Source organism: Chelmon rostratus, chromosome 13 (genome assembly GCF_017976325.1).
Source record: "Chelmon rostratus isolate fCheRos1 chromosome 13, fCheRos1.pri, whole genome shotgun sequence".
NCBI lineage: Eukaryota > Metazoa > Chordata > Actinopteri > Chaetodontiformes > Chaetodontidae > Chelmon > Chelmon rostratus.
The window spans coordinates 17,153,762-17,297,940 of record NC_055670.1 but is presented as its reverse complement, the minus strand read 5'-3'; the positions used below and the strand labels follow the sequence as shown (position 1 = coordinate 17,297,940).

Genomic DNA, 144,179 nt, shown 5'->3' with positions numbered 1-144,179 from the left:
CTGTTCTCATTCCCAGGTCATCAAACTGATGTTTTCTCATGCCAGTCTGCGTTTGCCAGAGAGCCTTTCTAACACATGATCAACATTGTAAAATGGTTGCAGTTTGGTTCGGTTTCGGCACCAAAACACTTGGTTTGGGTTAAAATAAGGAAGTTTACGTAAGTGATACAAGTTAAGCATGTTCAAATAAGTCAATGCAGACTTTTCGAACAGGACACAAACCCTGGTCTTTCTGGTCTCCTGTGTTTTATCCATCCATGCACCCCAACCTCCTCCACACACTGACTTTTTCGCTCTTGGGACTACGTCATCTTGGTCTGAGCATCTAAAATAGCTGGAAATGTGTTTACATTGGAGTTAGCTGACAGTCTCAAATACAGACCCTAAATGGTACCTTGTGCATCTGCATGAGACGCTGAGTGGCGTGAAAAAACATCAACATTTCAACCTGTCTGGTCCATGTTAATTTATTTCTTTTACTATTCATGATCTGGTTTTAAGTAGTCAAGAGTTTTCAAGGCACTGTCATCTGATTATTTGATACGGTATATGTTTGTGTGTCGGTGTTGGCAAAAGACTGCACAGCACAAACTCACAATCTCAGCTTCACAATCACCTCACACACTTTCCACCAACCACATACACAACTGCAGCCTTAAACATCAATAAAGGATCAGCAAATCCCCTAAGAAACTCCAGCAGGCCAGCTCTTCACACATTAGAGGAGCAGACATCATGCCAGCCGCATCAGCCACCACGGTCTGTAATAGTTATACAGCTTACATTAAGAAGTACAGTATAAACAGCCCCTTCCATACGCCAGACTCTCTGAAATGCAACAGTTGCTTTGACCAATCTGTAATAACCATGCTCAGCCCTCAGGCACGCATTAAACATTAACACTGGGTCTATACAGGCCTGTAATCCAGCACTCTCTTGCTTCATGTGAGCCAAGAGGCCAGATCATCCAGCCCAAACGGAGAGCTGAGCGACACACATCTTGCTTTCTTCTGAACCGAGTCCGTCAGCCGCAGAATGTGCCGCTTCAACGAAAACACAAGTGCATCTGGTCACTTTGAACGTTTCTGTCTGCAACTTTCGCAATGTGGCTACTGTCAAGTGCATGTCGGCTTTATGTTTACACAAGGGCCAACAAACAACCTACCTACCATTGTGCCACTGGAGAGGTGAAAAGTTTAACAGTGAGTATGCTAATTGGCCACTATGTTGTGCTCTGAAGCTTCAAATGAGTGAATATAGTCATATTTTGCCAAGTGTTTGCAACATACAGACCATATGGATTGACATATGGAGGAGTGGATCATGCTGAACATTTTTTTGTGGACACTTTTTTCCACCAATATGACCTTTTTTGAGAAGCTGAAATCTAAAGGTAAGAACAACATACAGTATATGTCTCATACGAGCAAACAGGTCTTCTGTATACACTGTACCTGAAGTAGTCTTGTTCAGTCTCCATTCAAACAGTCACTACATTTTTATTTTTTCACTCCAATTCCACATTCCCCATATGATCAAAAACGAGTCCTGTAGTGTGAGCATTTGCTGATGTGCTACCACGATAGTTAACTGGTAGTAGAGTAAAGTCAGGCAACTAAAACTACTTAGTTAAGTTTTGGGTGTGTCATGGTCTTAGGAAAATTTCACCGTCATGGGTAAAATAAACCAATGTTGGTGCGAGACCAAATGTGAACAATGGCCTCTGGAGTCAAAGTCAAAAGCTTGACCCAATCATCCAAGCTGACCTCCAATCTGTGACTGTAAAAAAACTTCATGCTACTACACTAAGCATTGCAGGCCACCGACAGAACAGAATGTAACACCATCCTGCACTTCTTTTTCCAGTCATACAAAAGCCAATTTGGAAGCACATTATAAAAAGTTTGCATAACATGAACTCTACAATCTCCCCTGATGAAGCCGATTATCCAGCTTTCAATTAACACCAGAACAGGCCTGCAAGCTGCCGAGCAGTGCAGCCTAATTCCCTGCTTTAAACAGGACCAGGCTTTGGATGTGCGTGTGCATGTGGCTCTGAGTGTGTGTTTCTAGGGAAAGGTTCACTGAAAGTCTTCCTTTTTATTTTGCCCCGCCAAATTGAGATTCTGTCATCGGTGCAGTATAAAAGACATATCCTCAATGTAGACCAACACACACAAAGCGCACACTAATCATCACCCATCACCAGGAAGCGTCCACAGCAGAGGCTACACAGCAGTCACTGTCTGCTGAAAAGAGAGGGGGAGTGTGGTTAACTGATGAATCCCATGATCTCAGCAGTATTCAGGACCATGGGTTGTGTCACAGGACCTCTCCAACCACTCATTTCCAAACACATAGCTGAAGGAGACTGGATTGAAGTGGAAATGATGCGATTCATGACTTTAAAAAGAAAAAGTCACCTAATACACCCTTTCTACAGAATGTACCTAAATCAAATATGTAGATATGTTGTCATTTCGGTATGAGGATGTTCTTTCCTCATTCATTCTCCTCCCTCACTGCTTTCTCCTTGTATGCCTCTGCTGGCAGTTTGTTTGAATGTGAAGGAAGGCATATAAACTGCAAAACGGTACCATATTCAGTGCTGCAATACGTATCTTTTGTAATCTGAATTGTATTAAAATACCACATTATGCTTTCAATTTAACGCTTGTGTGTAACAACATCACTGCGAGTACTTAATACTGTTATTCCCTCAGGCCACTGTCAAACTTGAGACAGCTACACTGAAGGGAACCAGACATGCTACTGTAGCTGGTTAGCAGTTCTTTGGGCTCACGTTGGATAACAGAAAAAGAGGTCAAGTTGTCTGAAACTTTACATGTAAAATAGTTACAGGATATCCCATCCAAAAGTGGGATTAGAATAAATAAAAAAAAAAAACAATGACTGACACGAAACGGCCTAAAGAAGTGTAAACCTGTAAGAGTTGGTGAGGTTAAAATAAAATGAAGATGAATATCTCACATAAGAAACATAATAATAGAGGTTCAAAAGAAAATTACTAAAAATGAAAAAATGCCATGAATGGCAATTTATTCAAATAGTTAATCTGAGTCAAAAGTCAAAAAGATGTAAGAAAAGCTAAAAAAAAAAACTGCAGTTTTTTACTAAAATCTGAGCTAAATTAGATAAAAATGTAAATGTAAGAGAAAACAGTGAAAATGCCTGCGGTTATGGATGTAGATCTGTTCTGCCATTGCTGAAAGTAGCCCTTAGAAATGCACAGTATGAAATGAGGAATGATAAGAAAGGTTCAGAAGAGCCACACCAGACAAGAAAATTACTTCACCTCATCACTTTATTCTGCAAACTGTGACACCAAACCACTCTGCTGCAACAGCTCACTTATCAAATACTTGCAATGTCAAGAAAAGATGCTTATTTCATTTGAGGGACAATTATTTGTTTGAAGTCTCTCTCAAAAAGTTATAAGTTATTTCTGATTCAATCTCAAGTAAAGCTTCACAGCATCAGAGTAAAAATCTGTTCATGGTCCATTAAATTTTGAATTCTGATGCTGTGAATTCAGCCTGGACAGCAACATGCCGACTATTTTGTTGCATTTTTTTTTTGTAACTGTAGATAAGATAAAGGAGGTTGAGATGTGGTGAAAACTGAATATATAATTACAAGATTAAAAAAGACAAAAGCATAATTGCAACTCTTCTGTTAACATGCCAACATGAAATTAAATTAATCTTAAATCAAATCAAGTAAGACTCAAGATACGTGAGACTGAGAAAGTAGGAATGTTTATGACAGTGGAAATTTTCGACCAAATGATTAAATTTGTTTTGCACAAAAAGAGAAGATAAATCATCAGAAAATGACCAAACATTTTGAACTGTAACACTCAAATGACCAGAGGGTAGCTCAAATCTGACTGAAACTGTCGTGGAACTCCAGGATGGATTTTTTCCTTTAAAGTGTCTGATTAAAACAAGCATCAGTCCGGCAGCAGGAGAGAAAGTGACCGACCCCAAACCTGCCTGTGATTGTAATTCAAGCCCACATTACGTGTAATATATCCAGAAGCCAAATATGCTTGATGGCATAGTAATCAGGAGCCATATATTTTCCCCAGCAATGTGACGCCAGAATCATTACCGCCTATCGCTGTGATGAATGTTTCATGAGACTTAGTGGTTATGAATATATTTGTTCGCATTTTGTATGTACATATTAAAATTATGGAAAGTTCCACTGTGAGGTTGTTTGAGAGCGTTTAAGTCTGAGTTGCAGTCCAGTCATTGCTAACAGCTGTAGCTCCGATTCTGCCAAAGCAAAGTCAAATTAATAATTTTTAATAATAATATTATTTTTTTCCTAAACAATATGTTTCTATTACATGATTCATCATTACTCAATATTGTTGTTGCTGGCCTTTTTTAATCTGTCGAGAGTGAAGTTCTGGAGAAAAAAATGAATTCCTAAGAAATTTTCTAGCCTTAATAATATTGGCATAAATTGTCAGCTGTTGGCAACATCACTCTAAACATTCCACTGTTTGTATGGACCTTAAATATTTCAGTCTATATCAGGCTCTGGATCAGTGAAAGTATTGTGGAAACAGCGAGTTTAGGCCAAGTGGGAGGAAATTTAAAGTACAATAATCCTCACGCAACAGATGTAAACTGAGCATAAAGAAATGTAAATACAGACCACTCAGTGTTTCCGAAAAATGTAATTTATCTCCCTCATAAATGTGCCCACACACACACACACGCGCGCTTTAACACTGACATATGCTTGCATATGTATGTCTCTCTCACACACTCGCACACAAACACGGGTGCAGGTGCAGCTCTTTTGACTGATGAGTGCGTAAGTGTTCCCAAAGAGCGAGCTTCTCTGTGACAGCTGTCTCTACATACACACTGTTAACATGAAACTCTCCATCCCGCTCTCTCCCTTCCCTTTGTTCTTCCTCTCTTCCCTCCGTCCCCCTTTTGCTGGCACTTCTCTCTCTGCCTGTCTTTCCACTGTGGCTGAGTCACGCCAGAGTCAATCTTTCATCCCGGGGAGTGAAGTGCCAACTCTCAAGGTACGGTAACAAGAATAAAACTCAGAGTCATCTAAAAAGAACTCAACCCTGTTCCATTGTCCTCTATAGGGTAGGGTGAAAACCAATCTGTGGCGGTTTAGGGGTTCAGACCAAAGAAGGGAAGCAGCTGCAGCTATGCCAGTGCCAGGATTGCATTTCTATCTCCACACATTGACAGAAAGTTCAACAATTACCCCAGAGCCTAGCCTCAAAATATGATTAGCATGGACCCAGATGATAATGGCTTTTACATGCAATTACACCGAAGGGGGAATTACCCAGTGTATGGGAATAAAGTAGCTGGGGAATGAGACAATTGCTTGCTAATGTCTGTTGTTGTTGGCGGACCCACTGGAAATTTATTTATTATAAGGTTTTAAATTCAGACAGGCTGCGTCTGCAGTAAATGATATGAAGGATATTCATTAAAAAAAAAGTTACTTTTTTTTATTCAATTAATGGCATGCAAGGTTTTAAGAGTTTTTGAATGGATGAGAGATGAATGATGGTTCAGAATGTGTAATTAATTGTGACAAGTAATCACGTAGCTCAACTAAAGTAAGTTAACACTGAGATGTACAAAGTACGACACATTGTTTCACCAAGAGATAACTGAAATTAGGTGAGAACTCACACTGACAGTGGAAGTCTTGTGGGAGGTTGTGTGGACGTCTGTTACTTATTTGAATCAGCTACCACAAAACCTGGAAGATGCACCAGTTGGTGAAATGTGATATTACTGGGCTCCTGCTGTTGATTTAAGTGCATGAAAAAAAAAAACAAAAAAAACACACATGGTTTAAAACCTATTACTTTCAGTTGTGCTGTTTTGTTTTGAAGTGAATTTATGAGAAAATCCAGCACACAATTACTGAAAACAGCAGGCGTAATTTCTAATTAAGGAACACAAATAGCACGTAGTTTTGCATTTGTCAGTCATGTGCAACCCGACAAGCCAGTCAATATTTCTAGCATATGGAGAGGAAACTCAATCAAAATTAATATATAAATAAATATGTATTGCTATATTTCTTTAAAAACTTATTACAGATGCCATCTTTTGAAGCTAGGTTTTTTCTGTCACTTAGTAATTACAAATTGTTTTGCTGCAAGATCTTCAACAGGAATGAAAAATAATTTTATCTTATGACACTAAAATCTGATCAAAGATAAGAACAAATAAAGACCAATCCATTTAGGAGTGCCAGTTCTGTGACTTACTTTAAATTAGAATTTTATCAAAGCAGATAAAACAATTCAGCAAGTTGCTTTAAAAAAAAAAAAAAAAGCCAACTCTGTTATTGGGAAGTGCCTGGACTGTTAAAAAAAGGGAAAAGAAAGCTGCTATTTTGGACAGTACCCTCCAAGAAAATCTGTCTTTGTGACTTAACTTGATTTCCAGAATTTCCTGCAGCACCTTTGGGTGAAACCCAACAACAAAGAGAACAATAACTCTTTCTACCAGACATAAATGTTTGACTGTGACCATATTTCCAGATGAACTGAACACAGCTTACAATATCAGAGCTGTAAGAGCTTTCCTCGTGGGTGTTCTACACACCCTCCTACAACAATAGATAGATGCACGCATGCACACACAAATCACACCTAATTCTCTATAATCCAAGCCATCGCCAAGCTCATCTTTCTACCCCCGTACTTATGTCATAAGGACAAGAAAGAAAATGAGCAAAAGCAAAAATGGTAATTGATTACAGAAAAAGAACCAGAGAAGTGACACAAATAGTATTAATTTTTGATTACGCTGCTCATAGGCAGCATTGTGTTATGTTCTATTGCTACTTTACTATAATAATGATCATAATAATAAAGAGAGTAAGAAGAAGTGTATTAGACAGATTGCTGGGGTAAAATGGACAAAAAGTGCAGTAGATATTCAATCAAACTGCATTGTATCCACCTTGTGAGACTTAGAAAATGCCGACTGCATAAGACAGCATTCTGGCAGCTCAATATAGCACCTCAGCCTTCTTCATAACGATCACTTCCACAGCACTCCACTCCTTTTCTATTGTTTAGATCATCTCCGATCAGAACGCATATGAAGAGCTACGGCTGCGACCCCACAATGTCTGCTTTTTCACTGGGAGTCAGCTGTCTGGTCTGGCGGTGTTGGGTAACCCTGAGTCAGAGCTCTGCGGCTCGTCTTGGTGTAAACAGATGGTCTGGGCTCTGATGACTAGTTTCTGATCTCACCCAGATAGCGATTCAGGCTGTCAGAAATGAGATTTCCAAGCGCTCCAGAGGTGAGACGACTGAAACGCTTTGGAGTATATCGAGTGTAAACAGAGGCCAAGGTCCGATTTCCTGGGAGAAGTTCTATTTAGGTAATCACAATCGAACTGTGTGAAGAGTGACAAGCTCTCGCGTAGGAAACCACGGTTCTGTGCGTGTGTAATGTACGATCTTGCTACTATATCTATCTGCTATGTATCCTGACATTTCAGATTTTCACCTTGAAAAAAGAAAAGAAGACAGGAAAGAAAAAGGGAAATGAAAAGAAGACTCTTTGGTCCGCCAGAAGCCACAAGTGTTTAAAGAACTGTCCAATTTGCTAAAGCAAACCAGATAAATTGGAACAAATTTCTATCCAGTATACTCTTAAAATGATCTTATCCATAGGTTCAATCAGGAACCCCAGGGTTCTATCCCTCAAATGAAAGAAACTCTTCCCACAAAAATGTTCCATATTAAACTCTTACAGAAGATATAACCTTTGATGCTAATGAGGTCCTTTGAATTGGTCTGCAGTTACACAGTTTAAGACATGCAAGTTGTTAGCTCCTGTTTTTATTTAGACATGTCTCTTGTTAGACATTTAGTTCAACTTCAAACTAACTTGAGACATCAGATGAAAATTCTAGCTTAATGTGACATTAATGTAATTTAAACAAACTGGGTAGGTCACCAAAAAAGCATTTAAGTACACTATATTAGAAACAGCTCCACAAATGTGCCTTCTCTTAGTTCTTTAGTTTATTTCAAAGAAGTAGTTTGGCAAATATTAATGCTATTAGCCATAATGGCAAGTTAATGAAGCCACGATTTCCCTCATTTTACTAACACTATATTTGTTACTTTACTCATAGTTATACTATAAATAATGTTTATTCAGAAAATACAGCTACATTTATGAAATGATGTCATGAATGTTGTCAACAAACACAATGCTACACGGCTATGCATCATAGGTTGATGAACTGGAACTTTTCGGTTTATAATTGGGGCTTAGTCAAAGCCAGTTTTGTGCCTTTAGTGTCTCTTTGTCCTTGTTTCTTAGATGACCAGAGGAATTCTGCCCTTCTACTACAAGGCTGATTCTCAAATCATTGTGAGCTTATACTGAACCAATACAAATCCCGACTAAAGAAGATTCACTTCTGAAGATATAAACCATTCTTCCTCCTTGTAACTACTGTATTCTGTCAGAGTGCGCAGGGCCTGGCCCTAATGAGAACCAAATGTCTTTGACCTTTACTCCCACTGTCCAGTTTCTCTCACATTCCTCATACGCTGACAGTATTCTTCCATCTTATGTCAGTTCAGAAACAATGCATTTTTTCTTGTCCCGAAGTGAGGGAGGAAGAAGGACTTTCCAGTGATCATTGCTCACTCTTAGAGCTTACAAGCTCGACGGACGCCCAGGGTATCCGGACGAAGCCGCTTAATACAATGAAAATATTCCCCCCGATCTCTCCACCTTGCTTTCCAGAAGGGAGACAGTGAGAGGAGGGGGGATTTGGAGGGTTTGTGTGGATTGTATTTGATCAAACTGGACCTTTACTGGGATCTCTCCTCACATTTTCCATCCAAAGAGGCTGAGGCGCTAGCAGACCATCACATCGTTACAAGGCTTTGATAGCCGTACCTCTGTTATAAGGGAAAATAGGCAAGGTTCCCTGCATGTGCGTGCGTGCGTGCGTGCGTGCGTGCGTGCGTGCGTGCGTGCGTGCGTGCGTGCGTGCGTGTGTGTGTGTGTGTGTCCATTTCAGTTTGCCAAGGTGTGCTCCAAGCTGAAATATAAGACTTTGTCAGCATCTAACATGTCTTAAATTTATGCTTCCCTCCTCCTCTCTTGCACTCCTAAACTGTTTCTCAGGCTCTTCCTTGCTGACTATCTGAAGTCATCCGGAGCGCACTGCCTGTATCTTCTGTGCTGTAATTCTGTAAATGCACAAATCGGTTTCTTTAACATAACATGTCACGATTAAATCCAAAAAAGTTAACCATGCCATTACATCGAAAGCTACTTTTCAATCTAATGAACGGAGACAGAAACTAGCGTCCAGTGAATGCACATTATATAATCCTCCAAATGTTTTGCCAATACAAAAATGTTGAATAAGAGCATAATTCACAAGGGATATGGTTGTGGTTGTTTAACCTTTATTTAATAAATCATTCAAGCTATTTTTGCCTCAGAGATCAATAAAGGCTATCTTATTTGGCTAATTATATGTTTCCACTTTTTCCTGGTGTAATCCTCGAGCGCTGTTGTTTTACAGCCTTCAATCAATATAAATATGAGGCATAGAAGATTCATCTCACTATGAGCACAGTGTAGTCCACATTTACTTCTACACCTCACTGAGTTCTTTGTATCTGTCTGTCAAAACTATTACATTGCCTTCGGTAATACTCCATCATACTACAACATATATTTTAAAATCACAGCAAAACACAATATATATCATCCCCTCCATACATGCATATATAAGTATACAGGTAGTTTGGCATGTAATCAATAAAGCAAAAAGGCTTTCATTACCCCTAAATGTTAGGTTTGCTCCTCCAGTAGTCTACTATAATGCTGTATTAACAACATAATGCCTCCATTAGGACAAAGTGTCATCTTACCAAATCAATACCGACATATCTGACAGTCCCCACGAGTCTGTCTGTCTGTCCCCTGCTAACTGTTCATGTCATTAGTGCATTACGGCAGGCACTTCCCTGAACTGTTTGGACGGCTGTAACTGGAGAGGAAGTCAGAATCGGAGCATGAAAAGCCAGCCGGCACGGCCTGGCTTGTTAATGTCTTTTTCCCTCTTACGACAATCATCGGAAGTTGAGCGGTTTTATCATTTCTCGTTGCAGCAATCAGCTCCATCCGGTTCCTGAAGGCCCTCAATGGGCCTGCAAAAGTCTTTCTACATATATACAGGTGCATATGTTCACATGAACAAGAAAAAAGTCCCACAGAAATGTCCCATGTATGCCAACTGAGCTTTGGCGCTCTTCAAATTGCACACCCTCAGATTAATTTAGAGCTGTACACATGTGTTAGCAAGGATTTCCACACACACACACACACCATCCTCCTCCACACACACACAAACAATAAGGTCCCCATGAAAGGAGGCTTGAGATCTAAGGCGACCTAACCAAGTTTGACAGTCAACAGCCCTATTAAAGCAGGCCCCGCTGCAACCAAACACAGCGGTAATTGTAAATGTCAGGCAGAATTAACACAAAAATAAATAGCTTTACATTCCTTATGTGTATATATGAGAGGAGGAAAAGGAGAAACATTACAGCACAGACACAACCTTGCACAAGTCAGTCGTCAGCCAGCTTCATAGCATGTGTATAATTTTAATCTTAAAGGAAACATGATCCTTGCTCAAAAGCATCAAATTATACATTTTGACTGTATAAACAGATTACATAGATGTGAACCATACAACATTTAGGGCTTTTCAACACAATACATTTACCATGCCATTACACTTGTATGTATTTTTCCACGTTCTCTTCTCCAGTATGATCACATTGCAAATGAAATGAGTGATGATGAAAGGACTAACCCAGGGCTGGACTCTTCTTCTACATTCCTGCAGAACTAGTGTGGTATGACTGACTGACTGGTTGGCTGGCTGACAGACGGACTGTGGTAAAATCTGAACTGGCTTACTTTGGGGAATGGCCGGAAAGAACTTGTCATGTCTCCTCTGCTGACATGGAAACACACAAGAGGAAAGAGGAATAAAGGAGAAAGAGAAAGAGAGAGAGAAGAGAGACAGAGAATGTGAGAGGGATAGAAATTTTGCTTTATGCACTATGTGGAAGCATTCATGCATGTATGCCTTATGGTCTCAGCAGTACGTCTGCTTGTGTCATTTGTTGTTTTCACTGTGTTATGTCCCAGTTGCCCGGTGCCCTGTATTTATGTCTGCAAGCACAGATCTGGTGTTGCGTTCACTGGTTAGGTCATGGTTCCTGGCCTGAGTCCTTCTAGACAAGGTACGGTTTTTAGTTTATGATTGTTCTGGGAGGAGCTGCCCACACAGCAGCGCCATCTGCAACTATCAGAGGAGTAGTATTTCTGTGCTAACCATCATTTTGTCTTTAAGATTTTAGCTGGAAAGCAAAAGTATAATTGAGAGACAACCAAAATCAGGATGCGGTCAAATTATATTGCATTATACTAACATTACACTGGCATGTTAGTAATGCCTGTGAGGGGATGAGGTCACTGCAGAAGGACATGCTGATAAGATACAAGACAAAAAAAACTACTGTAGAGCGTAAACAAGAATAGATCTGGCCGAGATGGTCTGGACCATATATTGTTTGTAGCGTAAACATGACTGCATCCTGATACGTTCTCGACAAGAACATTCCTCGTCAATGCAGGGCTTGGTGGTTGTTTTATTGACAGTGCGCCAATGCTAATGTGATTTCTAGCTGCTAGCCTCAAGCAGAGATGTGGATGGGGCTCGATAGGTCTTGTGACATCACTTCTTTCTCACACCACAAGCCCTGATTTCTTTCCCATTTTCACTGTAACCTTCAGAACCAACTAGCACCAACTCAAGTGACATCACTTCAGGCAGTTAACTAGACTTCACACTAGAGGGTGGATCCCCTCAATCCCAGAATAATGACTCCTGTCCCACTTCATTCCCATGTTTTGTTTTGCTTTGTTTAAGTAGGGGCTGTCTTTAGGCAATGAAATGACTTTGATTTGATGTTCTCACTATCCTTTTCAGATTACTTTCACGCAGTGGCGGAAAGAGTGCTAGAACAGTAATAACAACAATAATCAAGTCAATTTACTTAAGTAAAAGTACTCTGAATTGATGAACAGCATGCACTGTCAATCCAACAACACGACTGGAACAACAACAAATCGCACCACCAAGCCCAGATGCCAAAACCAATGATAAATTCCATTTGCATACACAGATTTTGCAGCCAGTGCATAGCACTGATTATAAATACACAACAGCCCTCTATATCCTCGCTAGAATTTACCAGAAAAGAGGACAAAAGTCAAACATAAATGACCAACCGCATAAAAACAGCGACACCGCGGCGGGTGCAACAATCACATCAGGCTACAGAAATGAAATAGCTGCCACTTTTACAGTAGAAAACAACACTAAGGCAGACAATACAGACAAATATACAAACTCCACATCAGCTGCAGGCATAAATACACATAAAGCAAAGAGAGCAGCACTTTTACCCACCCTGAAGCACGCACAATGCTATGTTGCTAGGCAACATCTCGGCAATAGTTAGTACTCACCTGTGCCTCCTGCGCCGCGGAGTCCTCAATAATCTGCTCCTGGTTCAGCTTCTTCGCTTGACCGGTCTCAGTTCATGTTATACCCAGTCCACTCAGCCTCTCTGTCCCACTGTAACCAGTCCACTCAGCCTCTCTGTCCCACTGTAACCAGTCCACGGCCTCTCTGTCCCACTGCGCTGCTCAGAGTTTTCAAACATTTTGAGCCGAATGAGGCAAAAGAAGTTACCAGAAACAGCAGAAGGTCCTCACACACCTCACTGAAGGTAGAAGTTCCTCAACAATGCCGCAAATGTGACCGCCGGAAGGTCCACCGTCAGCACTTTAGCATTTCGCCAAACCTCGCGTTCACCTGTTTGTCACGCGACATCCTGGGTGTGTTTGTTTTGTGTCACGTAGCGTATTTGCCGGGTGGTGCATTAAATGAGTAATTAATTAATTTAGACGCGACCTTTTTAAACCATGCCGAGGTACAATAATGACTCACAGAACGACTAACATTATGTTCAAGATAACAAGTTTAAAACAACAGCATTTATTCATATCAGAATTGCATATTTCTATATAAAAACTGACCTAGCTTAATGCTTCGACCTGCCGGCTCCCTTTAACTTTTTTCGCTGTCGCGTCCCAGTCACGTGACGAACAGTGAACCTGACTGACATCCCGCGGGAATTTCGAAAAAACATGTCAGCCTGTATTCACTCACGCAGCTCCCTCTGGAGCCACAACGGCTTCATACGACTTTTTTACACTTTAATGTGGAAAATCAGTTTTCCATTTAAGTTTAACCAGTGATGCTTTGATTTAGAATTTCCTATTGCTTTCAGCCTCATGGTTTGAGAAAGGTTTCTGAAATGATTTCAGCACACTGTAAAGGATAACAGAATTTCAAAAGAATCCTCAACTTCTCCAGTTCAGCATGCAATCGTGTTTATGTTTGTTGGCAAAGAGAAGCGCTTGTGATTTTTGTAATTTCACAGTGTGGACACTTGCAATCTTCTGGTGCCTGTGGAAATAAAGCAATTATCTCACAAAATGACCCATGTCTTTGAAAAGTGATCCATTTTGAAAACTTTTATTCCAATATGAGTCTTAAAAGAGTATTAAGAGAAGTTCACTTTGAGGCAACGACACATTATCAAAAATCACTGAAATCTCAATGGTGTTTCTCATCATTCAAAAGATGCATATATATATTTATATATATATATATATATATATATTCTTGAGAAGCAACAACTTTACTGTTCATTTTATGTGCGATTTCTGTAAACTACTTAAAAAAATACACTTTGATTCAGTGACTCCATATGCCACCCTTTCACCAATAGTTTTTCAAAGAAACTCAACTTTTAGTGGAATCTGCCCACTCTAAGTCTACTAACCAAAGAGTAGTGCTGGCTTTTTCCAACAATATCACACCCCACCGGAGAATAAACACAGCCATTCCTTAACCACTGTAGCAACTGGTCAGCGCTGGCTGTGACATCTTCTGGAACTCAGCTGTTTAAGTCAAAAGCGGCATTAACATGTGGCCTTGCAATTCAGGGAGGTCAAGCTGTGCAAGAAAGCATGAAAAGTGCAAGAAACACCAGTAGTCAAGAGAGACCTTGTCAGAAATGTATCCCTGTGTCCCTGGCCCTCGACCCCAATCATAAAACTCACAGACACAGACGAAACCCACCAGTAAATCAGCCTGTCGCTGACTGACTCACTGGGTTTGATCCTGGTGATGTATGGCTTTAATATGTGGATGGAAAGATGCGGCAGTGAAGAGAATGCAAGAAAGACAAAGAGCAAGAGAGAGAGCTAGACAGTGAATATAAACATGTGCCCTTGCAATTATATGTGATAATGTGACAGTAGTGTCATGAGACAGTGCAGCAAACCAAACTGAATACAAACATGTTCATATTGTACAAAACCTTGTGATATGTTTTCAATTAAATTATTACATTCAATATACCAGTACTAGAAACTTCCCATGAACATCTACATATCAGTAAGTCTTAAATTATTTCGCAATCCCAAAGGCTGTCTTTTCCAAAGTTTTGCCTTTGAATACAATAGGCTAAAACAGGAGAGGGCCTGCAGAGTTACTTACTGTTATGACCAAATTTAGCTCCAAGTCCTCTCTTTTTTGCAAAACTGTGGAGGAAATGGATGCGAGTAAACAAAAGGCAATCTTGTTCGAAAAGAAAGACTCTATCATGCTCAACTGTGTGAAACTCATTCATGTGAATGATGCAAAGAGTGTGACAACAGTGGAAATCGGGTTCTTATTTAGCATCACGATCTCATCATGTAACCATCCTGTCTGCTGCTATAGAAGGAGAGAGAAAGGGAGAGCAGGAGTTGCCTATTTGGTTCTGTTTAATTAATACTAGTAAGCTACATATATTACATGATACCCATAAAGCGGATTTCAAGTGAAGAGCAGGCGAGAGTGGGTGAGATGAGAGAGAAGCAGAGGGGGAGCTGAAAAGTGAGAAAAGAGGGCAGAGAGGTGAAGAGCAAGGAAAAGACACTGAACTGAAAAGAAAGACTGGGAGAAAAGGAGGGGGGGGAGGAAAAAGAGAGAGAGAGAGAGGAGAATATGGAGTGCCAGAGATGATGTAGAGAGCGAGAAAGACAGAGTGAGATGACAGAGTGCTGACATCAGAGGGCCAGCAGTCCCTCCACATCACTCAGCCTTCATGAAAAATCAGTTCTCCCCGCTATGGACAATGGTGTCAACAGCAGCCAGGACCAGCAGCTCTATAGCCTCACTTCAACCACATTAACACATAGAGTGGTAATAGCACTCTTCAGGTATCATTACAGTCACTCTGATCTTCATTTTCTGGGCTGTGCTCCAGAGCAGGTTTTTCATTATTTATAATGCAATGACAAATTTTCAGAGGTCATTTTGTGGAAAGTTGGGAGGAAGCACAAATTCAGTCAAATGTCATCAGTTGTTTAAATTCAAGCATTAAGCCTATTGTCATATGGATAGAAATAATATGTGTGAACCTTCTTTAATAAAGCACATCAGAGACCAAGATTTCATAATGTGTTTAATCCACAATAAATTTGTGAATTGCACAAGGTTATATCTGGTGGCCAGGGTGGTTCTGTAAAAATCATTCATTTGAATGAAGCTCTGTGAGGCTGCACTTAGACACACAGGTGCAGTGAGCTGAATGCTAAGGTCAGCATGCTAACATAAGTTAACTGTAAGGCTATACTTGCACACATTCCTGCTTAGAGCTACATGCTAATGTCAGCATGCTAGCATAAGTTAACTGTAAGGCTATACTTGCACACATTCCTGCTTAGAGCTACATGCTAATGTCAGCATGCTAGCATAAGTTAACTGTAAGGCTATACTTGCACACATTCCTGCTTAGAGCTACATGCTAATGTCAGCATGCTAGCATAAGTTAACTGTAAGGCTATACTTGCACACATTCCTGCTTAGAGCTAAATGCTAATTTTAGCATGCTAGCATAAGTTTACTGTGGGGCTGTACGTACACACATTGCTGCTTTGAGCTAAATGCTACTGTCAGCACGCTAAAATGATAACAGTGACAACAATGTTAACATGATATATAGCAGGTAATGTTTACCATGGTCACTACTGTGTGCTGTGTTTAGCATGTTCGGGTGCAAGCATTTAGCTTTGTACAAACATCTTTGTATTTGTATTTGGTCATAAGCTAAAAGTACTGGACAAATTAAAATTTTGATAGATAATAGCGGTGAAGGAAAAGTCAGGGGATAACCAAAATTATTTGGATAAACATCTGGAAACCATACATATCTTTCAAACATTTCATTACAATCCATCCAACAGTTGTCAAGAAAGTTGACTCAAAATCAAAACCAAACCTCATGGTAGGGTTGGAAAAAGTCAAGATCACCACAAACTTCATCAGAATCAGTGGAATAGTTGTGGAGATATTTCGGCCTGTAAAGACGTAGTGAACCGTCTGGCTGGGCGACATTGCCATCTCTAAAGCTCGGCTGCTAGCATGTCTGGAAATCAAAGATTGAACACATAAAACAAGGAGAAAAGTCAACTTTTAGTCACATTGAACACTGTATATCAAAATGAAGACAAAAGTTCTGTGGTTTTACAGCATTGCCTACCAGGATATTTCTCGGTCTTATTTAAGTTAAATCTGACTATGGACATTTCACTTTGTTTCTCTTATGTAAAAAAGACTCAGTGTTGGCAGCGGCTGCTATAACTTATCATGTCAGAGACCTAAATGTCCTCTTAGTGTGGGCTGAAGAGGTGATGAGGTCAAGTCATGATGTGCTTTCATTGGACAGTTCAGTATGGACCCATGACAGTAGGTGAAACCACAAATTTTGGGTTGATACTGTAAATATAATGACTTAATTTAATGGGATTGGATACTAGTTCGAACAGGCTAGTAGAGGGTGAAAAGTGATGTCTGAGATTTCTGTGCTGTCATACACCCACATGGACTGAGCCGTGAGAAAACAAAATCTAAACATTTGAAATAGCTAAAAAATATATATACAACAGCAATATGTGCAGAATTCTTTGAATCTGTTGTTGACATGCAAACATCCTCAGGGTGACTGTGAACTTCAGATGAACTTGTAGTAAACAAAGACACAATTTTCTTTGCAAGTTCATCCTAGCTGAGGCGCCTTGGTGACAGTGGTTTTATCCAGGGGTCCTTGATCAAAATAGACACCTACCTGTACATTCCAACCTCTGCATCCGTCTTCATGCCTTTCAGCTCCCTGAGGTCTCTCCACTGTTTGAAAGCCTCACCGATGTGAACAAGGCTCTTCACCTGCCTGCTCATAATGCTTCTTTTATAATCTTTGTTCTTCTGACCGCCTTTGACTTTCTCCTCTTTGGGTGTTTCTCATCCATGTGCCAGATTTACCGTCCCTCTCGTCCCAGCCTTGTCCTGTGCACAAGCATCAAAGCCACCTGTTGCTGAAATGGTGTTTTGTGGCTCGTTCTGAGCCACTATGTTTCCTATTTATAGTGCCAGGGCTGTGTACAAACAGCTATATCTCTTCTCAGCCACTGATAGAACAGTGGGCTAGCGGACCATGAGGAGATATTAGTTGAATCTGACAAAAAAGTGTATTCGATTATGTCTGACCTCACCTTTAAAAAGACAAATTGCGGTCGTGGCAGTATAGCCTAGTTGTCTCTCCACTGTACCACCACTGGTGAGGAGGCTGTAATGATAGCTTCACTTCCCTTTGTGATGACACCATTTGTTAAAGTGACAGAAGTGGTCTCAGCACCGCAGCCCTGGGACCTGTGTGTGTGTGCTGTGGCGATAGCACTGTATGTTACCATGGTAATAAAATGATTGAAGAGTCAGTGTGTGCTTAGATTCCATAGAGAGTACAGACATTACAAAGCCAACAACCAACATCCATCTATCTGTGCATGTGTGCACGTGTACGTGTGTGGTGGAGACAGTGTTGTGACAGCTTAGTGCTCCCTGCAGTGTACATGTGTACATTCATAAACCTCTTTGTGCCAGCGTTGGCTCGCTTTGTGGTCTTGCACATTCTGCACAACACTGGAGGGGAAAAGCAGTAATTCTTCCACAATCTACAGCTGCAGACAGATAAACATGGTTTGCAACAAAGATAATTAACATGTGACATCCTGGCCCTTTATCAGTGAACTTTGAACCCAGGATTTGAGTGTACGAGGATGACATTCTCACAGCAGGCCACAGGGGTAGCTGAGCGGAGCGGTATGAGTTTGCAACATGGCATCAGGCCTTGCTAAGCAGCTGCACCCAGCTGGAGTCCAGTTTTTAGCAGGAACCGAGAAGGAAGAGATAGAGGGATGAGGCCACGGAACAGGCTTCAAAGGGAGGAGACATCGCTACATGGGGAGGATGGGATATGGGCCACTGTCCTGCTCTTTCTGAAAAAGAAAAAAAGAACCAGGTGCTTTTCCATCAGCTGTTCTTAAGTGGCTGAACATGCTTCAGAAAATACAGACGGTAGAAAACGAAAAGTGACTTTCAAGAGCTGACTGGAACTGGAGAAATCATTCTGTGGAGGCTAATGACCGCATTTCCTGCTGTCTAAAAATGAAAAATAAGGTCAGAATATGGACCAACAAACATGACAGAGGGGATGGCTGACACATTATTAAAAAATAAAAGCTTTTGGAAAATTGCCCTCAAGTCAGCATAAACATGTTGGCATGTGAAGTGCATCCGTTTAAGGAGACGATACATGAAGAGTGCATGTGGTTTACTCAAATAACATTCAAGTCAAAGACCACAAACTGTCAGTGCAACACTCTCTAACTCCCAATTTGTCACAGATAGAAGGCTGGTCAGGGCCCCTGAAGTGGCCTTTGTCACCCCGCAGGGTTCTGTGGCCAAGTTAGCAATGATACATAAAAACATCTGGTTGGCAACATTCGGTTACACTTTCAAAATGAAGGTTGCTGAGCTTCCTTAGGTTTAGCTTAGGTTGCCGTAAAATAAGTTCTTAACGTTGGTTGGACACAAGCTCCAGTGTCCTGGGTGAAAGTCTTGCAGCCCGTTCAACCACACCATCACCCTGGGAGTGAGAATTGGTTGTCTATAGAAGTCGGATCACTCTGCACGTTGAAAAATGATGCTGAAAAGGTACCCAGTGCCTTTAAAAGCGTCCATACATGACGGGTTAGGGGTGAGAACACGCTGATCAGTGACGGGTCTGTGGCATCGAGCGCATATAGAAACAGTGCCAGCGTCAAAAAGGTCTGGAAAAAGCAGAGCTGTATTTTGATGATTGCACATCACCCCTGTTAAAGTGGGAAATAAATTTTACACGTCATGACTTTGTTTTCTCATTATCATTACTCTCCAAGTGGAACCATGCTTTCTGTATCAGCAGCAGCTAGGGGAGCGCATTTCAATAGCACGATGCCAAGCAAGATGATGAATGGTGCTGGTTAATCTTCTCCGGGGTTGGTGCATTATCATATGCCGCTGTTAGAAGAGTTCTGATCTACTTGGACAGAACTGCCACAGGCATCACAATGCCAGCACACCTGCCTTCTGTCCTCCTCTCTATAGCTTCATCTCCCCATGACTTTCTCTCCCTGCCTCCCCCACTTCCACCCTGCCTCTGTCTTTCAGTACCGTGGAGCTTTTTTAGATGACAAACAAGACCAAATTGGTGTCGTTGTCAAGTATACTGTGTTCATTGTTTCCTGAGTTGGGAGGGCAATGTCCTGTTTTCTCTCTGTGCACATCTGCCTGGGAACATCTGGAGAGTGTCAGCCTTTCAACACTGAGCAGAGCAGCCATCATTCTTTTTCCTGTGTGACACGTCTCAACTCCTCCCAGCCAGCTAAAACAGAGAAAACGCAGATCTTCCACATAAAAATCACACAACAAATCGACTTTAACTATGGATGATCGGAAACAAAATGCTTTATTAGATGTGGCTGTGCGAGCCGATGGGAGGCTGCAGCATGGTGGAAGGGATTAAAAAGGAGGCTGGTTAGCAGATGTGGGAGGGTTTGTGGACAAAGTGTAGCTGGTCCAGTATAGACAGGTAGAGCAAATGACTTATGACAGCCCCATGATGAGACAGAACGTTGCTATTGGGCATTTCTGCAAAAACCCAGATGTTCAATAAAGTTTTTAAAAGTTTAATAGCAACACCGTAAAAGTGTGCTTTCACAAAACACACACTGCAACTATGAGTATGATATGATAACAGACAGAAAAAGGTCATACTAAAATATTTTCACAAATATTATGTTTAATTACTTTCAAATTTTACATTTAATTAAGTCGAGATTTTATGAAAGTTCTACCCCCCCCCCCCCCCCCCCCCCAAAAAAAAAAGAAGAAGAATGAAACATAAATGGCCTTTTTCATGTCATGTCATGTTCATACAGGCAGGATTATCTCAGATCTTTCAATGAGTTCTAAGATGAAAAGCTAAACTAAATTAAATGTAATACATTTTGTTCACAGTGTATTTCTACACCTAAATTTTTGTTTTGTAATTTTTGAATGTGATCTTTGATATTTCATGCTTATTTTTGACTTATCTGATCTGATCTGACTTTAAATATTGAATGCATCACTCAGATGTATAGTCACAGTCTTTTGGAGACTCATTGCTCAATCTGTATATAAGAATTAACATATTTTTACTCTGCAGTCTCTTTGGTGATTCTTAGAGTTTGGACATTGATGGTGAAGACCTCTCTTGGCTATGAATGACCTTTCGATGGACTCCTCCTCTGTTCATGTCGACTGCCCTGTGAACTCAATGATTTGAAACACCTGTCCTGCACACCATATATGTCAGTCAGATGACTGCGGGCTTTTATCCTGAAGGAGGCAGGATGTGCCAAAAGATTGATCTAAGGAATGTAAAATAAAAAAGCTGACATCTGAGTTATGGCTGGTTGACTTCCACACATATGGAAATACAGTTAAAAGAGAAGCTGATATTATTTGCTGGTCTGCGCCGTCATCACGTGATGAAATAAAAACACAGGAGCAGGTCTATCGTCATCCATTTTTTTTGGAAAATATTTTGCGAATATTTATTATAAAAATATAAATGTTTCCACTACAAATCATTTTACATTAGTAGACAAGGCCATCTACATTTGCACACGTAAACTCTCACACAGACACATGGGTCAGTCTTGAGACAGAAAATGAGGGATCTGGATATAGGGTGCATAACAGTATTGCTCTCTCAGATGTCCCAGGTTTATAAAGTAAGTCGAAAACCAAAACACAGAAAGCACTGACACATAATTTACTGTATGCTACAAAAAACATCCACATTGCGCTGTATAATGTTAACAAATAAATAATAATGTAATCATAATTGCCTTTTTATTGTAGAAAAGAAAAAAAACAGAGCAGACAAATAAAATAAGATAAAATATAATACAGATGATTTTTGTCTCTTTTTTAATTAAAAATGTTGCACAATTTTTATTTATTCTTTTATACATACAAACATTTGTACAAAGAAGGATGGCCATGTACATATAGTGGGATCTGTAGCGCTAGTTGCTATCATTATGATGGTTTACATTATGTACATGCTAATTAGAACACATAGCAGCAACAGCAGCATCCACAGGTAGACCAAGCAACAGAGGACCGACTGACACACTGAACAGGGCTGGGTTTCCCAAAAGCACCAAAAATCCCCCCTGTCCATTAGGTAAGCTTAGTCTACAGCCAAGGCAATAACATTTCCATTCAAAGTGCTCAAATATTTTGTACTAGAGTAAGTGCTTGGAAGAAGCTTAAAGATGGTACGCCCGTGGTTAAATGTTACCCATCCAACAGCACAAAGTACCAAAGCGCCAGTTTAGAAATACTGGGTATATGTTGCGCTGAGGGATTGACTGAGTGACATCAAAGCTGGAGACTAACATCTTTAAGTCTGAACTTCATAGTACAAGTTCTAAGGTACCTTTAGGAAACCCTATCCTGGACATATGATGTACTAGGATACTATCTCGGAAAAAGCAGTCATTTATTGGAAGTGTTGATCTCTTTCAGGGCATTTTCACACCTTGTTAGTTTAGGGCAGCCATTAAAACCCCCGATGAGAAAGCAGAAAAAAACACCAAGACTTTTTAAAAAATCAAAACTGGAGCTTTTCGCTTGGCGATCCGACCCAACTCGAGGAGGCACTCTACTTTTGCATTAAACACACCAAGGGATATGGATTAACAGCTAATTCTACACTAGAACAAACGTATGCTTTTTGTTAATAAGTTATGGATCCAGACCAAAGCAAAGGGACCAGAAGACCCTCAGATCAGCAGCGGTGATCTCAACCTTCCGAACTGATCGCACGCGGAGAACAAATCCCATCCCTTAGAAAGAAAGTGATACCTGATGTTGTGTGGGGTTGATGATGCTGACTGAAAAAAAAAACCTCAAGTACAAACTCACTTCTAGTTTAAAACACTTCCGCAACACAGCAAGAATGTCTGAAGCAGACGCCATAACGCCGCCACTTCATCCTATTCAAGTTCTCCTTTTCCTCATATCATTTCCTCTCTTACGGTTTCCTCTTTTCTTGCTCCTGTCTCTCTCTTAACCTGCAATCTCAATTCCTGGCTCTGCTCCGTTCTCTCTTTCTGTCTCCCCTTGTTAGAGAAAGTGGAACGAATAACGTATACATCCTGAGATTTCACACAAAGGGCATTGGGTTGAGGGAACAGCACTATAACTGTACAATATCTGTTCGTAAGCACATAGAACATAGATGTCACCATAAAGAAAATTCTGTGTGTGAAGTGTGTTATGGCCCCTGTACCTCCAAAGCACAGCGTTCAAAACATCGTACATGTGACAGACTCATGGCTTCCATACAATGAGACTAACTGATTATCATAATTATTGCTTTTATGTGACATGTCTACTGAATGCAAATGCTATAGGTTAGAGCTACGGAGTAAAATGGCTCGGTTATCGTCTAGGTGCGTCCATACCAGCTCAGTTCGCTCATGGATAGAGACAGTAAATGTAGGTAGTTACAACAAAATCTCACGCCTCAGACCTCGTTAGTCCAGGAAGGGTCCACACCCGGGTGAGCTGCTGCTGTCTGACATGCTCCTCGACACGAGGCGTCTCAGCCGTTTCACCGCCTCGTTCCACAGGCTGCCATTCAGGCGTGGTGGGAAGAGACTGTGAGCGTGCCCGTCCCCTCTCAGCTTTGAAGGGAAGGCTATGCGATCCAGCTTAGCCAATATGGTAGAGCTCCGGCTTTATGTTAGTCCAGTCTTTGCCCCCTATCCCAGTCCAGTCCCAGTTTGTCACCCTGGCTCCCTTGGCTTCACCTCTGCTCTCTTTACCCTCTTATTTGTCTGTAAGGCATCTCAACTTGGGCATGAAGGGACGGAGGGCTGAAGAGTCACGCCAGTTAACTAGCTGGCAGATCTGCACTGAACTCTTCCCGTGTCTCTGTCAGGACTTGATTTATCGTCTTTCAACGAAACAATGGAAGCCCTCATTTGAATCATATCATATTTTTCCTTCATTTCCATCCGTTTCCAGTTCAAATATGAAGCCACCGTGTTAGACTGTGATTGGCAACCACACCGACAGACGGGTCTCTGGTGTTTTTATTTGTTGGGTTCATTTTTTAAACAGGTACTGGGCCATTCTTGGTGTGGGAATCTAGGGCTTTGAGGCTGCTCACGATCTTCTTCTGTGGTCCTACGATAGTCACTCCAACCTTTTTCAGATCCCTGGTTTGTGAAGAGAGAGAGGGGGAAAGAGGGGAGGGGGGGCACAATCAGGGAGAGGGGTGTGATGGAGGGAGAAAATAGATGGAAAGTGTGCGTTAGTGTTGGAGGATGTGACACCCGTGTGGCATTTAATGACATGCTCCCAGCGCTGCTCCCTTCGCTTTCCCATGCATCTGTCATTCACAAAGGACTGCATTTCCCAGAAGGCCACTGGGCTGCCACATCTCTCGAGGTGGTCTAAGGGGGAGGGGTGTTGCCTTGACTCTCCATCACTTACAAACAGGGAGGTGGGCCTATGGGGCTACACTGACAGCTGTTATTATGACCCTGTCAGTGGAGGGAACAGTAGCACATGAGGGCCACAGTGGCATAAAAGACCCAGTTTCCAGCGTTGCATTGAGCTGATTTCTTTGACAGGGGAGGCGAGCATGTGGAGAGGAGCAGCACTGGTACATGTGCAAGATATTACAGTCTGATTGAGGTAAATCTGTTTACTAGTCAATACTCTTCGAAGCTATTAAAAGATTAGTTACATGCGTTCAAGTGTAAGAAAAGACCATTTGCATTGGGAGACTATTTAGAGCTACAGCGTCAGTTTCACATGTGTTATTGATCATAAACATCAAAAACAGACAGTAGTTAGTGAGCTCAATTAAAACATCAAGGCCTCTTAGAAGCGTACAGCAACAACAACCTTAAAATACATCATATATAAAGAGCATCTTTGATATTACAATTCACAGCACACGCTAAGAATCATCTCTTCTGCCCATCTAGAAGTAATAACAATGGCATTGTATTAGTAGAAGCAGTGGAATCGTTGTAGACATTTTAGTGTTATTTGAAAATGGTCACGATAAAGTTTGGATTATTCAGATGCAAGCAGAGCATTTAGTTCTCCAAAGCAGCCCAGATAGCAGACATTTAGAAACATCACGACCAGCCAGAAACTGAAAACGGCAAAAATCACAATGTTGCTTCACTCGGCGCTGCAATGTAAAGGGATAGTTCACTTAAGTGAGGGTATGTTTTAAAATATAAACTCTACAGTTTATTGTGTTTAAAACTTAAAATAAAGAAGACCAAAGGAATTTCATAGAGAGACAATAGCCAGGTTTCCATCCAAAGTTATGATGAAGCAGCTTAAAGTAAACAATAATCTCTTAAAAGTCCTGAGAAACATCAAAATTTATGCAAATGACACAAATATCTACTACTGGTAATACTCTGTCTTGCAAGTTTGGCAAATTATAATATTAATTCTATTATAATATCAATCAGATGCTAACAGAATTTGCATGTGTCTAAGTAAGTTCTACACAGCCTGTAGTTACATCCTACCGCTGGATGGAAACATTTCTATTGAGTTATCACTGAATATCGACTAACTATCCCTTTAAAAGTCAGACGAGTGAGAGCCCATGAGTGCTTCTGGAGGTAGATTAGTGCTCCCAGGCAGGGCCTAGGTCTTGGTCCTCCACCCACCATCCAGAGCCTGAGGAGGCGGAGAGGAGCTGGGCATTAGAGAGTGGTGATTCCCATGGACGGCTCCCACTCTGGGCAAGTTGCCGGTGTGACGTGGACCTCCGTCAGAACCACTCTACTGAGACACAGCCAGGTCCAGCAACATTAAAACTTTGAAACTCGATGTCATTAATATGTGCTTTCTCTAGAACGGTATTCAAAGCACATTTTAGTTGAAAAGAATTGGGCTACATATGTAGCTTTTACCTATAAATTGGAAAACAAGCATGTATAAAACAGACAGGAGGGGCAGATTCTCTGAACCATGGACAGTAACTCTTATGTTTGTTGACATTATGAACATTTATAAAGTCAAAATAGACAGAAAATCCTATATTTATTGGATCGTAGCTAAAAACGACCAAATCTGACAAATAGTAGTAAGAAAAAAAAAGAAAACAAGAAAGCTAAAAAGTCCATGATTCAGCAGTTACAATTGATATTGACTACAATGATTGGCTTGAACAGTTTAATTCAGTCTTACTTTGATTTACCACTATATTATTAAGACCCCAGGCTTTTGGAATACAACCATTCATCATTCACAGCCTTTAAATCCTGCTATTAAGTGAGACCAGAAGGGTAAAAGGGACCTCCTACCCTCAGGCTGTCCAAGAGTGCAATAGCAAACAAACGCAGCATGAACTCAACAACACAACAGTAACGCATTATAATTTCTATAATGCAAAAACAATGGCAGTGGGCTGTTCTGGCTTCCCAACATGTCATGGAGGCAAGTTTTGATGTCTTGAACGTCCTGGAGACTAAAATCTTAATTATCATTGTGCATTTGAAACACACAGTAACTCATCTAATTTGTGCCTTAACGCTCTTGTGTTGCAATATTGTGAAAACTGTGTCAAAAATGATATACATGAACTTATGTGTCTATGATGATGTAAATTAACTTCTTTGTCTTATTAATGAGATGGGTCTTTTTCTGCCAGGACAGCCACAAGAAGAGGAATCATCGCCAGAACAGACAGTGATGAAATAAAACTACATTAAACTGCTGTAACATGAAACACATGAGGTGTGATTATCGAGAAAAAGACACACATTCCACCACATGAAAAAGATTAACAGTTGAAAGTTTCTTACAGCATGTCGCAATGTTGCTCATCAATTCCCATTATTCCAGAGCGAAAGCGATGAAGAATGTTTTCTTCTCCACAGTAGTTACAAGTGAATTTTGATGGTTTTCGTGAACAAAAACCAACCAATCACTAACCACCGCTGCCTCGTCCACACATACGTGACATACAAGCTGACTTTTTCCTCCTTCATTCTCAAAAAATTCCGTCCACACAGTTAAAAATAAACCCCTCTTCATCCATATGAAAATGCAAAAACGTAGTTGAAGCGCTGTCAAGAGCATGCCAAACCAACATAACATAACACTAATGTTGGCCAATCAGAAGCCTTGAGAAAAAATCTATTACCAGTAGGCTATCTGCAGCTATAGGTCCGACTGGGTCTCGTCCAAACCCAACACTGTGGTGAGGGGGTCTCTGTGGAGGAAGTGAGTATTAGCAGTGACCTCTGTGGTGCAGGCTGACACCTTGGCTCCTCAGCAGAAGTGGAGGAGTAACTGTACATTTATGTCCTGCTAGCAAGGTTAGCAGCACTTCCTTGGCAATGCACAAAAATGCCTCTTGTAAACAAAGGAGATAATGGTGCACACTCGTAAGCCAGAAGCTTTGTTTTCTCTGTCAACACGTCAGCACTCCAAACAGAGTTTCTGAAAAGCTTCACTCTGGAAGGAGCTTTCCAAAAGCTCCATTTTGACTGATCTGAAACTGTTTGTGTGTGGACGAACGGCCAAAACGCACAGATAAAGCAACGCTGAGAAAAATACTGAGCGGGTATCACTTTCTAAATACTCATGGGCACAGGAGATTGTCTCATTTGTTGTGTTGTGTTTTGAACTGATGAAAGAAAGTGGTTGTTGGGTAAAGTTGGGCTATGGTGATGTTTTCTCAACCTGTACCAGGAAGGGTCGATGGGTCTGTCCTGATATGTGGTTGTATAAGAAAATGTCAGTGTTTTGCCTCTTCAGATTGCTTTCTTTTCTCTAGCAGTTTAGGCCAAGTTCACCACTTCTTCAATCAAATACCTGAAATGAACTTTGCATGCACTGAAGGAAATAGTCCAAATGACGTAGTATTTCCTAGTCGATGCACTCTATCCCGACTCAAAAAAGGACTTCAATTACTCCAAGCAGATGAGTCAGCAGACTGCAGCCATGCATGATTACTGTTCCTCAGAGGTCAGAGCGTTGCCAAGCCTTGTGCTGAATATCAAGGACTAGATTAAGACTGTACAAATCAATAGAGCAATCTATACTGAGCAATGCATAGCCCCAGCCAAGTCTGCTAGCCTTGTAGCTGAGCTAGCCTTGGGTGCCTTAGCTTCAGCCTTCAGTGGATTAATGCTGCAGTGATCCAATTTAGCATCTAGCGAGAGAAAAAGCATCCCAGGCAAATATGATTTCTTTAGGTTACTCCAGTGCAGTTTATCTGCGATGCACTTTGTCGATACCCAGTGTGGATTTACACTAGTCTGCAGTGGAGGCTTTTGTAACATCCTGACGGAACAGAACTTTGTGATTGAAATTAATTCATTGAATGAATGGCATGCGAAATGTCAAGGGAAAAATACATCTTCTGTGTAACATCCCTGAGAAAGAATGAGAGAGAAACCATCATTAAAAGTTTCATTATTATCCAAAAGATGAGCCAGAGCTCTCTTCAAAGAAAGCTGCACTTTTACTGTTTGTCATTTGGTGTCTTTGGTGTAAAGCATCACTGCGCACTTTTCTGTCTCTGTATTAAACTTCTCGGATATGAAGTTCTGTGTTTCAGTTACAAGTCATTACAATTTATAGCTGCCAATGTGGGAAGATTTAAACTCCTCAGCTCTTCGTGGGGCCTGAAAGCCCACAAACTCCACTGTTGATCATTATTTCAAAAGACACACATCACACATTTCTTCTCTCCAACAGATTAAGCCCAGCACTGTTAATGACTGCCAGTTTGATAAGTCACAGACAGGAGTTACAGCTGGCCGCTACACTGACCAACACTCCCCAAATGCCCCCGCTGCTGCCTTCACCGCAGTGCAGGGCTGCTTTGATCACACTGATTAGAAATGTCCAATTATTTACCCGGTCACATTCCACATCAATTAGACCATCGGCAGGCCAACGGAGGGAGAGAGAAAAAAGAGACGGACAGTGGGAAAGAGATAGAGAACAATTCTGCATGCTGACAAGTAATAAAGTGGCTGGACTCTGAGCTGTAAGTCTAAAAGAGGCTTGTTCATCAGTATAATCTCCTAGTGTATTATCATCATGCTCGGGATCCAGAATTTATTTCAGTCTGCCAGTGCAGGACTCTAGCCAGAGTCTGATCCACTATCTCAGAACCTTTTGTCAGCCTGAGGATCCCGTCAGCAGGGTCAGATCTATAATCTCTGTCTCTGGTACTAACTCTCCTTTATTGACACTGCCATGCTGTGACAAACACCCTGCCTCTACTGTCATTTTACAACAAAAGTTCCTCACACTGCAGAGAGCTGAACAACGAACGTGTCCCGTCTTGTGCTTAAAGTCAAAGTTGATTTCACCAAAAACAAGTCACATGGTTTTGTTTAGGAAACCAGAGATGCCTAAACAAAACCATGAAAGCAGTAACCACGCATTACACGCCAGGAGCAGATATTGTAGGGAAAATTGCATTTATGTTCAGTGTCTGTAACGCCTCTCCTCCTTACATTGAAAAAAGGTCTTTGCTGTTACATACATACATACTATAGGTCCTGCAGTGTGTGCTCTCCAAATGTGATTTCTCTAGATGCTGCTTCAAGATAATTTCCTGACAGCCTTTATTCTCTTTCAAAGGCCCTTCTCTCTCCTCTTTTATCTTGTCAAATCTGCCCTCTCATTCCCTCCCTCAGCTTCTCTCTTATTCCCTCTCCTCTCTTTATCTCTCACTCTGTTTCTCTATTTATCTCCCTTTCGTTTAATGCGCTCACCTTCTCCCTCTGTGCTCATACTTGCAACATTGAGAGCGTGGCTAAAGGCCTGTCATTATGAATTACCATGACTCATCTGGACACCTTTAGTAAGGGCTGCTGCGTGTGTGTGTATGCGTGTGTGTGTGTGTGTGTGTGTGTGCGTGTGCGTGTGCGTGTTCTTCACCAAAAGCCTCTTCAAATCCGAGTCTTGCCACGGGTACTGGGGCCCTGTAAGCACTGCTGACATGAATAGGCAGAGTAGCTTGGTGTGTGTTTCTGTGTGTGTGTGGTTGTCTTACTCTGTGGAGGTTTTGGCCAGGGTGTCACAGGAGCTGTAGCTGACCCCAGAGAAGGCCTCCTTGCAGGGCAAGGTCCTCATTCCATCCATCCAGTCACCCACCGTCCCCATGGAGGGAACCTCTGAACTGCTCCTGTCCAGTAACAAGTTGGCCGGCCTGAGAGGATACAGGTGGAGTAAAAGAAAAACACATAAATGGACAGCTAATACTGTTGGCAATACCTGTTTCATATCCACATCCACTTCTCCTGAAGTGTATAGAAGAGTTTCAGGAACACAAAGGCATTAGTGTCACCCAGACCATCAGCATGGCTCTTTAAATATCTATATCCTTACATCTTTTCTTTTAGCCTGGACTCTGTAGGGGACTCCGGAAATGCTATCTGAGTAGCAGCAGCACAAGCAGCAGCAATGTTTGCAGCAGTGTTGCAGGACTATTTACAACGAGCACACTCACTGGCTGAAGAAGAGTAGAGCTGGCAGCACTGTCAGCACATAGACTGACTTACTGTATGTTGCAGGGAGAAGAGCGCGTCATGTGGGAGTGGAGCGGTGCAAAACGGTTGGCAGGCTTTGCGCCGCTCACTGTCCACTCACCCTGCAGGCTCATGTAACTCTGCTGAAACCACTGATGTTATTCCTTGCTTATTGCTGCTGCTATTGCCAGTGACTAGCCAGCAGTCAGTGCCTCATTTCAAGTTGTGTGACGGATCTTTCATCATCTAGCTGCTGTCATTTGTGCACTGATAACACTGAGTAAAAGTGTCATGACGGGCTCCAGGGTTGCATAGATCATAGTCTAATGTAGCAGAGCCACTCCTGCACTTGACAACTTTTCTTGACTGCTTATTCCATGTTTTTTAAATGCTACCAGAGCATATGATAAATGTTTGACTGATAACTTCATTGGTTTTGTTTTGACCAAATTGCATGTATACATGTGAAAATACATACTATGCATTCTGTGCAGGCACACTGATAAAAAACAAACTTGAGCGACACTTATCAAGGAGTCTCACACACACACACTCACATGCATGCACAAACACGGGCACGCACACACACTGGTTTAATGTGTCTGTTGCATACTGTGAACCTACAAAATGCCTTTGGGCTTTAAATACAGGAGGGAAATCAAACCATCACAGAAAATATTTCCATAATATATTTAACATATTCAAGAACAAGATTACTAACAAAAGCAGCATCGGTTTCTGTCTAATGTCATTACGGTTTTAAGCAGCACACGTGCCATGCGGCGAAATGCAACATTAGATTTGATTAGACTTGATGGTTTCAATTGGATCAGATCAAATTAAATGCACTGCATTGGGCTTTAGAGCGCTCACTCAACAGTAGAGGGTGAAGGAAAGGCTGCAGGCGCTGTGCTGACTCGCTCTGATTGATGGTTGCCGAAGTCGGGCAAAGAGGAAGGATGAGGGAGACAGACAGGCAGACATGCAGAGAGGAGAGGAGGAGAGTGGAGGAGAAGCTGAAGATGACAAAGAAAAGTATTTCCTTTCTCAGTGTCTAACCTCTGATGTCACTGCTGTTGTTTTGTCTTATACAAATGTGTTTCACTTTGCTGGTGGGATACCTGACCACTTCACGAGGCAAAAAATGGGAAACCAGGTCAAACTGGGACTCAGAACATAACGACCAATCAAACAGCAGCAAGAAGGGATTGGTTGGAGCATCCTGTGTTTATTGCTGAATTTGTGAGTGGCATTTCAAACTGGGTTGCAAAGGCACTCTTTTCTTTTATAAGGACAGGCTGCACCTGTCTTGCAGCACAGACAAAGGCACCTACGTCAAGACACACATGCACACAAGGGAATAGAGCCTTGCAAACAAGGCAGGACAGAACAGGAAAAAGGGTAGTTCTCCCTGAGGGAATACTATTCATAGTCTTGTAAATAAACTCATTAGAATACCAAGTCCACCTTTGCTGACTGATTTGGATTGGCAGGGAGTTTTGGAGCCACAGTGTGTGTTTATGCGTGTGCAAATCTGGGGAAATGTTACTCATGGTTGGGCTTCCCTTCAGGGAATTAGGAAGCTGTAATTCTATAAGCCAGGATGAAAAACTTTGCAACATTTGAAACAGCCCTTTTTGTAAAAGAGACACTGGAATTCCTAAGCATGAATGTGGAATTATATATTTTAATAAATCTCAAATATGCACATTCTCAACTCTCTTCGGATTCCTTTGAAAAAAAATATTATTTATTGGCCTCTCTTAAGTCCTCCGCACTACATCCATTTGCCTTTTCTCAGTCTTTACCTGATCATCATCTTATTTCAGAACAAAGCATGCATATAGCGTATAGCCACACATGCTCTTATTTGTTCAACTGAACATTTATGTATGCTCTTATTGTGAAGAATAGTGAATTGAAAGTTCTTCAGTTTAGCTGCAAATATTCTTCCAAGCATAATTAGTTTTCCTGTCATTTCCCTCCTGTTGGAGATGAGAGGTACCTTATTGCTTTGGCAACTTAGATATATTCTCAGTACCCTTCATGCTGATGCTTTATATTTTCATTTGAGGAAGCAAAATACAATCAGGCTAGAGTTACAATAGAAAATCATCAAGCTGCCATCATGTAACAAAAAACACCATATGAAGCCAACAAAGAGGTAAACAGAGAGAAGAAAAGCAAGATGACATCTCAAACAGAGACAGGAAAAAGGGGAGAGGAAAAAAATGATGCATTTGAGGCAGTGGAGTGGGTGTTGTTACAATGATTGAGTCTTTTCCTGCCAGATCAGAGGCCTGTCAAAATTCTGAGGGCCCCCGAGGACCGCCTGGAGAGACTGGTTTGTAGGAGAAGGAGGGAATCGGGGACTGGGAGGTGGGGTAGTTTGCATGAGGGGAAAAGGAGGAAGTGTGTGAATCTCCCTGAGGGTACAGTAGAAAAATGTGAGTTGCTGTTTTTTTAACGTGGCGAAAGGAATAATTGTGATGGTTATGACTGACTTTTTCCCCAAACTGAAATGTTTTAGATTCTAACTTTTGGGCTGGATAAGAATGCTGAGATTTTTTCCAGGATTATTGATCCTCTCCTCTACTTTCCTCTCCTGTACCCCCTCTCTTCTTTTTCATCCTCTGATCTCATCTCCCCCTTCATCCTCTTCTTTCTTTTCCCCTCTCCTGTCTCCTCCGAGAGATAAACTGCAAATGACCTTGTTTCCCCTCCCTTATCATTTTCTTTGTTTCCTTTGTTGTTACATTTTCAGCAACATCTCATGGCAACTCATGAGACAAGATGATTGGAGAGGAAACACAGAAACAGAGAGAGGCGATGAAGAGGAGAATAAAGAGAAAAGAAAGCATCTGTCTGATGGCAGAGGGGGGTTTCAAAACCCCTTGTGGACTTAACGCTGTATAAGAATGCAGAAAACACACGCTTGAAGAGAGGGAAGTATAAATACGCCGGCGAGAGACTAAATACCACCCCCTTTCTCGTTTTCATTTCCCGTCCCCCTTTCTGCTCTATCTTTCATTCTTTTGACCTCCAAATAACCAGGGCTGTGTAGTCTCTTGTTTTTAGCTCTCTCGGGGGACGGGCGAGGACGATGAGGAGAAGAGCTTGAACAGATACATGTGGGCAGGACAGGCTCTCACTGTGTTACTGGGAGAGGTTAGACTGATGCACAGGACCAATATTAGGCCTTTGAGTTGAAATCCTGGTATGTGGCGGTATCCTCGGCTGGGTGTGATGGATATGATGCATGCTTAATCAATACTAATCAGGTTGTCTGAGGGAAGCTATTAACCTAAACTGATTCAAGTGTGACATTTTGATTTGATTCCAGTCAAGCATGCACGGCTCTTACGCTTAATCTATCTTACTAGCCAGCGCGTCAGTGTAGACTTTTAGTTATCTGCGGCAGATCTTTTGACAAAATATTGGCATTTGGATAATTACATTTAAAGGTTTTGGTCTTTAATGCATTATGTCTGCAGTGCCTAGTATCTTGTATCTCCCATCCAGTTTTTTATCAGTTGATCTACTCAGCTGATGGATGGTGTTGCCCCATTATCTACCTTTTTTATATCTGAATATTATTGCATAAATGTCTGCATTCTTTAGTATCATTCAGCCGGTTTCCTTTCACTATTGGAAACCTTTCTTGCCATTTCCTTTTCCATTCCCCTTCCCAACCTTACCCTACAGGCCAAGATCCACACCAGCATAGACCTCCTTCTGTGGCCATGGCACGTGCCCCAGTCACAGCTACTTTTCTCCCAAGACCCTCAGCAGAGAACGGGTTAGCTCTTGTTTCAACTCCAACCCCATTTCCAGCCCAGCTCGAACTACTGAAAATTAACCAAAAGCCCTTATTTTCCAGGGAGAGGGATGATTAAAGATTTTGATTTGAGGACTGATGTGTTAGATTGAATTTGTTGTTACAGGTTCACAGAGACTTGGGGAAAAATTTTTATTATGTAAAAAGCCCACACACAGTACATCTGCAGCAGTGCATCACTGACCACTGCGCATTAAAGTTGATTTATGTGCATTAAGAAGGAGTTCGAGTTGTGTTCTGGCACTTTGGCTGCATTGTCGTGTTTTGATGAACACAAAGAATCACATTTTTAGGCTTGAAAACAGGATAACCTCTTATTTTCTAGATACCCTATGAAGCCAGTTGGATCGACAGTGGCCCTAACCCTGACGGGGCTCCTGTTGGCCCATAATTAGTCTCTGACAGCCAACCTTGGCCCACTGACCCCGGTCCCTCTCCGTCCACATGCGGGGACAGTAAACTGTGACCGGGTCCCACCCCTGAAGCCTCCAGATGCTCTACTCCGGTCCCAGGCGTTGGTGTGGGCTTTGTGGAGGAGGAGGGGGGTGCTCCATTAGCCAGCCAGGACAGCCCTGAGACAAACGAGGTGTGTGGAGCTGAGTGCAGCTGCTCCCGCTGTGCAACTGCCACCACACACACACACACACACACACAGATACCCACATACACACATAGTTCTCATAAATCACCACAGCCGCCTATGTCGGCCAGCCTGTGCTCGCCCGGTGTTAAAAGCCAATCAGGGAAATTACATGCAAACTCCAAGGGACCTATTTTCACTTTCTTAAGAAATCATTAGTCAGTGTTATGAGCTTTGACGTCTCCATAATGCCACGGCCGTCTGCCGCAGACCCAGCGCCTGTCCCCCTCCCTGCTCAGAACTGACAACTGTACATGGGCTGCCCTGGTTCCCCGTGGCCCCCTGGGAGAGAATGGTGGTCCAAACAAAGGAGTGAAGCATAAGAGCCAGTAAAAAAAGGAGGTAAAAATGAAACATAAGAACGAGAGAAAAAGTAGAGAGGAACAAGACATTAGACTTCATGGGAACTGGAAAGATGAAGAAAATAAATTTCAGTTGTTTTAGGTAAATATAGAGGGAGGATGTGATAACTCCAGCTAATTCTCATGTAACACCCTGCAAACACAGGAAGCAGGAAGGCAATATTTATGTCAAGCTCCTGTTATGCGTGGCTCCAAAAACAAACAGGAGCACAGCGAGGGAGAAAGAATACAAAACCTTCCTTTTTCCCAACTGCATCCCTCCGCCTTTTTATTGTCCACAACATTAATAATGGCGCATTGTGCTTCATTTATGGAAAATAAAACCAATGACTTGTGATCACTGAGCAGGGAGTGCAGTGACCTGCAACAGCCCATAATGGTGTGCATGGAAGGTATGGGAACTGCTGCCAGTGTTGGACTGCCTGGAGCCAGGTGTCTGGTTGTCAGGTACATGGCAACTGTAGCAGGGGAAAAAAAGCAACAATAACCACACTCTAGGCTTTACCTGCTTATTTTCTATATTTACATATATATCAGTCACATTTAGCAGGCTGCAGGATGCTGCAAAAGGCAGAGTTGTTTGGTCTGTGCCAGACAAGTTCTGCACAGGCCAGCAGGCCTGAAAGGCATATCCCGTTTGCCTCCTTGCACCAGCTGCAAGCTACAAGTGTTTTCTTTATGTGCGCTGTTTTCTGTGAGCACACAACAAACTCCAAACAATGAAAGCAAATAAAAGGTGCAATATCCTTCTGATACCTGGATGTGGTGTTGGCTGTGATTTTGAGGCTGCCAGGGTTGCGGATGAGTTTATCCAGGATGCTGACGATCTGTTCAAACTTAGGCCGGTTGTTCCTCTCCTTCTGCCAGCAGTCCAGCATCAGCTGGTAGAGGGTAGCAGGGCAGTCCATGGGTGGGGGGAGGCGGTAACCCTCATCTACAGCCTTTATTACCTAGAAGGAGAATGCGGGATTTGAGAAACGACAGATGAGATGTGGTCAGCATCATGTGCTCTATTGATCATCAGGGTTTTACATGTAAATATCCAGGTAGTATCCAGGAAGTGGTAGATTATACATTCTGACCTTTCTGATCTAATGCTTGATCTGTTAAGATGCTGCATTTTGGAGCTGGTCGTTGCATTGTCTTGTGTTGTTAAGTGGTTTGGGGTTGGAAGGTCTGCGTGTTGTATGAACCCAAGGAAAAAAAAAGTTCACTGAAGTTTCCACTTGAGTGAATGGGGATCCTAACAAATTAAATTAAATGACACTGCAGTGAATTACTTCTGAATGAATAAAAAGCACCAAACTCTTTAGACCTGTTTAACACACACTCCACTACACCCTCAGGATGGTCATTAGGCTGAGACAACCTGATATTTTGAAGGTTTAACAGCACTTAACACTACCTCTTTGACCTTATTTGACGTAGCAGTGCTAACAATGTTTTTCGTCTAAACTGTCTAAAGTGCCCTACTGCGTCTATGGGATTACATTCCCCTTTTTTCCCTCTTATGTGCTATAATCCTCTTCACACGGCCCTGAACAAGAATTTAACATCTCGTGTAAATCAGTGGAAGCTGCTGGTGCCTTAACTTTCTTCCCATCAGACCTGGCAGCACTGCTGCATTGGTGGGTGCGCCACACAGACGCCTCCACTAAAAGGGGTTAGCTTGGCAACATGGCAGTACTTACATCCTGATTGGACATCTCCCAGTATGGCCGTTCCCCATATGACATCACTTCCCAGAGCACAATGCCATAACTCCAAGCATCACTGGCTGATGTAAACTTCCTGTAGGCAATAGCCTCTGGAGCCGTCCACCGGATCGGGATCTTACCTCCCTGAGAGACACACAGCAAGAGGAGGATTACTCAATCAATCATTCAATGAATCAAAATGTTTTAGCACAATCATGTTAGCTGATATTAACATGTATTTTGCCTATTTTGGCTCACCCTAACAATGTATTTACGTCAGTTTTGGGGGATAAAATTGATGGCAGAAATATTTCTACATTGCATGATGCATATATGAAATATTGGGCGTATTACACACATAAACATGGATTCCAGTCACATGCAAAGGCCTGCATGTCCTGCAAAGATTTAGACAATTTATGAGCTGTTCTGAAACCCTTTAACCTCAGTGGGCTCTGTGGATTAGACTGAGCATGGTGATCTCTACCTCAGGTCCAACAGTTAACTGAAACACTATTGTGGAGGACCCGCAGCGAAACCTCCAAAGAAGATTTTCCAGATCCCATTGAATAATTTGCTCTTTCACACTGGGAAGTATAAACATTCTGACAAAACTATAAGATACTGCAATATTTTTCTACCCTCTTGTAACAAAAAATAGTGGTAAGATTCATTCATTTTTCATCAAAAAGTATCTGCATCAACCTTAAAGAATGAAAGAAAAAACACATTAATAAAACCATAATCCAAAGTTTCCTGCTTAACTTCTCACTGTAGTGTCTGCTGCATTAGTCATTCTAGCTGAGAAGCAGGACAAATGAAGAAAATGGGGCTAGGGAAAGGGGGCCGGTGGCAGCCAAAGCTAACAGAGACATCGGCCAAGTCGCTCAGCTCTTCCCTGGTGCTGTGCAGCCACACACATACGCACTGGCCTCCATAAAACACACTCTTATACTGCCTGATCCGACAAGAAACATGATACACAGAAAGGCACACAATCACACACGTGGCTGCACAAATGAACATAGGCGCAACACACACACACACACACACACAAACTGCTCTTAAACTGTACTCATGTGCTGTCCTAAAAGGTCAAAGTGTAAGATGTGTGAACACTCTACAAACAGACGCACCAGAAACACATATAAACAAAGTAAACTATAGATTTTGCCTAAAATGCAGAGGCTAGAGAAGCTGAAAAAAAAATGAAAGAAAGTTCCAGTGAGGGAAGGAAATCTGCCAGCATGTGCGGAGTGTTTTCAGTTACTGTAACATGGCAGAGTTTATTATTCTGTCTTATTATTTTAGATTATGTATTTCTGGGAGAAAGGCAAACGGCACACTGACTGTTTATTTGACAAGCAATTCTCAGCCAGCAAATTATACAGTGTTTAAAGGGGCTGCACGCATGGCCTCGACCGCAGGATCCTGTGATGAAAATTACCACACACACACACGATGCAAAAAGCACAGATAAATGCATGAAGAGTGGCGTGCCAGTTGATAATGTTTCATTTTGTGGCATGCGCTTAAAGTAGTGAAACTAGTAAAATAGGGTGAAATGATTTTTCCTTTTCAGTCCAAATTTCCTCCAACTGACATCTGCTTACCTCCTAGATGCTAACAACTAAGCTAAGCCGTGCTAAAATTCAATTTCCACACATCCTTCTCTTAGAAAAATGAATCTTCATATTTCTGCATATGTAACCTATGTGATGAATGCAACAACTGTGACATTTGTTTCATTGTTGCTTAACTCTGATAAACTCATAACCAACCACTACCTATCGATTGCTTTTAAGCTCAATAAACACAGATAATGTTAGACTGGAATTTTCTCCCATTCGTCCGGGACATTGACATCTTCCAGGACACGATGAAACGGAAACCCTGATCATCATCTAAAGCAGCTAAGAGAATCGAGGCCGAGCCGCAAAGTGATCTGCAAGTATCACCTGGACTGAATGGGGAAATATGTCCGGAGACAATGGGCAATAAGATGCAAAAATAAGATTTTTCATGTCTCAAACACAACAAACCTCTAAAAATGAGATGTGCCAATGGAAGTAGGTGCCTGCATTTCTCTTAAGACCATATTTGTGCGGCATACAAATTCTATACAGTCTCAGCATGTACTTTTAGGATAAAACCTAATAGGGTGAGTATTATTGACATAAAGCTTCCCATCAGGACATGCAGTTCAGGGAGTGGTCTTCTCTATGACCTTACAGTTTCTGTACTGTGACTCAGGGAGGTGAAGCTCTGTGGATTTATGTCAGTCTTATCACAACTCTGTCTTTATTTATGTGTTCGTCTCCCTTACACTGCTGGGAGAACGCATGATGGATGCAGTGTGTGTGTGTGTGTGTGTGTGCCTGTTTTCTTAGAGAGCAAGACAGGATGGAGGTGTGCAGCCCATTTCATAATAACCAACATAACTATGGACATGCATAAATAGTAGAAGAACATTAAAAATTGCTGTTTGGTATTTTCTGATCATTTTTGCTGGAGAGAAAATAAAATTATTCTGATTTAAAGAGGAAACAGGGGACTCTGTCGCCAGTTGTAGGGCTCCAGTAATGAGAACAGTAATACATTGAGTACCATATTCCATTGAGGCTTTCATGGAGTTTTATGTAACATTACATTTTAAGTAAATCATTCCCAAAATAAATGGTGTGCCCGAGGACAGTGGCGAACATATTTATTCATGCTGTCACTTTCGTCCTTAATTGTGTTTTCGTTCCAGCTCACCCTGGTGGTGTAGGCCGCCTCCGGGTCGTCCTCCAGGACTCGGGACAGGCCGAAGTCTGACACTTTACACACCAGGTTGCTGTTGACCAGGATGTTGCGAGCTGCCAGGTCTCGGTGAACGTAGCCCATGTCCGACAGATACTTCATTCCCGAGGCGATGCCACGCAGCATGCCGACCAACTGGATGCCTGTAAACTGGGCGTCGTGTTTCTAAATAAAGAAAGGAAGACAGAAAAGAGCAGACGCACACTGTTAATGCGGCATGTTAAATGTATATTACATACAACACAAAGGGAGTCTGACCTTTCTGACTATTTGCATAAAATGAAACCTTTTTACATTCGTATCCACAGCATTTTCATTAACCTTTAAAAACCAACTTTGACATTCTGTACCTCTTCTTCAGCTCAGCTGTGAAATACCAAAGGCAGAGATGCAGTAATGTATGGCAATTATCATCAGACCAATATATACTGTATAACTGAAAGGTCTTTCTTTTTAAATCTGCCTACTTAGTGCTAACCACAACTCATATGATACTATTTTACTGCGTATTTATTGTATAATGGCCAATCCGATGGCCAATGAGAGCCCTTCATCTTGAGCTGCTGACCTGATTTCTCTGACATTTTGGTTGGAAACTTCAGAAATATCCATGAATATTTCTTATTTTTCAAGTCCCACGGACTAAATGCATTTTTTTAAAGGCTGCTCCTCATTTTTAGGTAAAATACTGAATGCTTAAATGAATGCACATGACACATGAATCTCAGATTCAAACGTTTTAAATGTAAAGGTATAAAATGTGGCCACAGTGGTATTTAAAAGCATTGACAGTCTCAGGTCAGAACTGAATGGAAATGCTACTCAAATAAGAACGTGGAGGAATCTGTTTATGATGCAAATCCTTAAAGTCTCGACCGGATTTTTAGCTCAATAAGATGTTTGCAAAGCGGTTGGATGCAGCATTCAAATAAACTTTCCCTTAATAATGATGGACGTGACATAAACACAACACACTTCTTTTTTGTTTGCATTGGCAAGCGGGAGTGTTTACACTGCTGTACACTGGCAAGTGTTTATGATTCAGCCTATACATGTCTGAAATGTCAACACAGCAGACAAAGGGAAAGAAAAACACTTCAGATGATGAATTACCATTAGAAAGCAGACAATGTTGAGCAACACAGCATTTGTTCCTTATCTATCTATCTATCTATCTATCTATCTATCTATCTATCTATCTATCTATCTATCTATCTATCTATCCATTTTTGCTTTTCACATGCACTCATTGGCTCTGCGTTACTCAAAGATCACGTCATTTGCGAGATGAGTGTAAGATGAGTGTGTTTTCCTTTGAAAGCCAAGTGGGCCCACCTCCCCTCCCATTTCGTCTGGAGCAATTAGTGGCCAGAACCACCTGGCGTGGTCACCTCGAAGCCGTGCACACTCAGAACACAGACATAAGCTGTGCGTTCGCATGCGTGCGTGCACCCATGACACATTTTCAGTGATAGAGTGCAGGCCTCTGGGAAAATGTCAGGAAACAACAGCTACTCCTCCTGCATGTGTCTGGATACTGTGCAGACACATGTGGGAAAGGGCTAAAAACAGGCGTCAGCACACGCGCTCTCATGCCAGTGTTGCGGCTTGGCTGTTGTGCTGTGGCTAATTTCAGCGAGGCAGGTCAGTTCCTCTTTGAGAGACAGAGGCATGGCAAGAATCAGCTTCAGTCCCGGCCAGTGAGGATAAAACCTGATCATTTGATCAGCCCTGTGTGGCGAGCTCAGCTGAAACAATCAGAACTGCTAGAATCAGCCACTGTCTGGTACAGTATTTACTGAAATCTATAGTCGGCTAAGAGGTCTTTTCCTTAAACAAGCGAGGAAATGAGCGTTTTTGGTCAGAGGATCAAATTGGCTTCTTACATAATGATAATAATAATAATAATAATAATAATAATAACTGTAACTAGACTGATCTCTGCAATCTCATCTCTAGAAAATTGCATGTTGCACAATTGAAAAGTTTTTTAATGAAAAAAGTTGGAATGAGAGATGTTTTGCTGCCTGAAAATGATGATTTTTTATTTGTTTCATGCTATATCTGTTATTTGACTACATCCGGAAAGAAAGATTTCATCTTTGCTCAAAGACATTCTGAAAGCAGAAAGCAGCATTGAAACTTGTTGCTGTGTTCATTCATTAGCACATCCATTTCTAAGTTCAAGTTTGGCACTTTTAGTGTAAATAGTTGGACTTTTCAGAGTTTTTAACACACGTCTGAAGCAAATGTGACTGCTTTGTCGGTGGCTGTAATTTCTGAGATGCAAAAGCAAAGATTTACAGCACAGCTTGACCTGATGTGTGATGTTTAGTCACAGGTTTACAGGTGCAGCCCTTTTTTTTTTTTCTCCACCACATTAATCTGTTCCCTGGTGTGTGGTCCTTAATCCTCAGCTATCAAGTATGTGTTGCCCCGACCGCCTCGGGGTGTGCACCTCTATGATACATCATGATCCATTCAAGACTCCAAACATGTGTGTGTTTGTCCATGTTCTCACTTACTCTCAAAAAACTGTCCAGGGATCCGTTCTCCATGTATTCTGTGACAATCATGACGGGTTTACCTGCAACAGAAGGGAGGTCACATCAGATGTGTCGCTCACCAAGTGAGAACAACGACTTGTGTTTGCTGCACAACAGAACCGTGAGCCAAACAACAGACACTCACAGCCAACATCACATTGATTTCAGATTTATTCTCTGAAACTGGACATAGGGGGTGAACAGGGGGGCCTGTAACTCGACTTAAAGCAGACATACATGTGCCCTGATAGAATCAGATTGAACTCACTATCACACACACACACACACACACACACACACACACACACTCAGCAGAATGAAACGATCACCAGTCATAGTTTAAGGGTCTCAGCAGGTCAGCTGTCAAAGTGTGACATCTTTATTTCTGTGGAAGATCTGTCTGTAAATCCACTCTGCCTGCGATCATCTGTACCTGATCAGACTATACGGCCAACACAAGGTTTATTACAGGCGGGTGAAAAAGAAGAAAAAAGAAAAAAAAAAACTCCTCTCTTTATGAAACCTTTAAATCAGCCATTATTAAATGAACAGCATGGGTGTCAGGACTTGTTTGTGTCCCAGATGGCTTTGTTCTCCCCGCTTCACTCTTGACTTACCACCAGCCGTATGCTTCTTCTCCATTTTATTCTGATTAATGTGCCCTCTTCCCTCCTCCGCCTGCCCTCCTTCATTCCCGACCTACCTTTTCTCCATCATCCCTGCCTCCTTCCTTCCCCATCACCCCATCCTTCCCTCTTGCATGTATTAATTTGAACCCTCCCCACATCTGGTAAGACAGACACTTTTTTTTTTTTCCAGGAATGACACAGGCTGAGTGCGGAGGGTGATGGAATCGGCCCTTAAAAGAAACGAATCCATTACTCTCATTGGAAAAGAATAAACTTTCCATTAATAACAAAGTTGGCTGACTCGGTATCTTTAATTAAATCAAAGCAGATCTGAGTGAAGCATATTGAATTACACATGAAAATGTCCCTGTGAGTCAATTAGACCCTGACAAAAGAAAGTCTTATTTGGCACAACAAATGGCTTAAAGTGAACGAGCCGAGACGTAAGGTGTGTTTGAGTGATCTTATGGTTGTAGGAATAAAAAATAAATTATGACTCCAAGTTTGTGAAACACAAACTCCAATTTAAACAGTTTGTGTGCCTCAATTTTTTAAAGTTTTTCACTTTTTTCTGCTTTTTATTTTGCCACTAGAAAAAAGCAGATTTAAGTTCATGAATTAACTCAATATAGCTTTCTTTTACAATTACAGTAAAAACTACAGATACAGTTAAAAGGCCTCCACCCCCTTCTCCCTAAAAGGCTGTGATGGATCGCTCCGTTTACCAGCGGACGGCTTTTATAGTCGCAGACGGGAACACACACACCCGGTCCTCCCTCCTGTCCTCCGCCCTCTTCCCTTCCCTCTTTCTCTCTATTCTCAACATTGGCAGCAAAGATAAAGGCCCCCAAGCCCCATTTGTTCTGTGAACACAAGTGCGAGTGTGTGTGTGCAAGGGCGGATGTGCGTGTACTGTATGGGTGCGAGAGAAAAGAGTACATGCGTGTGTGTGTGTGTGTGTGAGTGAGTGTGCCTGCAAATATGCAGCCTGTGGATCAGCCAAAAGCAGCAGCAAGGTAAATGGGGTGTGAAAGTCTCAGGATTATTAAGAATTAACAGGAGCAGCTTAATAAATCACCCTACAGCAGTGTGTGTGGTGTGTGTGTATGTGTGTGTGTGTGTGTGTAGGTGTGCCTGAGAGCATATCAAATGGACCTCCTAAAACTATGCCCTGCACTCATGCTGCTCAAGCTCACGCACATGTGTTAAGGGTATCCCTCCAAAGGTCATGTACACACACACACACACACACTGAATATTGGGCTTCCCCTACTAGTCTATAAGCAGCAAATGAAACCACAGTCTTGTGTTATTGCAGCATTTCTCACTGGCTGGACATTAACAGGAAGACTGGTGTAAGATGTATTAGACAAACAGTCTCAATGATGAGGGATTACACACATAAAAACTCTTTCAGGGGATGTGCTGCGCTCAAGGCTGAATAACAAAGAGCTGGAAAAAAGCTGAATTTGTGAGTTTTCCTTCAAAAAGTTTTCACAGTAAGTTTTGCTTTTAGTGCCCTTCACAGAAGAAGCTTTTGATTTATTCTCAAAAATGCTTTTAATACTGTGTCTAAAATCCCGCTTTTTGGATTTTTTTTGCTATTTGCGGCATTTTTCACTGAATTCACATCCCACAATATTGATTCCCAGAATTATAGCAGAAAAATGAACACTAACAAAAAAAAAACCATACCATGTACTTAAAATTTTGATTTTGCAGCATTATTCCTGCCAGTGGAGCCTCAAATAATGAAACATAACTTTAACTGAAATATCATAAAAAATATTATTATATGATATTTTATTTTTTTTATAATGATGTTTTGTATATGATGTACATATATACACACATTCACATATATATAGCTGGTTTTATTTTGTATCTTTTTTATTGTCTGTTCATTTTCTACCTCTCCTTTTTATTATTCCTGTCTGTATCTTGTCAACTTGCAGTTTCTTTGCTGTCCATTAATTCTTCAGCACAGTATGCTTTGAACTTCCTGCCTGCTGCCATCTCTGCATAACATTTTCATTGCTTGTTTGCGGACACTGTTTTTGATTGGAAGACATGCTAGTGAGTCGCTGAATTCAAACGACTGAAACTGACGGAGGCACGGAGCAATTAAAGCACTGAGATTGCACAAAAGTGTGGAGATTGAGAAAAGAGGAGCAAAATAAGAGGCACCATGAATTGAGGAGAATAAAGTAAGGGAAGTTCTCCATGTATTTTATTCCATTCTTTAGAATAACCATACTGGCAGAGCTACTTAACAAGCCCGGTGCCGCGGGGAGAGATAGAGGCCAGGCCCGTTTCTCAGCAACAAAGTTCAGACTCATTATTTCCCCTTTTCTGCAGTCACTCCTTTTTAAAGAGGCCTTCTGTGTGCTAATGATAGCGTTATAAAGAGGCCCAGAGGGGAGCGAGTCAGAGATATGGATTTATGGATTTATGCCCGCTTTGGACACAGGCTTTGATCAGAGCACATTGATCTGCAGAGATTTACACCACGGCAACTCAATAAAACTCCTGCGCTCTTTCACAGAAGTGTCGGCCACTTTAGAGCCATTTGTCAAAGACAATTGCGAATCCGGAATCGGTAAAAGGAGTCTCTGGTGAGGCCGGATATGTGATGGAATGTGAATGCAAAACATATCGCCACTCTCTCTTACTTTATCCTATTCTATTTACTCTGATGTATTCTGTTTTATTCTATTCTTGGGCTTAAGCTTTATTTGGAAGCAAGGCATAGTAAGAATATTCTATTTTTAACACAATAAGACTTAAAAATGGGATATTGAAAAAAATGTTAATTGCACGGCACTAACTAATGATTTTCTTAAAACAAATTCCCTTCAATGTGCCTTTAAGGCATGAGCCATGGGTGCACTTACTGCGTGTTACCACCCCCTCCAGCCTGATGATGTTGGGGTGGTCAAACTGTCCCATGATTGACGCCTCGGCGAGGAAGTCCCGCCTCTGTTTGTCTGTGTATCCTCCTTTAAGGGTCTTGATGGCCACACAGATCTCCTTCTTGCTGGGCAGCTTCAGGCGGCCGCTGCACACCTCGCCAAACTCACCTAAAGATAAAAACATGGAGGATTAATCAGATCAGAGACACTGCTTGTAAAACACAGTGATTGGTATTTAATGCTATGAGTTTTCAGTGTCATATGATCATACAAATGTAGGTATAGATATGCTGTAACATCATCATATAGCTTTAAAAAATGGTCCAAATGTTCGTCCATTTGAAAATCTGTGAGAAAAATAATTTTTATATGCTTAAAGGAAAGCTGAAAGATTCATATTTAAATTCCCCATCGAACTTCCATCTTTAGTCAATTATATAAGGTTCAATGAGGAACTGACTGAATCTGTAGAAAAGCAATTGCTTTAAACTGTGAGGAAAGTTCTGGTATTTCTCAACCTGGGTTTTATCCTCATAGGCTAATTATGTCCATTCAGCCTGCGGGTCATGGTAACTTCACATTTAGACAATGGAAACACAGACTATGACAGGACATGTACAGTATATCAGGCAGAGCAGCGTGAACCTCCTTCAACTTTCCCAAAAGTCTGTTTCACATAAATCACTGGAAACACTTTGAGTCCAACCAAAAGTAAAGCTTCCCTGATTAGCTGTTGCAGCTAACTGTGCAGGGATCTGACTTCAGGGCAGCTTAGCACGTAACTCAACTAGCCGCCTCGCCCTGAAACCTCTGAGCGTACCAACAACAAACAAAAAGAGAGGCGGCGCTCACATCGTTGTCCGTTTTTTTAAAAGACGTTTGAAGTCAGTCTCACCACCGGGAGCAATAACTCAGCTGAGCACGAGGCAGAAGAAGAACTGTACGCTCAGTTTCTGAGCGCCGAATCAGAATGCTGGTTCAAATGTTGCTCGAGGTGTCACGATATACAGTTTCAACAGGTGCAACGGTCCACAAGATGAAGCTGCAGATCAAAGAGGACCTTGATCATTACTTAAGCCCCATTAATCAGGAAACATATTTATTGATTTTGGAGAGAAATCACAGCATAATCATGCATCACGACCACTAACTAATAATCACACCATGTGCAGCAGCGCACTTTGAAACTGATCCACCTGAATGCACATTCCAGATAAGAGCACGCCGAACAGACAGCGGAGGCCTTTCAACTTGCAATGACGTATTAAATCGCGCCGTGACTCAACAGCCACTCTGGGAGAGATCAATTAGCATTCCTCGCTGGTGAGGGGATGCGTGTGTTTACCTCAGCCCATGTGTGTGTGAGCGTGTGTGTGTGCGTGTGTGTGTTTCACTGCGAGCTTTGCCGCCGGCCGTGTTCCAGCTGGCGGCAGAGGTTCGGCTGGACTGCAGGAGACGAGCGGAACGCGCGCATCTGCGTGTATCTGCGTGTGTTTTACTTCACGGCGCGTATGCATATCAAGCGTGCTCATGCGAGGTGATGTCAGAGCTGAGACGCGATCACTCCGTTACAATCACTCCCCACAGCAGATCTGGATCAGGGAGCACGGGTCAAACCCTGGACTCGAAGCAACAGGGTCTGGAAGAGCTTACGGCCAGAATAATTACAACCTGTCTAAATACCAAACGCATTCCTGCTCTTTCCTGCTCCGCTCCGCTCCTCTGGCGCTCGGTGGCGGCGGACGGACAGGCCGGGCTGAGGCCTTTTCATGTGGTCACTCAGAGAAAGAAGATCTCGGCCTAATAAGCCTTGATTAGGGACACTAGCCGCTTTCCTGCTCTAGGTATCCCACTTTGATGTTAAAGCCTGACCCATGGAAGCAGAGCGGAGCATGTGTTCTGTCTTTTAACACACAATCACCGATTGGCAAGAGGATGAAAGCCTTGTTAACATGTTTAATGAAGACAGATGGGGATTGAGGCAGCGATGGAGAAAGAAGAGGTATGCTGTGTATTGTTTGGAGTGCTTATATGGTTTCATAAAAATCACACAGATGGGTGGTACGTCGTATTCAAGCTGACAGACAGAAATGTTTGCATCGGGGCTTGAGCTTTAATGTTCACCTGTGGTGTTCACTTCACATTTAGTCGCTGTCCAATAGATGTAGAGCAGAGAGCCTCGCTCCCTTTACCAGCTAACCTCCACTAGCCTCCACTTCCACAAGCAGCTATAACCCAACCGGTTTTCTCACAGAGGGATTTCTATCCATGTTTCAAGAACAGTTTCTGTATTCCACCCTGCTCACTGAGTTTGATCACCTTGGTATTTTAATCACGGTTAAACTATTATTTCATTAGCACTCACATGTAACAACAACACAGTATTTCCCAAAAGTCTCTTAGCAATTACTGGCAAAGCCTCAAGGGAGCTGCAGCTGCTGAACGTTAGCAAAACAATCGTCATTTTCTCATTGTTGAAATCAAATGGCTATAAATGAACAAAGGTGTGATTCTTAAGCCAAGTGAAGCATTGGGCGATCCAAAGAGAGCTGGCCCCCAGCGGCTCCAATCACCTCGCATCTCCAGTTTGTTGTTGTAGCGTGAACGCGACGCAATTACTTATTACTGAGTAAGATATAATGTTTACCTCCCGAACATGATTTCACAGTTGCTTTCCAGCACAGATAAAAATAGACTTACTGCACAGTTTGATGCTGAACTTCATGTAAGTTTGGAGAGGCACTAAAATAAATATACTTTGCCTCAGCTGTGCACTGTGCGCATTAAAAATGTATAGTATACTGTAGTGTAGGCTGCTTCAGTGTGAACTCAACTGTGTGTGAGGGCATTGGGGTTGAACTGATATTGGTTTTAGAAGGATGATACAGATAGTAACACCAATGATATCTCTTTTATTATTATTAATATTATTTTATTATTATTTTACTCTTTCTTTACATACCTGCAACATCACATTAAATGTGAATGTGATGAAATGTGCATCAGGTTATGCACATTTCCCTGTAATTGGTCTTGCAGATTTGAAGAGGTTCCTGCTTAATTGTGTGAAATATAAATGTCACTTTGCAAAGAAATCATGAACCAGCAGCAGTATTGATTAATTCTACAATGGGTAAAACACAAACACTTCAAATCTGAGGTGGACAACACTGACTTGCCAGTATCTGATTTCTAATAAAAAAGAAGCCAATATCTTCCCATGTATCATTGCAGCCCAATAAAGATGAATATGCTTTGTCTCCACTATGTACTATGAAAAATGCATTGTGGAGTGTAGCATAGTCCAGTGGAGTCAGGTATTAGGCCGTCCTGACAGCTTTACAGTGTGGAGGGCTGGTGGTGGGACTCTGGAGACCGGCCTGCCGTTATGTGCTGTGTGCTTCAGTCTCCATCTATTCTGCCTGCACTCGACATGAATCACAATGCATTACCCTCCCGTCTGCACTCCTGCTCAAGTTATCAGGGAGTACATGAGCAGAGGAGAGGAGAGGAGGCTTGTTTTACTGTTGAGATCATTAGACTTAATGAGACATTACACAGAATTAGAGCAACAGGCAGTCGCCTGTGGGAATATGTACAGAAAGAAAGGAACGAAGTGAAAAGGATGAAGGCATGAAAGAGGAGAGGGAGAAATGAAGGTGAGCAGAACAACGTCTGATCTCACCATCTCCCCCTCCATCATAGAGGAGGGCTGGAGAGGAGGGACCTTAATCTGGGGCATTAAATGCTTCTCATTCCCAGCTGTGCAGTATATGGCACAAAGTTATACTATCCTGCAGCCATGAGAATGCAGATATATAGGAGCTCTGCATGCACTTCATTTTTTCTACGTGCACTTGGTGTGTCAGAGTACTATGAGGTGAGAGTAGGAACGAAAAAACATTTTTTGCATGTTTGTAAATGTGGAATAATCTGCAGTGCCTGTTTCCTCACTTCATCCAGGGAGGTTGGAGTTAATTGCTAACATTTCAGAAGATTCAATAGAATTCTGAGAGGACAGTTAAGTAAAACTAAATGCATCAAATAAGTTATCTAACATAGTCTGCAAAATGTTTTTTTTAACAAAAATGTTTCCAGGCAGCTTTAGTCTTAGGGTAATTTTGCTTGCCTGAAATAACCTGCATGGTGTCTGTGTGTGTAGCGAAGTCAGCTCAAGCGTTTCCTTTTGTCTGTTCTCACCTGCTCCCACCACCTTATCGATGGCGATGCAGGAGGCGTCCAGCTCCTTGGCAAACTCGTGCACAGCCTGGCTCGGGTCCTCGTATGTGTGGGGGTCCACGTAGGTCCTGATCCCCGGCAGACGCACTGCAGCAGCAGGGAACGGGTTGCGTCAGTTAATGGCCATTTAAAAGCAGTGTGTCCACTTAACAAGAACATTTTAATGACTTTGTCAGGACATTACAACTTAGTTCTCAGCATTACTGTGAAAAACAGGACTCAAAACATCATTGATGGTAAGTGATGACGCTGAACGCTGCACATTACTGTCTAAATAACCGAGCATTGGTTCAAGCAACGGGTCAGGATGGGCTACCAGCAGGAGCCAGTCAACGCACTAAATCACATGTTAAAATAAGTTGAGGGATATCTTCAAGTAAGTATATAAAAAAGTAAATCTATAGAATGTAGAATGCTCTTTTGCGCAGAAAAAAGGGGATTTTGTGCCTTCAAAGCCAATATAGACGATCACAGACCAAAAACTCAAAAACTATGTTTCAATATACATATCGGCATGTGAGTATCATTTAAAGACGGACTTGAAAGAATAGAAACCCATTCTTTCAGTAATAAAGCTGTATTTTATTAGTCCCTGCGGAGACATTCATGCTCTGCATTTGACCCATCCTAACAATTCATGAAGCAGTGGACAGCTGCAGTTTCGTGCCTGGGGAGTTTGGGGTCTGATACCTGGGTCAAGGTTAAAGGTAGAAAGGAAGGAGTGTGCCTAATAAATAACACATTGTATCTGAATGAAGGAGAAGAAGCAACAAAGAGGGAGCAAGAGCGATAAAGACGGTCAATTGTACTGGAGTGCATGAGGAGATGGGCTGTTGTTTCACAATGCCGTTTTACACATTGGTCCAATTACAAAAGTTTACATAAAGCCATGTGGGTGAGACTATTTTGTCACCAATCAAAAATGTATGAATGGAAAGGAGTTTTTTTCTCTGGAGCAAACCCTACAATTAGAGCTCGGTTAAACCTTAATTCTCAGTACTTGCTGTAGCTGGTGGGGAGAGCAGCCTGATCTTGTTCCCTTTCCAAATGGATGGAACCAGGATTGGTTAGCAAATGGACCGAGAAACCTCCCTCTCAACATGGTCTCGGTCCGATTACTGTCCTCTCATATGACCAAATGAACCGAGCGAAAGAGGAAACCGCTTCAAGCTTGCAAATAGCTGCTCAAAAACAACCGCTGTTGGTAAAGACGCGTGAAAACGCTCTGAGGAAAAGCGTCTCCCCCCGATCGCTACTAAATGTAACTACCTAGTTGTATTTCTACTGAGTGAACAGAGTGCAGAGAGGACAGATCGAAGCAGCCATCGGGAAAATGGAGTCCAGTACTTACAGTGGCCATTGCCAAAGTGCAGTCTTTTCTCATCAGGATGTTTGGATTTGCTGCGGCAACAAAACCTGCCAATTCAAACAGAGAAAGGTCATAAGTAGTGCCACATCTCCCAATAAGACTTCACCCATTGGCCCAGCCTGGAGGCCTGCGAGAGCTGTGTGTGTGTGTGTGTGTGTTTATGTGTGTGTGTGTATAATCCTAGCTCTTATAAGCCAAGAGAGGATCAGTAAGTCTTATAATGAGCCGTGGATTTATACTCTCTCTGAACAGTACAGCCTGCCAACTTCAACCACACACACACACACACCCACACACACACACACTGTTCTTAGCTTTCTCCTGTACACACACGCACACCTCAACACAGCTGTTAGGACATCTTTTACAGGAATTACCGGGGAGAAATAGTGGGGAAACTTATTTGGTGAAAACGCGTAGCATGTGACATTATAATCATTGTTAGTGCTCCTGAAGAGAGCGGGCAAAAGGAGAAAGCTCTCAGCGAGAAGAAAGTGAAGCAGCTGGCGGACGGACCTGCCAATCAGCACGTAGAGCAGCACGGTGAGCAGGATGATGGCCACGGCGGAGGAAATGGCGATCAGAACAACCTGGCTGCTCTCACTGGAGATGGAGAAGGCTGCTGAGAGACAGAGAGCGACAGGGAAATGAGCAGCGTTAACCTCCTGTTGATAACAAACTCCTACTTCACCATCTACACATCACTATTAATATCAAATGTTCATTTGATTTCAAGCAATATGCTCAGACACTCGGCAATGAAATTTGCAGTTGTTATCTCACAGTGTAGGAATAAAAAAACTAAGCAGATACAACTTGAAGACGATGAAGACACCAATAACTCTAATTATAGGTGTACACAATAACATGTGAGTTAAACAAGTACAGTTTTTTCATCTCTTTCACTGTCCTTTGCAACAACAACAACAAAAGAATACCATCCATACTTGTGTGACGTCCAATCAGAACGGCTCCACAATCTCACTTTTCCTTATCAGCTATGTTTTATGAATGAAAACTACAGGCCGTGCGTTTCATCACCAAACCCCACAAATCAACCACAGGCTGAACTCGCGCAATAAAAGAATGACCGTAAAACTTGTTCTTCTCTGTGCTGAACTCACAGTCGGGGCTGGTCTCGAACTGGAAACTGGGGCTGCTGGCTCCATACCCAGCAGCGGTGCGAGCTCTGATCTGCAGCAGGTAGGCAGTGTTGGGCTTCAGGCCATTCAGAGTGACGTTGCAACCCCGGGCACGAAGGATGGTGTAGCTGGTCTCCTGCTCCTCCTGCAGTGTAAGAGACAGAGAAAGGAAGTCAATATTTGTGAGACAGTTAGCATTTTATTTTAGAAAGAAACAATAATTTAGTCTGGGTTGGAGCTGCTAATGCGTACAATATGTACAATACACCACACTATGCATTATCTGCATGTATTTTCTCCAACCCGCACACACAAACATCCCACACATGGCAGCTTTCTTCCCAATCTGATGAATTATGCCTTTTATATTTTATGACTTCTCTCCTACTGATCTCCACTGATAAAACAACAGGAGGATTTACACACCAAGTCTGCATTCGGCACATTGCTTCCAGATGTGGAGGGAAGATGGAGAAAAGATTAGAGGGCAGGAGGTAGATGGGGTGCAGGAGAAAAGGAAAGATAGAAAGTGGCCCCCTTGACTGTGGCTTTGTGCTGTGACACTTCCACAGTTTAGATAACAGACCCCGCCTGGCAGTGTTGCTGGAATGAATTTTCAAAATGCTTGAAAATTATTTTTTATTTTAACCCTGATTGTCAGGTGTTACTCACATATATGGACTAACAGATGACGGGAAAGACATGTTTGGTACATTAAACTGAAAATAATCTATCACAAAGCAATAACATGGATATTCAAACCAAACAAACTGTGTATGCACATTTAGCGAGTTTATGCAAAAAAAAAAAAACACAACAACATGCAGACTCTCGCCCCATTTAGTCACACCCCATTAACTACTGTGCACCACATATTTTATAATACATAAATAAAGCATATCATGCATTACGGATGCCATATGCTACATGGATGCTATTCTATTCATCACTTGGTTTGTGTGTGAGATTATTAAAGAATAATAACATTAAGAGTGATTTTTATATTACACCAGGCAGCTTAATGAACATTACCCCCAGCAGTCTGCACTATCAGGGCAGAACAGGAGGCAGCACAGCACAATGAAAACACTTCACTGAGGCGCAATTAAAGAAGCCACATTATTGCTTCCACTAAAACACATTTTTACACCAAATGCTGTGTTTCTGTATCTTGAGCCCTTATGGCAGGTTTGACTTGTCCAGAGTGAAAACTGCTGAGCCTCTTCCTACACCCGGACGGGCTCGCAATCACGCTATTATTGACCCGCTTTGATGCTACGAAACAAATTGTTCAATAGGGGGAAAATAGGACGAGGCCGATCTTAAATCTTAATGACAACCTATTACGGGTGACTTCAACAATCCTGAAAATGAGCTACATGTTTTGCAATGTAGCTGCTCTCATAAAAACCATTCAAGGCCGAATCCTGTTCAGGCATAGTCAAATCCTTACTTTATAGACCCAGTTATAAGGAGGCACTCATTGGTGCAGGCATAAACACTCATAGACATTCACACACACACACACACACACACAAGCAGCGTCTAAAAGAAACTTCACGCCCATTAATGGAGTGGATCAGACTTTTATGGTGCACAAAGCTTTTTAAACTGCTGTATGTGTGAGGAGGTAACTGATACAGCAGACCTGCACTGGGACAACTCTTCATCACAACGATAAATCAACTTGCAGCTTGTCACCGTTCCGCGTTCAGGACAGCATGTGATCCCCTGAAAATCACACACAGGTGTGGGCACAAGCACCTTTTTGTGTGTGTGGCTGTGTGTGTGAAAGATACAGAGGGCTTGAGGAAGAAACTCAGGTCATTCGCTTCTCCTTTATGCCATTTTTATGCTAAAACTGTGATTTTTGAAGTGTCCACTTGTGTGCGTTTCACCAGAACACTGCTAGAATTTAATTTGGCCTCTGTGCTGCGTTCTGCTTTGACAATCTAAACAAAGCTGTGGCAAATTATAGCTTTTATAATACACACACACAGGCTCACATAGATGCGAACTCATACAGACCCTAAAACAGGAGATGTACAGCAGAAGGCTTGTAAATACAGTGTTTCATCCAGCATTCTTTCCATCTAAGACTAAATAAACAACCCAAATTAAAGTGGATCTGAGGCTCCTTCTCCGCTTTTTAGATCGCAGTGATAAAACATGCAAAAATAATCAGCAAAGTGTATTCCCACAAATTCTATTTTCACAAAGTGCACTTGGAAGTGCCTTATCGGCCGTAGGGTGCCCTTTAGCCGGTAAAAGCGACAGGACGATCATATAGTTAGCCGGGGTTTCCAAAGATGAAACACCTCGGCTCTTCTGGGAAGCTTTCTGGTTGGGAATTCCCAAGAATATCGCCAACCGTTCCCGAACAATTCCCATATATAGGACGCATGGTCAGGGAACAGCCCTCACACTTGGGCCTCTGGTTTCACAGCCATGTGACACGGTCATATGTGTTGGCGGAAAGTGCGGCATAGGTGGAGTTAATTAGAAACGATGAGCTGCTGCTTGGCATCAGCCTCCTCGTCAGCTGCTAATATCCTGACACTCTTTGCAGTTTATTGTAACACAACTTTATTTGAGATCCTGACAAACAAATAATAAGAAATACATCTGAAATGACTATTTCTTAAGTGGTTTATACACATATATTTGCTATTTATTACTATTTCTATGTCATAAAAGTAGTTGAATGCAGGACTCAGCATGAAAAATGTTGGATGTGGGAGGTAATGCTATCAAGTGCTTAATCATTATAACATTTGACTAAAGATCCAGAGAGATTGCTCTTATTATTCTAAAACCTGGAAAACACACCAACACACACGCACTTCTCATCCTTTTACATCATGTCTGACTTCACAGCCTTACGGACAATAACTCATATTTTTACGTCATCAGTCCCATGTTTATCTAGCTAGACTTACAAGTTCAACAGAACATAATAGTGACATAAATTTTGTTGTAGCTACTCAACAGTCAGTTCTCAATATTCTCCTCATTTGGTGTCATTATAATGTACAGACTGTCAGTTCTAACTGCTAGTTTTTCTTTTTCTCCTGTAAGGTTGAAGTTAAGATAGAAATCGAGCAATGGAAATGTGCTCATTCCAGTGTAAGTATTTATTTCATGTAACTTAACGTTCTGTGATAAATTATCCGACTCCCTGCTTCCTAAAGACACTTTGAGAGGTTTCAAAAAGTTGAAAACTCTCTGTAGGTCATTTATTTAGTGTCAGTTTTACAATTTTGGAACCAGCAGTTGCCATGTACACTGATGGTTATTTATGCTGCCGACCCTCTAATGCCTCGCTTAGAGTTATCATTGAGCCTCCAATGACTCAACATAATTTATGTGTTAGCGTGCTAAAGTGCTCTATTGGGCGCACATGGAAGGATATGAAGTCCATGTTTTCATCAGCTGGCAGGAACAATACTGGCGCATTGCTTTAAGCATGAGAAGTCCAATCAGCTCTTAGGATTTACAGTATGAGACTAAATGACTTGTGATGATTAATATTTCTGTTCTGTCTCATATTATAGAGCTCGCACTGGAAATGCTCGAAGCTATACAACTTTTTAAACGCCCCTCTTTGTCCTGCTCCTTACATAAAGCAGTCTTTTCCAAGCCCAGAATGAAATCAAAGCTGCAACTGGATGACTTCGCTCGTCCGCCATTGCTGTGACCCCAAAAATCTACTGGCCCATTGAGTAATTAATCTATTATCCAGAAGTATTTTGCTTTGAGTGCCGCTGTGTGTTTGTTGGAGGAATGTTCACTTTCCTACATGAAGGAAAACTGGTCATCGGTTAATTGCTATTGAGTTACACGATAATGTACACTGTGTGTTTCTGTTTTAAACTTGTGTAAATACAGACAGAGGAAACCACAAACACATAAAAGCAGAAAGTCTGGCTGATGCTGCAAATCTGAACATCTTCTTCTTGCTAAAAGCTCTCTTTTAATCTGTCTGTTTTTCTCCTCTCTTTCACCATCCTGTTTATGTGTATATGCAATTATGCCTGCGTGTGTCTCTAAAAGCCTCTTTCTGTCTCATAAGTGAGTCATGGTGTGGTCTTGGTGTGGGTAATTCGTGCTCCAGCCCTTGCCCTCCGAGGGCCTTGATCCTTGGCATGCTAGCCCTCAGGATCCCTCCGCCTGCCACACGAATAGGCCTCTATCCTGGCTTGTTATGGGGGTCTCCTACGGTTGTCCCTGTTCGCTCTTCTGCATGGAAGAGCCTTTTGTCTGGGGTTTGAAATCCTGGGGTGCGTATGGCTGCTGTGGAGAATCCTCTGGGAACCTGGTTGGTGCGTAGGTGTGTGCGTTTGTGTGTCCTGAGAGACGATGTGATTAACGGGGATCAGTGCAAAGGCCCAGATATTTTCCATTATAAAAGTCTGTCACACTCTTCTTTAAATTCCATCCTTTCAGTCTTGTCAATATCCTCTTTTCACGAAAATGCATTTGTGATGTGGGAGCATGCGTGTGTGATGGGAAAGCCACAGCTGAGCATTAGACCTGCAGTGAGCTCTGACTCAGCATCAGTCATTAACTTTTCCTCTCGCTGTTTTCCAGCCTTTGCTTTAACATCTTAGGTAAGGATGGCTGAGCAGGGAGCAGAGTTTAGAGAGGAAACAGCTTCTGTCGGCCTACTAATCAAGAGATTAGGGGCCACTGTTGGCATTCAGGCAAACTGTGATCTGGGACACACACATGCACACTCTCACACACATACACAATGAATCTGCCAGAGTGATTAAACTTGCATCCATGGCTAATTTCACCATCAAATGTCAGCCATAGCGCAGCGCTGGTGCTGAAAGCCGGCGTAATTCGTTCTGCACTAATTTCCCTCACAGAGGAATGAGCGACCCCACAGACGCATTTACTGTCCGCCATAAAACTTGTCTCCATTAAGGAGAGGAGGGGAGAGTGGAGGAGGACGTGAAATAGAAGGTGAGGTGAAGAGAGGGGATGGGGGGGTGGACGTATGGGAGGGACGGGAGGAGAAAGGAGAGCAAGACAAACATGAAACAGAAGAAGAAGAGGGCGAGGGGCGGGTGCATCCTGGACAGGTCAGCAGTCAATCACAGGCTGACGCAAGCCAATGCACAGCAGCTAAAAGCAAGAACCCAGGCCACTCTGCAAAACCTTCACCCCCTAACATGCTCCAAACATCCAACAACAAACAGAAAACAAAAACAATGCAGCAAACACAGCATTTAAAGCAAAAAGACAAGAGTGTAATAAGAAGATTAATCAAATTTTTAATCAAATTTAAATCTTCTTATTATAGATGCCAGTTAGCTTAGCTTAGCACTTAGGCTGGACGAGCCAGGAACAGCACTGAGCTGTGAGTTCTACTGCAACTTCACGACACACGTGGTCCAAAAAGCATTTTTCCCACCCCTGCCAATAGCTCTTTTTATTGTCAAGATTTCATCCATTAGATCCAGCAAAATAAGAAAGGTCTAGAAGAGCCGTATGATTAAATTATTTTAAGCTGTTCTTGTGTGCAGGGAGCCAACAGGAAGTCAGCCGGCTTGGCGGGAGGAAGTCTCAAATGTGTCTACCCTCGAATGGCATGCCTGGAAAAGGACTGTGGTTTGCAGGCCCTGTTGGCCCTGCAGAGAGGTTTTCAGATTATATGCCAAGCTATCTTTGAACTCAGTATCCAGCTCTCTCTCATACATCTGTGGGTGAAACAGCTACCAGGACACTGCCCAAAGGTGACAAAACCCACCTAGAAACTGTACAGCTCACTAATTTACACATAACCATCCATTATGTGCTGGCTGCAGCCTAATATATTCACAGATAGGACAGTGGCATCAAAAGCACACGAGGTGAAGCGTTAACGGCGACATGTCCTGCACCCACCTTTTCGTAGTATTTGATCTCATAGTCGAGGATGATGCCGTTGGGTCTTTCTGGCTGCTGCCAGGACAGGGAGACGCTGTTTCGAGACGTCTTCTCCTTTCTGATCACTGTTACCGGCGAGGGGGCTGGGTGGGACACACAGACAGACACGGGGTGAAAAAGACAGAGTGAGTTCCTTCACGGCGAGGTTCAGTGGAAGTTCAGTAACCGCCGCTGCATCCTGGCGATTGTCTATGGTTCCTGTTAGCCTAATTCAGTTTGCTGCCCAGTGGGGCTGCATTAAAGGCCATGGCCGAGGGTCGGCGGGTGGAAGGAGGCGATGCACACGGACGCAAACACTGGCTTGTGCACAATCACACTGACACCACACAAACACACACGTTGCACTCACATCATATGCATGCAGTAGATTCTGATGCATCGGCCTCATCAAAACAAAACTATCAATTTCCTTATTTAAATAGAGTTGTATAGTCACATTTTATTCCCTTTTCTGTACTGTTAGAGGCAGCTGTTTGTCCCCTCGACACTCCTCTCCTCCAGTATAAACCCACGTCTCAGTCTCCTGAGAAACCTTCACCGATTAAACCAAACCTTGAAATAATAACATTTTCTTCTCACATGAGCAAATATCTGTTTTGCTGCGGCAGAATACTCCTGTTACAGCTCAAGCGAGCGTCGGGTGAACAAAAGCTGCGAAACGTGTGACTGTGGGTGTCTGCTCAGTCTTTTCTCGGAACAGTTCTCAGAAGGAAAGATAATGATGCCAGGATAAATGCAAGGAGATCGACTAGTAACTAAAAGCAGCAGACACAGGAAAGACTGCCAGCCCAAAACTGAGAGGATCACTGGAAATGTCGTCCAAATAAAACAAAGCAGGGCTGTGCTTGGTTACCATGTTCAGTGTCTTTGGAGCTGGTGAGAATATCAAGAACACATTCAATCATTTGTTAAGTTATCGTAGCGTCTATTGTTGCTTGCTGTTTTCCGCATTGCCCAGAAAACAGTTGCATTTCTAAGTTGAAACCTTTAATTTTCTCTTCCTGCTGTCCCCATCCCTTTCGGTGTGGCGTTTCCTCCCTCGCCAATCTTCCTCGCCAGCCCTTCACCCGTGCATCGCCTAGCCTCGGGGAGTTCACATGGTCCCAATCTAGTAATTCGGCACATCCCTCCCTCCATCAAGCCGTGCACCCCCACCCTCGCTCCGTCTCCCTCTCTCTTCACTCCCTTTCTCATTTCCCTTTTTTACTGCTCTCTAATTGCCAGGCAGCTCCGGGGCCAGCCCGGCATCTGAGGCATCGACTTTTAATTTTATTAGACCACAGGAAAAAACATGTTTGTCTTTGAAATGTTCGAGCCTTTCTTGATTGTGATTATAAAGCTGCAGAGTCGGTGTGTGTGTGCGTGTGTGTGTTTGTGTCTCTCCCTGCATATACACGAGTGTATTTCCGCGGGAAGTTATTTTTTCTCCTGTAATGAATCCAGATGGGGAGAATCTGTTTCTATACCCCCTGCTCCTCCTCTCCTCCTCTCCCTCTGGTTCTGATAGCAGGGTGAGGCTGTGCTTTTTATTGGCTCTGTGGTTTATGGTGGTAATGATTTACTGTGTCTGGGCCGCTTGGAGGCAGCTTCAAGTTCCTCTCCTCCTCCTTTTCCTGCTCCTTGCTCCCCTCTCTCTCTCTCTCTCTCTCTCTCTCTCTCTCTCTCTGTATGTCTATTAAGCACTTAATTTGCTGTCACTCTCTGTTTCTGTCTGTGGTATAAGTGTAAAACCAATATGGCGTACCAGGCCCATAATGGCCTCAAAAGCTGGCCTTCAGCATCACTCACCTGTGATCTGAGGTGCATGATGGAGCTGCTAGAACACGTCTATTTATTCCAGATGAAAACTAAATGATTGGAAGTGATAGTAGTTTGTTGGCAGTGGTCTAAGAAGTATTAATAACTTTTACATCAGTAAAAGTACCAATACAGCGACATAAAAGTACTCAAAATCCTACTGAAGAAAAGTACATAAGCAATATCAGCATAAAAGGTAAAAAAGTAAAAATACAAAGCTGCTGCAGAAAACTGTGACTCACACATCATGGGACATTTTATCATTAGATCATTATACTGATGCATCAGTGCATAAGCAGCATTTCACGGCAGCATTTGTAGCTGTAATTACTTTATATGCTATTAGGTAGTTTCATCCTGTGGCTCCCAGCCGAGGGGTCGGGCCCCCTACAAAGGCTCACCAGACAAACCTAATGAGGTCGTGAGATGATTAATGGGAGAGAAAAGAGGAAACAAAGTGGGGCTACACAAATCTGTAATGATTTCTTTGGACTTTTCTCTAACGCTGGCTTTGTTTGTTTAAGGGCTTGAGAGTTTTACCTCTTACAACCTCGAACATTTACTTAGATTATTTGAGTTTAGAGGGGAAACGACTCAGGTGCAACTCAGACAAAATAAAAAGGTTAAGAATAATTTATAACAACATATTGTATCTAATGCTTTTATTATATACATTTAATGCATAATATTTGTCTGTTCACTAACTAGTAAGTTGGTACAAAAATGTAGTGGAGTACAATATTGGAGTAGAGAAGAGTGAAGTGGGGAAAAATGAGAAACTTAAGTACTGTACTGGACTTAAAATAAGTACTTAAGTGAATGTAGTTAGCTACAGTCCACCACAGTTTATTAGCAGCATGGAATTCAATGAACAGTGGTACTTTCCACTACTCTCATATTGGCAGACTGAGTTACAGACTGGCCTCTGCATCTCTTCTTGGTCAATGCCATAAATTCATTTCTACTCAGTCTTTCCTGTGCTGTCATCTCTCTCTTTGCGCACCTACTGATCATCACCACCTTCAGACTATTGCAGGAATACATTATTGATACGCGAACACACACGCACAGATTAAATATTGATGAGATTGCAGCAATTGGCAGAGTGCCTCTATGTTTCAACATGGTCACCAATAACCGCATCATCATATCAATACGCAGGTGGAGAGGGGATTCAGCGGGGGTGTGTGTGTGCGTGCTGCGTTTTTATTCCGTCACACACGCTCTGCCAGGTTCAGCCGCAGTTCACGCTGTTGATATTAGACCGCTCTGCATGTGGATCGCAGCTACTCTGCTTTTAGCGGAGTTATGACAATGAGTGGAGGGCAAAGGAGGTGGAAGGACGAGAACTATCTGACAGCACCTTGACAGCATGGCCAGAACACACGTCTCCTTCCCAGGGAAACACTTAATCTGGCTTTTAACAGCTTTGGCATCTGTATGTGTGTGTGTTTACGTGAGGGAAAGTGCATAGACGGGTGGGGCTAGTGCCTGACATACCTAATCCTTGTAAACTCTCAGGGCTGATGGAGAGTGTGCAGCTGCAGGCTGAGATATTTGTTAGAGAGAGAGAGGACTGCGTGCGAGGGTGTGACTGTGTGGTGGGGAAGGTGTGTGTGTGTGTGTTTTCGCGCTTCTATGTGCATGCGTGTGTGTGCTTGATCTATAATGTGAAAGCCAGAGATCCATCTCTTCTGACGATCGCTCAAACATTAAAGATGGTTTTCAATATTCAGAGCACACACTGCTCTCTTAGTGTTGATAAGTCCTCTTCAAATCTAATATATATTCCAATCGCAGAGAGAATCCCCCTGACTAACCACACACAGATTAAAACGCTTACTAGCAGGAGACTCCAACGCTTTGCAAAGCCATTTTGTCTTCTTCGTTTGCATTGTCTTTGCTCAAAATATGTAGCTTTTCATCCCTGTTACCCTTGTTGTCCTCATAGCAACAAGTTACTCAGGTCCTGAGTTATCATCAGCCTGGACACGTACTGTATGTGAGCAAACACACACAAACTCAAAATCTATATTTACTTCTCATCCCCGTCTTGTCACTTTAAAGAGGTCACGTCTGGACGTTGTCACTTATAATACAGCCGAGCTGTGACAACACCGAGCAAACACAGCAGACATCCGTCTGCGTATGTACTGCCTGTACACACAACCTTCAGCATTTGCATATCTATCACAACGACTAGTTTCTTCCATGGAGTTTACATATGTGTGATTGATGTATTTATTCTCACACTGTGTGCGTGTGTGTTTGCCCTATAGAACACTCTAAAGTTAAAGCTACATGCTGTGCGATTGTCATTAAAACTTTTTTCACTGCAAAAACTAAGTGAAATATCTTAAATCAAGGCAACATATGCTATTTTTTCCATCTTCTCATCAGGCAGTTTTTATGTTTGAGCATTTCACTTGTTTCAAGCTATTTTGCTTGATATTACAACTTCTTACTGAGACTTGAAATTAACATTTGTGACAGTGACACGTACAAAACTGCTTTGTCAAAGTCAGAATGTCTTTGTATTCAGAAGGACGCGCTTGTTTTTAGTCTGGCTCCACAACTTTTACGATAACCGCGTGTTCTTTGAGACTTGTTTTGAAATCCTGGTAAGCACATTTTCCTGTTCTGCAGGTAATTTGTCTTATTTTAAGCAATAGTTTATTGCCTTTTTTTCTCGTTTTTGGAAGCAGATTCTTTGCAGTGTAAGAAGCTCAGCACAGTTTCAACAGAGATAAATCAAAATCAAGAAAGCTGTAAATTTAACTCCAGCCTGGATCTCCTCTCCCTGCTACTGACGTTGAGCGTAGCCTTCTCACAGCTTCTGCAGCACCGTTTTAATATTTCATGTCTTATTTAAGACTCAACATTGAGATTTTTGTTCTGGTGATCAGTCTTATTCATTATGGCTGGCCTTGATTTAAGTCTCCATGCAGTAGCCTGTGAATCAAAGCCAGTCTTATGCTCCTGAAATAAAGCAGGTACAAGGTGTTGCCATGCCTGCACGTGAACCAAAACAAGCAAAGGGCTTGAGGCGCTATCATTTCCACTGCATCAGCAGAGCTTCACGATACATCGACTTGCACCACCCTGGTTGAACCCACAGCTCTTGCAATCTGCCTGTCATCATCAACGTGATGGAGGGTGTAAGTCTGACCGAGCTGGATGACAACTCATGAGAGGAAAGTCCCATCTGTTCGCTCTGCTCCACAACCGTACGCCAAGGGCTAAATCACCTTTTGAGGTCTGGAACTGAAAAGTCCTCCAGAGAAATGGGGGAAACACGTGAAGAAGAAGAGGATAGCTGGGTGTGGGCTGAGTTTGGAAAGTGACAGGTAGAAAGAAAGGATCCTGCATCCAGATGAAGGGAGAAAGAAGACAAAAGACATGATTGAGAGGAAGACAAAAAAAAAGCGCTGAACACAAAAACATGAGCAAATACAAAGGCAAATTGTGTAACAGTGAAGGGAGCAGGAAGAGGAAAAGAATGATTTGATGTATTACAGCGAGACCTTTGTGCATTCCTTTCCCGAGTCAGGGATTTCTGAGGTTTGGCGCTTTCCACTGCAGCTAGATTTATTTTACTCTTGGAATTTCAAAGCGCCACTTCCCTTCGCCTTCTCGGCCTTCTAAGAACTGGATGTGCGGAGAGATATTTGTATAAAAGATTGATGGGAATTTTAGGACCCCATCCTCACGTTAAGTGTGTCTGTTAAAAGGCTGAGATATTTTTTTTGCGAAGACGGGCGACATTCGATCCCGGTCGTTAAACAAGAGAATGGCGGCCTGGGATCGCCTTGTAAATGTCCTGGGCTGATGGTTGGAGTGCATATGTTTGGAGCACATAAACTATAGGCTAGTGTATTATATGATATGCATATTAAGGGCAAGAGGGAGAGACACTCACGTTATAGCGCACGACATGATTTAAAATACACTTTTCTGCCTGCATGAGTACCACACCTCCACTCAAATACTGCATGGACCCCTGTGGTGTCTTGTGCGTCACAGTTCGGCCCGACTAAAAGCAGAGGCAGCCTAAACTCTTATTAAAATTCCACCTTGAAAACATTCACTGAGAATCAATCGAGCAGCTCGTTGAGAAACCAGAGGAGTGGTTTGGATGAGATGATGATGATGTGACTCATCATGCTGTTTAAACCAGGACTTGCAGAGATACAAAAAAAAGAGGCACAGGGAGCATTCATGCGGATGCCTCTCTGAAGAGGACCACTGTCAGTCATTCGCTATGTATCTTATGTGCAATGACTCATTTCCCTTGATACTATATGTCTCACCCGACCGCAGTAAGATAAGCAAAACCTATGAGAAGGCTTTCCAATCTATTCAGATCTTATTTAAAGGCAGCTCGGCTACCTGACTGGTCCTCAAGTTACTCTATAGATCTAAAGCTTATCATATCCTGACAGCACTGCTCTACTGTCACCTTTATGTATGAGTGACCACAATGTTTGCGTGACGCACAGCAGAACTGATGATAATCAAGACCGAGCGGCAAGTCTGACAGAGTGCTCTGTGGTACATTCTGCACTTGTTTTCTCTAAATAAAGCTCAGTCGCAGTTTCAGTCCCAACTGATCTGATGCAGGTGTATTTTTGATGGATATTCCAGACTTTCCAGACCCAATCGTTATTTTCATTATGGATTAACCTGATTCTCATTTCCTCGGTTTGCGGAAAACATAACATCACATTTTGCATGAGCCCAAGGTGACATCTTCAAGTCTTGTTTTGTCCAAACGCCAGCAAAAAACTCGAAGATATTCAGTTTATTAAAAGAAAGAAAAAAATCCTCTGGACTAAGCAAAGATCAGGCATTTTTGCAGTTAATTAATTACCAATATAGTTGCTGCTTCATTTACAGTTGACAAATAAATTAATGGATTAATGAGTTCTCATCTGGATTTCAGTGCAAACACACCTTAAACTCTACAACTGCACGGCTCAGTGACATCCCCTGGTGTCGTGGTCATTTGGAATGAAAGCCAGGACTTTAATAACACATGTTTGGAAGTTATTTCTGTAAAGCATGTGTGACTGATTGTCTGAGTGCATGCCCTCTACCCATCGGCTGTGACGTCTCACCGGCCTGGTTGGTGGTGATGGTGACGGCGGCGTACTGCCTCATCTTGGGCGCCAGCGACGACACCCCGTTCTGCGCTTCGATCTCGAACGTGTAGTTGGTGTGGGCCAGCAGGTCGGCCACCGTCACCGTGGTGTTGTGGAGGCCCGCGGCTCTCGGCAGAAAGCGGACGTTGCTGCGGCAGGGCTCGCAGCGCTGGGTCCCACTGTTGCTGCCGTTAGCGGCGACGCCGCGGCAGCGTTTGCAGAGGACGGTGAAGGTCATGTCTCTGCGCCCGCCACTGTCCTCCGGCCAGCTCCAGTCCAAGATAACCGAAGTCTCGTTGATGGAGGAGATCACGTTTCGGGGGGCTGAAGGAGGACCTGGTAGACGGACAAGAGGTGATGTGGGGGTGAAAAGAGGTGGAGGAGGTACGAAAAATGAGAGGAGAAAAGTGGCATCAGCTTCAGACAGCATATAAAAAATACAAAAAAACCTTGAAAAATGCAAAATATTGTCTCGTTTCTCAGCAACATTTGCTTTGAGTGACAGACGGAATATTCATACAAGGGCTGCATATTCACACCTGGAGGCTGCTCAACAATGACCAGGTGGGATTTAAGTTCTCATCTGAGGGCTTAGCTACAGCAGTTGTGATGAGGTAAAACCAACCGGTCAGTTTTCCAGAAAGGCAACCTTCTTTTCACGAGGTCTTTCAATCGCAAAAGCAGTGATTTGCATTTAATATTCATATTTAATGGTTACAATACATGTTGTACAACGTACACACAAGTGCCTCTGTCAGTGTTTAATTGCGGCACGGTGTACTGTCAGGGTTGCATTAATATGTAACACAGTATGCATCTGTTTCCTGCTCTCTTCATGGATCAGATCACGACTCAGGCTGTTTCACACACACGCACACAAGCAAGTACACACACACACGCACACACACAAGTCTGTCAAAGTCAGACTGACATATAAAAGTACAAACGCCTTATTACAAACAGATCTCTCTGAATATTTCCAGATTTTTATATCAAAGCTATGACTGTAATTACATGGAGGACAAAACAAAACTGCCAAATAACTCCGCAGAGAAGTCGAGCAGGAGGAGGGAGACGGAGGGAAACGGGCTCAGATTGTGTCTCGAGATAAAACGCTTTGTTTGGTTTGTTTCACTTGACAAGAATTTACTTCTCTCTGACTTTACTTCACTCCCAAACTATGCGCAGCTCCTGCCTCGGTAATCAGAAGAATCAAAAGAGAGAAATCAAAAGAAAAATATACCGAATGTTCTGCTGCAGACAAAATCTGAAAATGACATCTGGCTATCAGTTTAATGTTGTAAGAAATCTGACATGACTGCATCTTAAGAGCAGTTTTGCAGCACCTAGACTAAATCATCTGTCTCAACCAGTTTCTGATTGAAAGGCTGGAATGAAATGAAATGAAGCAGATTTAATGTGTATTCATCCACACACACAGTGCAATAAGCTATTACATTAGGCTATCACAGGTGTCAGTCACATTCAAACTGATAGTAAAAGAACACAATTTATGGTTTTGTATGATTTCATATCTCTACCTCAGCCTCAGCCGGAGTCACCGAATGCAATGAACTTCACTTCCTGTCTCTATCATCAAAATCAAAGTACAAACAGGCAGCACACCTCAACCGCCGAGATCAGAGCTAACATTCAATTCAGTTCTAATTTAGCAATAAACATCAAATCATTTGTCAAGATCTTCTGTCAAAGCTCCTTTTCTAACAATATTTGGTATCTATTCTTAAAAAAAAACAAAAACGTATCTATCACGCGACTGTGTCTTCTGAAAAGCGAGAGTGCGTTTCTTTGATCCTAATCTGACCATGACAGTCCTCTGGCTCACCTATACCGCGAACTCCACTGACCGCATCAAACCCTCGGACCTGCAAACCCTATACCATATTACCTGCACAGGCATGCGCAGGCACACATGCATGCAATCATACACTAATTCCAAATGTCAGAGTAATACATTGATGTCGAGATTAACATGTGACATGAATTACGGCGCGTAAGAACTGAGGATGTGTGAGTAATCTGCAATCCCTCACAAAGGGTCTTATGCATTGACAATTCTCTTTAGGCTCTTTCCAGCCTCCTACCGATCACTGGGGATGTCAGCAGATGCTAAAAGTTAAAATTCTGCAAAAAGAAAAGAAAAAAAAAGTGATTTCACAGTGTCTTTCGGCAAGTCTTAGCGACGGAGATGCTCAGCAAGGCGGACCACGCTTTCATTTTCCTGCTAATTTGGAGGCGGTGCTGTGGGACGAAGGGGAATGCATTGATGCATTATCAATTGGTGGAACTGAATTCTTGGGAGTGGACAAACTATACTTTATGCACTGTTAAGACAGCTGTTGCAGCAACATCTCAGCAGGAAATACTGTGCACTTTCATTTTTTTTTTCATTTGGGTTTAGTAACCTCACTTTCCCGCCCTCTGAGATTCTCCTGCAAACATTTTCAAATTTCCAGAGTCCGTTCTAAACAACCTCTATCACACCGCTAACAGCAAAATCCCCCTTCTGAGATAATCATGATCATTATCTTCGGAAAACGTATCTGTTCATTTTCAGCCCTTGCGTCGCTCAATCTGTCCCAGTGATGTGAAATTTGCCTAGTTGACAAGATGGTGTTGAGATAATCACAACAGGGACCTGCCGTGACTGTCTTTCTAATTAGGATCCTGTCTATGGCTGTGGGCGTCCAATTTGTATTTTCTACTGCTCTCCACACGTTGAAAGAATTTTTTTCTCCCTAGCCCATTTAGTAACAGATGTATCCATAACCTGACATGAGGGAATGCGGTGATTTATAGTTTTATGGGGAATGCATTTTGGAAGGCTTGCAGGAGGCATCTGCATCTGCAAACCATTTGCTTTAGAGGGAGACAAAGGAAATCGTGTAGAGAGCAGGACAGGTGATGAAGAGTTCTGGGGCAGTTGTGGCTTTGGTGACCTTTAAATAAATAAGGAATTTAACACTCTTTGTCCGCTAGTAAGCTATTGTTAATGGTGAATTGGGAAATTGCGCACTATTATAACAACAAACTGTATTACGTGGTTTTATCCAACTATAAACGAGATCCTGCTAATTAGAAAACTGCACAGTTCGACAGTTTACATGAGAACCAGCTTCTGGACCAAGCTTCTGGATTGAATTTGCATATATACAGTGTCTTAACACATCTTTTGCATTGTATAGCTATGTGTACAACAATAACATGATAAGATTTTGCGTGGAAAAACACAGCATTCTGCAAAAATGATTCAGTGTGAAAGGATCTGAAGGCATTTAGACCCTAAACCCAATGACAGCCAAACTAATGGGTTTCAGCATCTCTTTAAGGCAAAGTTTAGACAGGTTTCATTGCATGTTTTATGAGCTAATGAGAAAAATGCTCTCACATCACATTAGAGGGCTTCTTTGGTCAAATATCCATCAGATGTCTGAGCTAAATGCAGTTTAAATAATAATTATTATAAGTTAATGTGTGTCATCAAAGCCAGTGTTACAAAGTGTTCTACACATAATTCACAACAATAAGATGCACAGCAACGCATGAATAAACAGGCTGGCATGGGGAAAGAGTATATTGAAAGCGCACTTACGGGTACAGGCCATGGAGGCAGGGTCTCCCTCAGCGCGGAAGTAGTTTTTCTCACAGCCGCAGTGCAGCGACCCCTCATGGTGGGAGAAGCTGTGCGGCGGACACTTGGAACACTCCATGTTTCCGAGTGTAGACTTGTAGAAGCCCGCCCTGCACACTGGAGACAAAAGAACACAGACAGACGGATGAGTGTCCCGCTGAACCAGCGCATTGATAACTATCTAATAGCTGAATTCTTTGTCAGAGCACCTACAACAAGAGCCGGGAAGAAGCGAAAGATGGGGATAACTGAAAGCACCCACCCACTCACACACACACACACACACAGATATATTCAGAGTTGGCCTGAATATAAATCTGCCGTTAATGTAACAAGAGTCCACGGACTGCTGGTAAAAAACAATAATTCTCTGAAATGTCTTTGTCTCTATTTCTCTCTCTCCTCATCTCTCAGAAGGCACAATATGAATAATGCAAATTGTCCCCTCAGATAAAAGGGCTGTTCTCTTTAAATATCTGTGGTATTAAATCTGCACTCAGCAGCTCTTTTAACTCCTACTCACCACAAATCTGTTGCAATCTGTGCAAGTAGGGTGACACTCCACCTGTGTAAAGTACGTTGCATGTGTAAGTATGTGTGTGTGTGTAGAAAGGAAGATCAAGGGGAACTATTCCTTCTGTTTTTTCTCTCCTTCCTCTATTTAGTTCCACCTCCTCCTTTATTCTCCGCTCCTTTCTTCTTCTATCACAGGTTGAAACCGCTGTCATCTTATCTCGACTTGATGATGGGATACAAAGTAATTAAGCTTATAGAAAGCCTCTCTCCATGATGGTGTAGTCCATTTTACTGCCCATAGACAGCACGCTCAACGTCAACGGTACAAGCAGCATTTAGTCAGCAGAAATTTGATGTCTGTGACTGTTTCGTGAAAAGTATCAGATGTTTTTGCAAAGAGTGTTTCAAACAGTCGGTTAAACTGCATGGTCACTTTTTTAAATTAAAGGCCTCCCAACAAACAAGCAGGCTAGTATTGATTAATAAGGAAATGAAAAATCAACCAATCACCAAAAATGTAACCACATCTATTAAACAGGAGATGGATGAAAACAATCTGACCAGACCTGATTACTGTTGAAATACAAACATGGAAGCTGATACTGTTCCACATGTATGTAGACAAACAAGCATATTCTCTCTCTCTCTCACACACACACACTTGCACACGTGCATATAAGTGCACACACACTAGGTTTAGAAAAAATGGTGAGCAGCAACAGCAGCCAGCCAGCAGAATGTGTGGGCTCAGCAGAACAGGTCTGACAGATCCCAGTGGTGGACAACACACTTCTGCAAAAGCCAACACTGCTGATGCCACTGCCATATCCATCACTGACACTGGCACACCAAGGCCCCCATGCTGCACTAAATACTCCTCTACCTCCCCTTTACACTGCACGTAATGTGTGTGTGTGTGTATGTGTGTGTGAGAGAGAGTAATATAACGTGAAGTGGGTTTAAACAGCCCACAATGATCCCACTGATGGAACGATAACCACAACACTTGCTGACGCGCACAAAACAGGCCACCCTGATTGGAGGACACGCCGGGAAATTAGACCCGACAGCCAGCGCCCACAGCCAATCAGGTGGAAGAAGCCGCGAGATAACCGCTGGGTCAGCATAAATGCACAAGGGACATAAAACAGAAGTGTGGATAAACAGACAAAAGTTAGAATGATTTAATCTCATCGCAGCTGTAGACCGGGCCTCCATCTGATCTCTTCATCCATAAATAACCTTTGACAGAGCACACATGGCCCCAGCAGTTCACCCTGAGAAAACACCAAACAAAAAATGCCTTCAGTATATCCGCTGGACACTTAAACCACTGGGCTCGAATCCAGCTGGACCTGATTTCATTTAGCCACAGTATGTACTAACTCCTCCATCAATCAAACATCCCAAACCATATTTCTACTATTGCTGTATGAGGATATGGATAATGTTCTTTTTATTCTTGTTCTCTTAGAATAACACACATTAAGAGAGATTAGACAATTAATTCATCCAAAAATGTACAGCTGTTGGCTTTGTAAGTCTGGACTTTACTGAAGACAAACTTTTTTGAGTCACATATATATTTTAATTTTGAAAAAGGCGAGATCATTTCCTGAAACAGCTGGGCATTGTAGTTTTAGCAAACTACTCACACAGGAGACAACAGTGCATTTGTTTGGGACTATTTTTAGCTGTGGATTAATACCCAATTTGGGCATTAGTGTCTATTTATGGTCCCGGGAGTTTGTGGGACTGAATAGAATTCATAACGCTCACTGTAATGAAGGAACATGTCACCCTGTGCAGTGCTGTGTCTCACTGATGTGTTTTTAATAGGTTTTGGACATAATAGAAGTCTATAGCACAGAGGAATACGCTGTGTCTCCTGTCCTTCGGCTACACCAAATACAAGTGTTAGCAGGATCAGTGTGTTAATATTCAAAAGACGCATCCTTTGAGCATCGCCCTGTGCTGGAGGACGTTAGCATCTCACTAGACTTGAACGAATGACTCCAGCAAGGCACCACTCCACAAACGTAAGAAAAACAATCTCATTTCCACTTGAAAGTTAAAAATATACGCAGACTTTTCAGTGTGTAACGCAGCCGTGAAACTTATTAGGCACTGAGAGGATCGTAAACTTCCAATGTAAAAATTAATAACCAAAGCTGCACTTACGGTATGAAGTTTTCATATGACAGTATAGTGATATGTTGTATTTTCTTGACCGCAACCCTAAAAATATTTTTATAACAGTTGGAAAAGGATAATAAAGGTCCCGTTTCTTCCCTGTGCGTCTGCCAGGATAAAAAGCAGCTCTGACAGAGGCTGATGGTGAAATCAGATTCGGCTCACAGGAGGTTAACTACTCATCTGGAGGAGAACCGAGATGTGTTACACTGACATTCACCAGCAGTGTGTGCAGGGGCATGATTGGATAGTATGGTACCGTGTGTGTATGTGTGTGTGCGCGCGTGTGTGTGTGTGTGTGTGCGTGTGTGTGTGCCCCAGGAGAGGAAACACAGTACCTCTTCAGACGACAATGTGTGATTAATTAAAATGTGTTTGCGTGTTAGAAAATAACACACACACACATTTCACGAGAGCAAATGACAAATGATAAGGAAAATGAAATATTTGCGGGGAGAGGAAAAGATGAAGGTTATCCCCCCGAATCATCTTTTATTTATTTTCAAATCAATAACAGCAGCAGGAACAGCGTGTTAGGACTGTACCACCATCCTTTGTGATACACACACACACGTCTCACACACACACATGCACTGAAATTCTCGCAAACGCTCGCGCACTCACGGGAGTATAACACAATGTCTTGCTGCTCTCGCTACATAAAGACAGCTGAAACACAATCTCTTCATTCACTTTTAAAGAGCAGCGCACGCTTACATGTTACACACACACACACGCATGCACAAAGACACACGTGCACACAAACACGGCTGCGGCAGCCACATGATATGATGGCTGTAAAATAACTGGGGGCTGCAATTTGCTCAATCAATAGTCTAGGTCATGGGACACCCTCATCAATAATTAACTGGACTGCTGGATGGTCTAGTGGCCCCATGCAGACCTTCTTTTCACTACATGTTTGCTGAAAACCCGACCTGACCTTGGTGAGGCTACGTTTTGCACCTCTAGAATGGGACCAATTTCAAGGAATTTTGGGAGGACAGTAAGAATTTATCGTCCAAATTGGTGAGTGGTGATAAAAAGACCGGTCCAGTGGGACGTCCATGGTCACTGTGTGCAGAAATGGCAGCAACTTTAGAATCAAACATCCATTGCATGATTATAATCTTTGATAAGCTTCACCCTTCGCCAGATTAATGCTGGAATAGTACATTTCTACAAACCACAGATATGTTGAAACTTTACATTTCTTTCTATTCAAACTCTGTATTGTATTTTGTTTTCAAAAGATTGTGTCTTGGCTTAAAAAACCTGCCACAAACACGGCTCTGAGGGCCGTCTGCTGCTTGGCATTCATCTCGCCTAGCTGTCACAGCACCGCCCCTCTTCCTCCTGATGAGAAACACTGCTCATATCCATGCACCGCCAATCTGAACTGCATCACTTTGATACGGATTGCAGAAACGTTGATTGTGCAAATGTAGCTTTTTCAGCAGTTTGCAGAAACGTACAATGGCAGCATTTTATTCTGGCGAGGCCTTTATGAAAATCTACTGTAAACGTGACCAAAGCTTGCCCTCGGCATGTTACTTTTCACATGACTCGTGTCCTCTTGACCTCACTCTTTACTTGTAAATTGATTGGTGTCACGCTGGGGAAGTGGGAAAGTACCTCTGCCCTTGACCTCTATCCGAGCCTAAGCCGAGGCCTCAGCTTCGGCCTCCACCTCGAGCTCTTTCCCTCTCTCGGCACTTCAAAGTCGAGTCTAGCTGCACACACGGCCGGAGAAAAGCAACGACCCAACAATTGATTTCCTGTTTCCATACCTCCTCTGCCTCTTTTCTTTTTCAATCCGACAAGATCCCAATGACTTTCACTCCCTCTCTCCTCCCCTTCCATCTTCCTCTGTCTCCACCTCCCCTCCATCCTGCCCACCCTCCTCCACTTCTTTTCTGCGGCTTTCCCTTCTCTTTCTTTCGCTCCATCCTTCTTTCCTTAATTGGAATAGCTCTCTTTGAAATGGAAAAGTTATTTACTTTGACAGCTCAGGCATTTGGCTGGCGGTCTTATCCGGAGCCACTTGTAATGTTGCTGGAAACATGGCACCAGTAAACATCTTGCCCCCCTGCCATGAAGCCCCCCTTTAGGCCAACCAGTAACAAGTTACAGAAATCTGGAAAAGGTCAGAGTCTTTCATGAAACCATCATACGTTTTGGTGGGATTTTTTCCCCTCACCTAATAATTATGTCATTGTTTAAAAATAGTGCATCATGGTATGACTCAGGCACATCGTTGACTAATGAGAAAATACATAAAAATGCAAGCAGAGCAACATTTTCTGCAGTGCAATTATGAGGAACTTATTACCATCCAAGTGTTAAACACTGTTACAAGGATTTATGGCTTATTTTTCATGACTATTAGCTTTCAAAAACCAGGAAGACCCTCGGATAGCCTTATTAATAACACATACTGTATGTCACAGAAAAAGAAAGACACATTAATATTCGAAAGGCTCCAATTCACATCACACTAACACACAAAGTGACGCACACATCCATTATGCTGAATTACAATCAATTTGTTAAAGCTAATACGTCTGTAACCCGATAAAATGAACTCATTTTTGTCAGACATACAAATGAAAGCAATCATCAAAATGGATAGGTTGTGTCTCGGGGCAAATTTCTGCGCATTCCATCTCTCTTATGTTCAATTATTGTGTCATTTGCCATGATAATCACATTGGGAACGTACTGGAGTTTATTCATGTGTCAGTGCGGCGGACCAGCGTGCTTCTGCCTGCCAGCCTGAGCGGAGGAGTCGTCTGCAAGCCTCCAGAGCCAGCATCCATCAACCGAGGGACACATTAAACGTCCAAACTAAACCCTGAGAGTGAATCAGCTCCTGCGACAGTGATGAGAGCTGCCAAAGCTAATCAGAATATAACAAAGGCCTGTAATAGGCTCTCAGCTCTTAAGGTCATAATTGCTGAGGATTTTGTGCTGTGGTCGTTTCAGTCCCGTAAGCTCGAGGGAGGATCAGGTGGGATAGAACTGGAAAATCAGCAGAATTTGGTGGTTTCTTTGTTGATATGTTAGAAATCTGTATGCCTGCCCCAGAAACTGCTCAAATTCATCGAGCTGGATCATTAGGAAATGGGCACACATACTGTAGATCAAGGAAAAAGAAAGAAAGTCTGCAATCTCAAAGAAATTTAGCACTGTTTTACAAAATGAGCTAATCAATGACACATTTGAAAATGGAAATTGCCCATTAAATTTCTTTCCCACTGTTAGAAATACAAGAGCGAATGCATTGCAGAGATTTTTTCCATTCATTTCCGTCCAGAAAGATCAAATGTATATAATGATACGGACAAAAATTTGACGATACGGTATCTCTGATCCTTGGACTCCGTCTTAGTTCAGATTTCTCACTAAAATTAGCAATGAAGCTCTGTGATTAAAAAAAAAAAAAACTAGCAACTGTTCCCATCTAGCTTTCACAGAGCTCCAAAAACAGGCCACTAGATCAATTTCTGACCCCGATGTTCAGTTTTATCATTGCCGCGACCTCATAAGCTTCATTTTGAGCAGCCACAGAAACGAGCTGGCTTCAGCAGTTGAGCAGCGGAGGGCCGGATTGTTTGTGATGCTAACTGCAGGCTAATGGCCTGGAGAGACCCCGCTATTCAAGTCTGTTTATCTATACGCACTCAAAGAGACTCTTCTGCTGCTTGGATGCGATGTGTGTAAGTGCGTGTGTGTGTGTGTTTGTGTGTGTATGATCCAGAGTCCAGAATGCTAATCACTATACCACACAACCACCAGCAGTTTCTGTCTGTGCGAAAGCAAGCTGCAGCGCATACGTGTTTACGTGCGCGTATGTGCGTGCACAAACTGGCACAGCGAAGCTTAATTAAGTGATCTGATCCAACACTGATTTGCATAATAAAGCAGCCTGATGAGGAGGATAAGAGGAGGACGAAAGGAAGTCGAGGAAGATGAAGGGAGGTAGAGGATGTGAGGAGGTGAAATAGAGGAGGAAGGGGGAGGAGGGAGAAGCGCAAGGTGAGGAGGGTCGACGTTACGTGCGTTGTAGGAGAGCAGGAAATCAGAGAGGAAACACGTGTTTGTAAGGAAAACACTCCAAACCGCACAAGCACATTAGCAGCACGCTAATAGCAACTGCTGTGTGTTTGTGTGTGAAGTGATAAATGTTTCCCACTATATTAAAAAAAACACGCTGATTTACCATAATTACCGCTTGACCCTCAACACAGTTATTTCCAGTAGATGAAGAGTATGTTAGTGATTAATGTTATGTAATCATCAAACAAGCAGCACAGCCAGTGTGCTGCCTGCACTATATTAGATTTTAATAGTAGCAAATATCAGCCTCCATATATCAGTCTAACCTGGATGAGGGAAAAAAAAGACAGAGCTCCTCTCTTTGTTTCCACCTTCTCTCCTTTAAATTCACAAGAGCTCTGCTCAGTTCAAGGGCAAATTAATAGAATCAACACATCTGATGTCTATTAGAATATAGTTGTTTGCTGAGTGGCTGCACTGCAGCCTGAGACCCTTTAGATCTAATTTAAAAAAAAAAACTGAGGGGCAGGGACAAGATGCTTTTAAGTGTTACATTTATGGAGATTTCAATGAACAAAGGTTGGAAATTTGCACATTTCCACCACATACTATGTAAAGCATTGTATAATTAAAGAAAAAGTCACCTTTTCTTGATTGATGATTCCTTTAAAATCTGTTTAGAATGATGGAAAGTTACACATTTTTGCTTTGTTGTTATCAATAAGTCACTTCAATACAATTGTGCCTCTGCAGTGTCGGATTCAGCATGTGGTGCTGAGAGAGAAATAGCAATTTTTTAATATACAGCATGTTTTTGTGTGCGTCTGCATGTGTGTGTGAGTGTGTGTGTGCACAGCTGCTTCTATGTGAAGGACAATAAACTGGGGCAAAACAGGGCAAGTACTGTACAGAGCCCACACACACGCAGAGGCATGGATCAAATCCCTGCTGTATCCATCAAGGATGCAATAACTGCTTCCTACACTCTCCACACTCCAGAGGTTAGCCAGGTCAGTCAGAAAATCCAGGACACCCACCACAAGCACACACACACACACACACACAAGCACGCACGCACACACACACACACACACACACACACACACACACACACACACACAAACACTGAGGTGATGTTAATTTCACTGCTGTAGACACGGGGAGATGTGACTTTACTGCACACACACTAACAAATTAATCTGTGTTCATTCCGTATATGTCCAAGCTACATATTGATTGCTTTATCACCCCAAATTCTGTGTGTGTGTGTGTGTGTGTGTGTGTGCCTTTATGTGTGTGTAACAGACGAGGGGATGGAGGATGAGGGTGAGAGCAGGGAAGTCAAAACGATGAGAACATGTTAGCATGTTCCCACACATAAACACTTACCGTGCGCGCACACACACACACACACTAACAATGAACCTATTTGTCTTGATCCATCACACACAGCACCACTAAAACTGTTGACATTTTCACAACACGCTGGTCTGTGTGTGTCTCTCTGTGTGTACATGCATCGGTTTGTGTTGTGTTTGAAGATGACGCTGACCTCTTCATACCCTCTCACTTGTGCACAAACACACACACACACACACACACACACACACACACACACACACACACACACACACACGCACATTCCACTGTTACACTCCTTGGAAACACACTCTGCTCAACCTAACAGGCCTTAAACCCATTTGCCTCCACTCATCCTTTGCGGGACTATTGTGCTGCTTTGAATACAACTGATAAGCAGCCATATACACCACACACACATTCACACAAACACACTAGCTGTCGTCATCTTGGTGATTTAGAGCCGTACAGACCATTGTACCGTAATCCCATGTGTGACAATAGTAGCCGCTGGCAACCATGTCACCATTTCTTTCCTGATACAGGAAAACTGATGTGGATTTCTATCCCTCGCTTGGCTTTTCATCAGCAAATGGAGGATTTATACAAGTATTGTTACTAAAATGAAATTACTCATGTATAATAACATTACACCAGAATTTAAAGCAAGGAGTGCACATTTGTATTCTCTGTGTGGATGATTTTTTTGATAAAAAACCAAACCTCAGCTGAACCAAACATCCAGTGTTGCTTATCTTTGAAATTAAAGTAGCAGAAATTTGTGAAAGATAAAAGTTTTTATCATCTGATATGGTTACTGACCAGTTACAAGAGAACAATTTGAGGGTGAGGTGGAAAATAGTTTTTAATGTAACAACATTTTTTAATGGGTAAATGTAGAGTATTATGGGTTGATACTGATAAACATTACTGACACAGTCTGGACAAGGCTGAGGAATGGACAGATGCAAAGAAGAAGAGATGAATCTCTATATAATGAACAGAGGATGGATGGATGGGAAAGCTGGAGTGAAAAGGGAGAGTGTGAGGAAAGGGAAGAAAAATATGAGGGGTGGGAAACAAAGCAGGAGAGCTCTGGGTCGGTTTTGGACAAGTAAACTGTATTTGTGTGTGTTTGCGTGTGCGTGCCAGGTCCACTTCTGTAACTGCAACACCCGGCCAGTTTTATTGACCACTGCCAGTGAGGACACGCTCTCAACTTTGAGAGAAAATAGGCCATCTAAAATGCTGCTGGACACACACACACACACACACACAATGATGGTGACCCACTTCACTCGATGTGCTCAGTCGGCAAGACTTGCACAAAGAAAATTGATGTTATAATCCCACTGATGTAAGACGGCACACAAACGCAGAAAACTACACCATTCTAAACCTCTGGTATGACTGACATGACTGCATGTTTTATGACATACAGAATTTATTATAAAACTGACACATACTGCAGTGATATTCTATAATAAAGCAACGTTTTGATTAGATGCCAATTAATTCCAAGTATTTTTAATTATCTGCATTTTCAGCAGTGATGTAAATGTTATTTATGAAGCTTTCCCATCATTACATCCATATATTTATACATATTTCTTAAGTTATTGCATGTAAGCACAAGCTATATTTCATTTAGCATACAATTATTTTTTATTTTCTATCTTTTTGCGAAATAAGTAATTGATTTCAGCTCTTAGAAATATGATTTCCATGTTCTAACACCAGCTGGAGGTCCCCCTGGTGTCTATTGTAATTCAGATGAATAGACGCCCATATGGCTGCTGACACTGAGCCCCAGTTGCGGAGAAGCTCCTCCGCCTGCCGAGGTCTGGGTGAAGAAGTGTAGTATAGCCCACTTGGGAAGACCACTTTCACTGCTGGAGGACCTGAGGACGACTGAAGGACACACACACGTTGCATACGCTGACAGATACCAACACACAAGCCTCAGTGCGTGGCTGCTGCCATATGCTAAAGAGCCCCCAGGCTCCCGTCACTTCAGACAACATGACATTCTGGCTCTCACATCGCCCACCGTGTTACTCTCACTGAGGTCTGAACCACCCAGCCTGGAGAACAGATGCTGGGACGGACCGAAAACTTCAAGGAAAACAGAAACATGTAGTTCTAACAGATAAATCCTGGCTGTTTCTTTCTAGTTTTTTTTTCCATCAGTGGGGCATTAACGTAGGATGAAATTTTGTTTTCTCGCTCTGTGCAGTCCCTAATTCACATTTGATCAACTTAGCATTGATTTTCTCATTGAATATTGCAGTGGACTGTCGACGGTTTCATTCTGGAGCAAATAACAGTAACACTCATATTCTGCAGAATGAAATTCCAACATCTGGTTTGCATTCGTTGCTACGGGAAACAACATAAACTACCGTGAAAACAGGGATATGATCCATAACGGTTTTATTCACTTTTAGTTTCCCCTGTCAGCAGCTAAAAACGGTTTCTTCACTTTTAAAGACACTTCGCAAATCCTTTTTTTCAGTTCGAAGGTGTGTGAAAGCCTGTTAAAGGATGCGTATGTGTGTGGGGGCATTTAGGATTTGAATAGAAAACAGCATTGTGGGCAGCAGTGATCCGAAGGCCACAGGTGGAATGATACACTGCCTCTATAGATTTTTCTCAACATACCTACATACCTCATCTCATTACATCAAACCAAACCATACATTTCACACGCATCTCATTAGTCTTCACCTTGAAAGTGAACATCACCCTGTGAATCCCTGACAGGAGCGAGAAGGTCAGAATCTCTTTGTTAAGCTCTGAGGATTCCTCTGTGTAGCCGATGCCCGAGGTGGCTAATAGGATTCTCCGGCATGCCACGGGGGATGAAATGAGAGGCAATTTGATCAAGGTCTCGTATAACAAAATAATAATCACATTCACAGCTCCATGCTGATGTTGCCGCCCCTTCCACTTGCCGCGCTGTGCATTCAAATTAGCCTCGTCTCATTTCTCGTCCTGTTCTCCCCGGTGGCGCTCCTAACCTGTGATGCTCTTGTGATGCTCCTAACCTCTCTGCTCGCAGGCAGAGAGAACAGAAGAATTTGAAACAAGAGCAAGACGCCGAAAGTCCGATGTCACAAATTTTAAATTAAGATAAATTCAAGGAACCAGATAATCACTAAACCTGGAAGCTACACCTGGAAAAACCGTCCCTGAGCCAAGAGCCTGAATGACACTGTTATCCAATTCAACATTCGTGAATAATCATTTGTTACTTTCTTTGGACTGTTCTTCGGAGCTGCAGCCACTAATTGTTTTATACTGTTGTCATGGAAAAGCACATCTGCAGGACGGAAAGAAATTAAGTGTGCTACCAAACTAGAGTCTTCATTTGGTTGCATAAGATAAACGGTGAGACAAAGCCTTTGCTGTGATAAATTGGGTGCATTCAAATAGTCTGTTTTGCTTAGAAAGGTTCCCAACTGGGTGAAATGAGCATCTAAGTGGCAGCCATGATAAGAGCTGGCCGAACTCTCAAAGGTGCTTCAGTGCTTCTTTTCTCATCTTCTTTAGCTTAGAGTGAACTGGACGATCCTTGAGAGATAACATTAAATAATACTGTCTCATAATTCCTTGCAGCATGAAAAGTAACACTCGACTCAACACCCTGCTCAATCTTAGCAATTCTACCACAAGCTTCTATTAAAAAAAAACACCAAATCACACACCCTGAACTCAGTCTGACCTCTTAATAAATCTCTGCCACACACACACACACAGCTGAAGAACTTAATTTACTGTAATTGGTGGTATATGGAATATCTGTTCCTCAAGGTTCTCAGATTTGCTTTGGCTACGACATGATGGTCCTTGAGTCTATAATGGCTAATAATACAAGCTCTATGTTTTGGTTGGATTCTGGTGAGAATGTGATCCTTTGTCTTGAGTGTTGCTGGTGGTGAACTCTCAGGGGTGTTTCCCTCCATTGAACCCAATGCATGCTGGGACAGCGTCCAGTCCCAGGACCCTCTGGAAAGGATTGAGTGGCTCGAGAACATTCGGGAATTCATAACCTCAGAGTTCGCGATCCACTGAGAGCTGGTATGCGGCGCTTTGCGGAAATAGCGGAACGGGGTCTCCTCAGGCAACACATCGGTGCATTAGAAGGTTACGGTAGTGCTAAACTGCTGAATGCATGTCCGCCATGTGCACATGTACAAATGCACGCATCTGTGTGTATCCGTAGAAATGTGTGTGTGTGTGTGTGTGTGTGTGTGTGTGTGTGTGTGTGTGTGTGTGTGTGTGTGTGTGTGTGTGTGTGTGGATTCCTGGGGCAGGTGTCTCAGCAGTGGTTGGGGCAGAGCGGCGGTAAATCACTCCTCAACTGACACACCTCACCACAGGGTGTCCCACCATGTGTTACTGCTGAGAGAGAGAGACCCAGGGGTAGCGGTTACTGGGTCACAGAGAGAGAGATAAACCTCCCTATAAATCAGTATCTTGTGATTTAGGTGTAGCCGTGCATGTGTGCATGTGTGTGTGTGTGACACAGACAGAGACTGTAAGGTACATGCTATGCCCTTGGAAGTGTGTGTCTGTGTGTGCTACTGCATGCGTGTGTGCACCCTTTACTGTGTGAGTGTGTGAATGTGTGACAGACCAGCGCAGGTGAACTACAGACAGGGCCAGACATCCTGGCACGATCCAAGTACACATCAAGACTCTCGCCTTACCCCCGACTCTCTTCTGACTCCTCCTCTCCCATCATCCTCAGCTGTTGCCATACACAACACATATGATCACACACAGACACACACACGCAAACGCAATGGTGCAAATAACCAATTTATGTGCTAATGAGCATCATTCATTTTTCTTCACTTAAATATCAGAAGTCCTTTGTGAGTATCTGTAGCTGCATGCTACATATAATGCACATGATGCCACAAATCAAACACTCGTGCATATGCATGCACACTGTGTACACACACAGGCACAGAATCCCGCTGCGTGTGTAAACAACATGTTGTGTGCATATTGTGTGTGCGGTGATGAGCCACCAGTGATGACACACGCATGGATAGTATTCACAGGGGCCCATTCAAGACAAACTTCCTGTACTAATCTTAGAGCACACGCACACACACGCACACAAAATCTCACACACAAGTGAGGATGCTGTGGCGATTCATTAGAACTGTGAAGCAACACTCTCTAGAGACCAATTTAGAACAAGAAGGAATATTAATGCATGAAGACTATTTAAGATGACAGAAACCATTGAGCAGCTTATATAAATATGAGAAAAGCTACAATATAAATATACCTGATATAAAAAGTAGCTGCAACGATTAGCAACATCCAAGCATTATGGGCACTGTGCATCAACTCAGCAATTTAGTTCCGGAGATTGGACACATGCAATTATTACTTTAATTTTACTGGCTTACAGTGAGGAGGGGGCAGGAGTATGTAACACACACAAAATATATGAGATAACGCATGAGTGTGTGCAACATGAAAGCTAACTGAGATGATGATGCAAATGCATGGAACAAACAGAGCAAACGGATGTGCTTTAGTTTTGGCATCTGAGAGTCAAAACACGACAAATGTAAAGAAGTATGGAGCCTTACATTCATGCGCTACCTTTGCTCAGGAATGACTCAGCCCTGACTTTCTAAACTTTCCTCGCTGCGACTTTGCGCTGTCGGGGTGCGGTGGAGCGGGTGTTTCGGAGGCGGTGGGGCTGAGGCGCTTGGAGAAGTGCAGGTTCAGCAGAAGTGTATTTCCAGCGCGGCACCCCGCAGAGTTAACGTTAGTGGGAGTCTGAGGAGCCCCGGCTCATCGCGCTGGGAAACAAAAGTTAAATAACCAGATTCTGGTCCTCATCCCTCCAAAGCAATGCTTATAGGTTCCACCTGAGCCGCTGTTATGTGCAAATGCATTTCGCTATAACCTGCTCACACACACATACTGAGCCCAAAGTGATACGCTCAAGCACAAGCAGTCATATTGAGAACTGTTCGCCTCACACATTGTCTCGCTCTATTATTATCGTCCTTTGGATCTTGTAAAGCAGGATGTGTCTCTCTGTGTGTATGTGTGTGTGTGCGTCTGTTGTCATACTGATAAAGCTATTGTTTCTTGAGGAATGAGGCAGCCATACAGACTGAGTTAAACACAAAGCTTTCAGAGTGCCTGTGTGTCACATGCAGCATACACACACGGACACAACCACACGCACATCTGACCATGAATCAAAGAAGCACCTCATTGGGCGGCAGAAACCAAACCTGACTCACATAGTCCAGATGATGTTGGTCTTTTAATAGGATTCAGATACTGGCCAGTCTGTGTCATCCACAGCTTCCTTCCTGACCACAGCCAGTGAAACTTTACTCAACACTCTGTAAAACGTGCAATGAAACCCGCCTCAAGAGCTGCAGAGTTATAGTGTCCCATGATGTCCAAGTGCTGCTTCAGAAGCTTCACCAGATCCAGGAAGAGTCTCTTTGTGGAAAATACACTATCTCTGTTTTTAATCCTCATTAAAGTCATATTATTGCATTATTATCACAAGAATTTTCATCAAACTCTTCCCAAAGTCCACAAGGAGGGTTAACTGTCTGCGTTGCTAACAGTCCAACTGCCAACAAGAGCGAGATGCCAGCCGGACCGATCAATTAACTCTTGTTTGGGAAAATTACCCTTCTGTTTTAGCATCGTTGGTTAGCGTTACTGCAGGTTAATGTTATGAGGAATGGCAAGAGCAAGAAAGGCTCTCACTGCAGCCATTCATCAAGGGAGAAAGTGGACATTCATCATAGGGTTGCTAAAGAGTCGTGTAAAGAATGGACCGCCACGGCCCATTTAATTCAAACCACAACTTGGATGCTTTTGTGTATTATTCTAGTATTAAGGGGCATTATTAAGGAGATAAGTATATTGTTTCTTTCTATTTGAGGAATTATTTGCAATTAGTGTAATAGCGAATATTTGGGAAAAAAACAAAAAAGCTAGAAAGTCTCTTGAACAACAAAGCTAGAGAGTCTCTTTCTCACACACACACACAGACACACATGCACTGCTGTCCCCCTTAATACTGTGGGGCCAGTGACAGGCTGAAAGGCGAGAGTGATGGATGGGCAGGGCTTAATCACCTTTAATCAGCTCTGTCCTTGAATAATGATGAACAGCCCTTTTAACACGCAGAATGCAGAGAGAAAGTGGGGAAAAAGAGAGAGAAGCTTTGAGTTGCACGCTCTTTGTTGAATTCATAAGTAGTGGCAGATGCCGTCCCTCCTCCTCTGCTTTCATCCCATACGTCTGCTTCGTCAATGCAGCAGATTCACTGTTTTCGAGGCACCGGCTACTGTGTCTCTCCGCTTGGTTCGCACGGCCTCATCGGCGTATCTCCGCCGCATAACAAAACACAGCGAGGACAGCCGATGTCCTCGCTTAGCACAGCAGATGCTGGAAGGAGGTGTTGTTTTGTTATGTGACTGCCATTTTCACTATAGAAAGAGATACAGTGCGCCTGCGAACACGCTGAAACATGCTCTCAGCTCTCCAGGTGTGAAAAGCATGCAGACCCTCAAAAGAGAAGTCCTGTTGAACACAACTGATTGAAATTCCAATCAACACATTTCATGGTTGAATGCAACGGAGTGCATCTTCTCTGTGCCGCCAGGTTCTATGTAAATTTTCCATCTTTAGCATCTATTGAGAATAAGGCACACGATTTACATATTCCACTGCACACCTTAAAAATAAAGCATCGTTTCTCAATCGTTTTCAAATGACCTGAAAGTAGCATTAGCCCCAGCCCCGGCCTCATCCTCTCGACCCCTCCCACTCTCCCATCAACCACCCTGGGCTTGGTGTGGTTGACAGGCAGCTGAAGGGCAGTGCTGTCAGGGAGGCCAAAGGCAGAAGCGTGGGGGGCCTGGCGGGGCGGCTGAGCCCCAGGACAATGCCATTACAGTGGGGATGAGGACTGCATGAATGACCTGAGGAAATCATGGGGCCAGCAGGAATGTTCTCCCGCTGGGCGCACACATGGTATTTCACTCTGTAGCGAGGCGATAACCCCCACTCTCCCCAATAACAGCCACCCAGAACAGTCCATCATTAAAAAGAAACCTGGTGAAAGCTTCTCACTGCAGGCACATGCAGAGTGTGGCGCAGTTAGATGTACGTAAACAATGAAAGGTGCACAGTTCACTATCTTTACAGACTCTGCAGAGCTCATTAAGCATGTGCATGCACACTTGGCCTATCTCTCTTTTTATATGACTAACTTGTCTTATGTTCATTGTATAAAACCTCTCTCTTTGTCATCATGATGCTCTCTGGTCTCCCTTTAAAAAGAACAAAAAGAAATGCAACAGCTTAACACTTAACCACACTTGCAGCCAAAATGATTTGATGCACCACTACAAGCTAACTTATTCATCTCATCCACTACAGGTCAAACACAGAGGAGACAGCCTTTCATTGCATTTGACAACAGTGTGTGTCAGTGGCCTCCCACTGAAGGGGACCTTGAGCTCCACGCAGCCTCATGTGGCCCCATGTTTTAAGCCTCAAAGGAGCCATCAGGAGCATGTTACAACCTTATATAGACTAGTCTATAGTGTGTGTTACATTCTCTTCATTGACAGCAGCCACAGGTTACAAGAGGCTGTGAAGGGTCTAAACTCCTTGAACCTCAACACAGCGTGGGAGGGACAGTCCAGCAGACAACTCAACTATAGCCGTAAATCAGATCGCAGGACAACAATAAATTCGATTGAAATAATTTGTTTGTACAGGAAACTTTATTTAAACTGTACATATGACAACAAACGCTTTGACTTTACTTGAAAAGCTGTCATAATATAGAGGTTTTTATCTGCTCTGAGCTGAATTTTGTTCAACCTGAGACACTTTGGGTAGATAAGCCACAAGGGGAAGAACACTAGTCTAATTGTCACCTTATGAGAGCAGCACAGGTGATGTAACATGTTCTCACTCCTTCAGCACGTCACATCAGGACCCCTTGGTGTCACTTTTTAAGGCACTGATTGCCCCTTTAGTGCCATTTTCTCAACCTACAGGGGAGTCTGATAGACCTCTACTGACAGCCCGTTCCCTTTCCCATCATGTCAAATGATGTACCATAATGGGTGAGAAAAGTCCACCTATGTTAAGACACACTAAGACCTAAGCCTAACCAAGTAGTTTTGGTACCTAAGCAAATCAAAGTGCGACCTCTTCACAATTTAAACCATGTCCACGTTCTGAGCACACGTTGCTAACTAGAAGCTAACTTAACTGCAGAGCCCTGCACATCGAAATATAACACTAAAGGGGCACCCAGAGCCTTAAAAAGTGACGCCAAAGGGTCCTGACCGAGCTGCGAGTATGTTCTGGCTGATGAGACAGCAGATGCAAACTGAGATATTAACTTCAAAGGCGAGGACATGAAAAGGTATGACAGTGATGTTTTGCATCATCATTACGGTACTGCCACAATCAGCCACTGGAGTGTTAAGTACGGGTTTAATGAAAAACAAAATGAATCAACCATATAACTTTTGACCCATTAGCTATTTTTGACCATTAGAGCCTTACTTTGAATTTGGTCATAACATTTTCAAGGATTTAGTACATTTGCTGGACTGCCAGACTGTTCTGAAGGTAGGTTTCATCTTTCATTTTTCAGTTGTGCTAATGTGACCACAATTACCAAAAATAAAAGAATATAAACTCGCCTATATAAATTCAGAAAACTTTCTGTAGTACAAGCAGTATTTTCCATTCCAGGTGGCAGCCTCTATGGAGGCTTAATTTTCACTTATGTTCTGAAATATCGAACAGACTACCTGTAGTATGTCAAAAAAAAAAAAAAAAAAAAAAACACACACACACACTACATATATGAAAACATTTTTCAGTGTTAAACATATGTTAAGAATCTAGTGCAATTAACTGAAAGTGATGCGGTACGCTCCATCGAACTCAACAGGCCTCCTCATCTTTCCCATGCACTGGAAATGTATGTCGTGCCAGTAAAACCCTTCTTCTCTTTCCTTATTGTTTTTATAGGCCCATAAATAGTCCGGGCTAAATTAATGAGGCCACAGAGACGGTGATGGAGGAGTAAGGGGATGAAGGAATGGAGAGATGAAGGGAGTGATAGATGGCATCATTATAACACAGCACATCTCACTTAACAGAGGCTGTTGGCTTTGGAAGTTGCATGTTTTAGCATGTGCCAATTCTTGTCTGATCTTGCATGAATGTACAAACATACACACACATACAAAGTAGAGAAAGTAAAAAAAGCTAAAAAAAAATAAAAAATAAAAAAAAGGTCTTTGAAGCACCAGACACACACACACACCCTTAAAACAGATACGCATGAACATACACACAAACATGCGAGCTGGACCAGTGATAGACCAAAAACCCTTTCCAAGCGTTCCACACACACACACACACACACACACACACACACACAATCATAATTAGCTCAACTGCAGCTATGAGAAATGAAGATAGCCTATTCTTTCCCCACCTGGGGACAATTTGCTGAGTATCTCAGTTAAGCTGAACACACTGGTAATTATCACTGAACCCCAGTCAGTTAGCTGGCTGATAGCACAGCTCTGCGTTATTGCATTGTTTTAGGTGAAAGACGTCACAGAGCCCATTTGTCTGCAACCCAGAATGAGCCATTCTTCACTGCAGCATCCTCACATGAGGACGAGAACTTAACATTCACACAGAGTGAAAGACTAATTACTGTAAAAATATGGTGCACCACACTGAACGACTCTCCAGCTATCTGACAGACCCAAAGACATCACTTCTATCTGTTCCTGGACTCGTGCAGACTGACTTTCACAAGCTTCAAATAATTCTTGAGGATGTTGAATGAAGCGTCCAATTGTGTCAGTTTTAAAGAAAGAAAACTGAGAAGTGTCAATGACAGAAATCCCAAATATTTGATTGTTTCTTAACCTAAGCGACAAATTTCAGAAGCATTTTTAGTTTCAGAGACTTAATGCAAGCCGACAAATACACAAGTAATTAAAAGGGGTAAAGTTTGAATCTAGAATTTGCCGTTTTCCACACATATCCGTTATTGTCAAAGAGGAAATGCACAAGCAATGGAGGGAGCGTTCCTAATATCCGACTTACAGGGCACTGAAATGTATCCTCAAAATGAATAAACAATAAAGCTTGAAAACTTAAATGCACAGAGGAAAAAAAACCCCAGATGCACTGAAGTGCGGAGATGTGGTGGGAGATTGACACAGGAGATGAAAGATGTTTGCTTCATAATGAAAAGGTGTGCACACCCGCAGTAAATGTATGGCACTGTAATTAACACCTTATTTTGCTGATAATGGGATGCAGTGCAATCTATCAGCTATCAAGCAGTCACGTCTCCCTCTCCCAGTCCTTCCGTCTCTCAAGCCCTAAATTTCTGCATGTGCGTTGCGAGTGTATGTGTCACTCAGCACGACATTAGCATGGTAAGTGCATGCAGATGGCAGCCACAGCCAGTAACCTTTCAGGAGCCATTTACATGTAAATCGATGGATTAATTGGCTAAAGCTCATTAGAGTTGGGGTCTCATCAATACCATGCACACCTCAATTACCCCTGGCGCTGAGCTGTCATCACCAACCACCCCCGCCCCCTCTGCACACACACACGCACGCAGACACACGAACAGTGATGCACATGAGCTCTCGTTCCACCAAGTAACCTTTAATTGCCACAGATTGTAAAAAAGCTTATTATATTTAACACAACTGACAAAATTGTTGTCTTTATCTCGCCCTGAATGCTGATATTCACCAAATGTTAGCAAAATTTATCGACGTGTCCTTGAAATTTACAGGTTTAGAGAGCGTTGAGGTGATAGGATGCTAAATTCTGCACGCATATATATATATATATATATATATATATATATATATCATATCATATCAGTGGTGGAGGAGAAAAACTGATACCAAGCTTTAAGTGAAAGGCCAGAATCAACCTGCACACACATCAATAAAGCACCTACAGCAACACAAAGCCAACCAGAAAAGCAGGGAACGAGGCAGGAGCCAGCGGAGAGGCCTTGCATTAATCAGTGAGATTTCTCTAACATTCCTTGAGGCTTTGCACTTTGGCATCGCCTGCAGGTGCTGAAATTGAACACTTAATAGCAAAAGACTAGCAGAGCGGAAGAAATGGGAAAAATTGGTCGGTTGTATCGCGGGGCGTGGGCCGAGCTACCTTCACCTTGACAAATGCCGGGTGCCATCCATTTGAACAGGGAGAGATGAAGGGAAATGAATCGGAGGAGGTGGGGAATCTGTGGATGATGAGTACAGTAATCTTGTTGGACACTGCTGTCTGCCATTTTTCTCTGCTCATCTTCACCGTGCTTCTAACCTTCCATGCATACAGTATTTGTCTGTGTGTGTGTGTGTGTGTGTGTGTGTGTGTGAGCGAGGGAATGTGTGTAATTTGTAAGAAAGGTCAGTGCTCATCTCCACAGTATCCCTCAACCTTTAAAGGTTGCATCCTTTGTCCTGGTATAAGTGACACTTTATTCCAGCCTCTTGGAGAGGAGAGACTTAGACAAAGACAGAGAGAGAGGCCTCAAGTTCGAGAGCAGCAGCATTAAACATTTTTGGCAGTACAAACACTTGTTGACACACAGCGCTGGTGTTGCTAAAGCCTCAGACTGTGGGGCTAGCTTAAAATACTGAGCTGGTGGGCTTGTGCACCAGCAGCAACTCAAGGATATCATGACCCATTATCACAGCTAACATTGTAACTTTATTTCACAGCCATTACCTTTAACTTCCCCGCAGAGACTCAGCAGTCTCTGAGGAAAACAAGTCATATTTACTTGAGCATTCAGCTGTGGGATGGAAATCTGAGGAGGAACTCGGGGTCCAATGTTGTTTTAAAAATAGGGAGATAAGTAGCAGCAGATTTCACTGCAGGCACAATAACACGCATGTTAATTAAATGTAGTGAACTAAAGGAGGTGTAAATATAACTCAAAGTAAAGCATGATTAAAAAAACACACTCATAAGACTCATATTCATTCAATAAATATTACTGAAAAAGTTGAGATATGACTAAAATATCCGTTACATATACTTTTATTTAGCTCAGTGCTATTATTTGCTGTGCATGCAGCATATATCTGCTCATTGCTATTTATCTAAGCATCGAGATTTCATGTAATTTGTGTTTTTCTTGATATTTCATGTGCAAAGAAACACCATTCTTTGAGTTGCAGAAACTGTGTCGAAGCAACATGAACGGCTTAAAGAAGTTGGTCTGACAATCACTGGAGAAAGTCTTTGAAGCAGCCCAACGACTTCCATGGTGACACAGTCATTGCAGTGTTGTGTTGGATGCTGGAAATTGGTATTGGGAGATAAAAACTCAAACTGTTCAAATGGTTCTTATCTAGATAGATTGGTCAGTGAAGAACAAAAGGGCTAAAACAAAGCATACACACACATACACACAGCTGTGGGCCTTTAAGGTTGTCCGGCGCGGTCTAGCTTTGCAGTCTCCATGCTTGGCTTCTCTGGGCATGCTCTGTTGTGCTTGGCATTCAGAGTGCAGGGACAGCTAAAGGCGTGATCGCTGAGGCCTGACCGCCTTTAATCGGCACACGCAAGCTGACACACACTCATATGCATACGCAACGGCGGTACATATCTCACACGCAAACGACCCCCTCCTCTCCCACAGATGCACACATTCACACACACACACACACACACATACACACACACACATACACGCACACACGCACCAGAGGGCGCGTCATTCCATCTGACACCATTTCTAAGTCAACCGCCGCGGCCGAAGGTAAAATGTCACCACTCGCCTTCGTGCGGGTGGATAGGGATGGCTAGAGTATGCAATAAATGAGTGCAGGGACCTTTTCCTTTATCTCTATCAAATGTGGGAGTCGGGAGAGTCAAGGATGCATGTAGTCTGAGTCTATGGATCATTTCAGAAAGGCAGAGCTGTCTGGGATGTCAGGGACTCTCCCACGGGAGAACAAGCTGAGAAATAAATTCTCTTGAGATGAGTTACTTTAATTTTTCTGTGCGTGTTTTAGCAGTGAGTGAATGGAGTCCTCTTACTTTGGATTGCTTAATGTCTTTGAAGTCAAAGATGGTAAAGTTCTGCATAGTCTATACCCCCACAGTTCTCTTCATTGAGCGCTGTCGCTGAGAGTGACCATAAAAAGAAAGGTCACTCACAGGCATAAGCTCAAGTTTACACTGGTAGCTGAGGTCGTATTTGATGCCCACAACAAAAACTGACCTGTAGTGGCTTTCCGGCTCTCTTTACAATGGCCGCCCAATATAGCTGCTGCGACAAACAGGTGCTCATGTTATTCCCTTGACCCAAACTTGTGAACAAAGCCCAGGTAGAAGTCATTCACCAGAGAGGAGGATTCTACTTATTTCCTGCAGAAAGCCTTGCAGATGTTTGCCTGCATCACACCCACAATTAAACTGCAAAGACCTGTGCTGCTGATATCATGTTAAATATATCAAAGTCAATGCCAACACACTACCTTCACCGTACAAAGTCCACTTAGATTGGAACAGCGCCGGTACCCCATACTGTGTTTCCTACAGCACGCCTCAGGAAGCTCAGTCACAGTGCGCATGAAAGGAGTGCAATAGAAATTTGACAACCTTAGGACCTGTAACTGGACCTAAAAAAACTCTGTGAGTGAAGCATTTTCGCAGCCTTTCATTCCAATCCTTGAAATATTTTCAAACTCGCCCCTGACCAGGTTCCTTTGATCCACTGCAGCCCGCTCTGGGTCAAGAAGACGAGCGGTGTTGACAGGCAGTCAGTCCATCCCAGGGCTGTGACACAGCAAAACGCAGATACACTCTGGAAACTCTGGAAATTGATGTCTTCATGGATAAATGCGGACGGCAGGACTTTGGACTGCACGACTGGTCGGTGAAGGATTGGTTTGACAAACATAAATGAATTCACAGAAAAAGCTAAAGCATATTTTAACTTGAGCATCGGAATGTGTGTGTGTGTGCGTGTGTGTGTGTGTGTGTGTCAGTGAGAAGCGGCTCCTGCTGTGGTAAGCACTTTGTCTTCCTTTCCTCACCTCTGCTCACTTCTGGTTTACTAATGACCTGTATATATTGACAGACACGTCTCTCACACTTATGTCGTGCACTTATTCTCTCTCTCTCTCTCCCTCTCACACACACACACACACACACACACACACACACACACAGATCCCAGAGGCGCTCTGAAGCCTCACATCCTGCAGACCTGATTAAGATGGAAGACACAAACAATAAAAACAGCAAGGTTACCACAGCAAGGTCAAAAACTCGCAAGCAGACACAGGTAAGAGGAAATAAACATACTCAGAAATAAAAAGCAGCTGAGGGTAAACCACGGATCAGTCGAGTGGGATCAGTTCTCAGCGTTTTCATTCACGGTCTCTGAAGCTTGCTGAGACCTATGACCATAAATAATTTGTGTAGTGAGTTGACTGAAAACACACAAAAACCAAACTTAAACATACATAAATCCGTGGATCAGGGTGGGGTGAAATGAAATAAATGCATAAATAAGACATTACTGACCGGCTCAGATCATTTGTGGGCTGCTAGCTCAAGCTAACTTCCACCAGGCCCGTAACGTCAAAATCCAGCCTACCCTCCGTCTGGCGCCACGTCCATATCTCAGCATGTTAACTTGGTGGATGACTGCTTGGATTTGAATGTGTGCTATTAATGTGTCACATAGTTTAGCATTAGAGAACAGTGTAAGTGCTGTCAGTGCAGAAAGTGAAGAGATCCAAAACGCTGTGACTGTGAGATTTTGGAGATTGGAGTTCTCTGACAGATAAGTGCGGCAGCCCTAACGTGTCACTACATCAATGTTTGCTGTCTTTATGGTAGGCGAAGGCCTTACTGTGGAATTACCATTAGACTTCCATGCTGTGCCCTTCCTCTCAAAAGTGCTAAAACAGACATCGCCGCCTTTGCTTGGCTGTCATTAAAGAGTGCAGTGTTTGCTGAGACGGAAAGGTTGTTATCCTGACATCTGTGATGTAGCGGCACGGCGAGATCAGGCAGCTGCCGGAAGACAGACATTTGTGTGGTGACGCCTGTGTTTTTCAAAAAAACGAAATGACACTCAGAGGCGTCTCTTCGCTGAACGCATCGCGGCTGTACAATGAGACGATTCTCCTGACAACTCCTCGCAGTGTCGCCATACATGCCGACAGGACGTGCTGAGATAAGTGAGACGCTTGACGGCCAGGGCCCGCGGATGTGTCTGGGGTTGAGGGCATCTTCGGCACCAAGGACAGCAGACATCACACATGATAGATTTACAGCAAAGCGCCAGTTTTATTCATGAGTTAGATGCAGGATGTGATATAAGCTCACATTGAATATCCAATGCTCAGAGCAGTAGTCTGAGGGAGAGCAGCATTACGATAAGGCTCTCTGACAGCATCTGAGGATATGCATTCTGTGGCCCTCTAATTCGCCTTTTGTGCAGTCATTTAAACTCCATCCCCTGCTGAAGGTGGACATCAAAGCAACGCACATGATAAAAGACGGAGAGTTGTGAAGTGAAACACTGATAATACAGAAGCAGTCGCAAGTGGTAATATAACGTGAGAGGAAGTACAAAAAAGTGAAATGCAAATGATGCTGTAGATAAGAGCCAGAGTCCCTGGAAGTAATTACAAAAAAAATAACAGCAAAAAAATAATAATAACTGATGAAGCTACATAATATTCACCCTATGAATGGTGTTTTTCTAATCAATTATTCAGTCAAGTTTCATGTTTTCATCTGTTTTAAGCCTAAATAAATATAAAACTGAGTGGAATAATCTCTCATGCTGACTTAATAACTATTGCATTAAATAGGGACAAGCAAAATATTTATTGACTTTTGCAAATTTTTCACTCTTTTATTGTGTGACCTGCGTGCTGAGCTATGGTGGAAAATCTTTTCATCAGCCAACTTACATTTGAGAGGAATGCACAAATAGAATTAGTGGAGCAATGCTGCAAATATATATATATAAAAAGAAAGAGGCAGACGTGGCAGCCTCTGTGGATGCTGAATTCATAGCGGCATCGTCACAAATCACAAAACAAGCATTCTGCACCAAAGGGTTTTCAGCGGGGGTCTATATCCCAGTGACAGCTCGCTTTCTTTCTCGCTCGCCCTCACCTCTCCCCACCTCCCTCTACAGCTTGCTCCCTCTCAACTATCAGGAATGATGGAGTGACTCCCCTGTTACGCTCCCTCATTTCCCTCCCCTGTTGCATTACATGTGTATCCAAACATCCACTGTGTGTGTCAAACAGGATGTTTCCCCGCAGCGTCCATCCCTCCGTCCTTGCCTGGGTACCAAGACACAGGCTCGCACACACACACACACACACATGCACACACACACGAGTAATGTCAGGAGTCCCACAGCGATCGTCCATCAGCTCGGCTGTATGTGCAAATGCGCAGAAGCACACAGATATACGCATCCACCTATGCAGAGAAATTACATGTGTGTGTCCTTTTTCTTATTTTGTTGTGTGCAAATATGGTGCACGCATGCCATGTCTCTGTGTACAGTGCGAACCCATACATGTACACACACACACGCACCACACACACACACACACACACACAAAGACTGACTGCTGTGAAGTGGTCTTGTCAACTGACAGGGGCCTCTCCAACAAATAAACACTCCATCTATCTATCCTTCCATTTCTGTTTTAGGCCTCGTTGTGTGTTTGTGTGTGTGTATGTGTGTGTGCGCGCACATTTGGGTGTATTTGTCTGTGTGCGTGTTAAGTTGAATTCCTGAGCCTGTGGTTACCAACAGCTTTGAAGTCCAAACAGCACCAGGGCCCCGGGGTGACGGGCTTACCCGCCACCCCCAGCCTGCACTGGAAGGCCCATAAAGAGAAAAGCAAACAGGCCATAATACCCCGAATGAGCAAACCTTTCCTGCATCTTTGGCCACAGCCTCCTCCTTGGCCCCTGCACGCCAGAAACACACTCACCCTGGCTCACAAACACATGCACACACACACAAGCAGACACAGCATCAGTATACTACATGAGTGCACGCAGAGATAAAGAAGTAGACATTGATTTAAGAGCCATAAACAGACATACGGCATGAACAGCAATGGATGATCTCTCTCTCTTGCATGAGGGCGCTCTCTCACACACACAGATGCAAACACACCATAGAGTAAATGAGCATATACAACATTAGTGCAGAGTTTCCTTGCTTAGAGAGTAATTCCTGCCTTTGGACTACAGCTGAATGGTGTCTCTAATTAACGGTATGTTCATTATCTCTCTCTTTCTCTCTCTCTCTCACTCTCTGGCTTCCACTCTTTCCCTCCCTCCAGTTAGATTACCCACCCGGCTGCTGTGTTGTGGAGTGGGAGTCAGTATGATTGCTGCGGGCTGCTCGGCATGCCTTAATTAGCTCAGGATTTTTTTTTTTTTGCACACCAAGGTTAGAAAAGATCCTCAAAAAGTCAAACAGTACTAGAGGGGCTCAAAATGTGGGCAGTGCTGAAAACAGCGCGACATAAAAAAAAATGAACACAAATAGATCAGTTTGAACTGAGGATGCACTTTGAACACAGTAACACAGTTGCCTACAAGTCAGTAAAAGTGGGTAAACAGAGCGAAATCCAGAGCAACATCCAAAATATCCCACAGAAAGTCCTGAAAAGCTTCTGCTACCAACTTTCTCTGGAGACAGCGCTCAGTTGTTCAGGAGTGTTTATGTTTCACTCATTCTGATTTCACATAAGCTTACGCATCTCTGCTGGTTGGGACGGGATTCTGTGATTCCAGGGGGGAAAAAAATATGGGGAACATTTTTACATTCAGCAAATTTTGATGTAGCGTCGTGTTAACATCATGATTCAAGACCTTTCTCACTGGAGCACTCAATCCAGGCCTTGTCCTTTCATCCAGCCTCTCCTCTCATTTTCAGCTCCAAAAAGGCGAAATGCCAGGCAGCGCACAGCCAAAAAGGCTGCAGCAGAGAGAGCCTCCACACTAAACTAAACTGACAGGAGAGGAGGAGACTGATGCAATGGAACACTAGTGTTAGAGCAGAGCCATGTACAGTAGAACACTTCATTCAGCCAAACAAAGGCGCACACACAGGACAGCATGAAGTGATGTGATCGTCTGGATTGCTTTAGAAACCGTGTGAGGCGGAAGTATCTGGGAAACACCTGTTCTCAACCACGGCCGTGGAGGTGCCCCTCCGCAAGAAACTGGCTATTGTTACACTCTGCTAGACTGTGCAGCTCCCATTGTGAATGCGTGCAACTTCAGTATATGATGTGCAGCAGGGCGCTGCTGCAAAGGGAACAATGGCTTAGAGGACTCAGTGAAGTGGATAAATAAAGGCCACAACACTCTCTCTCACACACACAGAAATACACGTACAGTACATGCAAAAACATATTTGGTATCAAAAGAAGACGAGAAAAGAATCTGCGACTTATATCAGCCTGTTGCTGGATTAGAAATCCTGTCAGAGTAATTTAGGGGCTTTGCCATTGAGTGTGTGTGTGTGCTTGTGTGTGCGTTGAACTGACATGTTCTTGTGGAGAGCCTGGCAGTTATATAATGGCCAACACAAACAAACAGAGTCCTTCCAAGGGACCAGAGGAGAGCCAATAGCTCCATGAATTCAGAGCACTCAGCCTCAACAGTCTGGTAGGAAAATATACAAAAAAACACAGCGCAAGAAACAATGTGAGTGATGAGAAAATAAGACGGAAAATGTAAGCAGGACCGTGGGACTGCTGGATCTCTGCTGCCTTTATTAATTGGCCTGAATGAGTTAATGGCTAGCACTGAGATTTATTCTTCCAAATAATTAAGACAGCATTTATGGCACTTATATTGCACATAAAGTTATTTGAATCCCATCTTTAATCCCTTAAAAACATTGGGAATAAGTGTAAAATGTGTTTTTAGAACGAAAGATTTAAGTGGATAGCATGCAAGTCTCTTATAATAAACAGTATTAAAGGATTTCTGATCACTAGAGGGGAAGAGAGACTCCAAAAACAATCAGAAACAGAGCAACACTGGCACCCCATTGGCGTCCTTGATGAATCAAAGTTCAATATTTAGTGATATTTTAGCTTTGGTGTGGTCTGATCCTGAGAAAAGTATGCAGCAATCTCTGCGCCAGCTAAATGCTAAATTAATTTCTTCTCCAGCCACCCTGGATCCCCGACATTTTTCATCAGCCCTCGGGATCAGCAAACCAAAACAATGAGATGAAATATAGATGGAGACTCTGAGGGATTGGCAGCACTGGCAACACCAGTGAAGTCAGCTTGGTTTAAAATCAGAATGCATAAAACGGATGAGACCTAAGCGCGAGCATTTCGCCGGCCAGGTCGACGCGGGTTTGCGTGACACGGTCAATGAAAGATGTGAAAGCCGAGCACGTCAGTGCACGAGGGCAGCCGCTAAATCGCTTCAGCGACAGGGTGGAGAGTGATAGAAAACATTCGCCATGAGATGGACGGCGGGCTTTGAACCGGCGGCCAAGACCGTGAGCCAGCGGGAGGGAGGGAGGGAGGGAAGGAGAGGACGTAAACAGGGATTTGGAAATGCTGCAGTCATCAAAAACGAATCATTTCAGAACATGTATCATCAGGGCAAAATGATCCATTAGACATCATTAGAAATCTCTCTTTCATAGAGCCTGAAAACTTAAACAGATTAACTTGGAGTGCTTTTCTCTCTTCTTCCACGTATAATAAGATATGGTAAGCAATGCAGATGCAAGACCAGCAACTCGGGCTTAAGTGGGCTTCAGTATATGTGTCCCTTTGAGTGTGTGTATGGATTTACTGTATATGAGTAATTACAATAAGCATTATGGAGCTCGCAAGTTTGGGGATTGTGTGTCTTGATAAATCCAGTAAGAATGTAAACCTGCGTCTCTCCTCGGTGTGCAGCAGAACAGCTGCTTGCATTTGCAACGCGCACACACACACGCACACACTGAAACTCGACAGACAGACATCCGTTTGCTGTTTTAGGATCAAATTAGGGTTGCAGGAATTTCACACTGATGGTAGATAGGAGTTAGTTCACCTGCTGTAGTCTGTTCTAATGACAGATGAAAGACTGACTTAGCGAGATTAGATCTGGCCTCACATTCTCCGTGGAGAGGCCGAAGCCTGCGCACAGAACATACTGTAATCCAGATGATGACTGACGCGTCCATTCACCTCGCACAGCCTGAAAAACCTCATGTCTCCTCGCCGCGCTTCTCCCCGACAAAAGATCCGATCACGTCTCCTGCCCCTGATACGGATGATGAAATATCAAAACACGCTCACAGTAATATACACTGTATCCTGTGAAATGTGTAAAGACACATTTCAGCCAGCGGCCACACACACACACACACATGCCCGTACATACTCTCATAACAGCAGCTCACACATGGCGTCCCATTGCCAAAGCCAGACAGAATTCATGTGTTCGTTTGAAGGCGCCACTGAAAAAACATCCTCGCTTTCACAAACATTTCTGGCTACGCGCGCGCGCACACACACGCGCGCGCACACACGCAGACACACACACACACGCATATGCACGCACACAGCCCAGCAAGATAATGACAGTCTAATACTAGAGTGTATTCTGTTAAAGCCCTTAAACACACTTTAGAGTCTGTATAAACAAAGGCAACTGCTCTCACACACTCTCTCTTCCCCTCTCTCTCTCTCTCTCTCACACACACACACACACACACACACACACACACAAACACACTCACAGAACAGAGAGTAAATGGAAGATGCTGCTTCAAGGCGTTCGGTCAAAGAAAACAAAGCATGAAATATTCAGTGAAGGTTCTGCATCCACATCTGACTGAGAACAGTCAAAGCTAACAACTTAACTTAACTGCTGCTCCCTGACAGCATGCACGTTTAATTACTGGATCACTAAACAACAACAAAGGGAAATGTAACCAGTTCTTGAATATGTGTTCTTGAACAACCAAACGCTCTCTGAATGGACTAAAATATGACCAGGGGGGCCCAGTTTGAGCCTGGTTGTAGGTCTGTGTGATGTAAATACTTGAGACAACATGCATCAGACATCTGTTTCATTCTGTTTTATCTGGCTGTTCCACTGTAAATATGTTTTCATCTTTTTCTCTATCTGTCTCTTAGGGCGACCTAACCCCACGCACTCATCTATCTGTTAACACAGTGGGCCTGAAGAGCGAGCTGCGCGCTGGGGCCCCCGACGCCTGCACTCGGGGGCTGTGGGGGCCTGTTGGTGCAGCTGTCCCACTCCAGGGTAACATAAGACCTTATTAGAGTCCATTAGACCTCTCCGAAACCAATAAGAGATTGTCAAATACATCCAAACATTCACACAATTCACAGAGAGACAGGAAGTGAAAGGAGGGCGGTAGGAAGGGGGACAGGGGTCTGCCATTTGTCTGCATAATGTCCCGTTCTCGTATCTACAACTTTTGTCCTTTCAAATTTCAGGGGAAAGGCAAAATTTGTGGCTTAAACATTCAATCATTTTGTATCAGTTGCTAAAAGAAATTGTTTATTTTCTCTTTAATTTATTCTGTCATGTGGATAATGACTTTGAAATGACATGCAGATATGGGACACTTCCAATTGAGAGCTATTCTGACTGTTAAGGTTGTCAGCAACCCCTTTTTTAATGAAAAATAATGTTCAGAAGTGAATGCAAGTCACACAATGTCTGTTTTTAATGAGCACATTTCTATCTCATGCTAATCCTTGTCATCTTTTTTTTTTTGCTTGCAATCTTCCATCTCCAGTCTGTTTACATTTTGTATGTATGAGGTTTTCATACGACAGCTGCGACAAAGTTTCTCCGAGCATCTGGACAGTGAGACAGCCTGGTCTGCCCCAGAAAAAGAGCTTCCCTTTGCCCTGACAGCAGGGGCTTGACCTGGGAGCCTTCCTTTGATCTTTAATTAACACTAGGCATGGCTCTGGAGAGGAGAGAGGTGATGAACATGGGAGCATTCAGGACCTGCACCAACAACCAGGACTTAGAGAGACAGACGGCATTTTCCTTCAGACCTCCAGCGCTGTTTCAACTTTAAAGTGTTCAGCCGCAGTGCAGAGGTGGCTGCTTTCAAATAGATGCAGTGTCTGGCTTCTTGAGCAGGGTGAGGAGCTACACTTTGTACAAAAACACGGGACACTATATAAAACAACTATTATGCAGCTGCTGCATTAGATGAGCTACTATACAGATGCAAACTGTAACTGATGAAAGCTGTTAGAACCACAGAAGCCACACACTGGAAGCTGAATTTTGCAGTTATCTAGTTATGTCTGTGAGCATATATGCAACCCTTTATGGGGCTCTATGAAAAAATATACATACTCTCATAACCACTACATTGTCAATTTTAATCATGCTCGGATGTTATGAGTGAGAGGCTCATTATGACATTTAACTTCAGAACCCACTGGTTGCTTTATCCCAAAGGGGACGCACTTATTTAATGTTTTTGGCAAAGCTGTTGCGGTGAAATAAAGTGAAACGAAGAGGAACAAGGACAGTCAAAGGACAATTACAATCAATATCACGCTGCCTGGAAAACAGCTGCATCTGCTTGTAAAAGCATCAGGTAAGGGGCGTTTCACAGGGCGATGTGTCAGCCCGGTGCGGCAGGAGCCAGAAAAATCTTTAGTGACTTCTATCATTTTGACATTTTTCTTGCCAATAACCGACTGGCAACAAGTCAAATCAGTCTCCCTGCAAAACATGTGCGATGACGATGTCCAGACAGTCTGAAAATGAAAGGCAAAGTCAGGCCAGACGCATACTTCTTGACTTTTGCAACCACCTCCAAAGGCGACTTTGGGGTGAGATCGAGTATCTCCAGACTCCAGTGTCTACCCACTCATGACTCCACCAACACCCACAACCATCACCGCAACTATTCCATTATTCACCATCCATTCCAGCCCACTCCTTTCTTCTGCGTTATCAGTCCCATCCTTGCTCCTCTGGTTAAGATCTTCCCATAGCTAATGATGTGTCACAGAGAAGATTACTGTTGAACTACTGCATGCTGCAGCCTGTAGCTCAAAGACCTGGAGAATACATCACACACATGCATGGAAATATATATATATATATATATATATATATATATATATATATATATATATATATATATATATATATATGTACAACTATCCCCAAACACTCAGGGATTCCTGAGGTCTTTTGAAGGCATCATGCAGAATCCACATGCACGCCCGCACACACAAACACACATGTATAAATGAAGGTTGGGCATCAGACATTAAAGGTTGTGGGCTGACAGATATGAAGTGTGACAGTCTTCTCGTCAAACACTTTGATTTGCCGAGGCAGCACACTTTGCAGCCTTTGCACACAGTATTTTAAACAAGGACAGGGAAAAAAAAAAAACACTTTTTAGCCCGCAGGTTGCAAGATAGGTGAATCAGAGAAATGAGGGATTAGATGAGAAGAAAGGAAGTCGACAGACGGAATGAAAGGAGGACAAAGAAGGCATGAGAGAAGTGAGGAATAAAAAGCAGGACTGAAAGAAGAGCTGTCTTACTTTGGCAGGTGTTGCTCCTCTCCTCGTAGCCCGGGTTACATAGACACTTCCCAATAGGCACGAGCCACTCCCCCTCCGTGCTGCAGTACATTCGCGGCGGCTCCTCCTCTTTGGAGTGATTGACACATGAGCCTTTGACCTCCACCAGCGACTGGGAGTCCATGGGCACCGTGTCGGGGAAGGAGGCCAGATTCCTCACAGTGTACGGGCACTTCTTGAAGTAAACCCTCACTGACACCAAAGCTACGCAGGCGCCCACGTCCTGGAACGCCAGGTAGAAGCCCTTCTTGGTCATGGGACCCACCTCACGCACCTCTGTGTTGAGCTTGAGGATGCGATCTCCGAGGTCCATTTGGGTGAAACTCTCGTCGGCGGCGATGGTGTCGATCTTTGAGAACTGGTGCTCTCGGAAGTGGCTGCCCTGGTCGTCGTCCGTCTCCAGGTAGAGGAGGTTGAAGGTCTCCTTGCAGGTGCCCAAGACCAGCGGGATGGAGTTGCAGTCCCTCAGGGTGAACTTCAGCTCCACGTAGATCTTCTGGGCCGACTGGCGAGGGATCCAGTTGGTGCGAAGCCAGTTGTTCTGGCTGTACTCCATCACGTTGCAGACCTGGAAGGTCCTGATGGGAGTGTAGTGCTCATCCACCCCACTGATCTCCTCCCACTGAAAAAGATGGAGAGAGGAAGAGGTGGAAGAGAGAAACGGAGGGGGACGAAAAGGAGCAACCACGTGGTGGGGGGAAAAACAGGGCAAATTTGAAGGAAAAGAGAGGGATGCAAAGGAGGGATAGTGGAAGAAGCAGACAGAGTTATTAGGTAAAAAGATGAAAGGAGAAGAGGAAAAATAAGAGAGAAAGAGAGCGGGGGCATAGGAGTGAAAAGTTTGGGGTCAAAGGAGAAGAAAAAGGGGCAAAGACATTGGAGGAAAGTTGCAGAGGAAGGGAGAGGAAAGAGGGAAGTTGGAGTCAGAGAAGGAGGAAGAAAGAGGAAAGGAGGGGAAGATAGCAGAGAGAAAAATAAAGTTATCTCCACCCTGTAAGCATTTCCACATGAATTATTTAGATTCAGATTCACTCTTGCTGAATACTAAGCATCTAATAAACACTTAAGGGTGAAAAATCACACTACCAGATCTCTTGTAAATTACTCAAATTAATTAAAAGCAAACTTGCTGCCTCAGCCAAATTTTCCTAGATTACGGCACTGTGAAAATATCTCAGAGAAAAGTGTGATTCCCATCTCAATCCTACTAAATTTGTGTGAAGTTGCTTAATTGCTTTTAAATATTAGCAAAAATCTTATAGTGTTTTTTTTTCCACCCTTACTAACATGTTTTTTTCTCTACAAGTGAGAACTTTCAAGCTGCAGTCTTGGTTATTTGCATCACAGTACTACGGCTACTAAAGGAAAACGTGCTGAATCCACTATGAAACAAAAGAAGCTACGAAGTATAGACAGATGTGAGTGTATACCAGGAACGTTCGTGTCTATCTTACATTTTCCCTCCACTGGGAGAAAGCAATGAGGAGGAGAGGAGAAAAAAGAAAGCGGGGTCATTCCTTTTGAATTCAACACAGCGGGAAGACTCATTGATCATGCGCTTTGGCTTCGCTGTCCAGGCAAATCAACACTGAATCAGAGCGATGATGAATGGGCAAACACCTGAAACACTGGGCTCATTGTGATTAAAATGACAGTCATTAGAATGAATGGGCCTAAATGCGTAAATGGATGCTTTTTCTATTTTTTCCCCCTTTCCGTTGAAATTCAGAATGGACGTATGTCTGAATGAGAAGAGCTTTCTTCAGAGAGAGAGAGAGAGAGAGAGAAAAGAGGAACACTTTCTGGGTAAGTGGAAACTGAATTATCGCTCCTTTCACACAAGCATTAATGGAAACATAAACCCACACACACACATATACATTCACATAAGGCTCGTGTGAAGTGTTTAAAGTCCCAAAGCAGGCGGACACAGCAGGTGCTTTCAGCTCCGACACAGAAATTAATGGCGAGCTAAGAAAGTCTAGGCTCTCTGTTACATGTTTTTGTGTGCGGGTGTGTGGGTGCAGAGCACATCTATGGGTGCCTGGTGTTCAAGGAGCTCTCAGGCTGAAGGATGGCCACTTGCTTTTCAAGTCACAGGAAAGTTAATGAAACACCCCTGAGAGAGGGGGAATAAGAGAGAGGGAAAGAAAAGTGGAGAAAGTGAAAGAGACAGAGCTGAAAAATAGCAATAGGAAGAAGGAGGGAGAGATAAAGTGAGAGGAAAATTGAGGGGAGAGATTCCGTTGGTGTTTAGTCTCCCCCGTCATGCCTTCCCTGGCGTCACCTCATTCATCAGAGCGTAGTCCAAGCTCTCTATAGGTCCAACAATAACAATGAAACGTAGACAGAACTGAGTGGGGCTTAATATAAAGAGGCGAAGCTAAACTTAACATTTCACCTCATTCTGCACAAGAGTTTAATGGCTGGGCTCAAAATATATGTAGAAGTAATGAGGTGGCGACGTGCAGAAAGGTTTGATGATAGACTCTGACACAACAGAAAGCAGAGGGGAGACACAGTCTGCCACTATGATTAGTGATTCTGGTGACATTGTGTTTGATAACACGATGCACTCACATGAACGGAATAAAAAGAGGGCATCGTAATCTGCTTCAAGCTTTATATTTATATTTTTTCTTCTGTCAGAGTTAAATGTCTTTCCGCCGGGACCGAAAGCAGCACGGCAGATGTGATCCGTCACCGCTGTTGGTTAAAAATACTCAGCGGAAATATTACCTGCTAAAAATACACAACGCAGAAATATACAGGTTCACGTTCTGTTCAGAAATACATGAAAATAGGCCACTCGTGTCAGTGAAGACACTCCAACCCTGTCACGCAGAGTTAAAGTGTGTGTATGGAACCACGCACATCTTTCGTCTCCTAGAAGTCGCATTGATACATGACTAATTGACAGCAGCAAAAAAGCCTAGAGAGACGCATAATGTTGCGGGAATTATGTTTTTTAAACATATCAGTGAGGAAGAAAGTGATTGTGAAGTCGCAAAATGTTCCTCCTTCACTTGTTTTCCTTCTATGTGTGTGTGGGATTGTTTCGCAAAAGCACTCAAAGCGCAGAAAGATCTTCAAAAAGTTAATGCTGACTTGAAGCACAGGACAGAATGTGTTTACTGTTTGTATATTTTCTGAAAACCAGCTAAATTTAAGTGTTTCAGTACGTTTTCCCAAAAAAGAAAAGACATTCTCAGTGATCGTAATCCAGGCAACAATTCCATTTCATCAAAAACATATTTGACAAAACAAATGAAATGTAATTTCTGGGACAGGGCGCTGGTACTGTGTATCTTGAATGTAAAATTAGATTACAAGTTGTATCTTATAGTTACAACTCAAGTGAAAAACAGCAACGTGGCCTGAATAACATTCAATGTTATAGCAAGAAATAGATATATATATTTTTTAATCAAATATAAAGAGCGCACGGCCTGTACAGTATTCTACCACTGGCTCTGTCCTCCTCTCTAACTCTCTATGATCTGCCATCTAATGAAAAACTTCAGAGGATGGAGCAAATGTAAATGGAGCAGACTTAAGTATCTACTCTGGATTGCTCCGACCCTGTCTCGTCGCTTCGAGAGCTTCTCCACTTATTCAGAGAATGATTCTTACATTCCACTGTGCCACACTTAATTTTCCTTTACCCTGAAAAGTAAACCACTCTGGCAAAATTGGTTTCTAACAGAACAAGTGGCCTGAAGGTGGAGCGCTCAGCGTGTGTGTGTGTGTGTGTGTGTGTGTACATCTGTGCTTCTGCATGAATGTGTGTATGTGTGTGTGTGTTTCTTTGTGAGCAGATGTCTGTGTGAGCTGCAGGCTTTTGTCTTACCCCTTTATGCACTTTCATGTCCACCGATATGATGCAAACTGGGCTAAATCTATAGCGACTCTTTTTGTTTCTGTCTTTGGGAGGGGTCTGAAGTTTGCCGAACACACACGCACACACACACACACACACACGCACACACACACACAGGGTTCGACATCAAACCCAGGTGTGTGTATGCGTCTGTGTTCAAGGTTCAAGGAGTCTTTATTGTCCCCGTGGGGCAAATTGCTCTACAGCCAGCAGTAACAAAAACAGCCAACAAACACAAAAAAAAAAAAAAAAAACAAAACAAAAAAAAAAAACAACAACAACATATTGCACAGAGAAAATAACAGATGGGACAGTACATTAGTCAGTCACTTGTTCAGAAGACCTATGGCAGCAGGGACAAAAGAGTATTTAAGTCTGTTGGTCCTGCATCTTGGCAGGATGAACCTGCGGCCTGACGGGAGCAGCACAAACTCACCAACCAAAGGGTGACACTCGTCAGTGAGAATCGAGCGGGCCTTATTCAGGGTCCTGAGCTTGAACATGTCAGCGAGATCATTGAGGTGAATGCCTGCAATTTTGCTGCACACTCTCACTATTCCCTGCAGTCTGTTTTTGTTCTTGAGGGAAAGTAAGCCGTGCCAGCAAATAAAAGAAAATGTCAGAACAGACTCAATAAAACAAGAATAAAACATTCTCATAAAAGTGCAGTCAACATTAAAACTCCGCAATTTCCTCAGGAAGTACATACGTTGATGTGCCTTCCTGCAAACAGCATCAACATGGAGATCAAAAGACAGCTTGTCATCAATGTTAGTACCAAGGTATTTGTAATTATGGACCAGCTCAATGGTTTGATCCTCGATGACAAGAGGAGGAGAGGCTGACAGATGTTTGCGGAAGTCTATCAGCATTTCCTTAGTCTTTGACACATTAATACACATAAAAGATGAGGAACACCAGTCTGTGAATTCCTTCACTACAGGGCCATGGTCAGGGTCGTCACTGCTCAGTAAGGACACGATTACTGAGTCATCTGCGAATTTCAAGATGTGACGCCCCACATGTTGACTACGGCACTCGTTCGTGTACAAAACAAACAGTAATGGTGAAAGGACGCAGCCCTGAGGTGATCCAGTGGAGGAGACGAGAGTGTCTGAAAAAACACCATTTACCCTCACACGTTGTGGTCTTTCTGTTAAAAAGTCCATTAGTGTGTGTGTGATTGGTGTGCTATATCCTCTTCCTGAGGACAGAGATGACTCGACGTGAGCACGTCTCTGCCAAAGTAAATGCTGTGATGTGAGGATCCCCCTCTGGAGGATCGCATCTATTACATGGAGCTCCCCCTCTTCCCCCATCCCCAAACATTACATCATATGACTGATGTCCTCCAACCTTGAATCACTTCCCCGGGTTATTTAGCTAAGGCTTGTTTTATTGTCTTTTGCTTCACAATGGAGGAGAGAGAGTTAGGAAATAAACAGGGAACACCTCAACTTAATTATCTCGACTCGGCATCCAAAAAAACATCCGTCAGGACAGAGTGACGTGCTGCGCGCTCCAGTGGAGGCACCACTTGTACAGAATGAAATGGCATTACGTACTACGGCACCCATGAGTCTGCAGCCACTGATATGAAGACAGGACCAGCCGCAGACTCAGAGCTCCAGCCTGCTCTGGGCGCTTATTTCAGTGTGTGAGTGACAGTGTTGGACGAATCTGCAAAACTCTCCATCCAGAGGCGACATTTTTACATCTGCTTCTCGCTGTCTGTAACAGCAGGAAGCTCTGCCACCAGCAGAGGCAGCTCCCGCTGTGAATGCACAGAGCTGTTTGTGTGTCAACTGGGATAAATAAAGGTCTAAAGTGAGCAGCCAACCCCTTGTTGCTCTCCAAGGGGGGCGTAACTCCCCTCTCCCTGCCCTCTAATTGATATATAACAACTCTACGACCCTCCGCCAGTCCTCCTGACCTCTGACCCCGACCCCTGATGGTCACAGTCGGGGCACAGTTCGGTGTGATCCCGCCCCCGGTCCCTCTGATCTGTGCTGTAGGTAGGTGAAGCGGCTACAGGGACAGTAAAATGGAGTGTGGTAACTTGACCTGCTCGTGACATGACAGCTACGGCAACAAGCGCGTCTCAGAGTGGCCGAGTCAGCACACCAGTTCACCCACTTCAAAGACACGCAGGTCAGTGGGAGTTAATGGGCCAGCATATGGGTCAGTATAAGTTAACAATGCATTTATACCAAGACTTGTTGTGTCTTTTAGGAAACATGGTTGAGAATGAGCATCCTCTGCTGCAAAGTTCAACAATATTGGTTTTATTTTTTGTGGACAGTCTCAATGATGAGGTTAATGATCATTTTTTTGGATCCTCCTTGATTCTTCTTGAGCTGTGTCATCCTGTCAGCGATTAGATATGTCTAGGAATGAATTTAATGTTTTACCTCATCAGCTTCATTGAGTTTTGTAAATATCTGCTTATTCTGAATTTGATGCAGCAACATATTTCAAACAAGTTGTGACAGGAGCAATAAAAGACTGAGAAAGTTGTGGAACGCTCCAAAAACACCTGTTTGAAACATTCCACAGGTAAACAGGTTGATTGGTAACAGGTGATAGTATCATGATTGGGTATGAAAGGGGCGTCTTGGAAAGGCTCAGTCGTTCACAAGCAAGCGAGGTTCAACACTTTGTGAACACGTGATTGTAGGAAGGATGTTACTACATGAGCTCAGAACAACAGTTCATTTGCAAATAAAGCATTCTGTTTTAATTTATGTTTTAAATAAACTTTTTGGAATCTGGGTTGTAATATAAAAGAGTTGAGATTAATTGCATTAACATTGTTATTTTCAAATCATATATTATCATATATTTTCATATATGTTAAAATAGACTTGTTCAATGGGGATTTCATATATAAAGCATTTACAGCTGTCCAGTACAGCTCTACAGCTGGAGCGGGGTGCATTTAAAAACCGGAGCGTCCGCGGCAAGTGAGGAGCCGGCTTACGTTCTGGGCTCCACGGAGGTCAGTGGGGTCACAGACACGACAACTGCGGCACATCAGTCAGAGGACATTTCATCAGCCGGTCTTGCCAAAGGGAGACCCAAACACACACTTCATGCCTTCTCCTCTTCGTCCTTCCTCCTGTTTTTGAACAGCTCCGAGGCCTCGCCCTGCTAATCCCTGCTTACGCTTTGCTCAAGGACACATCAGCAACAACTGATGAAGGGTGCAGGGAACAATTCTTAATTAACTCCAGCTGCATCCATAATACTGTGGGTTGTAACTGTCATTGATTTTTAACTACACAAGGATCTAATGTTTTATTGTTTTGGGGAATATTTATGCACAATTGGGATGTATTTCTTGGGTGCATTCGATAGAAGTTTGAAATGTCCTCCTCCTCTCTTGTCCTAAACCTCATTTATGGATGGGCTTTTCTCTGGACTCTCTCTCTTTCTGGTGGGCGGGGCGAGTGTTTTATGGTGGTCAGGTTGATTTCATAGATGGGGTGGCAGCAGTGCATGGGGGGCTTTAAGAGCCCTTGGGTGACTAAAGAAGTTGAAACAGCAGTCTTTACTCTCAGAGGGGAAAAAGAAAAAACAGAAAACTGGCTGATTGAAGTGGTGGACCAAGTCCAAAATACAAAAAGCCATGCCATGGTATGCCCACTCCCCCTCCCCCGCCACCCTCTCCTCCCAGACCTGAGAAATGGAATGTGAGATGTGAATGTCTGTGTGTGTGTGTGTGTGTTAAATGTTTCTCATTATTCCTCACAGTATATGCAGAGTTCACACACTGTGACTGCTGGCTTTTTTCTATAGATGTCAAGCTTCTTCATGGAGACACAAAGGTTTGGTCAGTGCTATTGTTGCTTAGCTTTAATAAAAGACTTCCACAGTCCTGCGGAGAGCATACATGTAAACATGTAAAAAATGTCTGGAAAAACATTTACAAGCAGAATAATAACTTATCTTCTGGGAATGCTGATGTAGCAGTCCCACTGACTTCATACAATACTGGTTTTTCTTTAAATTACCTCCTGTAATGTCTGACATAAACTTCCTTTTATTCCAGCATAAGCTCTTGTTAGCTGACCTGAAGCAAAAATGTCGGTTTCAATGACTTTTTTCTCAACTTTCAAAAGTTTAAATATTGACTATCTCAGCATTTCAGTTGAACATATCAAATTGCACATTGTGAATAGTGAAGCAAAAATGACTTTTTTTTTTTTTTTTTTTTTTTAAACAATCATGTGAATACAAAGCAGTCCTGGCAAAACATCAGTGCGGTCGTATCCCCTGTAGGTTCCTATGAAAAATGGACCTCGCTTCGCGTGTGCCCATTAATTCTATTTTGTATGCGCAGCCAGCGTCTGGGGTGTTAGTTTGTTGCTGAAGAATGCTTTCAAAGCACGCAAGAATGTAATCTTTAACACTCTTTAGTCTTGTGGAGGGCTAAGCCCCCTGGACACTGCTCAGCAATCAGCCTGCCTCCCAGACAGATAACAGTATATCTGGATCACACGCACTCTCACACACACACACACACACACACTTGTCAGTCTAGTCGGTGGCTCTGGAGTGAACATCCTGGGGAGGCTAAGCTCTTAATTTGTTGTGACCAGAGCACATTGTGTCTCGGTAGGCCAATAGCCGCGGCCTCTCCATCAATGTGAATGAGTGTTTGCGTGTGTGTGTGTGTGTGTGTGTGTGAGGGCTCAGTGCTACTGCCACATTATGAGAAATCATTTGTGAGCAGCAGTCTCCCAGGGCAGGCTGCTTATCGGAGCGCAGTCAGTGGATGACGTGAGTAATTACAGATGATTCACCTTGAGGACTTGATCATCAGCAATATCTCTCTCCCTCTCTCTCTCTCTTTCTCTCATCCTTTCTTGTCCCTCCCTCTCTCTTTCTTCCTCTCTTCAACCCTTTCGCCTCTCTCTCTCTCTGTCTCTCACCCTCTTTTTGATCCTCTCCTATCCCATCCCTTCCTCTCCGGAGCCATTCTCATTTAAGAATGACATTGGCTTCCATTCCTGCAGCATTTTTATGAACTGTATAACCGCTCGCTTTTCTTCTGAACTTATTCAAAGCGAATGACTTGAAATAAAGCAGAGCTCGCTGCGTAACCCCTGTCACACATTCCAACGCCCACCGGTACGCATTTTCCTCCTTGCACGCACGAGAGTAACTTCCATCAGCATAACATCAATCTCTCCCTTGCAATGGTCACGCAATTGTTCCCGCGGCCTGCAATTGTCTTTGGACTGAATGCACTTTAACCAGCCTGCAGTTTTTTTTTCCTTTGGGTCATTTTTTCATTGTGGTTGAACCTCATGAAGAAACTCAGCGCTGGCGATGTGACGGTGCCAGCGCTGTATATGGCCGAGGGAAACAAGGTTTGGCAGCTCCACGGAACAAATGACTGGATTACCTTAAGCCACTGCCAAGGAGTAATTCTAACACTTAATAAAGCGAAAAGGAGGAAGTGTGTGTGTGTGTGTGTGTGTCAGTGGGCCAGCCTCAAGGCACAGTAGTCTAACTAGTTAGACAAATAAACACTGAGCGAGGGCCCACTGGAGGGACTTTGGTAGCAGAGAGAGACAGGCTGATAGATGAGGCTGCAGACATTGTTTTTCAAAAGTATGGAACTATTGCTACAACATCGCTGCTTATTTATTCAGTTTTTTTTATTAAGGCTGCACAATTCTCACATGCAACAATATTTTTTCTTGCAGTAGAAAAGTTTGTGCCAAGTTTCAGCACAAAATCTTTCAAATGATTGCAATATGTAAATTGTATTTTTTTTGCAATTAAGCATTCTTAGATTAAAGTAACACAAGAGAGGTCAAATCCAGACTTTGATTAGAGTTTACATTTATTTATTAACCCTTAACACCCAGGAAGTTGCGTTTTAAAAGATGAGTAGCATGTGCGACAGACGGAATGAGGTGGTGCAGATTTTCCATTAAGAACAAATGGACTGACAAGTGAAATCTCAACAATGGAATTACGATGTTTACATGCAAAGGCAGTGCAAGATCTCTGTTGTGGATGCAATATTTACTCAAAAAGCGTAAGCTTATTGACATTCTTGTGCCGACAACTTCAAATCCTTTAATGCCTTAATCTTTCTTTAAACACCAGGACATACACGCAATACATTTCCCCTTAAGCGTCTTGACCATATGGCAAGCTCAGAATGCTTAACCTTTAACCTGTGAGATGGAGAATGAATGGACAAAAAAAAACGTCTACAGAAAAGTGGGTTAATCTGCACTTGGCTCATTGGGTCAAGATCACATAGTGAGAACCGCAGGAGTTTGAAGATCCTGATTTCATGTGGTGTGGGCCTGAATCCCACATCCAGTTCATGTCGGAGGGTCTGTCTCCAAAATGTAAGCATATTCAAACATGATGTGGGCAAACATAGAGATTGAGGATACTCACCCCGTGCGATGGGTAGGAAATCCATCCTAACTCCCCTTGGCTTGCTTTAGAGTCTAACAGGTTGACTGTGGTGAGGAGGAGAAAGAGAGAGGGAAAACAAAGAGAACATATGAGTGTCTAGTCCTTGTTAGCCCCAATTAGCCTTCATCTAATCCCAAAGGAGGGATCACCAACCTCGAGCGCTGATCATGACTCTATTTACTCAGCTGCCACACACACACACACACACACACACACACACACACACATATCCTATGCTAACCACCAGTGAGAGCCGGCTTTCTTGTCTTGCTCTGTAAAGCATCAAAGCAGAGGTTGGCTGGGCTAACTGGCTACAACACAGATATCCTGGAGAGATATTGAACTAAAGCGGAGCCAACATTTCAAAAATCACAACAAGAAGCGTTTATTTTCCAAGTCTCATGGTTTTGACCCGTCTGACCCCCTGTTCTACCCATCCACACATACGCCCCACGGCGATTGGACTGTCACCAGGTAAAGTAAAACATCAAATATCCAATCGCCAGTTTCAGAGGTGGTCAGAAATGCAATTGGCCACACTGAAAACAAAACAAAAATCCATTTATAATGAATGGAAATACAATTTTACGTGTGTGTCCTGCCAGGAATCCATTCCTATCAAACAGAAACCAAGATGCAGAGAGGGAAATCCATGTCTAATAGATGGAATATGACGGAGGACAAAGAATAAAAGGGGCTCCATCGGCGTGCAAGTTCAGACCTGGCGAGAGGGATTTCATACGGTGCCAGAGCAGCAGCCATGTCAGTACTTAGGGAGTAGCTGGTAATTGCACTCCTATGGCGCAAAGTGCACATAAACATCTTCCACTCACCATGCTTTACGTACATGTGTTAGCTAAACTGACTCTAACGTACAGTGTCTGCACCAAGCTACGTTTTCTATTCTTAGCACAGAATATGACGATCATTCACGCATGGCTACAGTGTGAACGACTGTCATCAAACACAACTGTCAGTACGGACCACGACTTATGGAGTGAGGGATGTGGAGGCGGCCTCACGCTCCATGGACGCCCCTGCTGCTTCAGTAGCCAAACTGTCACTTTCTAGGGTCAATGAAGCCACACGATAAAAATACAGCGTGCGACTGCTTCCGCTTCTAAAATGGCGGAAAGCAACTGTAGCTGCAATCCAAATAATAGAAGTAAGTTGGAAATATTAATTTCTATTAATTTATTCATTTTGTTTCATTTTGATTCCTGCAAACTAATATGATATATGATCACAGATAAAACTCGTGGGCTGAAGTGTGACGAATGGTGTTACAACCACGGTGAACAAAACTCGTATTTGTGCACATTTTAAGGACGATGTTTAGTTTTTTCCTCTTTTTTAATTTTATTTATTAAAATAATGATTTATTTAAGTTTACTGTGCCACATTTTGACTTCATCATCCCCCCAAAAAAACTACAGGATAAACAAACAGCTATTGTAAACAAGTTCCGATGGCCTCCTCCTTTAAGTTTGAATACGAAGCCTATTTCTCATCCAACTGATCAGTCCACAGCTCAACACGTACACAAGCGAGCGCACACAGAGTGAAGCAGCAGTGCAGTCAGGCCCTGCAGCTGTAACTCTATTCACTGTGAAAATATGAGGAACACAATTTCCCTGTATTCTCCCATTCAAAGCGCCAGTAAGCCAGAGCGCACACATCTCCAAAGACAAGTCAAAGAGAGTATTTGTGGGTCAGGAAGGACCGCTGTGGCACCGTGAAAACTATTTTAGTCAAGCAGAATTTACCCCTCACAAGCAGCAGAAAGGAAATGTGCAGAGAAAAGTGATTCTGCCGCGCCGTGAACTAATTGTTGTTTCACACTAGAATAAAGGTTGAGATGGAAATCGTCATTTTCTTCGGGCGAGCCTGATAACTATCAGCCAGCGTGCCAAAAAGGGAGCCTGGAAGGGAAGCGGAGAAAGGAAGACACACATAGGGAGACTTATTATCACATTCCAGGCTCTAAAAGCTACTAAATTGAGGCTCACCTGAGCTGCAGCCATGCTAAGCCACTCAGCCGGTTGAGTGGCAGTAGACACATTCCTATTAGAGCCTAATGAAGCTATCTGTTCATTTCAGATAATAGCAGCTCAGGATCCAGGGCCATTGCTTCCAATTTACATTTCTCAACGAGCCGAGCCCACCACTCCAATTGAGCCGAGCGGGGGAATTTGAGAGCAGAAAATTAGACGGCTCTCATATCGCGGGAGGAAAAAGCCCCCTCCAGCTGCACGTGGCTGGGGAAATCAGCACCCACACGTGCACGCAGACACGCACACTCGCTCACAAATGCATGCATAAACACTTGCGCACAAAAACCCCCCAAACACAAAATCCCACCAAAGGATGCACCTCCATCCGAGAAACTAGAGGAGTAAACACATATATTAAAACATGTCTTTGTACTCAAATGTGCCAAATAGATTAAAATAAAAGCATTTACAAACACACACGTGCACACGCTCACTTGTGCTGCATGCATGCGCTCTTTCATACGCTCCCCAAAACGTGCACATACTCCCGCACATGCGTACTCAAGCCAAAATAAGAGCATACACAAACAATTGCTGACAGTCTTTCTTACTCTCGCCCTCTCGCTCTCTCTCTCTCTCTCACACACACACACACCGTTAGCAAGCTAGCGTCAGCCAAGCATATAGCCCCTGCCCCATCAGGGAGTGCCTCTAAACGGGAACTAGGAGTATTAATAGCAAAGTGAGCCAGTCTGTCTGGGAGGGAGGAAAACATCACAGAGGTAGAAACAGGTGAATCAATATATAACACCTACCCAGGCCGCCATCAAACACCCAAACACATGAACTGACCCTGATGGAGCACAAGTAAGGGAAGACACAGGTTTTCATGACAAATTAACGGGAGTGCATCATTTTTTTTGTTTGTTTTTTGTATTTTGAGGGGAACTGCATCAGCGGCCACTAAATCCAGCGAGTGCCCTCGCAAATACAATTTGAGACCACTTGCCAAGCAACATTAATCCTCATTTTCCACTTGCCAGCGGCCTTGCATCTCCTGGCATGGCATACGTATGTTGAAATATTAACATGTAACGTCGCAGCAAAGATCTGCAGGGTGCCTATTTTGATGTCTGCTCCCTCATAATTCAGCAGCTAAGTCGACCATTCAGCAGCGCCTCACTTCCAGTAAAATACGGTGAAGGAAAGCCGATTCACAGCAGATGTACACAGGGACCGAATACTCGGGCAGAATTAAAACGCTGGATGAGCGAGAAGGAGAAGCTGTCAGTCAAGAATCAACACATGGCCTGATCAGCAAAGCAGAGACCCTCCCATCTGGACGAATGAGAGAATAACAGAATGGAGCGGCTGCACGCACATGTTGTTCGGGTATCTCCCATCTCATTGTGAACACAGTGGAGGGGGGGTTTGTCTCTGCAGCCTGGCTCTGTGCATGTGAGGGCTGGCAGGCCGCAGTGCAGGCAAAGCAAGGCGACTTGTGTCTGTGTTAAAGGGTGAAGTGTTCACCTCCCATTATGAATTATTCAAGTGCAGAGTCGCTCTGTCTGATGTTGCTGCTGCTTGCCCAACCCCTCTGCCCCCATTCCTCTTTCTTTTTCTTTCTTTCCTTCTTTCCTTCTTTCTTTCTTTCTTTCTATCTTCTATTCTTATACCTCATGCCTTATACTTATATTCCTCATACAGCCTACAAACGCATAGATCTACACTCACATAAAGGCATACAGCCCCCCCTCCCCTGCGCACACACTGTATAATCTTATATCTTTACATTCACAAACATAAAGACCCACACACCCACTCAGATCTGGTGTTTTTATCTACCTCTGAGGCCCAAAACACATGCTTTTAAATTGAAGATGCCACTCTCCATCTTCAGCTCACCGTTTGGCTAACACACACACACACACACACACACACACTCACACGCACACACACATAAAAATAAAGGCGTATAGTGTACGTGGAGAGAAGGGTGTTATTTTTAAAGGAGCAGCGTGTGTAAGCACATTTCCACCATCTCTGAAAGGTACCATCGCTCACAAACGCCCGTCCGTCCCAGCGGGACTGCTGCGCCGGGCTCTCCGGGCCAAGGCTCCCCAGCGCCGGCTAAAAATACCCGAGGCCTCCCGACGCCCCGCAGCGGGCCAACATCACACCACACGACCACGCAAGGGGAAACACTGCACCACAGCAAAAGCAAATAACTTTTCTCTTCTTTCTTTCTTTTTTGAATAATGTTAACAAACATATTTAAACAATACCTGATTTATCACATCTGCCCAGAGTTAAAATAAACCCGCAGATCTCAGTGAAATTCTCATTTTCTCTGTTTCCCTAAACTTTTCCCAAAGTTTTATTTAAGATTAGAAGCTAATGAAAGCCACACAGTAAATGTTGTTCTTTAAAAAAAAAAAAAAAAAAAAAAAAAGATGGCCGAGGCTCGGTGCCGAGATGGAATAAAAGATTACAAGAAGTATAACTAGACTTCTGGTTCCCTTATAAATAGAGAGGGAAATAATAAAATAATCACAGAAGTTTTCCATCATCCCGCTCAAAGTTGAGGTTTGTTTTCCATGAAAATATATTTTTCTTATTGTGTAATTAATGCATTTATTACAGTAAGTCCCAGAGAGTCGACAAGTTGCCAGGAACAGGCCTTAAATTAATTTCCTCGTTTCTAGCTTTAATATAAGCTCCGCAAATGTGTCAGCAAATTTCCAGCAGGTCCCTTTCCGACCATCGATTCTCAAAGTTTGCAAACATGCTGGGGAGCAGTGAGGGCTCCTTTCTCGGCTGCTGCAGGCTTCGTCTGGTCTGTCGCCACAGAAATTAAAGGCGGTTTCACTTTGTTTACCCTTCACTCGTGTGAACACTGACCTCCAGCGCGGGAACAAGCAAAACAGCTGGAGTTGGTTCAAATTAAAATGTTTGGCGAATGCGCCTAATTATGAAGCTGAATATATATTAAAAAGGGAGACGCGTTCAGGGACTTTAAAGGTGACTTTCATCAAGCAGTGAGTTAATCACTCCCAAATGCGGCTCTCCCCAAAATTCCAGCCTGCTTTGATTCGCTCTGAATCCGGATCAGCTGTACCCATCAGTGACTTTCAGACTGGTTTTATCTGGTGTGTTGCTTCACTGCTACCCCGCATTAGACAACACTTCAAACCTGCTCTATTTGATTTGTCTGGAAACTGGATCATAATCAGGTTTGTTAAAGCTGAGCCATTTGCGCCGGCGCTGCTCCACCTTTACACCGGCTCTGATGGTTCAAAGTGTGTTTGACCTGTTTTGACGGGCTCATATCTGTCTGTATGGATTTCTATAGAATCTGAGGCGGCGCGGCTCGATACTGACACTCTCTGGCAGATTTATGTGTTGGGAACGTGAGTTTAATTAGCCGACATGCTTTTCACATTGAAACTCAGCACTTGTGCTGTTGCTACTAAAGTAAAAACGGGTGAGAAGATTTATTTCTCTCTCTTTTTAGACACTTTTACCGTCTCTCTCCCTCTCTGAGACACACACACACACACACACACACACACACACACACACACACACACACACACACACACACACACACACACACACACACACACTTGCCAGTAGACTATTGGTATATTTTGTGTGTGTGTGATGTGTGTTTCATGTGGTTTCTTTTTTCAGCTCGTTTATACTAATTATCCATCAGCTTTACGTCTCTATAAACTTCTCCACTCTTAACTGTCATATAATAAATGTTAATTCTAAAAGTTTCTCAGGGCAGTGGCCTCACACTCACAGGGCACCCTGCAGCAGCCCCGGCTGACCTGGACACTGCCACTCTCTGATCACTTCGTTTTTATTTCGTTTAATTTCACACTTTTGCTGCCCTCCTGCTTTCAGGTCGAGTGTCAGAAATCAAACTCGCTGGGGCTGAAGAGGGAGCAGCGCCGCGACCCCTGCCCGAGCAAAGCAGGACGCGGCGCACGGAGAGGTGAAAGTGCGAACAAGGTGATTTCTGACTGCTGGATCAGCAGCCGACGCGTTTTCGTTCAGGAGGTTTGGGGCTGAAACTTGTTCAACAGTTTGAGAAAATAACCCGCACGTTTCAGAGGGTCTTTGGTGATTTCAGTTGCAGGATTCGGCAAAAACTGAACGGAGTCGATCGGGTTTTTTGGGGTGTCTGCTCTTACAGGACTGCTCATTTGACGCGGCCTTCAGAGCCAAACTTCCCAAACTCCGACACCAGGATGAGTTTCTTCCGTTTTGCAGTTGTGCACGTGCGGCAGGAGGATCAGGAGCGTGGATTTGTCTCCTTTAGTGCTTCACTTGATCGTCTCTGACCACTGAATTACGTACACCCACTAAAGGCTCATTCCGACTTGTTTAATTACTTCATTGGTATCAAGGCTTAAATCACTCAAATCCTGCTCACTAACTCACGCGAAGCAGCGTTTTACAATCAGAGAGCTATCAGTGCCTTCGGATTAAATGCATTTTATTCATTCGTTGTACTATTATTATTATTATTATTATTTTTACATTGAATAACAGTAATTATAATGCATGCTCAGTTAGACAGGGTGACCCAAATCTTCACCCAAATGTATTTCCCCCCCTCTGGGCAGTTTTAACCTTAACCCAGCTGCTCCCTCAGCACGCGTGTGCCTTTCCTTTTCACCGTGACCCCGCTACAGCACACTTTAACCGTGGCAAGTATTTCCTGCAGGGCCCGGCAGCGGCGTTTGATTTTCTTCTGGAGGTTTTCATAAAGTTAAGACAAATCTGCGAGTCCAGCACTAGCAGGAGGCTGATTCACTCGTTTCCAGCGCGGACCCACGCGTCGGAAGAGGCCACTCCGCCGAGCGTGGATCGGTCTACCCGCTTTCAAAATACCACAGCATGCAGGCGAATAACTGAGGAAGACTTGCGATGGAAAGAAGAGTCCGCACCGCCGATCGTTTGCAGAAACGTCGGGTTGAAACAGAATCTTAAACACAGTCGCTACATGACTTCGCCAAATGGACAGTGAGCAAGATCCCACAGCAGCCTGCAAGTCAACTGTTTTTGGATGTATTTAGGTCAGAACCAGAAAGAGAGACATCCGCGTTTTTACGCACTACGCGATCGCGCTCATCTTCTATTTATTGCCTTTAAATCGCTGCGTCTGGAGAGCCGGACTGGGGCGTCTACCCCAAATGGATTCTTGGATAAAGCGGATCAGCGTGGACCTCTCACGGAAGCACATACATCGGAGTTTCTTTTGCTCTCTCCGGCCCCGTCAGGACTCAGTGATGGGCGCTCTGGGAGCCGTCTCGCCGTCGCTCAGTTCATTCATCCCCGTTTAAACAACTATTAACCGCCCCGTCGCGACACCGGCCGAACGAGGCTGCCTCGTCTGCCTTGTTTGGAGGAACTTTCAAGTTTATGGTCTAATTATTGTCAGTTAGTGATCACATCCCGGCTCTCCGCGGTCCACACTGGCACCTCTATGCGACTCACATCATCTTGTTATTGTTATCAATAGAATTTGGACAGCAGCAAGTCCGCGCTGAGCGCGCAGCGCTGCTCGAGACGTGTGCCGTAGCGCACCGTTGACACACACACACACACACACACACACGCATAAACACACATGTCCGCAGAGCCAGAGTTCCCTTACCTTCATTGGGGGGGTAGATGATGGGGACCGCAGGAATAACGCAGGACAATAAAAGCGGTAAAATGAAAAGGAGTGATCGCGGATTGCAATCCATGGCGGCGGATCAGAGGTGCATAACTCCATGAAGCCACTGACTGATCTGAGAGCGTCTTCTCTTCACTCAGCTTTCTCCCTCTCTCCTGCTCCGTCTCCCTCCGGCTGGAGCAGTTTTCCGCTGGGTCCTACAGAGTCTGACAGACAGCAAAACACAGCGCGCCAAGTTCACCACAGGTCAGTTTAGATCCTTTACCGCGCACGTCTCCTTGACGTGAATGACAGCTACTCAGCATATTTTACAGCCAGTCCAAAACTGCAATTTGATTCACTAGGATGGAGAGCAATCATGGCAAAAAGAGGGGCAACACCGTAGATCTGTGCTCCTGTGACCCACCACTGGAATAATTCAGTCACATTTACTAATATCACTTACATTAATCCTCTGCTTACTCTCCCAGCTGGTTAGTTCAACAATACAGCTGGTTCTATACAGGAATTAAGTGATATATGTAATATATGTGACCTCTAATCACATTAAAGAATCACTGAGGCTTTATTTGGCTCAATTATAATTACAGCAGCTCAATCCAGGATTTGCAGACCTTTATTAGAACAAGTGGAAATCAAATGCACTTAACAGCCAGCAGGAATTTATTTATTAATCAAGCGTGCAGGACAGTCAATAAGAACCTGATGTTTTTAATACAGCAGCCAACAGAGGCCTGTGATTTGGAGTCGTGCATGAGGCACATTATGGTTTGAATTCTGACAGTGCAGTGCTACCCACTTGCTTCACATTAAGAAACTGGAAGAGCCTGCAAGATCCTGTCATTTTTAACGCAGCCTTTGCAATAGCCAGGAGGGACGCTTTAACCTTATTTTGGAACAAACAGGAACCAGTTGATTTTTTTTTTGTCACAGGGGAAGTGATGAAGATCCTAGCAGTGCACATGGAGAATTCACGCATGTATGAAAACAGTTATTTTTTTGTTCATATTTCTGTGGCTGCTATAAAAAAAACAAAGTGAAGTCATGATAGAACTTGTTTTTATGCTTAAATATTTCATTTTTTGGCTACTCACACATATGATTTACGGCCATGTGTAATTTTAACACAACTAATGGCCCACTTGTGAAAAAACATCTATCATTAACATTTATCGATGCTGTTTCAGTGTGATAATGTTTGCTGGCTGATGGACAGAGCTGTATTCATCATTGTTCGCCGGGACCTGTCATGTGCTCGTATTTGTGCATTTTTCTGTTAGGGCCATTAGGGGCCCCTGACACCACAATCCTTGATGTGCACTGAAAGGCTGGGGCGGCGGTGCAACGTCAGGGTCCTCGCTGAGACGCCAGCTGTTGCGGTGGGGGGTTGGAGTTTGGGAAGGCATGTGACGTATGGGAAAAGTGAAAGAACACAGCACACACGAGCCAGCGACACAGCTCCACTTGGATTTGGTAGAAACTGTTAGAAAATTCAAACGGCTTCCAGAATGTGATTTATAGCACGGTTGCAGTGGGATGTCTCACTCGGATATGAAAGAAATTCCTCTTGCATTGAATAAGACAAAACATTTTCTGTGATGAGAAGCTAATTTACGAAGCATAAATTAGCTGTGGGGATTTTTCCAAATCTGAGAAATTGAGGGTGATGCCAAAAGTCACAGTGGCATCCAGTTAAACTAATGCTAATGCTATGCTCCCATTGAATGAACTTAATGAACTTTTTTTTTTTTTTTTTACAAGAATGATTAAACAAACGTCGCTAAATTTGTGGAAAAGTGTGTGAGTCCATGCAAATGACATGCTGCATTTTTATTAATCGCTACACGTGCGAGCATCGCTTTCAGGCGCTTGTGCATCTTGAAAAGAAAAAACTTTTTAAAAAGTTTTTATTAGGTGTCTCGCTCAGTTGATTATGTCGCTGGCTGCATGTTCAAAAGTCCTTTAAAAGTAAGCGGGGGCATTTTTACAAAGCATTTAATGTAGATATTTTATGACAGATGACTTAACAGCAAACTCAGAGCACCGTCTCAGTCTGAGAGATTTATTAGTTTCAGGTTGTCAATGGATACGGCGAAGAATGATGCCAGGAGGTCTCCGGCCACCTTATTAAGTGGCTGTGGCATGTGGATTTACAGCAGGTTTTTAGACGTGCCAGCCTTCGTCATACATCATCCTCTACATCCCACTAATTCACTTATTATACACTGAGAGAGATTAATACAAGAGGCTCCGCGGCTAACGATCAATTCAAAGGCTGGTCGTTCTGGTCTCGTAGTCGACACATGAGGGTCTAGTTTTCTTTTCTCACAAAACAACTGCTTTAACTTTCAAATACTGCACATTCATGGGAAGCTGTCAGAATTATAAATATGCTGGAAGTTAGAAAACAAAGCAAGCGTTCAAGAGTTATGAGTTTAAGTCATTCTAATGTTCAATAATGCACTTTTCTACAAGACATGCAGCTCAAAGCGCTCACAAAAGTAGCAAATTAATATGAAATTGAATGCTGACAAGAGAATACTTGAAAATGAAAATGACTGAAAGCATTCTCGACAGCACAGTATGAATATGATCATAGCATATGATGTAAATATAAAGGAACTTCGTGCTGACAGTCAAACATAATTAGTAGTAATCGCTTTCATTCGGTTGTCTGAGAGTTGCTGTTACTCCGCTTTTAGTCAATAAACCTGCAAGTTAGTTCAGACTAATTGTTGAAAATCTGTTTCTGATTGTGGTGAATCGGAAAAATGCGACGGGTCCCTCCCGTCTATCCACTCCAGCATTTTTTCCCTCTTCTCAATGAGCGCTTGTCCATTCTTGAACTCTTGCCAGTGGAACAATCCGGTACGAGATGGAGGAAAATATTGATTTAGAGCCGCAATTGTAAGTCGTGATGTGTCCTGACGTGGCTGCACAGCGCTCCAAACTCGCAGAGCAGATGCTGCTTCGGAGCGGCTTTGAAGCTGCCGAGGCCTGGCCTTCCTACACAGTAACATACAAACAAACAAACAGATAGGCTGACTGTGTTTACTGCCTGCTGTCAGTACCCTCTTCCTCCCTGCGGTTCTCAGGCGGCACATTCCTCCATACTCGCAGCGTACAGAAGGAGGAGAAGCCAGCGGGCTGCTGGCATGTAACACTATCCCCCCACACCAAACATCATACCAGGGACGCTTTCTTACCACTGCCAGCACCACCACTCCACCATTTTCCCTCGTCCTTTTATTTTGTTGCAGCACAGGGGGATTCTAAAACTGACGAAAACTGCAATACTGTTCTCATTAAAGCGCTTTTTTTTTTGCACATTATACCCATGTGCATGCTAGAAATACAACCACAGCGTCTGCATGAGCCATTCAAGAGGAATGATAATAATAAGTAGTACTAATGCTAACATGTGTTTCACTTGTCCCCAAAAATAGAAAGGGCAAACAATGTTTATGTCGGTTTATTGAGAGCAGCAGGATGTACAAAGTACCACCCAACATATCCTCAGGAACATCGAGGAGAGACGATGCTTCTTATGTCCCCTCAGAGATTCTGTGATATTTCTCTAAAAGGAGTTAAAAGCTGCAGCCTCTGATTATGATTTCTGCATGTTTCACGCGCTTGCAGCCCATTTTCATAACATCAGGCAGAGGAACATCAGCTCATTCTTATCTCGTGAAGAACGCGTCGAGATGTTTACACAAAGAAATCAAGCGCCCCTCTGTTTCCCGTATTCGCACCCGTGATTAATTGGGTCATGGTTCATGTGGCGAATTCTCCTCCTCGCCCTCAGAGGGGCGGCTGTGATACGACTGACCGACCTGCCATAACTGCGTCCTGTGAGACGGAGCTGGGCCTGCTTCCCACTACGAACGGCGCTCTCTCTCTCTTTTCACAACCAGGCACAATAATGTCTCATCAAACCGCTACAGCACAGCGGGAAGAGGCTGGCAGAGAGGAGGGCATAAAGCATGACAGAAGTAGATTTATGGATTATTCCTTTTATTCTCTGAAGTGAAAGATAGGATTATTGTCCCGCGCTAAAAGCACGACTGTCCCCTCGATGGCGCTCTGTAAAACCTGGGAAATAAAAGGTGCTGCACCCTTCAGCAAAGATTTTGTAGTTTTCCATGATTTGTGGTTCAGTGTTTTTTTCACAGGCTTGTTTCTACTGTGGCAGAAACATTGGTCAAAAACATGGTCACATGTGTGTCTGTGTGAGTGACAGCAGTGTAAGCAGTCGGTTGTGTTTTTCCCTCAGAAAAGCAACAACCTGTCAGAACAAAACCGTGTACTGAAAGCGGTACTCCAGCTCTTTACTTAAGAAAAAGCAGGAATACTACAAATAAAATACTTACACTACGGCACTGTGTTTAAAATGTCTGCTCAGGAAAATGAGAGGGTCAGTGCATGTCAGTATTCACGGTGAAGAAGGGTTGAGTTTGGATTTGCTGACAGGATATTCTGTTTGGGGGATTTTTTTATGATGCAAAAGGAACAGAAAGAAAGAAAGAAAGAAAGAAAGAAAGAAAGAAAAGGAAGGACAGAAATAAGGATGTGAGAGTCAATGGAAAATCTGAATGTGAAACTTAATTACAGCCAACACGCAAATGTGCTGGAGAAAAAAAAAAAAAAAAAAACGAAACACATTTCTCTGAAAAGTGGGAAATCCTCAAAATTGGACTCAAGTAGTGTAACTGAGTACTTCATTATTTTTGCTTTCATTGGGTTTGTTCCAATGCTTTAGACAAGAAATATCTCACAACGGACACCCAACAGAGGGATTATTTACATTAAACCTCACATTCCTCCATCTCGGTATAGAGGTCAGTGGTGGAGGACACAGCGACAGTAGCTGCACTTCCTGTTGATGGCGCTTTTTTGCTCTCGTTTGTCCAGGAAAACAGTCTTTGAGCTAGTGAGCGCTGTAACAGACTTTTTAAACTTCGCTGCTGATTGCTCCTCTGAAACAAAACAGCGTCCTACCTGGGAACACATTTAGACAGAAGAGAAATGCTCCGAAACAAAACAGCCTGACATGACGGTTTATTTACTGGAGGGCAACTAAACAAGGCTGAACCATAAGAGCTGGTAATTAGAGAGGGAGGAAACAACATTTGGTCTCCTTGATGGCATTGAGGTTTTGTCACAAGGAGACACACAAAAATGCAAACAAGCTGACAGAAAGTCTCCCACCGTTTCTCCCTCTCTCACTCACACACACACACACTCACTCACACACACAACCGGTCTTCTGAGGAGTAAAGTTTAGAGACATGGATTTGGTTGTAAATGTGATGACCCATTTATGCTAAGTTTTCTGAATATGAATCCATACACAATCAGTTTTTTCGCCGCTTTCTTTCCTTGTTGTTAAAATACAGAAACTGTTTTGTCTCCAACTCAGCTAGAAGTGAAATCAGCAGCAACTTTGGATCTTGAAATGTGAAAAATTAATCGTTTTAACTGAGAAAAAAATTTGTTGCCAGGCAAAACACGCGGCCACTAATTCGACTGTAATAATAAACTCATTTCATGGTGTTGCAACATAACAGTCGTGGCCAAGCACCGGCAGAGATAATTAGCGAAAGCTAATGGAAGCATTGTGTTTTCTGGGAAGGAGCTCTGTCCTGATACAAGAGGACGTCCGTCGCAGAGTCAGCTCTCGTCCGTCTTTGAGGGACAGCGTCTTAACCCCCCCATCTCAGTCCCTCTGCTGCTCCCTCTGCCAGTATTGTCTTGGAAACTATTCCTCCTCCATCTGCTATAGGATTAGATTCAAGCACACACACGCGCGCGCACGCCCACGCAAAATAACAGGTCTCTGAACAACGTCTGTCAAATTCGACCTTGTAAGCAATGCACTTGACTTCCACAGCAACTCCAGAGTGACACAGATGCATCGTCGTAATAAATTCCCAAACAATGAGAATGAATGGAGCATCTCAGTTACCTCGCAAAAAAAAAAAAAAACTGGTAAAGCATATTGTGGATTATTTGGCTTCAGCAGTGATTGATTATTATCTGATAACATGTTTTAAACCATAAAAGACCATGTCTGTAATAATAGATCCAGAGGTGAGAACAGGAAGTTCTGCATGTCAATCAAAAGTCATAAAGAGGGTATTATTTACTGTAATAGTGCGTGAGTGTGTGTGTGTGTGTGCATGCCTGTATGCTTTCTAATGGCCTCACTCTCCGAGCAGCAGTCCTCATTGGGAAGACAGTCAGGTCTGTTGCTGCGCTGTTGCAGAGACATTTAACTAAAATATTCAGGAGAAAAGCACCTTAATTATACAGATGATGGAATACAGGCCCTGAAGTAAGTGTGTGTATGTGCGTGAGTGTGTGTGTGCGTGTGTGAGAGAGAGAGAGTGTGTGTCAGTACCACACGACTTCCATAATAGCATCTAATTGGCCTATGGCTCCGCCGATCTGTCACTCTCATTGGGTGCATCTGTGTCGTCTAGACTGTTGATGCAGTTTTTGTTGCTAAAGAGACACATTTATGTGTGCTTATACAGTATATACAGTATATGTACTCACACACACACGTATATGAATCTTTGCACAATGCATGTGCAACACAGATACATACATAACACAAACACACATAGACAAGTGTGCACAAACATTCACTCACTACTCACGTCCGCACAAAGCGTGGTGTGTTATGACAGACTTCTGTGTTTACTTCTGGTGCTGCAGGAGAGGAAGACGAGACAAAGTGGAAGACACTGTGGAGTCAGGAAGCACAAACACACACAAACACACACACGCACACGGGCAAGCACACAAACTTGTTGCTTGCTTCCTGCCAAAGCTACTAAATGAAGTGTTCCTTTTTCATTAATCATGGCTGTTGTTCAGGTTACGTGAGCGACACACAATCAAGCAGTTAGGCAAAAAAAAAAAAAAAAGGCTGGACCACTGAGTGACACTGAACAGCACTGGATAGGTTCTAATTATATTACATTAATATGTTCATTTCAACACCTGCTCATTAAATGACGCTCTCTCGGCCTGCGCAGAGCATTTTCATTAAGAGTATGTGGCTGATTTATTTGTAAAGGAAAGCTTATGGGGTCTTGACACAGGAGCACGTACTGTACTGCAGATACAGAACAACATGAGGATTAATGTGCTGCACTGATGGATAACGTAAAACAAGCGTTGCCTTCAGACGTTTACTGGAAGCTAAAGCTCAAACAGAGCAGGGTGTAATGTCGAAATAGTAATGTCTTTGTCTGCCATTGTAAACCGCTCTTATGTGTATTTTTGTGTTTCTGTCATCTTCTCATAGTCTCTCGCCTGTGGAGCTAAGAACAGTTGGCAGGCATGGTGAAAACCAAGGCTATGGGTGTGGTGCACATCCACAAATTTAATCCCGACTGTGTTTAGTAAGACCTTGTGTTGAAATATCAGAGTGGCCTGGCTAAATCCTTACTGGAAGCCTCGCTGGAGCGTCGTATTGTTTGTGGCAACACTGTTAACTGTGCTACAAAGCACAATGTGCAGATTACAATCCCACTGGAGGTATACATTTACAATTAGATATTCATTAGTCAAACATCCCAAGACAAAACCTTTTAACCATGAGGCATTTTGACTACTGTGAACAGTAAAGTAGCATCAAAAAATGATTTTTTTTCATGTGTAATGTATCTCAAAGAAGCCCATTAGAAGCATCAAATCTCTGCAATATTGCTTACTTTAGATTTATTATCATCTGTAACGATACAGCTGTGCAAAACAGCATCAAACTTGACTTTTTACATGTTGGGTGCTGTTTTGAGTGCAGTAATAAACATGCATTTACAAGGAATTTGGGGAGCATTAAAAAGCTTTACAGGAACTGTTGGAAGAAGCATCTGACCAAACTTAAAACTGTCAAAGAACTTAAGTGAAACGTTAGAGGAAAGTGACGCTGAGCTGCTGATGTGAACAAGTGAACAATTATGTCTGCCTCTTGGACTGGGAATGATTATATTTGCTCAGTTGAACATAATCACATCAACTCATAATAAGAGGTTGTCACATTAGTGATTATACATTGCTGACGATGCTCAAATTGACTGCTCGTCACATAAACTTGCACACAAGAACAAAAACCACCATGTGTGAAAAACAAGACATTGTATCCACTTTTTATTACCCACAGAGAGTCTGCAGGGTGTGTTCACTTTTTTCCAGCCACACTTTGCCACGTTAACTATTGCAGCCCCGACAGAAGTCGAGCACAACCTGGATGTGCACGATTTGCCCAAAGCCACAACATTTACAACTATAATCAACCTAAAACCCTGATTCCAAAAAAGTTGGGACGTCGTGTGACACATAAATAAAAACAGAATGCGATCGTTTGCAAATGAACTGTGTTCCTGAGTCCATGTAGTAACATCCTTTATCCAATCATGTGTTCACGAAGTGTTGAACCTCGCTCCATCCTCGCTTGTGAACGACTGAGCCTTTCCAGGATGCTCCTTTCAGACCCAATCATGATACTATCACCTGTTACCAATCAACCTGTTTACCTGTGGAATGTTCCGTTTGTTCTTATTTGCATCCGTTTGTTCTTATTTGCACCTTTATTGTTCTTGTTCTTCCTATTGTAGCGCTACCGCAGGTAGTTCATTCATTCCTCCACTGTCAGACTGTACAAATCCAATGTATAGCTATTGTGTGCAATAACCTCTATTCTTCTCTGATTATAAACATCCAAATCCACTACTGCATGGAAAAGGTCACTTTAAACTGTTCTTATTTTGCACCTTATTGTTCCTATTGTTCTTTTTTGCACCTCCATTTCCCAGTCTTTTGTTGCTGCTGTCCCAACTTGTTTGAAACATGTTGCTGCATCAAATTCAGAATAAGCAGATATTTACGAAAATCAATGAAGTTGATGAGGTAAAACATTAAATATATTGTCTTTGTCTTTACAGTTCAGTATATGTCAAACCATATGAGCAAGTTATCACATTCTGCTTTATTTATCTTTTAAACAGCATCCCAACTTTTTTGGAAGTGGGGGTTGTACCTTTTTTTCTCGCGGCTGCGTCCTGTTGGGGGTCACCACAGGGCATCATCCGCTCCCCGGCAACCACACCCAACCCTGCATGGAGATCAGCGTATTGGATTCGGCACAGGCGGTCTTCATCAAGGTTGTAGCTAATATACACTGTATTCTACATCGCTGATTGAGAAGTAAGGAAAGCAACAGCACAGGTCAAAACGAGCCAGTGACTCTATCATTGCTCATCAAAACCAACCCTGTTCCCGTAAAAACCAGATCGGCACTTCATCATGAATCAGGTATGTTGGCATCCGTCATCCCATTATTTGTCAGCGCAGCCTAAGTATGTATATCCTCTGGCACACATGGTTACCATCAGCACGACTCTGACCACGAAACCACAGTGTTAGTCTAATCTCTAAATACCGTGTGTAATGCCCCCCCATGTCATTACGTTGCTTCACTTTATGACACACACACAGTCCTCAAAATCAGCGCGCCGATGAGAGTGTATTTGTACCACATCCAAGCGAATCACTGTAAAGCTGAATGTCGAAACCCTCATCGCTTGTCACGGCGGCCGTCTCTCATGTGAGGAGCGTCTGAGGCGCTTCCTGTCTCGTTTCAGACGTTTTAAGGACATTCTGCAGACGGCTTAACCTGCTTTGACCAACAAGCAGGATGCTGCAAGCCTCGGTGCGTCTGTGTCTGGCGTTTATCTGCGTGGGCTGATGAGGAAGGCGGGGTCAAAGCAGAGACATTTGGGTAAACTTCTATTGTCCTTTGTCTGTCTCCAACTGTCACTGTCTCGCTCTCTCTCTGTGTCTCTCCGACTCTCTTTCTCGGCTACCAAGACTCATCCTGAGAACAGAGAGATTACCTCCATTTGTCTTCATTAGCATATTAGCTAACAGGCCCTTTGCTGGAGCCCGTGGGAAACTGCTGTAATTGCTAAGATAGCTGTAGACTAAACCGCTAAAGGAATCTGCAGAGCGGCGTGCGGGCGTGTTTCAGTAATGGAGGGATTTCAGAGATGAACTTCACCTTGACTCCCGTCTCTCCTCTCTCCCGCCTTATATCTCCGCGTGTGCACAGTGTGTGCGGGAGCGGGCGAGGAGACAACAGCCCAGAAAATTACTCCGAGCAGCCAGCTGTTTCTGAATCTCATCACAGGAATTTATCAACAAGCGTAATTCTGGCACCAGCCTCCTACGGTGCTCCAAACATTTCCATGAAAAGAGTCATCGCACAACTTTCCCATCCTCGCCTGTGAGAGCTCACGAGGGGTATTTTTGAGTTTTCAATTCATCCGGATGAATGCAGAAATGAATTATCCTTGCATATCTGAATTACTAGGGAAGAGGGGTTGTTTGATCCGTTCTAATATATGGATGATTGCAATACACTGTGATTCAAATTATGAAGCGCGCACTCATCCTCAAAAACACCCTATACAGTCCAACTGGCAGCTGAAATGCTCCTAATTGCAAGGCACAAACAAACACAAAAATTACAGCAACTGTGCCCAATTAGGGGATATTTTTGCATTGCTTTCTGTGGTTCTATGGTTGATTAGCTGCCTGTTCAGGTAAGCAGTTACCATTGAGTACATCTGAAGTTCAAAGAGTTCAGGTCAGGAGTGTGGCGCCAGATTTTGCAGCACATTTAATGCAATTTGGCAGTTGTGTTAATGTAAACACGCAGGTTCGGCTGATTATATGAGCTCAGTAGTAAGTGGAAGCTGAAGGTCACCCTTTCTGTGTGCACCAGTGCACCAGATTTATAAGCAGTTAATAGCATTGTCTCTCTTGTCCAACGGTCTCATTACTGTTGCGTGAGGATCAGCGATCGTCACCCACAATGGGAGACGACTAAAAACATCGCTTGCATATAGTACACATTGCATTAGTCAACATACAGTGTGAATCCTACTGTAATCCGCAACATTGCATCACTGTTGACAAAGAGGGCAACGGAAAAGAAGGGCAAGCACGAGCACAAAAACACATACAACGCCGTCCAATTATGACGCATATGTAAGCACACAACACACCAGTTCGTCCTGGGGGCTCCCGGCTTGCGTGCACAAGCAGACCAACATATACACGCGTCCTTGTTAGACAGTCTAAAGCGCTGTGACACGGGCCCGGTGGCACAGTTTCACCGACACACACGCTTAGCATCACGCCATCCCTTACCTTCAAATGACCATTTTTTAATGAACTTAACTGTCAGAGTACACGGAAATACTCTGTGCTGCAGAGAAGCCCGGCCCAGTGAAATGCTTTAAGAGGCGCATTGTGATTCACAACAAAACCGAATGTATTTTAAGACCTGCCGTCACCAGTCGAAGCTGGCCTTCAGCCAAACGTGTTCATTCTTTTTCATAATCTGTACGACAAAGCACACGGCTATTGCTGCCTTTCTCAAGTGATTGTCTCAGGTCAGCGGAGAGCCTAACCAGGGATGGCACTCGCACGTGAGGACACTTACAGTTTGGCTCACTTGAGCTGTCATCAGAAAAAGATGCTACGCTACAGCGCTGCCTCTGTGAAAAGCAGTTTCTTAGCACAAGATCAGTGAAACGGGTAAAAAAGTGCATCAGATAGCTTATTTCATGGTACTGTCATTTCTGAGACATGCAGCTTATATGTTTGTGCTGTGAAAACCTTTATCTTGACAAAAAAAGTAGATTTTTTTATTCATTTGCCAATTAAAAAACACCAAGGCAGGCTTAGTAAGGCTAAGTAGCTAAAGCTTTTCAGGAGGAAATAACACTTGTTTTAAATTAGGAAAATTAAATGATTATTAAATTGACAACTGCTGAACAAGGTTGCACATAAGAAAATGTAAATATTCTGCCAAAATTAAGACATTTAAATGCGAAATATGTGAGTATTTTTACATCAAAATCTGTCTCTTCCTGAGGGCTGTTTCATTAATGTGTCCAATCAAATGTGATGTCGGGCGACAAGTTGACCTCGCCCATCACATACAACCACTAAAGACCATTAGCTTGTGTGGCTAGCAGAGCATCGAGGTGTGTGTGCATCATCTTCATCAAAAAAGCTGCCTCAAGTGCAACATCTAGAAACAATAAGAGATGAATAGATGACTTTCAGTTTGCCACAGATGGATGTGCACAGTGTCTGCTGCCCTGATATCTTTAGGCAGCTCGTTCCACCATCGTGGAGCCAGGACAGCAAACGGTCTGGATTCTGTTGAGCGGTAGCTGGGCGCTCTCAGAGTGAGGGAGTAGCTGTTTGGCTGCAGCAGAGCGGAGTGGACAGGCTGGGGTGCATGGTTTATGTTTAAATCTCCTCTTAGTAAACCCTTGCGTTATAACAACAGTCAGTTTGAACTTGAACAACTGGTGCAACCGGTGGTATGGCACAACTCTGGCTTTGTAGACAGCGTAGGTGGCAGCAAGAGCGGCAAAAAAAGTGAAGCAGGAAGGTCGAATGAAGTGGAGAAATGGATGATAAAAGGTGAGGGACTGATGGAGTTTGGTAGAGAGGTTGCTTTGGGCCTTCTATACATTGATTGAGTGCAATCAGAGGTGCCGTTCTGTCTGCCCCGGTGCTCCAGCACCACTTAGATTCTGCTCACTTTGCCAACCCCACCCAGGCTTACACTTCCACCATCCTCCCATCTCGCCTTTACTTCTCCTCATCCATCCATAGTCGAAAGTTTGCCAGGGGCAGAACCACACGGGCAATTTCAGAGAGAAGAGCACCGCAATTGCGTTGCCTGAAAAAAGTGCTCAATTGACCTGTCTGGTTAAATGAAGGAGGGCAACGGCTGCCTTTTTCCCACATATTATCTCTCCCGTGTTCCTTTCCATTCCTGCCCTCACTTTTGTCTGCGCTTGAGAGCCAAGGCCATTCCAGGCCCTGCCAGGTCAGGGAACTCAGCCGCTTGTCAGACATCTCACTCTGACACACTATCCCTCCCTCTCTTCTGTCTCTGCCAGCCCTCCACCTCATCCTCCCATAGGCTTTCATGGAAAGCTGCCCTCTCTTGTTGTGCCAGAAACTGCATCCTAACTCTCCTCCATCCCTCTCCCCCTCAATCATACCAAACGGAGGTTGCAGAGGTCCTCAAGATGGATTATTTTACCTCTTCCTAAAGCAATAAATCATATGTTGGACCATGCAGGGCAGAGCAAAGAGCTCTTTCTGGAGCTCTAAGTAACAGCGATCAGGGCGGCCTGACAGCTGCGATACCTGTTCAAGGACTGATTTAACCTGCTATCCTCTAATGACCTCACACAAATCCTGCGTCAATCAGCCGAAGTAAACAATCCCATGCATTTCAGCGCCCAACTTTGCTTGCATATTGAAGTTTGATCAATAGGGGTCTTTTTCAAAGCTGATACTGATGTCATTGCTATTATGTTGGAGCGGAAAAAACATCAGAATGATTATCAGTTCCAGACTCAAAGGTACATAAATACTGGCAGTTTTGTTTTCATGAGGTAAGGCACATTTAGCTTGATGTATTGGCAAACTGATACGTTGGCTTAAGCCAGTTACACAATCACATGCGGGCGGGCTGCCAGAACAGTGAGCCAAAAGTTAGACAGCTTTCCGCAAGTTACATCCAGCTTCCCACCTTCACACCTCCTGGCCGGTTATGTTCCGTTGGTTTCTTTCTGATCACCTATAGATTTACGGCGGACCACCTGCGAGACTCACGAACCAAGCACGGACACGCCGACACACACAAAACACAACCAGCTGGCAGACAGCAGAGATCCAGTAAAGGAAGGCTGTGATTGATGTCTAAACACAGAGGAACAAATGAAACCAATCAAAAGTAATCAGGACTGGCAGCTCAATACAACGGAGGCTGGGCAAACATAAGGAATATGTCCGCGGGTTGACAAGGATGCAGCTACATCCTCTGATTACAATAGCGGCTTGCCATACTGTATACAATCTGTTTCACTGTTAGTCTCAGTTCAGTGTACAAATGTTTACCTTGAGCAGCGGACGATGAACAATGACTTTCATGGGAAGTGGATGAACAGTGTTTTACTGACACTTAAAAACATTCACGTGGAACACTCACACGATGTCTTGGCTGGAGCTCGAGCAGAAGCATCCAGAGCGATCTTCATGTTGCCCTCACAGCGCGAAGTACATCGAGCATGTCTAAACTGCAAAACGTGGATACCGACTGTCTAGAAAGGTAATTTCATTGTAATAGTGTTTATGCGCTGAAGTCGCTGGCCAAAAGCACACGCTCAGACGCAGTGTATTCGGGGGGCGCCTGGCTAAAACTAATGCAGTCTAAGAGAGCAGTGCTGCAAGAAATCCCACGTTCATGAAGGTTATGATTTTCAGTTTTTGTTGAAACGGTTTTCGAGAGGTGTTGATTCAACTTCAGGATGCAGTTTATGATGCTGCGGAGCTGCTTTGTGCAGAGAGGTTTTTCCTTGCCAGTTTCCATTTGCAGGATGACAGATCTCCCAGACAACAGGTCTCACAGGCAACAGGCCTGGATCACACTGTGGGTTATAAATGTTCGATGGTATTGTACAAAATAACACTTCAGGAAAGAAGATTTTTGCAAAGGTCAATAACTGTAGCAGCATTTCTCCGTAAAAAAACCAAAAAACAAAACACATCTGGCAATCATTGCTTTTATAGGTGAGTTTTCCAAATGACTCCCAAAACTCCACAGAGGCTACTTTACCTGAGCCACGCCTGCAGGTGGATTGATTGGAAACATTATTTTGTGTTAAGTCGTGACAAAACTGGCTCAGGGGAGCAGCATTAGCAAGCTGACGCTGGGGGAAATAACAGGCACACATTAGAGCAGGAAGAAGAAGCCTACGTTGCCCAAACACGACCCTGATTGCAACAAAAAACTGAAGAAATCTTTGGCTTTGACTCCATTGCTGAGTGCGCGAGAGCCTTTACTGTTAGAAGCCGGTTATTTTTTTCCCTCGACCGCCTCATTTGTGAAAAGCAGATACGGCTGTTTCTGCGAGTTTAAAACAGGACAACGCTGTCTGATCATCAGAAGGAGATTTTCTTCGAACCGTCCCAACAGCACATCTGAGAGACTATGCTGCGCATTGGCCTTAAAGCTCTCCCAAAACAGGGTGGGAGCCTATTAATGGTTTAAAAGTAATTAGCACAATATAGTAATTAAGTCTTGCTGGAATGACAGTATTTATGGGTGTGTATTTTTCTTCTGGTATTCCCAATTACACTGCGGTCGGCTGTGTCCTGCGGAGCTGGAAGCGCTGGTGAGGCTGTGGATTTAAGCAGGAACGGTGAATCGCAGCAGTCTGAATGACATTCTCCGTTCTGAAGGTTATGCATTCAGCCTGTTTCGTTGTTAGCGCGCTCCAAACATGTTGACGGCAGATGTCTGCTGTCTCAGCCAGTTACTGGCATCGCAAACTGCTGGTAGTAAAATATAGTCACAGTAACTGTACCATTAACCATATCTCTGCGGTGAACTTACTCACCCCTCTCTCTCTCTGTCTCTCTCACACACACACACACGCACAGAAACACATTAACACATCATGGTGGCGCAGTTACTCACTCTTCATAAAGCAGCAGTGTTTGCTTAAGCAACCGCACAAGGGAAATTAACTTAAATTCCTTGTGTTTCTCTCCCTCGCAAACACACCCACACCCACACCCACACCCTCACACACACACACAAACAACGCACGCAAATCACTTCGGGGATACATCAACAGAATCTGTCAGAAAGAGATTTCTTGTTTTCTCTTCTAAAATTACTGCAAACTTTCCAAAGACGCCGCATGAAAGCAAGAATTAGGAAGCTGACGCAGTCCTCTCACCTGTCAGATTAACCTGGCTGTGTGTCAGCCGTTTAACCATTGCATGTATGGAGCTGGTCTGCACACTGAAAGGACACAATGATAAGACTATTTGTTATCAACACAAATAATCAGGTCACATGAGAAATTGGCGGAGCCAAGAATCAGATGTACAGCATAGCTCACACATGTGACTCATTTTATTTGGGATTTTAGACAGTTTAGATGCAGTTTTCATTGTAGATTTTGCAGAGGTGTGTTGCGCTTGTGTTCTGCTCCACGTATTTGGGCATTTTGTCATCAAAAAGACAACATGGCAACAACTTGGAAGCAATATGGCAAAAACAGCTTGGCCACTATATGCTCCCCTCCCATTATATGATGGTACAATCTGCCCCACCTGATTGCTGCCTTTGGCCATGTTTTCACCAACAAAAGCACTGTCTCAGCTCTTTTTTTTTTGCAACAGATACCAGGAGGAGGTGAGCCACGAACCACAGCTCTTGCGACAAAAATACCACGATGCTAATGTTCTGGAGTTGGACGCACAAGACCAAATCCAGAACTCGAAAGAAGTAATTTCTGCTCAGCATTATTATTACTGCGCTCTCTGCAATATTCTTCTGCAGCTATTACAAGAGGAGGCAAGCCAAAACTGACACCACTCAGATCTGGAATCTCCCAGACACAATTAAATATCTTGTGGGCAAGCCTGCACTGAAGCGATGCGGTCTAAAAATATAAAGTCATAAGAAAGAGCTGATTGAGGTGTTTAATATTGGCCGTGCTAATTATCAAGCTGCACAATTATGTGTGGCGTGGTCACGCGGAGAGAAATAAAGGCATACCTCTTTTTTTATTGTTTGTCTGTGTGCAACGAGTCAGCCGGCCAGGCCACAGAACTATCAAATATGGGAAACTTTTCTGCAAAACATATTCACGATTATTCAAGCACAGGATTATTTCACACAGCAACAATAATGATCGGTTTCTGACCTAAATACAACTTTATGTGCAGTATAAAATACTGGTTGAAGAAAAGAAATCATACGATGGGCAATTCCACTGTTTTCCTGATGTGAATAGAAGGCCAGATGTCACATTTTGTATAATAGTATAATCTTTTGTATAAGTATAGGACTGAAGACTGCCATAGTTTGCTCGCTAACCTACAGAAAAAAAACATCTGTCTGGGTTGTGTCCCATGATGTTATAAATCCTGTCAGAGGCTTTCTCAGCTTGCCAAGAGTAAAATTCTCAGAGACTGTGAAAATTATTTTTAAATAATCCATATTTGTATAACTTAAAATCCAAACCAGAAAAATGTTACACGAAATGTAATGAGTGGTGGAGCCATACTCTTGCATTTCAAAGGCACAGTCAAGCCGGAGTCATTGAGGCCACATACCATCAGTGAACCACCTTGGAAAGCAGCGCGTCCTGTTTTCCAGACAATCACAGTATTGAGTTGTTCTCCCAACAGGCCTTTCCTCCGCTGCAGCTAGCTTAAGTCATTACACAGTGTGGGGACGATGATGATTCCCCTGGAGGTGGTCAAGAGGTAAATTGGAACTGAAGTGAGGGGCTCTGTGTCCACTGTGCGGAGCAGGGTCCAGACGAACCCCGGGGTCTTCAGGCCCCTCGTTAGCAGACTGGCCTACATGTTTTCATTCGCTGGCAAACTGCAGGAGGTCAATTGCTGCTAAATTACCAGCTTTGGCTGGGAAAACAGCGTGCAGATAATTAGTTCACCCTGCCTGTCCACACGATTAAGTTTTCTGAAAAACAGTCTAAGAGACGATTCAGGGCTCCAGTGCTGCAATTAGACCAACATTAGCGCAGCATTTGTGCCCCTACATGTATCTGTGTTGGAGAGGGAAGAGGGAAACACGAGAGAAAAATTGTGGTCAGTGTTAAGCAGACTAAAACATCCTGTGACTGAATCTAGACTAAATTTTAGTTACTTAAAAATTCCCTTCAGCTTCTGCTCTCATTACAGATATTTTACAAATAAATAAATACTGCTTAAATCTGTTGTTGCACATGATTTCTCCAGCTTCTTGCTTAAAAGTAGTAAAATTAACTATCATTTAGTGCAGCTGGAGTGAAAAAGCACAGTATGATGGTAACATGCCCACAGCATGAGCTGACAATACAGATACAGCACGCACTGAATATGTGGCAAAGTAGGAAAATACCATCAATCGAGTTTTATCAATCTGGAACACAGTTAATTCAGAAGACAACAGACCTCAATATCACCACTTTGTATGAATATCATCATCAGTTTGGAAACAAATTCCATCATATAAAGGCCAAGCATGGCGAACTCCATTCAATGCTTCATTAAAGAGCATCTCTCAAAACGCAAAACTGCCATGAAATTATGCACAAATTGAGATGAGAGGGAGAAAAAAGAAGATGGCAGAACCGAAGAGAATCGTGGATTTTCATCTAAAGAGTGACAGAAAGAGAGTTTTACTGTAGTATATTAAGTAAAATGAAATATTTTGGGAGGAAGGAAACAGTGGTGAGTCAATCTTATCTCACGAGAAGAAGGTTTAAGGTTTGAATCCGCCATAGTGTGGGGTTTCTTCCCGGTACTCGCCTTGCATGTTAGATGAACAGGAAACTATACTTTTCCATAGGTGTGAGTGGAAATGCTTGTGTATCTACATGTGTAGACCGACAGCTTATCCAGGGTTTACCTGACCCCTGCGTGTCGGGGCAGGCGCCAGCCCTTAACAACCATGAGGAGGATTATAGCAAGAATACACAAGTATAGAAAACTGATGGATGAAGAAGGAGAAAACAAGATAGCCCAAACCACAAAGAGCAGGGAGAGCATTCTTACCTGGAAATTGCAGCGGGCGTAGCTGCGTTGCATTTTGGCCATAATGTGTCTGTCAGAGCTGATCGCGGCCAGTTCAGATGACGCTTCTGATTCCACCAGAAGTGCTGCAGCGTGTTTCAGAAGCTGCAACAGAGCAGAGCAGGTCAGTTTTCAAAATATGCAGACGGTAGATGGTAAATCAACAATAGACACTCTTAGAATAGACAAAAAAAGAAAGCATTTAACTTCATAGCCGATACATCCCAGTAGAAGGACAAACAATGAAGGAAAAATGATCAACTCAATCAAATCTGAACAAGTCAACAAAATTGGGCAAGCCATGTTTCTGAAACACTCCTGGTGGGGTAACAACCTGTGAGGAGGACGGAATAAAACCGGGAACATTCCATACCAGGAACAACAATTTGAAGAGTTTTATATGTAGATTTTCACATTTGCACAAGCACCCTTGCATTTGGCTGATGACGTCATTAAAACAAAACACCAGATGAAGATCTCTGAGTCCGGGCCCAAATCTTTCGATCCCTACAGTCCGACTACAGTACAGTGAAGACAAAATATATTTTAGGTTGTGAGACCCACAATGAGGCCTGCAGACCTGGGGGGACTGAGCCCAGTCTTACCTCTGTGTTTCAGAAGCAAACTGAGGAATAGTGAGGCAGTGAGACGCTCAGGATTTGGCCTAGTTGTGCAGTTCCTGCAGTAAACATCGTCCTCAGCTCACGGCATCTGGAGAGAGAAGAAAAACACGTGCAAATTGCACATGAAATAAATAAATAAATACGATATACATACGATTATACAGCAAATATACATTTTAAGTGTGAAATAATTAACTTTGCACTGTATTACCTGCTTACATTATTTCAGAAAATCTATACATTCAGGGTCATGATCTTGTGAAAACCTCCCTGCAAAGAGATTAGGTTGGCTTTAACTTAATTCAACGGGAGAAAAATGGAAATATAATTAATGAGAGACGAGCTTGCCTTTGCATGACCTCATCTAAATAATTAACGATGGGACATTTTTTTTTTTTTACAAAACTAAAATAGCTGCTGAATATGCCTCTTTCTTCTTTGAGTCTGAAATGATTTAATTACACAACAGCAATATATGCTCTCTGTGAGTGAGGCTCGCCTCCCTGACAACATAAACACACATAAAAACTGCATGTTTTAAATGTAATTCAGTGACAAAATGAAGTTGATTTCAGTGTTAGCTGTTTGTCCTTTTTTGCAGAGAGAACCTTAATAAGAAGCATTTAGCTTTATTTTTTGTTCCATTGCTTTTTATTTACTGCCCCTCCCCCCTCTCCACTTATTATTATCACCCCCAGTACTTCACATTCAGTCTCCACTTCCAGGCTGATTTTTTTTTTCCTTTTTCTTCTTTCTTTCTTCACAGATACATTTACATCACTATTCAGGACATACATTATGTATCGTATCAGGCGTCTCCAGTAGGTCCAACCAAAGGAACTCATGTTGTATAAACGAATAAAACTGTTTCCTTTTACATTTACATTTCAGACTTAAACAAAAACACTGCATCTCAAATGCAAAATGATCTTAAAAACCAATCATTTACCATTCTGTTGTTCATTTTCGACTCTGCTAAGTCTTTCATGAGGTCTTTTTGTCTAAGGCGAAAAACAAATGTTGACATTTGAAATGGAATGGATAATGGAATAATGTCCAGGTGGCAGCAACACTGACAGGCCTTCTAAGCAACCCTGTTATCTCCAATTATCTGTAGCATATAATCCGCACGGTAAATAGAAAGTAATATTTGCGATGTGGACACAAGGATTTCCTCTCGTGTGTGTGGAGGCAGAGATGCAAACACGGTTATCTGCTGCACACGCACCTAACCGGGGGGGAAACTGCTCAGCTTTTAATGCAGGACTGACCATTACCCATGATGCACGCGCTGGCCAGCAGACAGAGCAAACACACCAGCACACGCATGCATGCACAAAATGCTTGTGTGCATGCTCTGAGTGTGCAAACACGTTGAATGGTGGGGGGGGGGGGGTTCATGCATGTGTGTGTGTGCAGGCCAGGCGCGCAGGCACGAAACACACAAAACGTAAATTGTTATTCTATTATCTGACTCTCTCTCTCAGCTATCTCCATCATACAGGCCTCCTGTGACCCCAGGGGTCAATGTTTGGTGCGCGTCCTCCCCCAGTGACCTTTGTTGAGGTTAGCAGGGGAGACCCCGGGGGAAGATCTCCAGTCGGGACAGAGCCACACACACACACAAACACGCAACACACTGATATAAATATATATGAACTAACTGGTTTACTGTAGTTGTGATTAACACAATACATCCTCTGCCAACATACAATACAATACTCAAACACACACACACACACACACACACACACACACACACAGGCAGTTTAATCTGTTGTTTTAAAGGTAAATGCAACATTTCTTCCTCAAAATGTCTAAATACGACTGCACCTATGTTGTGTATTTTGTTGAGTTGTGCACTTACATGATCCCAAATGTTTCCAACAATGTTAAACCCAAAGAAATATGCAATTTTATTCAGGGTAACGGTGCATTTCATTTTGTCACCTGTCAATGACGTCATATTCCCTTCACCCCCTCTAGTGGCTGTGACTTCAGACCAGTCAGAGAGTGAGAAGGGAAGCCAGCGAATGTGACCAAGCGTAATGTGAAATAAAACTTTAATGAATTACGTTGTCTGTCAACGGGATTTCTGCCACAGTCACATCACATACAGTTTCACTGGTAGCAGTGGAAAAGTTTAGGTTTTATACCAGTAATTACAAAATGAGACAATAACCTGGCTGATCCTGACGGCACCTCGATCCTGCTTCGCTGCCAGTGGACAGGGCAGCACTTGTGACTTTATTTTTTTTAATTATTATTATTATCATTTGTAGTAGTAGCAGCAGCAAAGGTAGGATTAGTCTTTGTCTTAGTGTGGTGTTTGCATCACTTGTGGGGACATTTCATAGACTTGCACTCATTTCTTCAAGACTTACTTTAACTTCAGCCATAACAACTATTTGACCAAACCTGACACTTACTCTAACTTTAGCCTAAATCTAATCTTGCATTTTGTCCCCATAAGGAAGGACAGTCCGTGACTTTATGAACAGACAGACAGACAGACAGACAGACACACACACACACACACACACACACACACACACACACACACACACACACACACACACACACACACACACCAGCATCAAACCAACACGACACATGACAGCTGATATAACCTTGTTCTGCTATTCCCTCATGAGGGTCTGTTAACTGGCCTGTATTCACTCAACAATGGTGGTTGTTTAACAGCGAAGACAACAACTCCCATGATCCCACGCTACAGCGCGGCATCATCAAACTATGCCTTTTGTTTTCTTTGTGTTGACTGAGAGGCCCATAGAGGCAGAATCGTCACACTGTGCATTTAACCTTAATCTGTTTAATGAATTTGTTGTTTAGCTGTTGACCTGAAATTAAAAGCCTTTCCCTGGATGCTACATTTCATCTGTCAGATTCTTCCTATGCAACCTTTGTCTTTATGCAGTAGGACTGTGTTGAAGTCACAAACACAGCCTCCACTCTCAATGGTCCAATTCGTTATCTTTGCCATAATGTGGCATTTGACTTCTCTATACCAACATCCTGTTAATCAAAATCCTCTTTAATAGCATTAGCATTATCAAACTACAGCCCACCACTAAGCTACGTCATGTTGCTCAGAAATAAATTCTGTTTTTTATTGAGCACTATGTTCAACAACAATGCACACAGGGTCGTCCCAGCGGTTAACACCCCAGCTGTTACCTTCGTAACAGAACAGGTGTTCCATTGTCAACAATAAATATTGCTTTTTCTGTGGTCAGCACACACACAAAGGCTGTTTTGATTTCAAAATCAGTCCCTCATTCACTATTGACTCCATAATGAACACTCAATGGTCCAGGCTATTCAGTGGTGAGCAGCAAATTGCGATTTCGGCCACAATGAATCATCATTTATTATTTTGCATCACCATGTCAAGCACAGTGTCGCATAACACATCTCTCAAATATGCATCAATGCATTTGTTAAATGTGGTGTTAATGCAATGGACACTGGGTAGTGAAAAGGAAGTGATTCTGGACGTAGCCACACACAGGCAGATGTTCACACAGAATGGATAAAGGAGCTGTTTACTCGCATTCAGGTGTGCAGTATTTTTGGTAAATGACTGATTTTGGGATTATCTGCAATTTATTTCTACAGTTTTTTTTTTTTCCCAAAATAACTTTCAACTGTGAGATTTAATTGAAAGCTCCGAATGAGTGAACCTTTGAGCTTTGAGAATAAATCTTGGCACAAACTCCAAAATAAGACTTTCCTCCATTCTGCGGGACACAATGGCGTCCATTCTCACCGTGAAAATCTGTGGGGCATTATTGGACAAATCTCCTCGCTATCAGGGATTGGCTTCCAGTTAATCCACCTATTGTTATTCATTAGGCCCATCTCTTATCACAGCTTCATCTGTGACCTTTGACTCCTCTGTCGAGATGGATTAGCTCATCGACTCTGATTAGGACATCATCTGCCCCACCTCGCGGGTCAAGTTCATTATGCGCCGTCCTAATTATAGATTTACCTTGTTTAATTGGATACGATTGGTTGAGCTAACAAGGGTCATCTGGAGATAGATTAACAGTTAAAGATTCAAATAAGCAAATGTGGAGAAAATAAGGGAGATTCATTGAAAAAGATCATATGGCTCAGTATACAGTAGCTCTGCTGATTTCAGATATTATGCTGAGAGGATGAGGATGACATTTCAGCTCGTAACAAGCGAGCCTCTGCAGAGCACTACTGGGACTAAATGAGTGTCATTGTGAAACATTTCCTGGGACCAATCATCAAAGTAATTGAACCTTTCATCGAAGTGCTTCACCCTGGTTCCCTCATCTATTTCCAATTCCAGCTGCAAAGGCCTCGTTCATTTGGAGTTGGTGGATGTGAGTGGTGGCTATAACTCAAGGAGGGCGAGGGAGAAGAAAAGGGAGGAGAGGGGCCCCGGCTCTTGTATGAACAGTACGGTGAAATATACACCTGACGTTCAGAAAGGACCATTTATTTTTTTTGGATCTAGCTGGTAGAAATGGAATATATAATGAGGCTATATTTAGGGCTTGATAACGTGACTGCACTGACTAATGAAATAGCGAAGGTGAAGATTCATTACCTGCCGCATTATGATTTAATCAAACTGCACAGAATTATATTCATTTCTCCAACAAAGGGCTCCTCCAAATGTGGCCTTTTCCCCCTTGAGCCTGCATGAGGTCGGCGGTGTAACTGCTAACTCTTGCACCTGTGGCTAAAGGTCTGTGGCAGGAAGAAAAGAGGCCATTAAATTGATGCTGTGGTGAAAAAAGCGTTGAATTTTGCTCTCCAAAGTGTTGTTAAAAAAATACAAGTTTGCCTAATAATCAGGTTTTCTCAGCCTTAAATAACATGTGGCCTTATATAATTAGATCTATTGAATTCATTAAAAAAGCAGTAATAGAAAGTCCTTCACCTCCCTTTTGATCTGATTCCACAGAAGCATGTAAGACAGAAAGACCCCTCCACCCTTCTGTTATTACTACCAACCTTCAAACCTCAGCACTGGTCAAAGATGTGTCTCAGCCCACATTGTCTCATAATGT

The 144,179-nt window shown here is 43.0% G+C and overlaps 1 protein-coding gene across 4 annotated transcripts; it reads right to left on the bottom strand.

The window, feature by feature from the left end:
* Positions 1 to 22,551: 22,551 nt before the first annotated feature.
* Positions 22,552 to 119,873, bottom strand: epha3 (eph receptor A3). Of its 4 annotated transcripts, none has more exons than XM_041951488.1 (18): positions 119,756 to 119,873; positions 112,070 to 112,134; positions 101,725 to 102,385; positions 68,856 to 69,011; positions 65,219 to 65,578; positions 58,263 to 58,387; positions 52,350 to 52,512; positions 51,742 to 51,847; positions 51,208 to 51,272; positions 49,818 to 49,943; positions 45,600 to 45,785; positions 42,056 to 42,117; positions 39,486 to 39,695; positions 36,723 to 36,872; positions 35,788 to 35,981; positions 29,717 to 29,872; positions 25,362 to 25,479; positions 23,742 to 23,876 (listed from the first exon to the last, which is right to left on the bottom strand). In XM_041951488.1, exons 1-17 carry the CDS (start codon positions 119,847 to 119,849, stop codon positions 25,398 to 25,400), a joined length of 2,961 nt encoding a protein of 986 aa, XP_041807422.1. In that variant the 5' UTR covers positions 119,850 to 119,873; the 3' UTR covers positions 23,742 to 23,876; positions 25,362 to 25,397. The 4 variants fall into 4 exon arrangements, with proteins under 4 accessions (XP_041807420.1, XP_041807421.1, XP_041807422.1 ...); XM_041951489.1 differs by having other exon boundaries at positions 25,362 to 25,476; XM_041951486.1 differs by lacking the exon at positions 25,362 to 25,479 and having other exon boundaries at positions 22,552 to 23,876.
* Positions 119,874 to 144,179: the final 24,306 nt, after the last annotated feature.

What these genes read in the sequence shown, in the direction of transcription:
- epha3 (XM_041951486.1), bottom strand. Translation starts at nt 119,849, where the DNA reads ATGGATTGCAATCCGCGATCACTCCTTTTCATTTTACCGCTTTTATTG. An exon ending in CGATAAGGTGGTGGGAGCAG is followed by an intron (nt 45,786 to 49,817) that starts GTGAGAACAGAC and finishes TTTTATCTTTAG; the next exon opens with GTGAGTTTGGCGAGGTGTGC. An exon ending in CTGGCCAAAACCTCCACAGA is followed by an intron (nt 23,877 to 29,716) that starts GTAAGACAACCA and finishes TTCACAAACCAG; the next exon opens with GGATCTGAAAAAGGTTGGAG.